General features: G+C 40.1%; 2 protein-coding genes and 1 pseudogene across 2 annotated transcripts; 2 read left to right on the top strand and 1 right to left on the bottom strand.

The window, feature by feature from the left end:
* Window positions 1-2,515: 2,515 nt before the first annotated feature.
* LOC139737934 (uncharacterized) lies at window positions 2,516-4,237 on the top strand (annotated as a pseudogene).
* A 34,031-nt stretch (window positions 4,238-38,268) lies between these two features.
* On the top strand, window positions 38,269-40,320 carry LOC139737933 (52 kDa repressor of the inhibitor of the protein kinase-like). Its single transcript, XM_071648600.1, has 3 exons — window positions 38,269-39,026; window positions 39,526-39,733; window positions 39,964-40,320. The coding sequence occupies exons 1-3, from the start codon at window positions 38,269-38,271 to the stop codon at window positions 40,318-40,320; spliced, it is 1,323 nt and encodes a 440-aa protein (XP_071504701.1).
* A 3,345-nt stretch (window positions 40,321-43,665) lies between these two features.
* LOC139737939 (ADP-ribosylation factor 1) lies at window positions 43,666-128,164 on the bottom strand. Its single transcript, XM_071648603.1, has 5 exons — window positions 127,959-128,164; window positions 85,262-85,515; window positions 80,691-80,801; window positions 50,139-50,263; window positions 43,666-47,993 (listed from the first exon to the last, which is right to left on the bottom strand). The coding sequence occupies exons 2-5, from the start codon at window positions 85,407-85,409 to the stop codon at window positions 47,835-47,837; spliced, it is 543 nt and encodes a 180-aa protein (XP_071504704.1). The 5' UTR covers window positions 85,410-85,515; window positions 127,959-128,164; the 3' UTR covers window positions 43,666-47,834.
* Between the last annotated feature and the right edge of the window lie 246 nt (window positions 128,165-128,410).

The following is a 128,410-nucleotide window of genomic DNA, read 5'->3' as shown; positions in this document are numbered from 1 at the left end:
CTTTTCTCGGCAGAAACAGGTTATCCAAACAGCTTTCAAGGAATTTGTACGAGTTGATAAACGCAAAGCTGTTTTGAAAGCCCTTTAGGAAAGCCTTTTACGAAAGGGTGCGTTTATCAACTCTCCTTTCTCGGCAGAAACAGGTTATCCACATATTGAAAACTTTCGGTCATCTGCGAAGCCGCGCTTCCGCGCGAACGCTACAACACGTAAAACGGGTCAAAAATCGACGCATTTTTCCACAAAATCTGCCATAACTTTTAAACTATTTAAGAAGCAAACTTGGGGCGCCCGGATTCTGAATGTAGACACTTTAGGGATTATTTATGTGTACATATCATTATTGTAACATTTGTAGTCGTGACGCAAATTTGATCAGAAAAGTACCTTATGAGTAGATTTGTCTATGGCGAACAGTCCAAATTTGACGAATTTGAGCATATTTTGCCGTCTTGCAATTCTTCCACACGGGATATCTCGAGAACGGAAAGTCGCATGAACTTGGGGCGCACGGTTTTAGAAAGTAGAGATTCTGCCCATTTTTGTGATATAAGAATCTTGTTCATTGGTTGAGCAGTCCTGACGCAAATAAGCAGTAAAGCTAGACTACCCAGTCACAATTGCTGTCATAGGGAACGTGTACAATCCACACAGAGCTATCACGTGACGAGACTACCAACGAAAATTTGAGCCGTTGACCTTCACTGTCTGCCGTCGTCAGCAGTGTGAATTCCTGTGATTTCAAGCTTTTGTTTCTAGCCAAATATCATTTTCAATGCAATATCAAGATACAGTTGTATGTGAGACATTATCTAGATACGTAGCAGCCTTATGAGCAACATAACTGTTAAGTTTGGGAGCAAAAACAACCAAATATATTTCATATTCCGTCTCATTTTTCGATGACGGCTCTAGTCGGACTGGTGCATTTTCTTCGGAGGTGGTAATAATGTAAGTAGTTGCAACGGTCGCTTGCCACCTGCTGTCTGCAATCGGGTGCTTATATACACGTGTTGTGCACAGGTAATCAACTGAAATAATGTTGTAAAGGAATGATACGGTCCTAGATTATATCTCAACTGTAGATTTAACCCGATTTCTGCCGCCTACACACAACACACTACGCGTGAAATTATGTGAACATGATGTCCCTCCACGCACGGTGCTGCAGGCCACCCCCATTAACGTGTCGACTAGCCACTCGCCCCACACGCACTCACTTTCTCCAGCGTCTGCTACGTCGGATTTTCTGCGTGAATTAGGGCGAAAGTTTTCAATATGACAGCTTCCAAGGAATTTTCACGAGTTGATAAACGCAAAGCTGTTTTGAAAGCCCTTTAGGAAAGCCTTTTCGAAAGCCCGAAATTTGTGACGATCCAAACAGGTTTCCTAAACAGGTTATCAGAAACCTGTTTGTAAAAGCCTTTCGAAGTTGGGTGCGTTTATCAACTCCTTTTCTCGGCAGAAACAGGTTATCCAAACAGCTTTCAAGGAATTTTTACGAGTTGATAAACGCAAAGCTGTTTTGATAGCCCTTTAGGAAAGCCTTTTACGAAAGGGTGCGTTTATCAACTCTCCTTTCTCGGCAGAAACAGGTTATCCAAACAGCTTTCAAGGAATTTTCACGAGTTGATAAACGCAAAGCTGTTTTGAAAGCCCGAAATTTGTGACGATCCAAACAGATTTCCTAAACAGGTTATCAGAAACCTGTTTGTAAAAGCCTTTCGAAGTTGATAAACGCAAAGCTGTTTTGAAAGCCCTTTAGGTCGCCCTATACTGCGGTTGCGTAACCATGCGTTTCCAGTTTCTGAAAAGACGCGCGCCACGTAAAGTGCACACGAGTACGTGTACACAGGTGTATACATACAGCTGTGTGTAATGCATGCATATGCTTGAACAAGGAGATGTTTCTCTCACCAACAAGGTTTGAGAAATAAAGTAACAACAGTCTCATTCCCTTTGATCCCATGTCTCATGCCGCTACTCAGAAATATTTGAAGTATGTGCTAAACTGGAGCTGCCTCACAGATAGGAAGACAATTGATTCATGTGGCATTCGACTCCTCACTCTCAAAGGAAGATATGTCTTTATGATGGTAATTGCTTTTCGCCGTCCCTTCTTAGAAAGCAAGCGGCACATTAATAGTACAGGCAGTCAGGGCTTTGGAAAGGGCTTTGGAAAGGGCTATGGAAAGGGCTATGGAAAGGGCTATGGAAAGTTGATAAACGCAGCCGACGAAAACAAGCGGCACATTAATAGTACAGGGAGTGGACTGGGCTTTCGAAAGGGCTATGGAAAGGGCTATCGAAAGGGCTATCGAAAGGGCTTTCGAAGGTCGTTTAAACTGGGGAAAGTTGATAAACGCAGCCCAAGTGGCACATTGATAGTACAGGGAGTGGACAGGGCTTCCGAAAGGGCTATGGAAAGGGCTATGGAAAGGGCTATGGAAAGGGCTTTCGAAAGTCGTTTAAACAGGGGAAAGTTGATAAACGCAGCCTTAGACAGTGAGCACTGATGCAAGTAATTCAGGCTGGGGAGCCTTTTGTGAGAATGACGGCTCCTTTGTTCAAGCTAGGTGGTCGCAAGACGAATCACTTTTGCATATTAATGTGCTTGAATTCCTCGCAGTATATTGAGGAATCCAAGCGCTCTGTGATGTAACTACCAATACACACATTCACGTGAAATCGGATAGTAACAAAACAGTGGTTTACGTGAACAAGATGGGAGGAAATACCCCAAATCTAGAGTACATCGCAAGGGAAATTTGGTCGTGGTGCCTTAGTAGGAATGTTTGGCTGTCGGCCTCTTACATACCAGGCATTCATAACATTGAGGCCGACACTCTGTCTCGAAAGGACATGAACAAAGAACTTAGCCTTCGACCACATATTTTTACGACAGTTCTGTCTATTTAAAGTCATTTACACCTGATGTTGATTTGTTCGCTAGTAGACACAATGCCAAATTGCAGATGTTCGTGTCATGGAAACGCGATCCACTTTCATGCGCTGTTAACGCATTTTCTTTATCATGGAGTTCGCTAACCCCATATATATTTCCACCTATTTGCATTCTTTCTAGAGTCCTGCACAAGTTACACCAGGACAGCTGCCAGATGGTGCTGCTCATCGCTCCATTGTGGAGAGCCCAGCCCTGGTACCCCATCCTCCTCGAGTCATTAATAGCCCCGCCCATTCTCCTCCCACGGGGGTGTCTAGAGCCCCTCCCCACGACGTTGCCAGACGTCAGGCTAGTCGCCTGGACCATCTCGGCGAACAATGGGAAGCAGACGGCTTTTCGGAGGACGCTAGACGTCTTCTCTCCCGCTCATGGAGGGAAATACCAACAAACAGTATGAGTCTGCTTGGTCCCAATGGCTACATTTTTGTAATAGACGATCGTTTGATCCGTTTAACCCAACTATAGTTCATGTTGTTAATTTTTTGTCTTCCCAAAGTTTGGGGAAGAGCTATTCTACAGTGAACTGTTATCGCTCAGCGCTATCACCTATTAATGGTTATTCTGTTGGAAAGCATCCGCTTATCATACGATTGATGAAGGGAATATTTAATGAGAAACCTCCGAAACCGAGGTACACGAGCACTTGGGATGTTTCCAAGGTTTTGGACTATTTAAGTTCCTTAGATGTTAATGAAAATCTCGATTTACTCCAGTTGAGTGAAAAGCTTATTTCTCTTACTGCACTTGTTTCAGCTCAAAGAGTTCAGACGTTAGGTCTTCTTGATACATCGTACATGACTGTAAATGATGAATGTGCAAGCTAGTTTTCAAATTATGGGTTTGTTAGAGACAACGTCACCCAAGGCGAATATCGCTTCCCAGTCGGTTGAATTACCAGCTTACACTCCAAATGAAAAAATTTGCGTTTTGTGTACTCTAAAGGAATATCTCAGACGAACGGAAGTGGCTCGTCAGGCTAATAAGGAGACAAAGCTTTTTCTTTCGACGAGGAAGACACGCAACAAGGCGTCGAATGCCACAATAGCAAGATGGTTAAAGAATGTCCTAGTCAAAGCAAAGATAGATGCATCAATTTTCTCGGCCCACAGCTATCGTAGTGCGGCCAGTTCAGCTGCCTTTTGCCACGGTGTTTCGATCCATGAAATAATGGCGAGAGCAAACTGGTCAAACTCCAGAACCTTTAGGGAGTTCTACTTTAAACCTTCTACAGAACAAAATTTTGCGCCCACTATCCTAAATCTTGGGACCTAGACGATCGTGAATGATGTTTGTGTATAAACTTAAATGTGGCGATATGTGTTTTGTTTAACATTGTACACAACAGTGCCTTCATGTATAACCTCCGACATATTATATACAGCGACTTAATGTTATCACCAAGAGTATTGTAACAGCCTTGTATTGCCGCTTTGCTATTCCAACTTATCAACTGATGTTATCATTTTTGGTCGTGGTTCTCACTGAACGAAGTGCGAGTATTAAAACTGCTAAGAAATACACATGAGGGCTACTTTTGCCAGCTGTGTTTTCTTTCATAGTTGCCATCTGTACCAACGGCGTAAATCAGTACTGAGGAGTGGGGGGGGGGGGGATGATGGGCGATAGTCACCATCACCACGATTACCAGCCCATAACCGGACCGGCGCAGCCCTGGGGGGGGGGGGGGGGGGGGGGGGGGGGGGAGTTTGCCCCCCCCCCACACTTACAGGGGTCAAATGTCCCACTCTTTTCCATGCAAATTAAGTGGGAGGGAAGTGGCAGCAAAAATATGACGAATTTTTGTTCTTGTTTTTGCTTGTTTGTTTTTTCTTGTCAGCCGACTTTCGGCGGAGAATCAGACCTTAAGTACAAGAACACACTCTCTGACCCTTGTATCCTCACGTCAGGAGTCCCGCAGGGTACGAAGCTAGGACCAGTTGTCTTTGCTGCCTTAATCAATGACGTCTTCAACAACGACGAGGTGAGCCACGCGCCTACTGATACCCGACACTACAAATACGTGGACGACCTAACGGTGGTCGAATGTCGGAATATCAACAGCCAATCTTCACTGCCAGATAAACTAATGGAACTACAACAATGGGCAACTGATATAGTAACATGCGTCTTAACTTGAAGAAGTGTGCAAACATGGATATATGTTTTGCAAGGACGCTTCCACCACTAACCATCATAACGCTTGACGACCAAGTGCTGGAGAACAACAAAGTTGTTAAGCTACTAGGAGTGTTCATCCAATCAAATTTGAAATGGGACACCCAGGTCAGCAGCATGGTCTGCAAGGGCAACAGTCGACTCTTCATTCTGCGCCGACTTAAGTTCCATGGCCTCGCCCCAGCTGACCTCCTAACAGTCTATCTGTCCACCGTTAGACCAATTCTAGAATACGCTGTTCCTGTTTGGGCCGCGGCTCTCACCAAGAAACAGGTCGACTTGATTGAGCGCATACAAAAGCGAGCCTGCAGAATCATCATTGGTCGAAGCTATTCCAGCTATTCAGACGCTAGGGACACTCTGCACCTCCCCACCCTCAGTGACAGGCGGCGAGACCTCTGTGTGTCCTTCGCGAGGACCCTCCTGGATCCATCCTCCAAGTTGCACCACCTGCTTCCGCCACCCCGTAATCACTCACACAATACAAGAAGTAAACAGAAATTCCTAAATTATGCGAATAATATTATGAAGTATAATTAGAATTCTATTAATAACAATGAAGTACAAGATGAAGAGGGTTAGCATATTCCTGCGTGCTTTGGCAGAGAGATCACACCAAGGAAATTCAAAGTCTTTTGTTATGATAATGAGTTTGGCACCCCAGTCCCTATAAATAGCAGGTATTCCCACTATTCGACATCTTTTTAAAGTATACGAGGCAGTATCCAAACATTCACACGATCACTCAACGTCAGTCTCCACTAACATTGAACAGAATACGTATCAACAATTATTCATCCGGATCAGTCATATATATCTTACAGGCATGAAGCCATACAGTAAAGTAATGAGCCTGGTCACGGAAGTTGCGACTGCAGGTAGTATGGCAAATGAGTTGACAGTTTCTGTGACGAGAAGAGAGAGGGAGGGTTATCCAACAATATGTTATGAACCCGCAACGCGTTCATGGGTGGGACCCTCTTCATCTTGTACTTCATTGTTATTAATAGAATTCTAATTATACTTCATAATATTATTCGCATAATTTAGGAATTCTATTACATAACACTTCGTACAAGCTTTCAGAGGGTTAGCATCTTCAAAGTAATACGCAGAAACTGTCAATAATCTGAGATATGTTTCAGGCAAATGAAACAAAAAACTGCTGCACATGAGCGTTCATGATAGGTCAAATTTTATTCATGAGCAATCTGAGTAGTACCATGACAAGGTCTATGTTCCGTATGAACACATGATCACAAGGAGGAAAGAACAGTATAGTTTTGTAACAGTATAGTAACTGTGAGTTACATACGTATCGTGTCCCCCATCTTCCTTATAACTTGTGAAGATGAGCTGAGAATGGTTGAAGCGAATTTTGCTTCTTGAACTGGCTTAGAATAAAAATCTCGAAAGGTTTTGGCATTGGCCACTCCTCCATGGTAACGCCTTGATTAAAAGCTGCAGTACTCGAGGCACTGCGGTAAATGTGAGCAGAAAACCGATGTATCTATGCCTGCTTATTCAATGTGCCCTTTTAGCCCCTAGACAGGGTAGAAGTGATTACTTCTTTGTGAGGTTTTCTAGTAGAAATAAAAAGTTTAGTCACAACGTGAACCTGACGCAAGGGTTCTTTTCGACTTAAGTACCCCATGAGCACTGATAAAACACACAACTTCTCGTTTGTGAGGAAAGAAGACAATTTAATAGATTGGTTGGCAATACCCTTCTTCTGTAGTTGTTTTCAATAACTCAACCACTTGAAAGACTGTACTGTCATTAGGAATTGACATGATGTAATGTCCAAAAAAAACTCAGAGTCTGCAAAACAAGAGTCGCCAGAGCAATCAAATTCTCGCTTAGAAGTAACAGTCTTGCATTATTACCTAATGAACATAATTGAGAAACTTAAGAAACGTGGTGTTGTACCGTGGTTTGGGAGGTTCTACCTTCCAACACAGGTACTACAAACGGGTGCTTTCCCACGGAAAACCCGTCAGAAGAGGGCAGCACAGATGACAAGGCTGATCGATACGAATCTACCTTACTGTATTTTCCCTAACACATGCTGGTCAGACAAACATTACGATATTGGTGATGGATGAACTAAATGGCTCAAGCGATTGTTTGCGGCATCAACTAATCCACTGCTTTCAAGCTGAGTTATAATGTTTTTTTGGTGTTGTGCCATGAATTTGCGATGAGCTCGGAAGTGTGCTCTGAAATTCCTAATGCTCGCCAACGTTCGCTGAGATAGGTCAGGCAGGGAGGTGGGAAGATATATCTCCCTGGGTCAGGCGAGTAACCTCAGCTCGGGCATTGGAATGGGAAGGGGAACCAGGCAGTCCCCTGGTAGGAGGGGTGGGGCTGCCAGGATCGCGGGTGAGCGGGAGCTACGATTGTGTCCTCCACAAAAGGGGTAATCGAGACTGCTCTCTGGCAGTTAATATTGTCCCTGCGGACTTGGGAAGGACCCTGGAAAGTAGGCAAAAAACGAAGTGGAGGAAAAACATAGTAGGGATGTAAAAATTCCCATGATATTGGAAAGGCATGGATAGCCTTAGGGGTCTTGTTCCCAAGACAAGTACGTAACCAATTTCCTATTGGCACTGGATGCGAAAAGATCAATTTCGGGTCTGAAGGAAGGTATAGATAAGAGCAACGAAAATATATATCAGGACGAAGACTAATTTACTTCATATCTCTCCGAGATAGATTAATTATCTGCTTCTATATGAGCAACACCAGCCAAGTGGGAAACAGATAGACAAGAGTAGCGACCCAGCGACCACGCCTAAATGTCATATGACAACTTATTAAGTAATGGAATACTACCACTCATTTTCCTGACGTAACTGACATCTGCACTGTTATCTGACTTAATATGAATGTGTTGCTTATGGGAGGTGTCGCACAGGGAGGCAAGGCCTCGATGAATAGCCAGTAATTCTAGCGCATTGATATGCAGATTAGCTTCCTCTCGAGACCCGACACCTTGAGCAAAGGAATTATCATTTACACAGAGTGTACCCCATCTTGAGGTGCTGGCATCTGTACGAATATTGTCAATGGATGACAGGAATGTCGATGCAGGACCCAAATTCCTTGCATGGCAAGGGAAGCCACCAACGAATTTCGTCAATGGCATTATTGTTTATTGAATTAAAGAGATGCATCAAAATTACCACCTGATTCTTGCACTGCTTTGGTTCTGCACGACTCTAGAACACGATAATGCCAACGACCCGCCGGTACGGGGTCAAATGGAGAACGAAACCAATGAACTTTGCTAAATCTCGAATTTTTGTCGAAGGAGACGACAAAATAGGATGCCCAAGATTCCTTATCTTGTCATTTTTTTTTCGTCTAGATGGCTCGCCACCAAATTAAAGCCTGAGTAGGTCGGAGATGTTGTGACTTCCCAAAATTAATGACAATCCCAATGATGCCAGTAAATCCAAAACACAGTTTGTGTTAGCAATACTCTCCTCTTTAGAGCGGGCAAACAATTAGAATATCGTCCAAATAAATCATTATTATCATGCCTCTGCTTCTAAGAGAAGCAATAACGGGTTTCATTCCTTTAGTAAATACCCTTGGCGCTGAACTTAACCCAGAGGGTAAGCAAATTAGACAATAAAAACGACCATTCCACGTAGAACAAATACTTTGATAATCTTCATGAATAGGAATGGAAAAAATATACATCCTTGAGATCCAGTGACGTTAAGTAGTCGGATTGCATTGATTAGGATTTCTTTAACACTTCGAAAAATTTCCATCTTGAAATGCTCATACTGAACGAACGAGTTCAGATTTTTCAAATCAATGAAGGATCTGAGATCCTCGGTTCTCTTTGGAACTGTGAATATAGTGGACAGAAATGAAACTTCCCCTGGGGAAATTTCTGATGTTGCCCCTTTCTGGTTAACAACGAAAGAAATTCCAAAGTACAATGTAATTGCCGCATTTTCCTCCTCCGACAGTAGTAATTAAGGAGGAATAATTTTTGTTGGGATAACCGTCAAATAAGATCTTGTAACAACAAATAGTGTCTGAAATCCAGGGATCAGAAATAATGAGAGACCACGTCTCTTTGAAAAATCTGAGTCGTCCCGCATGTAAACGGGGACTTACTAGTTTTTCTACATTCGATGGTGCGATGCTGGAAAATATGACGGTATGTTCTATCCGCGTGCTACCGAACGACCGACGACGCGGTCGGTCGAAGAAGGTGACTTTTTGGCCCACGCACGAGGGGCGACTCGCCAGCATTTTTCATGTTGTTTGCAAGTCTTTCTCAAATAGCGTTTTCCCTATGGAGATCGATCTACTGCATAAATCATTATGCCCCTGTACTTCTGATTGAAAGCAAGTTTGAGCTCCTCTCGGGTCTCATGTTCATCTCATACGAAGATGTTACCGCACAGAGTAACTCCGTTGACCGCCAGTCAAGCAACGGGGGCTGAATGGACTGACCGTTGCTCCCTAGCTGCTGTCTGCAGCTCCCGGGTGATTTTAGCATTATTTTACTAAAGGGAACATTCACTGAATCACCGTCTTTTGCACTTCTGTCAGCTGGACGGTTTTCCCGGGGATTGAGGTGCACATTTGCTCCTCGACTCTCGGTGCACACACCGAAAGGGGGGGGGGGGGGGGTCGAGGGCGTCATGTACTGTAGTGCATGGATTCTTTTTTCCACGTTCTCCTTTCACGGCATGACGGAGGCAATGTGACCGCCTTGTCAGCTGAGTGGTCAATCCATCAGAAACTGCGAGACCGAATTCCTCAGGGCCTTCATACAAATTGTCTGCTTCGATCCAGCTCTATGAGCTGGTCGCCGAAGCGGCGTTTGCACTGCCTCCCACGGGCTGTGCTGCCTGCACTAAGCTCTCGAACTCCGCCTTCGGGTCGGAGCTGAGCAGGTGAGTGGTTGCAGAATTCTGGCTGATTGTCTCCACAAAGTGCTCAGTAAATCAACTTCGCGGTCACACCGCGAAGGAGCCAGTCTGAAGTGCTCCCGCATGCAGCGCATGGCGGGCTGGCTCAGAGGTTTTGGAGACAGACATCTGTCCATCCATAAACGAGATAATTGGGCCGATAAACGTCGAATCTCACTCTTCTGCGCCGAAAGATTAGACCTCAGCTTTACCTGATATACAGCCCCGTTACCGGCGGCTGTGAACCGTTGTCTTCTGTATCACTCAGGTTTGTCACACGTCGAAAAATATCAGTAAGCGAAGCTTATAACGCACAGTTGCACTATGCAAGCTAACTCTCTGCCGAACACACGAAGAAAAGATGTCGAATAGTGGGAATACCTGCTATTTATAGGGACTGGGGTGCCAAACTCATTATCATAACAAAAGACTTTGAATTTCCTTGGTGTGATCTCTCTGCCAAAGCACGCAGGAATATGCTAACCCTCTGAAAGCTTGTACGAAGTGTTATGTAATAGAATTCACCACTGTCCGGTACAGAACTGAAAGACACAAGACCAGTGCTATTCCTCATTTAATTCGCTTGTTAAATGAATAGTTATGTTGTGTGTGAGCGTGTGTGTGTGTGTGCATGTGTGTGTGTGTGTGAGTGGGTGTGTGGGGGTGTGTGGGTGTGCGTGTGCTTGCCTATGATGTATCTTTTAACAACACATTGTAATTTAGGATCCTTTTTAAATACATGTGGTGTGCAGATACGGTATAGAGTGTGTGCATGTGCTAAAGTAACCGAGTTTAATGTGATAGAAGTGTTTGTAGCACCACCTGCACCAACAAATAGAATGGACAGAAATCCAAATCTCAAGAACAGATTTTTTTTTCTTTTTTAAATGTCCTTTTCTGATATCCAAACATATGGTTTGTTTGTTTGCCAGTTAGGATGTTCTTTCTCTCTCACCTGCCGTTTTTTTTTTGTACAGTATTAATCTTTTCCTTTTTTGTCTGATTGAAATGCACGCTTGTCTGTCTTTTTTTAATGATTTGAATCATGTGATATGTTAAGTTTTTTTTTTCTTCTGCTTTATGTTTTAACAAGTCTTTTGATATAAATGTAATGCTGTAAGTGATTAAGTTTTTTTTTTCCTGATGAATGACATGAATGCAATATATATTTTTGTCATATAGTATTTGAGAAATGTTTATAACAACCTCTGCATCAACAAGTGCAAATAACCAGTATATGTAAAATAAGCACAGAATATGTGTTTATGTTCATTGTTGATTTCATTTCCAATTTTCCATTTTTCCTCATATGCCATGTGCCATTTTTTAAAGTCTCAGGCAAACTTTTCTGACTCAGCCAGTGCAATACTGCCACACACAATAGTGCAATACCTGCCTTCTTATGTTCTGTGTTATGTGATCTGTGATATATGAAGATTCTTTCTTTTTTATGTTTGACCAATTGTTTTAAAATTTGAAATCAATGTTTTAAGTAACAATGATAATATATAAGTTTTTTTTTTGGGGGGGGGGGGTGGGGCTGAACGTGATATTGATTGTTGTAAGAGAAATACGTTTGTAAACGGTGGTTTTGTTGTAATGATATCAAATGTGTGGTTATGATAATGATAATCAATTTTGGATATTGTTAGTGAAGGAAATGAGGTAGAAGTATAAAAAAAGTGAAAGTTGGATAATGTAAAGCTGGAAAAAAAAGGAAAAGAGAGAAAATGAAGAATAAGAAGAACAAAAAGAAGAGAAAATGGAAGCAGAAGAAGATGAGAAAGAAGTTGAATTTACAGATATTTTTAAAGTAATCGTGATTATTTATGGTAATGAGAATAGTGATGTTAGAAATTGTATATGTATAATGGGAATTGTGTTTTTGTTTTGAATGTTGATATTGTGTGACGAATATGATTGATATTCATTTTTCATTCTATGTATTTTATACAATATTGTACATATTTTATAGTATCGTGCTTATTTCTGTAAAATGTCTGCAATCCAGCCTGCGGGCTGCAATGGACATTACTCAATAAAATACCCTTTCAATTCAATTCAATTCAATTAAACGTATGAAGACTTTTTTGTTGTTGTTTCTCTTGTCTTTTGATGTTCTTTCTTCTTGACTGACAGGCGATTTTGCCCCCCCCCCCCTTTCGAAAACGTAGCGCAGCCCTGAATAATGCCCAAATAAATTCAATAAAATGCTAATAAGGATATCCATTTCTTGAATAACGTAGTAGATAATTTTCCTGTAGCTATTAATTGTATTCTTCAATTTTCTTGATTTAAGTCAGTGAAGCAATCATCACAGGGGCATCGTTCCGTTTTAATGATGGGGGTAGGGGAGGGACTTTGAGTTTGAATATCTGTGCGAGGGAGCGGAGCGGCCTGGGGGGGGGGGGTGGTGGTGTGGGAGGGGGGTATTCCCCTTCCACACGAGGAAAATTTGGCATTTTCAGACCTCAAATTCAGCGATCTGGTGCACACTTTCGGTGAAATTTGGGATTTTCCCATAAAAAAACAAGTAAGAAAAAGAAATATTCACAGATAATTGAATGACTACATCGTGGTATTTCAGCTCTTGCTCCGCCTGTGCACGTCACCTCCCTGGCCTGTGCGACATCACTGTGAAGGCCTACTAAATAGTGGGGCCTATCACCAGCGTAGCCAGGATTTGATCGGGGAGCGGTTAGATGCGAGGGAGAGATGCGAGCGAGGGGGGAGGGTGTGGGAGGGGGGTTTCCCCCTCCCACAGTGAGAACTTTTTGCACATTGATGTTGTAAATGGTGCAATTTGATTCATTTTTTTGCGTGTTCTATCGACTTGAAACAGTCCAACATGTTTAAGGTAGCAGTACATTTTATGTAGATTATTGTTGAACAATTTTGCCTATTAATGGTATCATTTAGAGAAACTTCTTGTCTTAATTCTTACACTGAAGATCATGAACGCGATCATGAATTTTGACATTGTACAGTCCAAAAGCGGCCGTTTGTAGCTATAATTTTTTTTTCGCTTTGAAAATTAAGGGGGGGGGGCGCACCGGGCGCATTTGCTGGCAATTTAATACTGGCAGCAACATCAGGAGAATGACATAACGATTAAATGCGAGCGAGCGAAGCGAGCGAGCTTGAAAATTTTGACATTTTACAGTCCCAAAACTGCCGTTTGTAGCTACATTTTTTCGCTTTGAAAATTAAGGGGGGGGGGGGGGGGGAGGGCCACCGGGCGCAACTGCTGGCTATTACCCGGCAGCAGCATCAGGAGAATAGCATAGCGATTAAATGCGAGCGAGCGAAGCAAGCGAGCTTGAAAATTTTGACATCGTACAGTCCCAAAACGGCTGTTGGTAGCTATATTTTTTCGCTCAGGAAATTAAGGGGGGGGGGGGGGGTGGGGGCGCACCGGAAGCAACTGCTGACAATTACTGGCAACCACATCAGGAGAATGACATAACGATTAAATGCGAGCGAGCTTGAAAATTTTGACATTTCACAGTCCAAAAACTGCCGTTTGTAGCTATATTTTTTTTTCGCTTTGAAAAATAAGGGGGGGGGGGCGCACCGGGCGCAACTGCTGGCAATTGCCCGGCAGCAACATCAGGAGAATGGCATGACGATTCAATGCGAGCGAGCGAAGCGAGCGAGCTTGAAAATTTTGACATTTTACAGTCCAAAAATTGCCGTTTGTAGCTGTACCTTTTTCGCTTTGGAAATTAAGGGATGGGGCGCACCGGGCGCAACTGCTGGCAATTACTGGCAGCAACAAATATCTCGTAAACACATTTATGATGTAATCTGTTGAAATTTCAATCCCCGAAGTGTATACTATTTTTTTTAGGGGGGGGGGGGCGGAATCCTCCGTTAATTGAAAGTATCTAGATATCTCCTCCCTCCCAAGGAACATTTGCATTTCTTTAAACTGAAGTAACAGACCTGGTGCACAATTTGGATGAAACATTTTGAAATCTGTCAATCTAAAGTGTATTAAGTAGAAATGATTGAACGGGGAGGGTATGGGAGGGGTTAGGCCTATTAGATTTGTATTTTCAGAATTGAAATTCAGCCATCTTTGGGTGAAATATTTAGACAGTCTTCTATCAAAAAAAGTAAGAACATTTCCACATCTCGGGAGTTACGAGGAGGAGCAAAATGATCTGTTTGTCCCCAATACTTTTATGGAGGAACCATCCCCCTCCCCCTCCATCGACGCCTCTGCATATGAGGGAGCTTTTGTAAGTGAAAGATCTGCTGCACACTCTTTGATAACGAAATAAAACGTCAATCTCAAAAGTGTACAAAGTCTATCGAAAGGAACCCAGTAGCTTGTGCATATTTATGATTACAATTCAGCGATCCGGTGCATAACTCTGGCGGTAGTTGTCCAATTTTCCATAAAGAAAGTTCGAGATTTGTCCTCATCTCGGGAATTGCTTGGGAGACAAAATGATTTGTCTCCCCCAACTTCATCCACTGCACACGATTGAACTTTAAAAGCGCTTTTTTTGGGGGGGGGGGATATAATGGTACTTAGCAGAATAACGAAGAACGGTTTCCACAGAAGTCGAGTTGTAGTGGCAAGGTATAGTGACAGCTCTTCATGTAACCCGGGATAACTTGTGACATGCAACAACAAACACACTAGTTTTCCTCTGATCAAAACACTATTGAGAACAAATTGCTATGGATAAAGGTGAATATACATATAGTTTTATTCACTTGAATAAATTTATTCCGCGAGATCAGTTTTGTACATTATGTGTTAAAAACATAAAACAGTAACAAAGCAAACAAGGTTAAACAAACAAGCAGTTTTTTCTCCGTATGTGTCTCTATGACAATCTTTGTGGACTCTAATAACATAATTATGTTCCGTGATTCCAATCGACCATATAGTGTAATTATTATCTTTTATGTCTTGAACCCCATTCCTTTGGAGAGTAAACAATAAACATCAGAAACGCAAGGTTATATAAGGACCGTATAGGCGGAGATTGAAAACTTGAAAGTTCATCTCGTATTGAAGGAAATTTTACCTTTTAACTTCAGTTACCTCACAGGAATAGAATAAGCAAACCGTACTTTAATTGAAGACAACCCAATGTTTACTAACTACAAATCTCGCAACATAGGCCTACATATCAGAGCACTTCTGAAGCCCAGGTCTATCAGATGTTAACATACTGTAGCCTTTGAAAGTTCAAACATAATTGGGCATAATTATGATGCCGACAATTTGAATAATTTCCTGAGATTTTTTCTTAAAGATTCTTTTGTATTTTTATTACCATTTAAATACCATTCATATTTGCAGAAATCAAAATGAGTTCAGCCCTTCCTTTTCGTAGAGATAGTTCTATTCATTTTGCTCACCTTTTTTCCATCTTTGTCAAGTTAATGGCTTTATATCTGGCCCCTACTAAGCACAATGACATGATAAGCAACGTTATTTTCCAACAACATAACAGGCTCATAAATACAGTTGTAAAATTCATTCTGGATCACGGCACACTTCAGGTTTTATACATTCTTACCAACGTGTGAAAATGATTTGGTAAGGTACAGTATCCGTTTCAGTACTCAATTTCAAGTAGGTCCTATTTACTGGAAAAAAAAGTGAAAATCTTTTCGTACTATTCTGGCAAACTGTTAGAATGTCTTGCGTTTTCTGTGGGATTGTTTAATTAGGGATTAAAGAATACATTTTTCTGTTCGTGAGATGAATGTTGCATATCAATAAAATTGGCTGTAAATAAACTTGTCTTATTAATCGATTGATGTATGTTTGTTAACAGGTGAACTTTCTTGTGTTTTTTGCACATCTCCCAAGAAAACAAAAAGAAATCTGGTTAATACTAGTAGGTCTGAACCATTAATCTAAAGCAATGTTCATTAGATTAAAGGAGGTACTTGCATATGGCAAAATATGGGAATCGACACCCGTTCCTTTTGTTTTTTTCTGGAGGCAAACGAATTATACTAACTGAGCAAAATCACTGCCAATATGGAGAGGGTAAATGTGTTGCAATTCCTACGACTGAAACTCGTACAAGGCTGTTAACGAACTCGCTTGTTATCTAGATCTTTGGGTAACTCATGCGGAGCTCGACGTGAGTCGTATCGCGCTCGGCATGGTGCACTCGTTCACGCCTACGTCCATGGCCCTACAAACTGTGTTGCATCAAGGAGGTGGGAAGAGCACCTCCCTGGTTGCATGCAGCTGGTTGCCATCTGGTTGTGTGGCTACTATAGTAGTTCAACATCCGAAGCATGCATTACGGTCGATATTGCTCTACATGCATTGGCGTGCGAGAGAAGTACGCGAGCGCTGCTAGCACTGTTCAGCCGTATGCTCTCGTCACGAGGCGGGCGTGCGAACGTCATGGCTCATGCATACAGTATGTAGCCTATAACCTATAGGTGGGGATGCAGCTGGTCTGATGTGAAGAGACTACGAACAGTGGATGCGCGCGAATACACCGCCTATGATCCAGTTGTTTGTCGTTGTTTTCTTTTTTCTTTTTTTTTGAATGGGTGGCAGTCTTCTTACACGAAAAAAAAACTGCCACCGATCGTGGCGCCTAGAGGACGCGGTATGCGTCCACTGTTCGTAGTCTCGCCGCATCAGATGTATCGCTTGGCAAAGACAATTATCTCGCTCCATCATACGTTTAGCTTCGTATCCGGGCACTTACCCCCTGGGCAACTACCCTCCGGATAACTACCACCCGGATAATTACCCCCCCAGGTCTATTCCCCCTTAGGGCAACTACCCCCCGGACAACTACCCTCCCAGGGCAATCACCCTCCAGGGCCATTACCCCCTAGGAAAACTACCACCCGGTCATCTACCCTCCTAGGGCAACTACCCCCAAGGGCAATTACCCCTAGGACATCTACCCCCCGGATAACTACCCCCTGGGTAACTACCCCCTGGATGACTACCCCCCGGATAACTACCCCCCAGATAACTACCACCCGGATAACTACCCCCTGGATAACTACCCCCCGGATAACTACCCCCTGGATAACTACCCCCCGGAGAACTACCCCCTGGGGAACTACCCCCCGGATAACTACCCCCCGGATAACTACCCCCCGGATAACTACCCCCCCGGATAACTACCCCCAGGATAACTACCACCCGGATAACTACCACCCGGATTACTACCCCCCCCATTAACAATACCCCGAACCCACCCCCGCCCCCTCCTGATACTTACCTACTGGACAACCCTCCCTCCCCGCCCCCCGAAAGTTACCACCCGTCGTATATTTTCCATAAGTTCATAACACCATATCAGAAGATGCACCTTTCTCTTACACTGTCATCACTCTTTTGGCTTGTCATTTATTTTCTACCGTTATAACACATGATAGACGATAAACATAAGAAAAGGAGAGTTGATTTCACTGCAATTCATATTCCCTTAACATTAGCGAGGGACTCTTCGATATAAAGCCATAATTTCTGATAGGATCCGGGCACGGTTTTATGAAAGTTATCAGTCCTGACAAGCTGTCAGTTCCACACAATTACCAATCGTTGTAGGTCGATCAAAGCAGGTCCATGGTAACAAGTCAGTGACTCGAGCTTATCAATCAAGCAGAACCCATGGTTTTATTGAAATTATTAGATACTAACAAGATGTCATAACTGGCAACTTTTATCAAAAGGTGCCCTAATCTGTCATGAGAGTAAAATTACAGCTTGTTTTACATACAAGTAGAATTGTGCTAGTTTTCAAATTAAATGTTCTCGACACTTTAAGAGGAAATCCAGTTCAAATATAAGTTAGTCTCATTAGAAAGAGTAAAATATTACGAGTTTAACGGTATTTTTTTTTTTTTTTTTACAAAACACCCCTAGTTGTTAACGAAGTCTTTTGTCCTGCACCCTCTTTTTGAATAGATCTAGGGAGAGTTGTAGTTGACAGAATCCTTTTTACATTATAGGGCTGCTCTGTTTTATCCCGGCCATTTCAAGAGTATTTTTTTTTTCTCAAAAAATTGAATCCTTCTTGGAATAACATGCTCTTTAATATTTCGTAAGGGGTTTCTAATTATCTCACCCAAAAGATGTTTAAAACCTGAAGTTAGGTCTCGACCAAAACCAGACGATATGAAAAAATGTTGGGTTTTTTTTCAATTCAAATAGCTAATGTGTTCGAAAATAACAATGAGAGACGTAATTTTCTGGGGGAGAGTTATTGTAAGAGGGGTGATTGTTTGGAGCCTAATTTTAATAAGGAGTAATTGTCAAGGGAGGTAATGTTCTGCAGTAATCATACCAAGGAGGTGACAATCTCTTCCCACATCCTTGATATACTAGTTGTTAATACGCCCAATAATGCAGTAGGGCAATTCTGAAATGAGCGTTAACGGTATAACAGTAAAATAGTTACAAAATTGATGAAACAATGCAAAGAAAGCAAATTAAGACAGAGACGAAGTACACAAATAAAGATACAGTGCACTCCCGTTACAACGAACACGGTTATAACGAAATTTCGTTATAACGAAGCAAAACTTCTGGTCCCAAAATTATCGCCATTAAAGTCTATGGTACAAAATTCGCTTATAACGAAGACGGTTATAACAAAATTTTCGTTATCACGAAGTCTTTTCTGAGCGCCACTGACAAAGAAAAACAAAAGAAATGCGCTCCGTTATAACGAAATGCGGATCGCATTCGAAAATGCGTAGCGGAACAAGCATTATTAAAGCGTCTCTGCATGAGCGAACGCATCATTAAATGTTCACTCCGTGTATCACGCACAGTTTCCGAGGGGAACTTGCGTTGTTGTAATAAAATAATTTGAATTCAGATAAGGTTTGTTTCATTGTTCCGAAGTCCTTTAATACAAAACACACAGATTCTGATACAACTAAATGTCCGTTAGTTCGGAAATGAAAGAGGGTTTGTTATTAAGCACATTTTGGCGTTATTCCAAAGGTTCGTTAATTCGATAATAAAATATGGTCCTTATTCTTATTCTTATACGGTTCGTTAGTCCGAAAATGATAGGAATTCAAAACGTTCGTTAATCGGAACATTACAAAAAGTATCGTTAATCCATGGTGGAAAAAGGAGAGTACACTAACAAAACTTAAGAATTGCAATCTTTATAATCGTCTTAAGATAAATAAATCTTCGAAATAACTAACCTTTCTCATCTTTTTTTTCATTAACAAAATTTCTTCGGAATAACGAACCTTATTTCATTTTCGGATGAAAAAGCCTTCGGAACAACGGACTTTCTGACTAGTGAACCTTTTTCTTTTTTTTTTTTTGATTTATAAACCTTCAGAATGACGAACCTCATTTCATTTTCAGATCAACGAACCTTCGGAAAATGAACAATATATTATTTTGATCTAGATTATGAACTTTCGGAATGATGATTCTGCGGAAATGCGAACCTTCACATAAACAAACCATCGGAATCCCGGGAATGGCGAAACTTCGGAATAAGGAGTCTTCGGAGTAACGTACTTTAGTAAGAAAAGAACCTTTGGAATAGCGAACTGTAACCAAATCCTACACCGTCATTTTCTACACATGTGTGACAACACAAACAACTTTATGCTCTTTTTAAAATGTAATATTTAAACGAAATTAAAAAGGTATTCTCCCATTTCACATAGCTTTCCAGCGTATGATGAGGATTCAACAAACAAAATTTTTTTATGCGTGGTTTCCTTCTTTTCGTTATACATTGCATATTATATTTGTTCGGTTACAACGAAATTTCGTTAAAACGAAAAAAAAAAAAAAAACTGCCGGTCCTGAGCATTTCGTTTTAACGGGAGTGCACTGCACATGAACACACACGAGATAAATCCCTTGTAATGAGAGAAAGAGGAAAGGTGAGTTATGAATGACAGGAATAGACTACCTTCACAGTGGACAGAGAAAAGCGAGAGGGAAGAGGAAGATGATGGGTCAAAACCAGGGCACGTGAGGCATGAGATATAAGCTCCTCAAAATAAAGAAGTGTTACATGGAGTTGTGGTAAACGATAGACAATTGTGGTTAAAAAATATTGCAAAAAGTTTAACTCATTCTGAAGTGTAACATTTCTTCACAATGTCTTTAGTTCAATGGTAAAGGCATTCAAACTTAAAACTTCTTTTATACTATACTACCAAGAGAAATCCGAAATTTCGGAACAGTAAAAGAAAATACAGATTTAGCGAAAATAGTTTGGTTAAAGGCATTGACATTTACTGGATTACCGGGTAGGATATGAAGGGACAGCTTCGTTTTTTATGAACATAGAGTCAAAATACAGAGGGAGAAATTAAGCTTTTACATAAATTGTCCTAAGTGCAAACGATACAAATTGTAAATCTTTAAGATGTTGTTTTCATAAAATGATGTATCAGTATGGCATCTCCGTGATTCCTGGCAAATAATACAAAGAACTTCGTTTCCTGTAGTAATGATATTCTTTTTATTAAAGGTAAGATGGGGGGGGGGGGGGGGCAATGACCCGGGAGGTAGTTACCCAGGGGGTAATTGGCGTGGTGCACTGTCCTGGGGTAATTTTCGTCTTGATAGTTATAGGGGAGGGGGAGTTGTAGGCTTGCTTATCCGGGGTAATCATCCTCGGGAAGTTATCGGAGGGTGTAGTTATCGGGTGGAAGTTATCTGGGGTCTAGTTATCGGAGGAGGGGATAATTAACCTGGGGATAATTATCCTGGTGGTAATTATCGGGGGGGGGGTAGTTATCCGGAGGGTAATTATCCGGGGGGGGGGGTGATTATCCGGGGGGTAATTATCCGGGGGGTAATTATCCGAGGGGTAATTATCCGGGGGGTAGTTATCCGGGGGGTAGTTATCCGGGGGGTAGTTATCCGGGGGGTAGTTATCCTGGGGGTAGTTACCCAGGGGGTAATTCTCCGGGGGGTAGTTACCCAGGGGGTAGTTCTCCGGGGGGTAGTTATCCAGGGGGTAGTTCTCCGGGGGTAGTTATCCAGGGGGTAGTTATCCGGGTGGTAGTTATCCAGGGGGTAGTTATCCGAGGGGGTAGTTATCCAGGGGTAGTTATCCGAGGGGTAGTTATCCAGGGGGTAGTTTTCCTAAGGGGGAATTGCCCTGGGGGGGGGGTGATTGCCCTTGGAGGGTAGTTGTCCGGGGGGTAGTTGTCCTAGGGGGTAATTACCCTGGAGGGTAATTGCCCTTGGAGGGTAGTTGTCCGGGGGGTAGTTGCCCTAGGGGGGAATTGTCCTGGGGGGTAATTATCCGGGTGGTAGTTATCCGGAGGGTGGTTTTCCAGGGGGTACTGTTCCTAGAACCGTTTAGCTTAACAGCAAATTACAAAGACAATAATTGCATTCTCCGCCTAGATTATAGGCTATGCAATAATCCATCATGCTGAAATCAATATCACCACATTTCTTTTTGTTTGTTTTTTTGTTCCTACATCTTATTCTTGGGAGAATTTCAGGGGGGATATTTGTACAGGCCATCCCCCCTCCTTAAAAAGTGGGGGGGGGGGGGGGATATATCCCCCCCCCATCCTCCCCCGGGATTTACGCCCATGATCTGTATTGTATGACATACAAAACAGTTCCCGTGATGCTCTTTGAATTGTTATGCATCCCTCTGAAGCTTGTACGAAGTATTACGTGATAGAATTCCTAAATTATGCGAATAAATTAAGTATAATTGGAATTCTATCAGTAATAATGAAGTACAAGATGAGGAGGGTCCCGCCCACACGCTGCATACATACAGCATTGATAACAACAGGTCTTATTCCCTCCCCTTGTTCCGCACGGAAACTGTTTTATCATTCTGATGAGATTGTGATTGATGAGTGATAATGGCATATAAACGCAAGGCCCCTTTAGGGCGAACATAATACACAGTGCATGTGCCTGTTGAATTGAATGACTGTGGTGTCTTTAGTTTTCACGTAGTCGTGACGTTGGAAAGATCCTTTGTTTACACTTCGAAAAGATGAGAGACGTGGAATATCCACCTCCTTTAAATACACTCAAAGACTCAAACTCATTATCATGACAATAGACTTTGAATCTTCCGCCTGTGTGAAGCTCCTGCCTAAAGCACGAGGAATATGCAACCCTCCTCATCTTGTACTTCATTATTACTGATAGAATTCCAATTATACATTTATTCGCATAATTTAGGAATTATGTTGCATGCGTGCCCGCACTTGTAGTTCTTTGGAAGCTCTCTACCCTTTTCTTCTATTTTCTCTTTTCCTCTCTCTCTCTCTCTCTCTCTCTTTCTTTCCTCTCTTGGTTCCTAGTGGGCTCATATGCAGTGTGATACATGTATATGGCGATTATTTATTGAGATAATCACTGTGATATTTGTATATTTTTTATGAGCCAGTCTATCAATGATATGAATGCAAGTTCATTCATTCATGCGTAATAAAATGTACCTTACTATTGTATTTCACCGTTGAACCATAAGGCTCTTGTGAACGACATTGGAATGTTATTCATTCGTGTATTTCAACTGCATGTACATTGCATACTGCATTCTTTGTGAGTTTGGATAAACATCTCTCTTGAGAGGCCTACTCCTTTCTTCCCTTTCCCCATTTCTCTTCTTTCCCTCGGATCCTATGCTCTTTTCTTCATGGTTCCTGCTTTTTCTGGGCACTTTTTGAGGGTAATTAATGCAATATTATTATTACAGGATAACACTGTTGTATTGATAAGTTTTCAAGACAGCTCACTATGTATAAGTGTGCAATTTTATGTGCTTTTATCAATACATATTGTATGTCTCATTATGCAAGTTATTTACAGCCCTTTGCGAATTGACTAATGGAATTTTGATATATGTATTTATGTAAAGCATATCACATATGTGTGCCCACATAGGCAGCTTTTCCCTCCCCCCTCTCGTCTATCCTCTGGTTCTTTCCCTCATTAGCCATGTTCAGACGTGTTTCTTGTCGGAGTAAAAATTTATGGCACGGCATTTAAAATTCAAATTCATGCATATCTTACCACGACCCTTGTGTCCACACGACGGTCGTGGGAAGAAATTTCCGGAAATGGTAGCGCCGCGCACATCGACCATGCGATTGTTTTTTTTTTTACCAGTAGCATTTGTCTTCTCCATTCTTGTTGATGGAAATTTCTGCATGATTGCTAGCTTTGTCGTCGCGATCGACTAGGTTAGAATTGCACTACACACGCACGTGTAGTCGCAAACTGTCAACATTGCGATTTGACCCAGGAAGTTTTACCTATAGGTCGTAAGGTATAAGTTCATAGATACTCCGAGGGCTTGTCCGCATGGGCAATTTACTCCGACCGGCTAGTCATGGTAGCGAGATACTTGAGAAAACTCAGGAGTATCTCGTCCGGAGGAAGAGGTCATGGTAAGTTCCTCCGATCGGAGGAAGTTACCACGACCATGTTCAAACGGGCACTACTCCGACCTATCCTCCGAAGTTACTCCGACCAAGCTTCCTCCGACCCTTCCTCCGAAGTTACTCCGACCAAAACTGCCTCCGTCTGAGCACAGCTTCATCTTTTCTATTTTGCTTCCTGGGCACACATGGACTGTGATTTACATTTACATTATGCAGCATTCATTGTTGCACTCTGTTATCTTATTGGAATGATCACGGAATGTTTTCGCATACGTGTGCATGTATATTTGCATAACACATAACACTGTATTACAATGTGTGCCCTAGAGGCAGCTGTTCTATGGAACCCCTAGGCTCTCCATCCTTTTCCACCTCTATTCTTTTCTTCTTATTCCCGCTCTTCTTGGGCACACATGTGACATGTGATCCCTGGGTTTCTGTATAATGTACATTATGTACATCACTCATGTTTCACTCCCAACATATTTTTAGGGTCTGTGCAATTTTGTATTTATGACTTTGCATTTTTGACATATATTTGCCATAGTCAGACGTCAGCATGTTTAAAAGATTCAATGCATCAATAATATACAAATGATGCACAGGATAGAGTGTGTTAGTGTAGGCGTGGTGCACTCGAGGGTATTTACAATTGTGAAACATGCACGAGGCGAAGCCGAGTGCATGTTGCACTACATTGTAAATACCCGAGAGTGAGCTACGCCTCCACTAACGCCATGAAATAATCCTGTGCATCATTTGTTTTATAAAATGGGTCGAAAATTCGAAAACTATCATCATTTTTCAGCGTTTTTCACGTACCTTTGTGGGTCAAGACGTCCGAAGATGTTTGTCCCAAACATTTACGCACGTCGCACTCGCGGAAGTCCCGCACATACAGTATAAGTATAATGGGGGGTTGGGTTTCCGGACACTTAAGTTCCCGCATGAAAACTTACTTATTTTACATTGAATATGCACCCTTCACCTTAAAGACTTGATATAGACTCCTCATATTGGCCTACTAGACAACATACTCTGAAAACGGCATGAGAATTAACCTGCTAAATCGTTGGATTTGCTCTTCAAAGTGACTCCATGTACGCGTCCGGTCCCATAACGCTTGGTCTACTGTACTGTACAAAGTGTACGTATACGTACGTACGCCACACATGTTATGCACAAGGGAAGACAGGCCGGCCGGCCAGCAGCCCGAACTAGAAGTTGTTTACAGGATTGACAGCGCGTATGCATGCAATTCATCAAAGGAGCCGCCGCGCGCACAGACGATCGGCAATCTACCATAGGATTACAGGCAGTGCAATTGTACAGAAGTAAAGGAAGGAGGTGTGTCTCATTTCAGCGCTTCCTATTGGCTACATTCTTGAACCCATTTTATAATATACAAATGATGCACAGGATAGAGTGTGTTAGTGTAGGCGTGGTGCACTGCATGTTTCACAATTGTAAATACCCGAGAGTGAGCTACGCCTCCACTAACGCCACGAAATAATCCTGTGCATCATTTGTTTTATAAAATGGGTCGAAAATTCGAAAACTAACATCATTTTTCAGCGTTTTTCACGTACCTTTGTGGGTCAAGACGTTTGAAGATGTTCGTCCCAAACATTTACGCACGTCGCACTCGCGGAAGTCCCGCACATACAGTATAAGTATAATGGGGGGTTGGGTTTCCGGACACTTAAGTTCCCGCATGAAAACTTACTTATTTTACATAGAATATGCACCCTTTACCTTAAAGACTTGATATAGACTCCTCATATAGGCCTACTAGACAACATACTCTGAAAACGGTGTGAGAATTAACCTGCTAAATCGTTGGATTTGCTCTTCAAAGTGACTCCATGTACACGTCCGGTCCCATAACGCTTGGTCTACTGTACTGTACAAAGTGTACGTATAGTAGAGTTCGAGTATACGTACGTACGCCACACATGTTATGCACAAGGGAAGAGACAGGCCGGCCGGCCGGCAGCCCGAACTCGAAGCTTGAAGCTGTTTACAGGATTGACAGCGCGTATGCATGCAATTCATCAAAGGAGCCGCCGCGCGCACAGACGATCGGCAATCTACCATAGGATTACAGGCAGTGCAATTGTACAGAAGTAAAGGAAGGAGGTGTGTCTCATTTCAGCGCTTCCTATTGGCTACATTCTTGAACCCATTTTATAATATACAAATGATGCACAGGATAGAGTGTGTTAGTGTAGGCGTGGTGCACTGCATGTTTCACAATTGTAAATACCCGAGAGTGAGCTACGCCTCCACTAATGCCACGAAATAATCCTGTGCATCATTTGTTTTATAAAATGGGTCGAAAATTCGAAAACTAACATCATTTTTCAGCGTTTTTCACGTACCTTTGTGGGTCAAGACGTCCGAAGATGTTCGTCCCAAACATTTACGCACGTCACACTCGCGGAAGTCCCGCACATACAGTATAAGTATAATGGGGGGTTGGGTTTCCGGACACTTAAGTTCCCGCATGAAAACTTACTTATTTTACATAGAATATGCACCCTTTACCTTAAAGACTTGATCAGACTCCTCATATAGGCCTACTAGACAACATACTCTGAAAACGGTGTGAGAATTAACCTGCTAAATCGTTGGATTTGCTCTTCAAAGTGACTCCATGTACACGTCCGGTCCCATAACGCTTGGTCTACTGTACTGTACAAAGTGTACGTATAGTAGAGTTCGAGTATACGTACGTACGCCACACATGTTATGCACAAGGGAAGAGACAGGCCGGCCGGCCGGCAGCCCGAACTCGAAGCTTGAAGCTGTTTACAGGATTGACAGCGCGTATGCATGCAATTCATCAAAGGAGCTGCCGCGCGCACAGACGATCGGCAATCTACCATAGGATTACAGGCAGTGCAATTGTACAGAAGTAAAGGAAGGAGGTGTGTCTCATTTCAGCGCTTCCTATTGGCTACATTCTTGAACCCATTTTATAATATACAAATGATGCACAGGATAGAGTGTGTTAGTGTAGGCGTGGTGCACTGCATGTTTCACAATTGTAAATACCCGAGAGTGAGCTACGCCTCCACTAACGCCACGAAATAATCCTGTGCATCATTTGTTTTATAAAATGGGTCGAAAATTCGAAAACTATCATCATTTTTCAGCGTTTTTCACGTACCTTTGTGGGTCAAGACGTCCGAAGATGTTCGTCCCAAACATTTACGCACGTCGCACTCGCGGAAGTCCCGCACATACAGTATAAGTATAATGGGGGGTTGGGTTTCCGGACACTTAAGTTCCCGCATGAAAACTTACTTATTTTACATAGAATATGCACCCTTTACCTTAAAGACTTGATATAGACTCCTCATATAGGCCTAGTAGACAACATACTCTGAAAACGGTGTGAGAATTAACCTGCTAAATCGTTGGATTTGCTCTTCAAAGTGACTCCATGTACACGTCCGGTCCCATAACGCTTGGTCTACTGTACTGTACAAAGTGTACGTATAGTAGTGTTCGAGTATACGTACGTACGCCACACATGTTATGCACAAGGGAAGAGACAGGCCGGCCGGCCGGCAGCCCGAACTCGAAGCTTGAAGCTGTTTACAGGATTGACAGCGCGTATGCATGCAATTCATCAAAGGAGCCGCCGCGCGCACAGACGATCGGCAATCTACCATAGGATTACAGGCAGTGCAATTGTACTGAAGTAAAGGAAGGAGGTGTGTCTCATTTCAGCGCTTCCTATTGGCTACATCCTTGAACCCATTTTATAATATATCATAATGTTCTATTTTTATAGTCTCAAACATACCTCTTCATTTCATTAGTATTTCAGTCTAATTAGGAACGGTATATCGTTTGATGTATCGAATTGTTAATTAATTATTAGTCATTTTGTTTATGTATGTGATCTGTTTGTTATTCTTGTCGTGTAATGCTCTGTTATCTTGCCAGTGGAGGAAGGTTTTCTGTATTTTTTAAATCAGACAATAAATAATTGAATTGAATTGAATGTTACTCTTTCTGATATCTCTGGCTACTATATCTTATTAAGGCACATTATTTAATATCAAGCGAAAATACCAATATTGGGCCTTGCCCAATGAAAAGAAAAGCTACTCCTCAGAATATATATTGCGCGTTTATGTGACAGTCTTGATAACATAGACTGGTCACGCATTTCTACTATGGTTGATGTTAATTCCTCATACGATGTGTTCTGTAAAATATTATATGAACAATATGATAAACTTATCCCTAAGAAAAAACATTCAGATAACGATTACAAAAAAAAAGTTTCAAACTGAGATATACTTCTTATAAAAACACTGTTGAGACTTATTTGATTGGAAAAGCACTAGTATTTTGTTAAACGCTTGGAATTTTTTCGAACAAGATATGCAAAATACTTGGAAAACTATGAAACAAGCTATGAATCTTTCCCCAAAACACATTTGACATTACAAATATTGAATTTGATGATGTAATGTATGAAGATTCTGAATCTATAGCTCATATTGTCAACATTTTTTCTTCTCTTTTCACCAACCTCTTGACTAATACACCTCCTTCATATGATCACTTTGCTACGTATCTAAGCCCGATTAACACTAAATCCATTTTTCCCCTGTACGAAATGTTTGATATTGTTTCACATATGCCAAACAAGAAAAGTTCTGGATATGATGGCATTGATAATTGTATTCTAAAAATATCATTGATTACATAGCTGAACCATCATTTAAATATCTCTAATTTATTTTCATTTAAAGGTGATGTCCCTGCTGCAATGAAGATTACAAAGGTTATTTTTTTTTCATTGAAGACAGGTAATATAGAATAGACATCAACATATAAAGACCAATTACTTTCTAATCTTCCATTTTGAAAATTGTACAAAAATAATTATGAGGACAGCTTCTTTCATGAGAAAAAAACTTTTTTTAAAAAATTGTCAATTTGGTTTCAGAGAACACGACACTATTCATGCTTAATTATCTTTTGTGCAAGGATTTGCACTTGCTGTCAATAGATCTCTAGAATACATCGTGGGCATCTTCCTTCCAAGGCCTCCGACACGATCAACCACGAAGTACTACATGTACTTCACAAATCATTATGGAATACATGGAATGGACTTGGAGTAGTTCAGGAACTACTTTTCTCATAGAAAGCGATGTTTTCTGACAGGAGCATATATGACTGAGTTACAGAATGAACACTGGAGTTCCACAGGGCAACCTGTTAGGCCCACTGTAATTCATATTATACAGAAGTGACTTCAGTAAATCTTCCCATGTGATGTCTTTTATTCATTTTGCTGATGATATTAGTGGGGGGGGGGGGGGGTTTCCACATCACAATCCTCATATACTTGTGGAAACAATCAATGTGAGTTGGTTTAGATATAGCAATGGATAAGTACTAACAAAATTATCCCTTAATTTTCAAAAAAACAAATTACATGTTGTTTAGTCATTTTCAGAAAACCAAATCACACGTTTAATAATACTTTATCTTCTCTATACTAACAAATATATTTTTTTTAATGAGATATTAGCAGAAAATGTTCTCCATATTAAATTTCTCAAGATTATTATTTATAATAAACTCTCCTTGATATGTCATGTTTATAACATCTCCAAAATTATATCTTGAAAAATTGGTGTTATAAACAGAGTAAAGTTTCACCTCTAATTACTCTGCTACTTACATGCTGTATTGCATTCCTCTCTGATATTACCCTATTTACATTACGGTTTAATGGCTTGGGGCAATGCCCATCAAAATCTGTTAGATTGCTTAGAAGAAGAAAAGAAACGAAAAAAAAAATCATTTCATGTTATTTTCCACTCTTTTATGAGATCTCACACAGATTCATTATTTTTTTGAGAATAAATTGCTAAAATAAAAGATTTATATTATTTCCAATTTGGTCAGTTCATGTTTACTTTATAAAACGGGCCCTTACCTGCTTCATATATGTTTTATAAGCATTTGTCCATTCATAAATATCCCACAAGAAGAATATCATTTACCTTTGTTGAGGTCCATGCATGCATGTTAGCACAAAATATGTTCATAATTATATGATGGGCAAAGATTCTAGAATGCATTAAGTGATGATATAAAAATGCCCCATCATTAGCTGTATTTAAAAGGAAACTGATGCGGATATTGTTGAAATTATATAACTAAAATGTATGAGAGTATATCCTTGGTGGGTTAGTATAATCAGTATATTATCACTAAGTCATAGCCTGATCCGTGCATTTGAATGTCTGTGCCACATGCCTTTCCTCCAACCCTTTCTTTCTTATCTCCCTTCTCAACACCAGTTCAGATTTTCATTGTATTGCTGCATTTGAAGTGTTTCTTGTTTGTACATGTATTTTGGTGCATCTTAGTTCATGTACTTGTCTTGTATCTTGCTTGTTTGTGCTTTTAGTTTTTGTCTCTGCTGGATTTTGTACATTTCATTTCGTGTGTCAACCCTAGGAAATAACACCAACTTGTGTATGTTTAATTTGGTTAATTGTTCAAGCAATATGAATTGGGTGTGGTTACCATGAATGGGGGGGGGGGGGGGGCACCACAATCTACAAGCTTCGCTTTTCAGTGGGTCCCCCATCTCCATCCTGTGATTAATTTATCACTATAATGCTTATTTGTATCATGATCCCCTTCTAAAGTATAATGTAGGCCTACCTCCCTTTTCATTGATTGCTAATGATGAAATTTTTTAGTTTCATGTACACTGTGCATATACAATTATGTTATAGCTGTGTTCAGACGAGGGCAGTTTTGGTCGGAGTAACTTCGGAGGAAGGGTCGGAGTAGTGCCCGTCTGAACAAGGTCGTGGTAACCACGACCTCTTCCTCCGACCAAGATACAAGTTTTCTCAGGAGTATCTCCGCTACTACGACTAGCCGGTCGGAGTAAATTGCCGGTGTGGACAAACCCTCGGAGTATCTATGAACTTACATACCTTAAGACCTAGGTAAAACTTCCGGAGTCAAATTGCAATGTTGACATTTCGCGAGTACACGTGCGCGTGCAGTACAATTCTAACCTAGCCGATCGCGACGAAGAAACTATGGAATATAATAGCGCTCAGAAATTCTCATCAACAAGTATGGAGAAGACAAATGCCGCTGGTAAAACACAATCGTATGGTCGACGTGCGCGGCGCTACCACTTCTGGAAGTTACACCGACCCTCCATGGTGATCCCCGCGAAGGCCGTGGTGAATTGGTCGGAGTTTCTTCCCCAGACCGTCGTGTGGACACAGGGGCATGGTAAGATAAGTATAAATTTGAATTTTAATTGCCGCGTCAATAAATTTTATTCCGACTAGAAATACGTCTGAACATGGCTTATGTTGCAATGGAGAAAAATGTTTAAAAAAAAAAAAAAAAGAACTTGACTGAAGTCTAGAAGACAATGAAAACCTTCTACGGGTAGGTTTCCACGAAAAAGGGGTGTGTCCACTGATGCAACTACTTCGCCCACTGCATGGTAAGTGCCGTCTATTCCACATTGTTCTGGTTCTAGAGAAGATTTTTACAGATTCCTTAATTTTGGGACCTATGGGGTGCATGGTGTCTGTTTGACCAAATGCAGAACCTACCACTCTAGAGATGCTACTTGTAGAGTTTGGTGAAAATCCCTCATGCATTACCCCCCCCCCCCCAAAAAAAAAAAAAAAAAAAAAAAAATCTGAAAAATGTAAAGAGTGCATGACAGATATCAGATGGCAGATGATGAATAATTGCAGTAGCTCACTTGAGCCAAAGGCTCAAGTGAGCTAGAAAGCTCTAATTTCAGCTTGGGGCTCACAAGCAGTATTTTGCAGAATGAGGCATAAAATACGACACAGAGAGGAGACAAGCAGGACATGGCAGAAAAGAGTATAGCTAACAAAGCAGAATGCCAGAATTCAGAACAATCATGATCAAATGTTTATTTTTTAGTAATTCGTTAGAGTAATGGAGATTTGCAAAATCTGATGACAAAACCTAAGATGACACTCATAAGAAGACCACCAACACTATCATGAAAATAAGGAAGGAGTATTTCCTTGGGATAACATTTACCACTTTCAACTTACAAGTTACATTAATTTAAGACTTTACATGATTAAATTTGGAACTGTATATGACTGCACACCTGTTTTATATTATTTATCTATATTTACATCAAGAACATCACTGTGCCCCTCATTCTTTGACACAATCTACATTGCAATGTGTTTAGAATGACATATTCAAACACTTCTGAGAAAAAAAATTTATAGTGAGAGTATAAATGTATAAATGTACAACACAATATGGTGACACTATACTGTATAAGCTGTTATTTTTGCGAGGGTTTTATTTTCATGAATTTTGGGAATATCTCTTGGACAGCCAATTTAACAACATGCGAAAATGTCACCATGCTAGGGTAATAGTGCACTTATATCAGCATTGGTGTCCATTCGCAAAAAACACCATTTCGTGGAAATGTCTGTGATCTCCTCATTCGTAAAAATAACTGTATGTGAAAATTACAGCTAATACAGTAGTGTGATTTACTATCCATAACTTATGCTTAAAGACTGTGTCATAGTCTTTTAAAGGTGAGGAAAAAGGAAGATATTTGCCCCACACTTAAATTCTCTAGGACAGCCCTCCATATGATTACGATAATCTCGATGCTGTCATCAGTGACTGATGGAATGGGCACTGGTGTAATCTCTCATTTCCTTACTTAGCAGGTGATATGCAGAAAAAATTAGCAAGTGGTGATATAAAAGGTCCATTCACACATAAATAAACCATGTGGTTTCCATATAGTACATCAATCTATATCTACTCCCAGTGGGCAAAAAGTAATTAAATTCATCTAAAACATACTTCCAGTATCCCATCAATGCAGTTAACTATGTTACATTCACTGATAAATGCAGTCATTGTATGAAGTTAATAGGGCTTGATAGCGCCATCCATGATTGACATATCTGTTCTATGTGTGTAAATGTTTTAAAAAAAATGTTTTTCCATTAAAAAAAAACCACACACACACCCTAGGGACTACTGCAGATAATTGAATACAATGGAAAACAATATACAATTACCAACATACACATTGATATATATAATACAATAATAGCTCAGGTATAAATGTTCTGTCACATGAAGAGTACATCATTGGCAGTAATACAGACTTTTTAAATGCCTTATTGCAAGTTCCTGTGTTCTCTTGGCCATCTACACAATGAAATTTCAGCTACATTTCCTTCCATGGCTAGCATATGAGTGTCCCTTATGTGTTCAAATAGTCTTGCATTATATACATTCCTTACTTTGTATTTTGCAGATACTCACAGTCTGCTGTATGAACAACAAAACTGCAGATTTCACTGAAGGTGAAAACCCCTATCTAACACTTCTGTACTGGTACACTGCTGAGAATGATAAACAGTTACAAATGTGCCATTTCCACGGCAAAGCACTTTATGTTACACTTGAAAAAAATATGTCTTGCAAAACTTTATATCACAATCAATACGTGGTCAAATTTCATCCGAATCACTTACAAACTGGATAATTTCAATCAGAAAGGCTTCTCCACTGTAAACCATGGCAATGCACTTTTTGCTATAATGATGAATTTGTTTTGTACAACTTTGCATGAAGTTCAACACATGTACCAAATTTTACTTGAACTGCTAATAAAGTGGTGAAACTTCTCCTGCGATGTTTTTTTGTTGTTGTTGTTGTTTTCCCCTTTAGGGGCCACAATAAACTGATATCATGACAATGCAGTTTCAACTACTTTTGGAAATCTTATGTGCACAACTTAACATCAAGTTCAACAATTGTACCAAATTTGATTTGAACCACTTAAAAGCTGGGTTCCATGCTTGCGAGGCTTTTCTTTTTTTCTTTTTTTTTTTTTTTTTTTTGGGGGGGGGGGGGGGCGGGGCATAAATGCACTGTTACCATGGTGATGCACTTCACTTCTTGTATAAATTTGTCCTGCACAACTGTACGTCACAGTCGTCACTTGTATCAAATTACAGTTACATGGCATAAAAGCTGGAAAATTAAATCTGCATGGCCTTTCCTGATTGGGGGGGGGGGGGGGGAATTATGCATTGTTACTATATGGCAATGCACTTTCCAGTACTCTTGCAAATGTGTCTCACACAACAATGGAAGTTTTCTCATTTGTGCCAAATTTTGTTTGAATGGCTTAAGAACTAGAGATTAAATTTCTCTACAAGCTTTTCACCTGATTTTGAGCCATAATGTGTTGTTACCACAGCAATATACTGAATGCTGCTGTACACACGTGTCTTGTACATAACTTCGCATTAAGCTTAACATGTTTGCCAAATTTCACTCGAATCAATTGAAATCTGGACAATTTACTCAATTTGAAAGTCTCTTGCCCTATTTTGAGCCCACTGGTGTTGTTATCATGGCAAATAGATCTCAACACAATAAGCCAATTTTTTTTTTTCATTTGAAAACTGAAGAAGTATTGGTAATTTGACCAGCAACATTTGCAATACACTATCTGACCAACCACCCGCCTGACCACATGCTGATTCATATACGCTACCTAAATTTTGTTTAGAAGGGGTGTTTAAATACTCCAGCAGTTGTAAGACTTGTGATTAATTTGGATAATGGCAGTTTACTTGAACAGCCATTGTGAACTCTTTACTCACAAATATTTGAGAAACCTAGAGTACGTCTTGACAATGTGAGACGACAGTTGCACATAATTAGAAAAAACTAACATGTTTGTCACAAATGTATCAAGTGCTAACTTTGGCTTGACCTAGTAGTGCTTTCAGATGTACTGAGTTACGTTATAATCATTATGATGTAAGGATATACAACTGTGCGACATATTAATACAAGTCCATTCAGATGCAATGCCCCGTTATCCGGTAATTGTATGGAAGCATTTAGACTTCGCGTTCAGTCGGACTTTCATGGGAAGCTCAATGAATGTGTATGAGTCTCTCTGTTGCACAGTATGAATTTTGTGCAGGCTTTGCACTTTGTGTTTATACTTTGTGCTGGACTCATTTTCTAGTCAGGCCCTAGGCATGTGTTGTGAATAAGCCCCGTCTTTTTATACAATGTACGGATTTGAGAGCTTTCACACCCCCAAAATGTCGCATTATAGCATTATCGTACAAAATGGTGCTCAAAACATTGTTTTAAAAAACATCCCACAATAAAACGACAAATCAATATGCACGCATTCAGACGCGAAAAACTATCCTATATGAATATCCAGTAAACCTTGCTTAAGTGACATCGCATAAGTTGACAACTCGCTTAAGTCGACACGATAAAAAAGTCCTGATTTTTGCCTTTGTTATTCCTTGAAAATTTCCTCTTATTAGTCGACATTTAAAAGTCGACAACTCGCCTAAGTCGACATGATTTTCAGTGCCAAGTGAGCTGAAATACGTGTTCATTCTAACACGTATTTATTATCATTATTATGTTAAACGCAACTTTCTCAAACGCAAACTTATGTCTAAGTCGACATAATTTTTTGCTCGAATTCTTATCCCAGTTCTCTGAAAAAGATTGTTTTCCTGCCCCGATTCGCAGCATTTCTTCTCGCTAATTCGCTAGTGTACGGCGCAGTAGCGTTCGCGCCATGCATCCACTGTCTTATACGCCTGAATAGAAAAGGTATAGACTCATTTACACTGAGTAGTACACGTAGTACAGGTGTTTGTGTCTGTGTGTATCGTTTGATGCAGGTCAGCGTGATGCAACTTATGGTGCAAACGAGTCAAAATCAAATGCAGGTGTATCAAATCGCACACAATTTTGCATTGTGCGTTGCTGAAAAGACTTGCGTTTGATATTCATGAAACTAGAAAGTTATTGTACGAACCTAAAACTCAATTGCATTTACACGCAATTCTAAAAATCAAATGCAAGAAACCAGAAAATTGTAGGAAACTAAAACTCATTTGCGTTTAAACGCAACTCTATAATTAAAAAAAAAATAAGTCCATCAAATCACACGCAACGCTGTATTAAAACGCAAGAGCGTTGCAGAAAAAAATAAATATTTGGGAATGAAAATAATATTGAGTTTTATGTAAAACGAATTTGGGGATTTTCTGTCAAAATTTGGCAACTTTGGGGATTTTTGAAGTGTCGTTTGGGTGGGGATTTTGTGAAGATTTGACCTGGCAACGCTGAGCTGGGCTGCTCATTTCCTGGATTACTTGTTCAAGTTGCTCACTTTTTTATCAGTCTGAGTGACAAGCATTATGGAACCTGCAAATAGGGCAAAGAGGTTGCGGCAATCCAGTCTCGCATCTTTCTTTACTGGAAGGTATGCTTGAATCATGCAAAACAGTTGGCATACAGGGTAAATTACCATACATGGGGGTGTTACGGACGTGTTGTAATACTACAATTTGAGTAAATAAAACACATCCGGCCCGGCAGGCCCGGGGCGCTGCGCGCCCACGCTTCGCCGGGAAAGGGCGCTCAGTCTCCTGACTGGTCAGTTTACAATTTGAGTAGCTGTGTATTGTACGGTGTGTGTGCAAATTCTCTGCCAGAGCGCAGGCGTGTTTTAGGACTGATGAATCGCTGAGTAATCTAAGGCTAAGCCAATGGCAAAATAACAAAGTATACAACTCTAATACTTATGCTTTGATTTTTTCTTCTATAACTGTATAACAGAGTAGTTTCATATCTTCTGTAGATAGCATAACCGAGTAACTATACTTCATAATACCCATGTTTAAATGATAACCCGGAGGGGGAGGGGGGGGGGGGGTAGTAAGTACAAAATGCCATTTAAAAATGGGTAGTGGGTATGTGCCGCTGAGTTGCATCGCCTTTTTTCACTCGAAGCCGTTCCAGTACATCACCCTTTTTTTCTTGTAGATGAAAAAATATGAAAAAAACACCGTTCCAAAACATGCTGTTTTTCCTTGTCAATGGAAAAAAAAAAAGAAAAACTGTTCCAAATATTAATTTTGACCTGTTTAAGTTAAAATTGAATCACTTATACTTGGGCATATTTAGGAAAGTGATCAAACTGCCATTAACATTTTTTTTTTTTAGAATGCGAGTACAGTGCACTCTCGTTATAACGAACACGGTTATAACGAAATTCCGGTTACAACAAAATAAAATTTAGGGCCGCAACATTATCAACTCTATGTATTTTTATTGTTTATTCATTCGCTTATAACGAAATTTCGTTATTACGAAAGAAAACTGCCGGTCCCGTGGACTTCGTTATAACAGGATTTTAATGGCCCGTTCGGCCAGTAGAATAGAATATCAATTATGTTTGCATTTCCCAGAGCTCCATATGAACTTTTTTGGCAGTTGCCCTTTTGGGCCACAAAAATTAAGTAATTTTATTTGCTGTAACAATGATTACAAACTATATTTTCTCATTAAAAAAAAACCACAACATTTAACAAATATTGTAGTTTGCAGGATTAGTTCATCATTTACAGGATTGGTCATGATAATGAACAGGTTTAGTAAATAGTACCGGTAGCTATTGAAGTTACTGTTTTCACATCCTTTATACAGGTCTGAGAATGATGATCACAAAGTGGCTTCTGATCAGGGTGATACAAATACCAGTGGTGACAGTGTCCTTTGCAGTGATGAAAGTCCTAGTTCTGCTGGTGGTGGGGTTGGGTCTACTTCAGGTGGAGTCTGTAGTAATAGTCCTGATGCCAATCTAGAGTTTGAGGAGTCTGCCATGGATGTTGATGTCAATGATGTCGGTTTGCTTCTCCAGATGAGAAATCAAAACTCTCGGACACAAAAAGTTTCAGCTCCAGACAAACCATTTCAAGCCTGACAAGAGCAGCATGCTGGCATTCCAAGAAGTTAGAAAGGGCGGCAACAATTGGAAAGTTAGCTTCCAGATTTCCTGGCTTGAAGAGTACCCATGGCTGGTATATTCACCATCACAAAAGGGTGGTTTCTGCAAATACTGTACTTTGTATGCAAAGAGCAACAAGAGTACTTTTGGAGTTCTAGTGAAAGTCCCATTCACCAAGTTTGCTCGTGCAAAGGGCAAAGATGGCATCCTCACCAACCATGCTGCCAACATATACCACAAGCAGGCTACTGACACAGCAAAGGCTTTCATCAGCACTTACCAGAGTCCTGAGTCTAGAATTGACATCAAACTCAGTTGTGAGGCTCAGCGACTATCTGAAACCAATCGTCACATCCTGGTCGAGATCTTGGAAACGATTCTACTACTGGCAAGACAGGGTTTGTCCTTGAGAGGACATAGAGATGACAGCACAGCCAACCCCCTAATTAACAGAGGGAACTTTCTGGCTTTACTGGAACACACAGCTGCCAGGGATCCAGTGCTGGATGAACATCTGCGAAGAGGCAAGAAGAACTAGAAATACATCTCTAAGACTATTCAAAATGATATCATCCTAACAGCAGCAGAATGTCTGAAAGAGGAGCTCCTGCACCCTCTCAAGAAAACAACTTTCTATAGCATCACAGCTGACGAAGTCACTGATCCCCATGCCAACCAAGAGGTGTTTTTTGTCTGTGTCAGATTCCTTGATCTGTCAACAGCTGATCACCCACAGATCAAGGAAGTCTTCATTGACTTCATTCACCTCAGACGCGCCACTGGAGAGAAGGTGGGGAAGGCTATCATGTCCGTCCTCCGCAGGAATGGTTTAGATGTGAACGCAGGAATGGTTTAGAGCAAGTGGTTTAGATGTGAAAAACATTAGAGGTCAGGCTTATGATGGGGCAAGTGCAATGTCTAGCAGCAATGTTGGTACCCAGGCACAGATCAAGGCCCAGGATCCACTTGCTCTTTATACCCACTGCAGATCACATGTCTTGAATCTGGCCGTAGCTGGCTCCTGCAAAGTTCAGGCATTGCACAATGTGATTGGGGTCATTAACGAGCTGTACCTCTTCTTTCAACTCTCCCCAAAGAGGCAACGGTACTTGGAGTTTGTGCTCCAGGTTTATGCACCTGAACAAAAGGTCAAGAAGCTGAAGGGCCTTTGTAAGACGAGATGGGTGGAGCGCCATGACTGCCTGGAAACCCTGGTGCTTCTGTACAAATACATTGTCACCTGCTTGCACTCCATGGTGACACCAGGTCTCTATCCACTGCTGACAACTGCACCTGAAGAAAGTAGAGAAGATGAGAACTATGAAGACTGGGACTGGGACAGAGAAACCCTGGTAAAAGCAGAGGGCCTGAGATGTTCCCTTACCAGTGGAACTCATATCAGCGCACTGGTGATTCTCAAAAATGGACTGCAACCGGTAAAGGCACTAAGTGTCAAACTTCAGAAGAGAGACAGTGACATATTCAAGGCGTATGGTCACATTGACTTTGTCACCAAGGAAATCCAAAGCATGCGCGTGAACATCGATGAAGTGTGGGATGAATGGTTCATGGAGTCTTGTGCAATTGCAGAGGACGTTGGGAGTAGCATCGAAACTCCAAGAACGACCAAGGTGCAGAGAAATCGAGCTAATGTTCCTGCTGATACACCAAGGTGAATACTATACCAGTATGTCATTGATATTTTCTATCATTTTTAATTCTGTGCATTCTTGACGACAATGTGCAATACTACGGAACAATCCCTACTGACTTTAATGACTCATTATCAGTAATCTAGCCAATAAGATGGGAGGCTAATGTTCGGAGGGATCATCTTTTGCTAAAAATAACCATCTTTGTTTTCTATAATTCTATTATTTGTACAGCTTGTCATTTCTTTCTAGTTAATAAAGGATATATAACAAGTAGCTCCATGTCAGTCACTAAAGAAATGGTGGATCTACCCCTTCCTCAGTATGCGGAATTCTTACCATTCTCCTTGGGCAGGGATAGTTTCTACCAGTTTTTGAGTAACACGGAATTAGCATTTCTTTATTATTAAAGTTATCTTCAACAATCTCCAGTACAGTTTCAAATGCAATTATATGTTCTGTAAAGATAGTATATACCAATGATGACAATATATTGTCATTTGTTCTCTTTGGTTATAGCACATATTTCAAGAGAGCGATAGCTGTGCCCTTTCTGGATAGCTTCAGCCAAGGTCTGACAGAAAGATTCTCCCCAGAAAACCGATGCATGAGGTCCATTATGGGACTTCTTCCGAGCGTACTCCTGACTAACACAGAGGCTCTTGATGAACAGATGCAGGAGCTGATGTTCTGGGAAGCAGATCTTCCTTCACCAGAAAACCTAAAGGTACCATTTTCTCCCAGTTTTCTTATTCTAATGACCTTCAATGTTGGGTGGGGGATGATTTTACGGGTCATGAAGGGGGGGGGGGGGAGGATATATCCCCCATCCCCCCGGGATCGACACCCATGCAGAAAACAGTTGTATACTTATGTTGGCACTTGAATGTACTCAATATTAATAATTTTTTGACACCAAGAGACAGCACTGTGATATTCAATATATTTATGTTTCAGGCAGAGATTGGGAGCTGGACAAGATTTTTTCAAAACATGGACAAAGCTCAGCTTCCTGAGAACTTGGTTGACTGCCTGAGACATGCCGATGAGGACTTTTTTCCTAACATCAGGATGCTGATCATTCTGGGCTGCACGTCTCCAGTCACCAGCTGCGAGGCTGAACGTTCTTTTTTGGCACTCACAAGAGTAAAGACATATCTTCGATCTACTATAGGGGAAGAGAGGCTTGCTGGACTCACCCTCATGGCTATCCACTACCAGGCAACCCTGCAGCTAAGTTCCAACAAAGTAGTTCCGCGATTTGTGCAGAAACATCCACGACGTCTCTTCTGCCAGTCCATCATATTCGACTGAGATTTGCCAGTGAGTATCAGTGACAAGCTGTTCATAATAAAAGTATTAGGTTGACAGTGCTTATTCCAAGGTCCCCAATTCTTTGTACCTGTGTTGTCAACTGGCCTTACATGGCAGGAAAATGCAACTAAATTTTACAAATTTTCATGGGGGGGTTAAAGACACTCAGTCGTGGCGAGTGGTTTGTGCGGCACGGAGACGAACGCAACACGCTGCCTCCCCCATTCTGTATCAAATGTAGTGACCCCCGAATGAGAATAGCGATGGCTCAATGGGTCAGCGAAAGTACGGTAGGCTACAAGAGGGCTCCCTGTGCTTATCTCCTAACCCAAAATGGCGGTCAAAGCGAGCCACGAGAGCTTCCGAATGGACGCACACTCTCAGTGCGCATGCACATGAAGAGAGGCCGAAAGAGCCACGCGTCTTCTGGCCTCTCTCCTCCAATCACCGCAGCTCGCGGTGACAATATTTGTGTATGATGCGTACACGCACACACACACACACACACACACACACACACGCCGCAGCGTCTTCTGGCCTCTCTCCTCCAATCACCGTAGCTCGCGGTGACAATGTTTGTGTATGATGCTTACACACACACGCACACACACACACACACTTGTCTCAGTGGTAGCATTGCGCAATTGCATGCACAAACTTCGGTCGTTCGGAGTTTACGTACCATTAGGGATGGCGATCGGCTGCCTTTAATTTGGCAATGACCTCTATACCAAAAATAGTGGTGTTTTAGATGCAAGAAAACGACATTTTCACACACAGATTTTCAAAAATTCTCCCTACCATACTCCCTACCCTCCCCCCCCTTTATAAAAAGCTAGATCCGCCCCTGAAAGTCATGTCGACAGAGTCATACGAATTCACACGCATATCTTTGCAGCAACGCACTTGAATTTAAATCGCAAAGTTGCATGCAATTTGGGGAATTTGCGTTTGATTTTTCAAATCAAGTTTAAAACTTAAAGTGTCTAGAAACGGGCCAAGGTTTCCGATCCCGCTGTCTCAAAATCTCTCTAGAGGTTTGGGAATTGTGCGTTCTCCTTCCTAATCAGCGCGAGATTTATGCATGAGCTAAAACATTTTTCTTGCCAATGTCAGTAGGCATGTTTTGGCGGCAAAATGAGTAAGATTTGGATAGCGATCCGCATCGTGATCCAAATCTTACTCTGTACAGGGGAAATTTGTTTTCATTTTTAAGTCGACAAAATGTCGACTTACGCGTAAGTCGACGTGATTTGCTCAGTCCCGATTATGTCGACTTACGTGAGGTTGACTGTACATCCATACATCATATTCCCTATGGAATCCCATTTTCTTTGCTCAATTTTCCAATAATACATCATATACACCGTGTACTTGTCTGAAAGGTGGTAGGTTTAATTTCGATGGATGGCTAAATTGTTTGAGAGCAGGTATTCAGGGATTTGAGCATGTTCACTTCACCCTTGACCACATGGTCCACAATTCTTCAAATTATCACGAACTGGTGACATCCATTATCATAAAGTTATTTTCAATATATATATATGGAAAAATGGTGCCATTTGAACATTCTCCCTTAACCTTTAACCCCATGGCAAAAAACATTTACCTTCATAAGCATTGTAAAGTAATGCATGTATATACCTATGTAGTTTTATGGAGTTTATACATTGACCTTGAAGTTACAGAAAAAAGTGCAAGTTCAGCATTACCTAGTAGAATTTTAGTTCTCTAACCTCACCTTTGACACCATGACCAAAAAGTCCCAAGAGTATCACTGTCAGAGTTTTCAGATGAGTATGTAGTAAGATCCATGAAGAAACCTTGAGCCATTTCCCATATATGGGGAAAAATATAAGTTTGCATTTTCACTTGACCTTTGACCCCAAGGCCCAAAACTTTCCCTAGAGAATCTTTATCTGGGTATTGCATGAATACACTAAGTTTCAAGAAAATACTTTCAGGCACTGCATAGGGAAATAGTGACATTTTGAGAATTTGACCTTGACCTTTGACCTTGAGCATGTGCATCCCAAAGTTGATTGGCACAACTTTGTCCACTCATACATATAGTTGTACATATGCCAAGTTTCATTAGGATACCTCAAACAGCTTTTAGGTTACACTGTCAACCAAAAAACATAATGTCCCCAGCGATACTTCGTGGCAGAGGCATAAAAAAAGAAGCACTAAAGCTGGGTTTTTGTTTCATCTGCAAATGGTAAACTAGACTTGAAAATTTGTCAATTCTGACAAATTAGGTGATCCAATGTATCCAGAAATAAATGTTTTGAGCCCCAACACTAATTCTGTCACCCTATCTGGTATCTGTGATTGGGTGGGTGGGGGGGGGGGGGGGGGTGAATGGCTTCGTGATTTTGGAGATTTTCATCAAAGAAAGGGACTTGCTTACAGAACAAATTTGGATACAGTATGTATACTAAAAAAAGATGCAAAATTAAAATTTTGTACCTTTGAACCTCATTTTCACATCCAAGAATGGTGTCCGAAGAATAAGTCACTGTTACCAAATGATCCTATTGACATGGTCTATATGTGAGTAAAATATGGGGGCATTATGCCACATATTTACCCAGCAAGATACAGGACAAGATGTTTTTGACCTTTGACCATACTTTACATCGCCAAGATGGAGTCTTGTTAGAAAGTTGTCATTTAATGAAACAATTCATATGACATGGATTTGATGTGTGCAAAATATGGGAGTGATAGGGCATGTAATTACCAACATACAGGAAGAAGTACATTTGCAGTTGTTGACCCTTGACCCTATGTTGCACAGCCAAGAGGGCGTCGGAGCAAACTGTTATTTTTACTTGACTTTAACCTTTGACTTTTAACCCTCTGGGCTATTGGGTTAAAGGTCAAAGGTTAAAGTCAAGTGAAAATATCAATTTAGAATGATTATGATCGTGGTGTGATATACATTTTTGTACGTTCACACGCATACACGCACACACACGCACACATATAACCTTCAAGACTTTTATACAATCATTTATTTAGACATAAAAATGCATTCACTCATGTTGTTTAAAACTCTTATATAGTTATTATTAATTTGACACACATTTACACACCCGTCCATGTTACATGCACATCACATCCAACACAATGTTGACTTATACAGATCACATCTCGTATGTCTATCATATCTATGTATCTACATGTATGTTATACGTGTGCTTTGTATATGTATGTATCAATGTAACATGTATGCAAGCAAACAAAACAAATTTCCAGAAATGGACAAGAAAACTGAATTGAATTGCATTATGCAAAGATCCAGGTAAAATGGTCTATACACATTCTCAAAATCTGGCCCCTGTAGAGCATATTATGCTAACCACGCTAAAAAATAATGACTCTGTGATATTTGAATCTCATTTGCACAGCCAAAAAGGCATCAGACCAATGAGTCCTTATTTTACAAAATGATCACGCATCAAGGTCCATATGTATATGCGTAAAATATGAGGGTGACACTGCATACACTATAAATGAAGATACAGAATGAAACTGAAACAAATTTAACCAAACTTTGCTGAGTCAAGATGACATCTGAGAAACTAATTGTTACTTTCGGAAATGATTATTGCAACATGGTAATAAGTGCAAAATATGGGAAAAATAGCTTATTTATTCACCAAAATATAGGATGAAACCTTTATAACCTTTGACCCTAATTTACACAGCCAAGATGGCGTCTGATGAAGTAGTTATCTTATGAAATGATGTTCATGATATGGACTAAATAAACATGTGCAAAATATGGGGGGTATATACGGACTGTTTTTCTTGAGCTAGGGCACAAAAAGTGGAAGAGAAAAAAGGAAGAAATAAGTTCAGGTATAATATAGAAATTTAATCTAAAAAAATAAAAATCAGAAAAAAGATACAGTTAGGAAGGGAGAACAAGGCGTTACTAAAGAAAAAGGAAAAATAAAAGGATTAAAAATGCAACAAAAAAGTCATGTGCATTTAAGCTTGGAACACCAGATGCTTGAATCCAAAGTCTAACGCACTATCCATTGAGCCACGTTAAAGAGACTGTACAGTTCTGGTTGCGATGAGGATTTAGCTTTTAACGTTTTGCGAGATATTAAAAAACCACTCTATGAGATGTCAAAGAGCATGCAATTCTAAGTGGTATCAAAAGTTTATTTCATGAAAATCGGTTTTGAAATGGCTGAGATATCCAAAAACTAGGTGAAACAAAGATCCTAATATAAGTTGTGGCCTGTTGCCTTTTATAATTATCATTTTTTTTTTTTTGATATCTCAGCCATTTGAAAACCAATTTTCAACAAACAAACATTGAATCCTTCTTGAAATTACATGCTCTTTCATATTCCATGAGAGGTTTCTTATTATCTCACTTGGGAATGTTATAAACCTGAATCCTTACCTCAACAAGTACTGTACGGTCCCTTTAAATGCAACGTATTATGTATTGCTCAATATCTCCCTACATCAAAGCTGAGTTTCAATTTCATACAAGTTTTTCAATGCGATCCTGCCATCCATTGAAAAAATGGAGGGCACATTTCTAATAGCCCAAAGTCTCAGCTGCAACATATTCAAATCTGGGAGAAAGTGAGCTACTGCTTGATAAAGACAGTCGTGTAAATTGGCATATCCAGAAAATGGACTGCTGTAGAGACAGCGAGTTAATGGTCAAATTTGAAGGTTACCTTCAATCATTTTTTTAGGTGATGACGTCTTTCAATATAAAATCTGAGGTTACGCATCTGAAAGAGAATCTAACAAGCTACAACAAACTGAAATCTGGGAGAAAATTGGCAAAGGGTAAATGAGATATGCCTGAGTGAACTTGATATTTGATGTCATTTTGAAATTTCACATTTTTTATTATCACTGAGGAATTTGATACCTTTTTGATAAATATGCCAGCATTAGCAACTCATGAAATATCTACGACTCGTTTTTTTCTGAATATGTACAGAAAATTCCATTGATGAGATATGATTGAGTGTGTGATCTGAGATAATGACTATACCGACGTCATGGATGACTGATCACGGTGATACCTCAGATCTGTTGTCTTCATGACATGATACATACTGTAAAATGCATGCAAAAGTTCTTGTCTACACTAGATGCATTGAATGTTAAGGGCAACTCACAAAAATTTCATGCTGCAAAAAAGGCAGTCGGCTCTAATTCGCAAAAATTTCACCCCGCGAAAACATTGTTTTACAGTACATGATGAAAGTTTGAAGTTGATACTCGAAGGAATTTTTGAGTTAACCTCTGCCCAAGATTTGAGGAGAAATAAAGAGGAATAAAGAATAAATAAAAAATAGAATCAGTACAGATACAGAAGGTGATTCGAGAGGATAGTGGGATCACATAATAATGCCTTTAATTACTGGAACATATGGCATGCAAAAATATTCACATGCTTTAATGTTCTTGCTAGCTTGTGGTTGCACAAAAGGCGCATAAATTTCCACTTTTACAGTACATGATGCCATTGGGCAAAAAATCTTCCAAAATGAGGGGGCTTTTAGAATCTCCTATCTAGACATGGAGCGGTACAGAAGTAGTCAGGATGACTCCTGAAGAATCAGGGAGACTTGGCAGCTCTGCAGTGACAACGTCCCAGCAACACTTTGCAGGGACCATTTTAATAGGCAGGGTAAAAACAGATTACCAGTACTCAACCCTGACGTTGTCGCGATAACTCTAGTTTGAAAGGTTCTGTTAAAATGGGCTTAATAGGGAGGTTCTGGGGTCCCTGTATTAGATATACATTGTTATTCTAGTAAAATTGCCTGTTAAGTATGGTGACAAATTTGACCGTGTTTCAGGAGGACAAAAAAAAAAGAAGAAAGAATTAGGCCCCAATTTGATCAACCCCTTCTACCATCCCCCTCATTTGTAATGATTTCCTAATCTTAGGCCTTTGTCTCTCCCATGCGACACTGTGCCCCCAGTGACAAAACATCTCAAGTTTGGTGAAAATCTGACCATGCACTTTGAAAAGGTAGGTGAAAATTGGGCCCTAACTTGAAACCTCCTCCTGTCCACCTGTGGATCAGCCATGAGCAAGTGGAATTTACAGTCACCAATTTGAACAGATATACATGTACATATTCTATTGCCCGAGCCATAATCCCAGCCAAGTTTGGTGAAAATCAGACCATACATTTTGGAGAAGAATATGAGAATGTGAAAACTGGCCCTGATTTGATCTCCCAGCACATTCCCCAATCTGTCACAAACAAACTTGACAACTACAGTCACCAGTCTAATTTATTCATTACACTAAAGTTTTGAGAGATGAAGATTTGTAAAGATTCCTTAATGTGGGGATAGAGTGGGGAATGGTGCCCATTTATACAAATATCTATTTCATTACCCTCCTGATTAACATCTGCCAAGTCTGGTGAAAATCTGAACATGCATTTTGAAGGAGATAGAAATGTACAATTTATGCCCCAATTTGGACCCTGCTACAGGGCTCGAAGGGCAGCACCTCTATAGCCGCCATGAACAAACTTGAAACTGCAGTCATCAATGTACTAACTTATAACATTAACTTAGCTATATTACTTCTGGTTTTAGAGAAGATTTTTCAATATTCCTTAATTTGAGGGTTTTGGGGCCACCTGTGTGCCCTCCCCTTGGGTGCCCATTTGAATAAGTTGAGATCCTATTCCCTTAGGGATAATACCTGCCACATTTGGTGGAAATCTGTCATAGGGTTTTAAAGAAGAAGATGAAAATGTAAAAAGCTTACGCAAGATGCATACTGGAAGCCGGACAATGAGTGATCGCAGCAGCTCAATTGAGCCTTTGGCTCAGTTGAGTGAATGGCATGCTGGCACTTGGGCTACCATCTCTGCCCCCCCAAAGAAAAAACAAACAAACAAAAGAATTTACATAATCCCCACTGTTAGGTGCAACAGAATTTACAAACCCAAATATGAATATAAACATCTGATAATAGGGGAGTCACAAATTGCGGCTGTAATACCCCCATTCTACAGAGATTTTTTTTTTTATTGGTCACTCGTCCGAACCAAAGTTTGATGCTTCCATCCACCAAACAAAGTGAATCAGATTGCAGTTAGGCGTTGCATCAAAATTATACCTTGGAGGATCCTGCAGGATCCTGCAAGGTATAATTTTGATGCAACGTCTTAGAGAACCCCACTTATGTTGGTCGACTATCAGGTCAGTGTCAGACATGTAGCATGTGATCTTCCTCAGACGATCTTGTCTCATTGGATCAAGCCTCGACATGTCTGACACTGACCTGATAGTTGACCAACACATGTTGGATTCATCAGACTCCGATCTGACAAACTTTAGCTGGTAGGCAGAAGCAAAGTTTATTGCTTCCGACAAGTGATTGATGAGAAAAAACCCTCTGTGGAACAGGGGTATTAGTTTTACATTGATGTTGGAGAACAGGCGATCAAAGTAAGAACAAAAAATTATCAAGGCAAAAAATATAAGTGCCATCATTGGTTCTTCAGTGCGTTAGAAAGCCAGTCCAAGCCTTCATAAAGGCCATCTCCAGAGGTTGCACAAGTAGCCTGCACATACCATGATCGGTTCTTCAGCGCGCTTAGAGCAAGCTTTTCTTGAATTTCAGCAGTACCCAGCGCATTGGGCAAATCCTGGGGAGAGCCAAAAACAGAACGAAATTGTAATTTTTCAAGAAAAGTTTCCATTTACAAGAAAAGATATGAAAAGTGTCATCAAAAAAGTAAGACATAGAATGTAATCATACAAGTTGACAAAACAGGACAATGCAAAATACAAACATTGCAAAATACACAGAAGGTTTGAACAATAACAATACAAAAACACCCAGAAATGTCCCTTAAATTAGCTATGTGTATAGTCTTCCAAACGAAATTGTTTCTATTTGAATTCAAAATTATTCATTAATTTTAACACTTTAATTTCTCTAGGGATTGAATAACATGTAAAAAGACCCTGATAGAGAACTGAAGTTTTAAAAATTTACTCTTGTAATCAATCAAACTGGATTTTGGAAGAGTGTTTGTTTTAGAATTCCTCACAGAGTCGTGGATAAAGTGAGTATGATTTATTTTCTATGGCAAGTAGGGAATTATTGAATTATAAATTCAAACTTAATTTTCCTCAGGTTTGTTTGTTTGTTTGCTTTTCTAGCTTCAGAACAGAGAACCTTCTTTTTCTAGGTTTTAATCAGCCAATCCACTATGCCTCGAAACTCTGCAACATCTGCATTATACACAAATACATGTATATTCAGTAAAATTTACTGGTCTATATGCTAATAGAAATTTAGCTTCCATTTTTTAGCTTGTCACACATAATATATCACATGTAGACACACACAGATTCATATATCTAAAGAGGAAACCCACAAAAAAAAAAAATATAAGAGAAAAAGAAAGAAATCCCTTCACAACATAAAAAAACTAGAAATGTTGCTATGGCGACTGGTATGCCTCCGCCATAATGCATGGTTATCCTAATAAGTCTAAAGTACAATATCTTAGCAATGTGTGATGACAGTTTCACATAAAATTGGCAAAATATTAAAATGACAGGTTTGTCATAAATGTGTTGAATGTATTTGGGGATTTGAGGATTTTTACCTGACTTTTGACCCTTTTTATAAGTTTATGTATAGAGTAATTGTCAAGGTATGGAGAAAAGGAGGAATTTCAATGATAAATATTAAAATATCAGCAATCAGAACAAGCATAAATATGTAGCGAGTTTCATGATACCTTGAGTCACTTCAAAATATGGAGAAGTGAAATTTAGTACATTCACTTGACCTTTGACCTTTTGACATTTGACACTTCGGGCAAGAAACTGTCCAGAGAATCTCTATTATGTAATACATGTTTATATTACGTTTTAAGAAAAATCATGAAGGTATTGCATAAATATGAGGGATATAATGAATTTATGAGTTGACCTTGACCTTTGACCCCCTGACCTTTGAACCATGACCCCAAAGTTCCCTAGATAATTACTGTAAGCCAGTGCATGCATTGTACTAAGTCTCCATGAAGGTACCTTGAACCATTTTGCATCATCCAGATTCGGATTCAGCATCCTCAAAATGCGATAAAACCATCAAATGTTTTCAATTTTTCACCATTTAGAAGAAAATACATGTGAATATCCATTTTTGTTGGCATTTTGGTAGCCATCTTGAATATATCAAAACCCTCAAGGATGCAAGAGTTGCGTTCGGTCTCAGCATGCCAGAAATAGGGTAAAACCATTGAAAAAAAACATTGGGTGGGCGGTAAAACAAGGTTCAGCCTCTGTCACCCAGACTACTATGACTGCATGCTCTGTGATTGTTACACTGAACACTATCATTTATCAAAATTCTCGTGACCTTTCATCCTTATATCAGATTTTGCATAAAAAAAGGTAATTTACAATAGCACCTCATGTAGCATACTCACAACAGACACTGTAACTGGCAAAATGTTGATGCAATCAATTGGATTTTGGCATGGAAACAACTGAATTAAAATAAAGCACAAATGAATTGAATTAAATTGAAATATTTGACTTTTCTTAAATGACCTCAGGTAAATTTGCCCCTGAATCTACATACAATGCACTGCCCTGTCAAAATCTACTGCTCTAGCTTAGCAGAACAGTACTTTTGATTTTCAATCCAGTTTCACATAAATGAAAACATACTCTGATAGGCCAAAATAAAAAGAGAAGAAGCCCCAAATGCACATTGCTCTAGCACACATGGTGCAGAGGTATACTGACTTAAAAAAAAGCAAGTATACCTGCTTATTGGCAAAGACCAGGAGCTTTGCATCTTTAAGGTCATCTTCGTTCAGCATTCTGGTGAGCTCGTCCCTTGCCTCACCAAGTCGCTCCTTGTCATTACTATCTATCACAAAGATGAGACCTAAGACAGAAACACATGAATAAGATATTCAGATAACATTCTTACAATTTTCCCTCCTGTTCATGATTAATTTTCCATGCCATGCATGTAAATTCCTATAAAAAGGTTACCATATTACACTGATTTTTTTTTTTATAATCACATTGTAGGACAACAAAAGCCAATGCATTCTGATGTTGAAACTGGCAATGAACACTTGCTTATCTTCACACTTAACATGTTACCAGTTTACTGATTTTGTCAAACCATTTCCTTTCACAATCAAATTTGAAAAAGAAAAAGAAACTTGTTAGTATATCATAGTGACTATATCTTCTAAAAAAAGAGAAATCCATCCTGAAAATTTTGTGAATGAAATCAACAAAATTACAGAAACAGGAGAGTAAGTTTGATCAAATTCTGATGAAAACTGATAAGAATTATGATTTTTAGAAGATGCAATCATTCGAAAATACATTGTAATGCTACATGTGAACTCATCCCCAATTTGCTCTGAACTATAAAATGACTTAGTTTTTCCCATCAAGAAACTTTCCAATTGTACATATACACCCTCAATACAATCATTATATTTTCTATATAACCCTCATACAAGCAACATATTTCATCATCAATAACCAAAACTAATAAAAAAGAAAAGAGATTTCATGAGATTCTATGCACAAAGGAAATGGAGGGCGAGTCCACATATTATCACAGAGATATCAATTTGATTTGATTGATTGCAACTTCAAACAAGAAACTGGGGTGGGGGAGGGGTCTCATGGTCACTTGAGTATTGCATATTTACCTTCCACACATTCTTGAAGACTATTACCCACAAGAAACTACACGTAGCAAACTTGGGGAGCTTTGGGAAACCTCCAGGAGAGCATTCTCCATTTATTTTCTATCACACTGGCAATAATATCTGGTAAGTTTGTAGAAAATTTGCACCTGCATTTTCTAAAAGAAGATCAAAATGTGAAATGTGGTCTGTAGTTTTAGTCCTAACCCCAAGGGAGCCATCCCTGAATCTGGCATAAACATACGTGATAATACCACTCACTAATACTGTAAAAGTGGATATTTTCGTGCGACTAAATTTTTTTTTGGTGCTTGGCTGGGTAAGAAGAGTTTTGCGTGTTTTCAATTTTGCAGAATCAAGATATCACGCACAGAGATTCTTTAAACGGGGCTGGGGGTTGGGATGCTACCTACCAAGTTTGGTGACGATCCATCATGGGCTTATCATGAAGAAGCATGTCATTATCTCACCAAAAATGTTGGAAACCTGAAGTTAGGCCTCAACCAAAACTATACCATCCTTATAAAGTTTTACTAGAAACCCTACTCTTAGGCCTAGGCCTGCATAACGTTTACAGTAAGCAATATAGATATCAATACAAGGCCTGTATTGTGGTTTTATCTCATTTTAGATGACATTCATTGGTACAAAATCAAATTAGATTAGTTTCCAGTAACTTTTCTCAGTGAGTTAAGCCTTAATATGATTGAAGCTGTCTTTACTTGTAATGTTTACAGTTTATAGACCTGCATGTAACATTAGGCCTAAATTGCTTCCAACACAGTGAGAATTTGCAAGACATTGAACCTATTAACCGGAGGGCCAAACCCCCAAAACTCGCTTACTTAACGAGTGAGTTCCACACTCTCTACAAACTAAGTAGACCATGCTTATTTTCAAGCTTTTATTGTAACAAACAACATTCCACTGGTCTACCTCAAAAAATTTGTTGCGAAAGCCTCCAAATCCAAGATGGCGTCCAAGATGGCTGCCATATTTACTGAATTTATTATTTGAAAGACAGAATTCGATAGAAACATCAGATTTCAACAAATGTGATGTCATATGAAGAATTAAATTTTTCTACAAGTTGATACCATTTTTGTGGGTTATTAGGATAAATGGATTGAGATTTTAAGGAAAAAACACTCATTTTTTGATATTTTTCTGATAAAAGGAAATACTTGATTCAGCATAAATCAAAGAAAGACTGAAGGATTATCTTGAAACGTTTCAAGAATTTTGTTTGACATATAATTGATATTTGGAGAAAATTAGGGGTCAGTACCATATTTGGTTCAGGAGTTATGATGTCTCAAACTTGAAAACTCACTATGTAAAAATGGCCACTTTAGTTGTGACAAGAGCTTGTTGGTCGTAAAGAGAGTCTGCGCGCGCCAAGACTACTACACGCACCACTGGCACTGACGCTTGTAGCAGTGCCTGTGGTGCATGTAGTAGTCTTGGCAAACGCAGACTTTTTCTTTGACAAACAAGAGTTTGTGCCTGCAAACTAACTTTTCATACCAAGTGGTAGCTCAGGTGACACTGATTGCTATTATATCAAAGTAGATTGTTCTGAAGCAGACGAGATGAAGCAAAAAATATCTTTCAAATAGAGGTAGAAGCTTGAAACAACCTTGCTATAGAAAGTTTAAAACAAAATTTGGATCAATCACTCAAAAAATTCAAGATTGCAGGCCATCAAACCTGACATAGCGTATTGCGTCAAAGTAAATGTATTATTTCGATTTTGATACAGTTTTGTCTGTTTTTTACTGTCTATTTATGTTTTTTATATATTCTGAATATTGTAATGCTATTTCAAACCATCTTAGGTTTTTATGTAGACATTTTTCAGAATGCACCATGAATATTTCTCTAAAAAGTAAAAAAAAAATCAAATTTAACTAGAAATGTCACTATGGCGACTGGTATGCCTCCACCATAATGCATGATTCTCCTAATAGGTCTAGATAGTACATGTGGACAATGTGTGATTACATTTTCACAAAATTGGCAAAATATTAAAGTGACAAGTTTGTCACAAATGCGTTGAATGTTCACCTTCCTTGACCTAGGTTTAATTGGATGAATAGGAGAGCATGTATTTGGGATTTAAGGATTTTAACTTGACTTTGACCCATTCATACGTTTAAGCATTGAGTAATTTTCAAGGTATGGAGAAAAAGTGCAAGTTCTGTATTGAATAGTAAATTGTTACCATTTTCATCTGGCCTTTGACCCTAAAATTCATAAGGTAATCACTGTCAGGCAGAACATGCATAAATATGTAGTACGTTTCAAGATAACTTGAGCCACTTCCGAGATATGGAGGAATAAATTGGTTGAGCACTTTTACTTGATCTTTGACCTTCTGACCTTTGAGGCAAAAACAAAAGAAAAAAAAAACTATCCAGAGAATCTCTATTAGGTTATACATGCATACACCAAGTGTAAAAAAAAGAATCCTGCTGGCATTGCATAAACATTAGGGAAATAGAAAAATTTTGAAGTGTTGCCCTTGACCTTTGACCCCTAACCTTTGACCCCATGAACCTTAAATTCTCTAGACAATCACTGCCAGTCAGTATATGTATAGATACTATGTTCCATGAAGATATCTTGAACAATTTCCATGGTACAGAGAAAAAAGATGAAGTTTTGATATTTTTACTTGACCTTTTGACCTTTGACCTCACGACCCAAACTTTCACCAGAGAATCTTAATTGCGTAATACATGTATACACTAAGTTTCAAAAAAAAATATCTTCATTCATTGCACTCATATGGTGGAAATAGTGAAATTTTATGTATTTGACCTTGACCTTTTGACCTTTGACCTTGAGCATGTGCACCCAAAAGTTGATAGGCACACCTTCACCCCCTAATACACATACATGTAAAGTTTCATTAGGCTACCTAAAAAGGTTTTGATAGTTACCCTGTCCACAAAATTCATTATGGACGGACGGATGGAAGGACAGACGGACGGACAACCCGAAAACATAATGCCTCCGGCACCACTTCGTGGCGGAGGCATAAAAATGTTTATGAAAACCATGTAGAAATTAACATCTTTCCCATATAATCAATATTTGGAGAAAATTAGAAGTCAGTATTGTATTTGGTTCAGGAGTTATAATGTCTCAAACTTGAAATCCCATTTTACATTTGTTTTTTCATGTATTTACAAGCATCTGTTCCCAAAGACGTCACAGAGGGTCAAATCCAAGATCGTACTTACTTTTCGAGTTCCACTCTCTCTATAAGCAAGACCATACATAATATTAAACATACTAAGCAATGTTCCATTAGTACACCTCAGTATATTTGTTGCAAAAATCTCCAAAGTACAGATGCGGTCCAATAGGCCGCCATTTTTTTGAATTTAACATTTCAAATATAAAATTTGATAGAGACGTTGGATTGCAAAAAATTTGATGTCATACGAAGGAGAGTAAAACTTCCTAAAAGTTGATACCACCTTAGCTGTGTATTGTAATAAATGGGGTGGGGGTTGTTTGCTTCTCTCTTTTTTTTTGGGGGGGGGGGAGGGGGAGGAAATCCATATTTTATATAGTTTTGAAAAAAAGGAAGAAATGTAAAAATGCATGATTTAGTATTTATCAAAGAACTGAAGAATTATTTTGAAACCTGCCATTGAGATTGAGATTTACTGAGATTGATACATAATTCATATTTACGGAATTACAGGCAATATCACACACTGTTGACACGTTAACATCTAAAACTTGAAAAAATTATATTTATGCATTATAAATTTTGCATACAATGTGTTTCCATGGTCACATGTAATACTGTAATGGTCTAGTGACTTGCAAGTGCCTGCAAACTAACTTTTCATGCCAAGTGATAGGTGACGCTGGTCGCTATTACTGTTAGCATTTCATAGTAGATTGTTCTGAGGCAGATAAGATTGAACAGAAAGTATTTTCCAAAAAGAGATAGGAGCTTGGAATTTGGCACAAATTTTGCCAATGTGTCATATTTAGCGACAAAAATAGTATCGACACAAATTTCAAGATGGCGGTAATTAATCGAGGTTGTCGTTCAAGGCATTATTTGCCATTACCAATTCAGGTCATCAGGACCATTCAGATCCTTTGTTCGTAGAATAAAAAACACTAAAGGTAAATGATATCAATTTTTTGCAAAATTCACTTTTTATGTTTCGTTTTTATAAAGGTAATAAAAAAACTCACTTTGTTAGCAACTAATGTTCATGTATATCCATTTATATGTATGGTACCATTAATGTATATGATATATGTTTATGTATCTGCATGAGCAATGATATAATGCAGGAACCAATAAAATCAAATCAAAATAAAAAATTAGTGCAAATAAAACAAAAACCCAGCTTTAGTTAATTCCTCGAACTAGTTCTAAACTGTGAGTTAGGGATAGAACAACTAATGTACAAACTTAAATCAGTATAGTTAATGCTATTCAATTGTTAGATATACTAAATAGATCTGATAAGAATAATTTTTTAAATACTAAGCTGTCAACAGTTATCATGGTTATGGTTTCTTGAAAAGAAATGGTGATATCTCCGTATGTTTTAGGCTTTATTATATTTTTTTTTACATGGTAGAATGTTTTGTGATACAACTAACCTGCACATATAAATCGAATGTGATATCTCCCCCAATGGTAAACAATATCTTTAGTGTGTTGCGTCAAAATTGAATCTCAACTTACAATTTGATATATTTTTTTAATCTTCTTACATTGCTGTCTATTATATGTTTCTTTGTATACATCCAAACGATATTGTACTAGTGTAAACCATATTGAGGGTCTTTGTTTGCTTGTTTTTTTTGGTTGGGGGGGGGGGGGGTGGAGCTCACTCCAGTGTTTGGGTAAGGCCCGATCTTTGATAAAAAAAGAAATGCTTCTGTATCAAAGATATGCTTTTTTACTTGTATGTTATTCTGCTGTCGTAGAAACGTGAATGATGATGGTATAAATATTATGTGTAATAATGTCTGATCCGTAGATGTCCTTGAAAGCCCTTCTGATCCGAGACCCCCCCCCCGAAAAATCCGACATGGCGGCAATTTCTCAAATTTGCTCTTAAATGTGTTGTGCGAAATTACTTTTCAGTATATTGTTCGAATAAAACTGTCCAAATTGATTATTCGTGCTGTTATTCACGTTTCTAAATAAGCATGCTGAAAGTTTTTTTTAATGTTTTAGGCTGATTTCATGTGGGTTATAGTGTCACAATTGATCTGAACTTATGCCATCGGTAGATGCTTTCCCATATTAGATATCAGGATCACTCGAGAGTGGAAATGTTCATTTTCATTCATTTTAGAGTGACCTCAGGGATCACTCCAAGAGTGACGAGTGATCCCTAAGGTCTCTCTAACATGAGTGAAAATGAAAATTTTCACTCAAAATTCACTCCAATTTCACTCTAAATTCAGTTTTCTGTTATTCACTCCTTCAAAAATGAAAACTTCCACTCGATTTTTTTCTTTTTCGGAGTAGAATATCATTGGTTTTAAAAATGTCTACATAAAAACCTAAGACGGTTTGAAATGGCACTACAATGTTCAAAATATTTAAAATCATATGAATAGATAGCACAACAGACAAAATTGTATCAAAATCGAAATAATACATTTACCTTGGCGCAATACACTACAGCTTTGATGGCCTGCAATCTTGAATTTTTTGAGTGATTGATCCAAATTTTGTTTTAAACTTTCTATAGCAAGGTTGTTTCAAGCTTCTACCTCTATTTGAAAGATATTTTTTGCTTCATCTCATCTGCTTCAGAACAATCTACTTTGAAATAATAGCAATCAGTGTCACCTGAGCTACCACTTGGTATGAAAAGTTAGTTTGCAGGTACAAACTCTTGTTTGTCAAAGAAAAAGTCTGCATTTGCCAAGACTACTACATGCACCACTGGCACTGCTACAAGCGTCAGTGCCAGTGGTGCGTGTAGTAGTCTTGGCGCACGCAGACTCTCTTTACGACCAACAAGGTCTTGTCACAACTAAAGTGGCCATTTTTACATAGTGAGTTTTCAAGTTTGACATTATAACTCCTGAACCAAATATGGTACTGACCCCTAATTTTCTCCAAATATCAATTATATGTCAAATAAAATTCTTGAAACGTTTCAAGATAATCCTTCAGTCTTTCTCTGATTTATGCTGAATCAAGCATTTTCATGATTTTCCTTTCTTCAGAAAAATATCAAAAAATGAGTGTTTTTTCCTTAAAATCTCAATCCATTTTCACAATAACCCACAAAAATGGTATCAACTTGTAGAAAAATTTAATTCTCTTTCATATGACAACACATTTGTTGAAATCTGATGTTTCTATCGAATTCTATCTTTCAAATAATAAATTCAGTATTTGTATGGCGGCCATCTTGGACGCCATCTTGGATTTGGAGACTTTCGCAACAAATGTTCTGAGGTAGACCAGTGGAATGTTGTTTGTTACAATAAAAACTGGAAAATAAGCATGGTCTACTTAGTTTGTAGAGAGAGTGGAACTCGACCTCTGTTTTTAGCTTTTGGCCCCTTGGTTATATAGTGGGACGCACTTTATAATTGCATATTCGCAAGAACATTGAATCTGCATTTAATGTATAAACTCTAATCTAGACCTTATAAAATGTCTAACTGGTTTCTAGTTAGATCTAGATCAATGGTCTAGCTCTAGGCCCCTACCAACAAATTGTTAGGGTTTGAAATTTTAGTTTTTGCCAGTGCCCATAAATAAAGTTACATAGACTAGATCCTAGTCTCGTTTATATGTGATGTCAAGCATGCAAAAAATTACAAATGCAGGGATATCACAGAATCAGTTGTATTCCAAGGAGATTATTGTCTAGAATCTGCACATTTATTGAATTTTATCAGTTCATTGTAATTATGAACTTTATTAGATAGGCTAAAGCCTAGGCTTCCCTTGTCTAGATGCAATGGGAAATTTGTGCTATAAGTTATATATACACTAGGTCAAAATCTCTTCAGTATGTTTTCAGGCTTGTTCTTAGTAAGGAGTCATGTCATGCTGTGTTCCGTTAAACTAGCAATGGCTTTGTTTTAACCCAGTACAGGTATAGAGTATCTTTCAATTCACATGTCAAGGAAGTGGACACATGCACAGACACCAGGGAACATGTAACTCCAGCCAGGGCACTGTAACCAGTACGTGTTGGGGTCACTGGTGCAGTTAGGGAACAAGGTACATCGATCAGAGAGACAGCCCATGACAGCCCGTTGACAACATCGGCCAGAAAACTAGGGTAGCCAAGAATGAGCTGGGCGGCCAAGAGAAGACATCGATCAGAATGACAGCCCATGATAGCCCATTGACAGCATCAGCCAGAACCCTGGGCTAGTCAAGAATGAGCTGGGTGGCCAAGACAATACATCAATCAGAATGACAGCCTGTGACAGCCCGTTGACAGCATCAGCCAGAACCCTGGGCTAGTCAAGAATGAGCTCGGTGACCAAGAGAATATATCGATCAGAATGACAATTTTAGCCTGTATAGCCCGTTGACAGCATCGGCCAGAAACCTAGGCTAGCCAAGAATGAGCTGAGTCAATGAGAAACCACTGATGCTGCCAGAGAATTTACCCTTTCTACATATTTCTCATAGAAATATGTAGAAAGGGTAGGTATCGAAGTCCACTTGCATTAATATACATCATTTTACAGCTGCTCTTTCAGAATCTGCTGTCAACTAAAAATTTATGTCTGGTGACTTTTTGTTGGCTTTTGTGATGGAGGGTGACATATGTTTTGTTATGATCCCAATATTTGCAACTTACAATGTACCAGTGATTACTGTACATGTATACGTCAAATATTCATCGAGGTTGTTATTTTAGCGAATTTCGCGGGTCAGCTGCCATTCGCGAAATTAAAAACACGCAAAAATATTGACTCTGATCCTGATATGAAAGTGATGTACACGTATACATTTCCCCGTACAATTCAGTACTCCACGATCGCGAATTTAACCACTCACAAAATCGTTGGGAAGTCTCGATTCGCAAAAATTTAGACTCGTGAAGTATATGGCGTATACAGTAATATCTTTCACTATATGCACTTTGGAACAACTTTGTATCAACTGCATGGAGGGGGATGAGGGGTGTAGACCAAATGAGGTCGGACTAGATGCCAATTATCTGAGAAATGGAGTCATTCATGGTTAAAAATTAGTGCAAAAAAACCCCCAAAAGCAAGAAACCCCCCAGAAATTAATATATTACTTTGAACTCAGAAGAGGAGAGAGGAATACTTAATATTGACAGGGAAATAGCAATATTGAACTCCAAATATTACATTTTGTCTTCTTTTTTCGGGGGGGTAGAGGAAGGAACACACAAAACAGAAAAGTTTTATTTTGATAATCATAATTTGACAATATTTGAAAATTCCATTGATTCATTTATAATGGGCTTTGACTGTATTTCCTACGATCTTTGTATACAATGAAAAAAAAAAAAATGTCATTGTGTAATATTGACCAGGACATGAATGGAACTTGCAAAATTGGAGCACATCGTCATTAAAGGAGAAATTCCATCACAAAAACACTCTTTTTCAGAATGAGCCCCACATATTAACATCACCACCAAATTCACACCACAGGTACATCACCTAAAGATGGTGATAATATTTAGATACGTACTCAGTAATGGTGAAGTCCAACAAAGTTAAAGGTCAAAAGTTAAATGACCATTACTTGATTTGATAAGCACTGGATTAGTGCTGTGATGTATGTTTGGGTGACCCGCACCTCATCATAGTTAAATTTTTGTTCATATTTGAATCACATTTCAACACTGAAATTCTATGAAATCCCCTTCACATACAGGAAAAATGCTGAAAATTCCAATGGAATCACACGTTCACTGATCGATATCGAAAATTTGCAGCTATCGTCGCCAAACGTGAACGATGCGGAATAGTTGTGCGCTGAAGGGGCCCCTCAACGCGTCACCAGCGTTCCCATAGACTTAGCACGTAAAAGACGTGTGCGGGTGACCGTGATGTTCCCATAGACATACTTGTAAAAGATGCGTGCGGGGACAGTGGTGATAGCATTCTAACACGTATTCCGATTAAAATTTCAGATTCTCGCGAAAAACTGTTCGGTTTTCACCACAATTTGCTTGGTTGTGGTGGCCCTGCCAAGTTTCAAGCGTACTGAACACAGTCCCGGTCATAAATTTTTATTTAGTGTGCTTAAAACAATTTCAAGCGGGGTGACGGTATTCGGGCCCCTGACGAGGTGCAAGCACCTCACTATACTCTCAATAACTCTCCACAGCTTCTAGTTATGACCACCAAATTCATACCACAGGTACATGACCTCATAGATGCCAGTCAAATTGGAATGTTGGTGAAGGCCAACAAGGTCAAAGGTCAAAAAGTCAATGAACTTGGTGTTTGCCTTATATGTTAAAGTGCAATATTACTACATCTTTGCGACCTATACGTGTTCGTCGGTGCAGGACGTGTGCTTGTAGCGCTCTTGTTAATCTGGTCAACAAACTACTTTCCGGGATTCAGCTGATAACGAAAATACACACCCTTCAAGAGTTTGGAGTTTGGAATCCTCTGGGGGTGTCAATTTTCATTTCGGAAGAACTTTGAGTGAGTTATCATCATTTTTATCATACTTTTGTGTGATTTTTGATCGTTGGACTCTGTAAAGATTCCTTTCAAGCCATAACAACTTGTTGTCATCAAGTCCTGGCAACAGGCGCCTGTGCTCCAGAAACTCACACAACGAGCACACATTCATCCAGCTGCAACGCAGACCTCCATTGTGACGTCACCCGGGTTACTCCACAACGCTGCTTTTTATAATTGATAGTAACAAGCGTATTCCTTAGATACACGCGCAACCAGTGCGCAACCAGTCAACAATCCTCACTGTGACGTCACCATTTACAGTGCAGTCAACGCAGCTTTTACTAAGGAACAGTACTTTGACCTTTGGAGAGGGCAACCCCATATTGCTGGTTTAGGCATATACGCTAGAAACATGCAACAAGTGCGCATCTTCAGCCAACAAACCTCATTGTGACGTCATCCCCTACAGTCATCGCAGCTAACTTTCAGGAACGCACACAAAGCACCCGTAAGCAGCCAGATTTGACGCAATTCATTATTGTGATGTCACAAGAGCTAAAGGACACGTCCAATTTTTTTTTTTCCTCTCCTTTAGAACTTTCAGCTATGAATACACGAATATCGGGTAGCACCGAATAGTGTTTGTGGGTCCGTGTTGTCAACCTCCTTGTCGTGGGCCCGGGGCAACTGATCGATCAGGTGACTGATTTATCAGGCGAATGACAACAATCTGAGACAGCAGCAGCAACAGTAAAGCTCTAAATAAGATGAATCCTTCATGTTCACAGCCTGAAGCTGACACAAGGTTATCAGGGCAAGCATCTTTTGATGTCATACAGGAAGGCGTCTCCGTGCTGCAACTAAACGTAGAAGGCCTAACCAAAGCCAAGATCAATGTTATTGAACAGTTACTTCAGACACATAAAGCAACAGTAGTTCTTCTACAGGAAACTCATGCTAAGGACAGCTCTTATCTCAAGATCCCTGGCTTCACTCTGGCCGCACATACAGTAAGCGAAATTCATGGGATTGCAACTTTTGTCAAGAGTACTCACAGTTGGAGAGCATTGGTTTCATGTCCATCAGACTCACCAGTGGAGTGGACGGCAACGTTAGTTGAAGAGGTTACCATTATAAATATCTACAAGCCACCCTCATTTCGACTCCAGCCAAATACCCTTCCTATCTTCAGTGCTGCATCTATGCTGGAGATTTCAACAGTCACAGTACTTCATGGGGCTACTCATCCACTAATCCAGATGGTTTTGCACTAGAAGATTGGTCCTCAACAGCTGGTGTCCAATTACTGTTTGACCCAAAACAGCCAGACTGCTTCCACTCTTGCAGATGGAATACAACGTCAAACCCTGACTTAGCCTTTGTCAACTTTCAAGGCCCATCACCTCACCGGATCATCTTAGACCCCTTTCCCAAGTCACAACACAGGCCATCACTGCTCATACCGGTAAACCCAGTCCGACCAGTCACAACCAAGCCTATTAAGCGTTGGAATTTCCGCAAGGCCGACTGGAAAAAATTCTCGACTTTGGTAGATGAAGCCGTATGCAATCTCCCTCCACCAACTCCCCGTGGCATCGACCAAGCCTACTCAGACTTCTGCAATATACTTATCAAGGCAGCAACGAATTCCATCCCGCGCGGTTTTCGCCGACACTACATCCCCACCTGGGACGAAGAATGTGATGCTATCTACAACCAGTTCTTGCGATCTGAACCTGGAGACATGGCTTCCACCAAAGCCTCAGAACTGATTGATTGTCTAGACGGGAAGCGTCGTAAACGTTGGGAAGAAACCGTGCAAGGGATAGACTTCACTCACTCTAGCAGAGTTGCTTGGAAGACTCTCAAACGCCTCACTGGAAACAGTACCAAACCTAGAACATGTCCCGTTTCAGCCAACTCCATCGCGGAACAACTTGTTAGCAATGGGCGATTCAAGGACTGTGACAAGGCCCACACTCGATCTGTGAAACAGGAGACTACCAACCTATGGCAGGCCCCGGGAGTGGATGGATGGTTGTCGGCCCCCTTCTCTCAGGAGGAGTTAGCTAATGCTTTAGCCCTACTTAGGAGTGGAAAGGCCCAAGGTCCGGACAACATCCTACCGGAATTCCTTATTCATTGCGGGGTCAAATGTCAGAAGTGGTTAACAGATTTCTATTCTTGCTGTTTCACCAACCAAGTCATCCCTAAGATATGGGGAAAAGCCACTGTAATTGCTCTCCCAAAACCAAACAAACCAATTGATGACCCCAAGAGCTACAGACCAATCTCCCTTCTCTGTGTCCCTTACAAGCTTCTGGAACGTCTCCTTCTGGCGAGGATAGAACCTGTGGTTGACCCACAATTACCAGACGAACAAGCGCGCTTCCGCCATGGTCGGAGTACAGTCCACCAAATTGTCAAGCTGACCAATGACATCGAAGAGAGCTTTGAGAAGAATCACAAAGCCGGCGCCATCTTTGTCGACCTCACTGCAGCCTATGACACTGTGTGGCAACAGGGTCTGACTCTGAAATTATTAAAGACAATCCCTGATCACCACATGGTGAGGTTCCTCTGCAACATTCTAGCCAACAGGAGGTTCGTTCTGAAGACTAGTGATGGACAGTCCAGCAGACCACGCCAACTGCGGAATGGAGTTCCTCAAGGCTCTGTACTATCCCCCTTGCTCTTCAACATATACATCAGTGACATCCCCTTCACAACCTCACGACAGTATGGCTGTTACTGCCGATTTAACAGGAATAGCGCCACCTTGTGGTCGAATCTAAAAACGCATCACAGTATCTCACTAGTATAATAGGCAGTACATAGAAAGAGAAGAGAGGACTTGGCTGACAGAAACAGGTGAGGGATGCTGTGATTGTGACCCGGGGGAGGCGCACAATCTTTCAACCTGCTTCTTCTGCTTTTCCCACTTTGTACCGCTTTTCCAGCTTTTCACCTTTTCTGCTCGGTAATCATGTAAGGATGTAGAACAGACAGGCAGTGAAGAATTCATCGTGTTGACCTTCATTGATGCTCGACCGTGTCTCAAGTGTCCAAGTGTAGAAAATAGTGAGTCAGACGTGAAACGATGCATTAAAGAACACAGTGGACAATACCACAGCACAGTTACTTGATTGTGATTCGTTGCAAGTTTGTGAGTACCGTACCGTGCCAGAGCAACGCAAGTGTGTACAGAGCATCAGTGTGTGTGATGATCGGATGATGAAGTGTGAATGGTAGTGGAAATCGGGAGACGGATCGGCGGAAGAGTGGCGTGATAAGAAAGAGCCAACCCAAGATTACACAAGGTGCCCGGGTATCATACATTACAGCATATAAGAGTCAGTAGCAATAACCAGCAGCTACATTTCAGTTGAAAGATTGCCTCGTTTGGAGAATGAGACTGTGTAGTGACAGAACTGATTGGGTGGAAACAGTGAGTCTCAACATGAACTGGAACAGAGGCGACTTCAGTGGATACAGTGAAGTAATTAAACCAGTCCTACCAAGTACAAGTATGGCTAGTTAGACATCTAGATTTAGTCTTGGAATATGAATGATGAAAGGAAAGAAAGTCTAACTCTTTCAATGTAAGGCCAGGACTAGTCTAGTACCTGCAATCGGTACTATTAGAAACGTTAAAGTGACAGTGTCTTGGAACAGATCTGCAATGAAGGCCAGGACTAAGTATTAAAGTGAAGGAGTCTTGGAACGGATCTGCAAGAAAGGCCAGGACTAAGTACTCTAACGTTAGTCTCTACGAAGGAGTCTTGGAACAGATCTGCTACTGCTAGTACTTAAGGCCAGGACTAGATCTAAGTACTTAAAGTACAATGAGTCTTGGAACAGATCCGCAAGTATACAGGCCAGGATTAAATGCTCAAATAAAGTGAAGGAGTCTTGGAACAGATCCGAGTATTAAAACACAAGGCCAGGACTTTACTGAGTATAGTCGTGGAACAGATTTGCAAGTAGGGCCAGGACTAGAAACCACTAAGTACTAAAGCGAAGGAGTCTTGGAACAGATCTAAGTAAAAACAAGGCCAGGACTCTACTGAGGATAGTCGTGGAACAGATGATCTTCAACAAAGGCCAGGACTAAGTACTAAAGTTAAGAACTCTTGGAACAGATCTGCAGGTAAAAGGCCAAGACTATATTGGCGAATAGATGTCGACACAAGGCCACATTGACTAGCACCTAGTCTATGGTGGAAGAGTCTTGGACCGGAAGACTAGAATAAAGGAGAAAAGGTCTGGAAATGGGTCTAATGTTAGTGAGAGTACTGTTATAAATACCCAAGTCAGAAGTGGATATTGACTGGAATTGGCTGGATCGTAGTCTTACTCTCACAACTTCAAGCCAGCTTGGACTAGATTTACATTTGGACTGTCTACATTGTAGTTCTCAGTGTTGGAGGACCAATTGTTTGTAGAGCCTTGGAATAAGAAAGGATCTAGAACTCTACAGCTTACGAGTAGTCACAAGCAAGGATAGGACTAATACAGTACACAAATTGCTTTGGTACCAGTAGGACTACAGCTGGAAGCCAGCTTGGACTAGATTTACAGTCAACAGTCTAGTATTGAAAGGAGTTGGAGGACCAAAGCAGCATAGTCTTGGATGATATTTCAAGCAAGGCCAGGACTACAGAAATCTTGAAGGACATTGCTTGCAAATATTACTATGTAAATGCAAGGCCAGGATTAAACAAGTTTTGGATAAGACTTGTGGAAGCAGTACCAGGACTAAGAGGGAAACAGGCTGGAAGACGGCGCAGCAAATTTCGAGGTTTAGTTCACGTTTGCTTATTTGGGAGTACAGTGACTTTGGACAGCCATTTGTAAAGATGGATGAGCAGACGTCGGATGACTATCCAATGTATCATCAAGACCCATTCATGCCTCAACCATCGAGTCCACTCAGGACACCAGAGAGCTTAGATACCGGTACCGGTACAGGCTTTTCAAGAATGCAGCCGCTTAATATGCATGCAAATGGAAACGCACGTGAGGAAATGTCAGCACCAGCTAGTGCTGCAGGAATGGAAAATGCAGCAATGTTGTCATTTCTACAGCAACAGAATCAGCTGATGAGGATGCTCGTTGAGCAAAACATGAAGGCCTCTCTGCCACAAAAGCAGGTGAAACCATTCACAGGAGACCCACTACATTACCACTCCTTCGTGCGAGCATTCGAACATACCATCGAAGCTAAGACTTACAGTGACTCTGATCGGCTGTATTATTTGGACCAATACACATTGGGAGAAGCCAATGCCATCGTGAAAAGCTGCATGTATGGTCAAGACCAGACTGTGGCCTACAGAAAGGCGAAGGATTTGCTACGAAGGAAATTTGGCAATAGGCAGCTCATCGTAGAGACAATGATGATGAAAGCAGTGCAATGGCCTGACATCAAACCAGAAGATGGAGAAGAACTCCATCGCTTCTCGATTTTCGTAACCGAGCTGCACAATCTTGCAAGGGACCTCAACATGGAGTCAGAGGTCAACCACTCTCACAACATAAGGCTGATCATTGGAAAGCTCCCATACAAGCTGAGGGATAAATGGAGAAATCGAGCGGATGACATCCAAGAGGAGAAGCAAGGCAACATAACCTTCGATGATGTGGTGTCATTCATTGCCAAGCAAGCAAGGATTGCAACGAATCCGGTGTATGGGAATCTGAAGTACCAGGCTAAACCACCAGCAAAATTTGTAGGCACAGGCAAAGTGTCTGCAAGTGCAGGCAAATCAAGTTTCAGCACAGCGGCGATGCCTGCAGCAAAAGCAGAGAGCAGGAAGGAAGTGTGCTTGTTCTGCAGCAGAGGGACACATACTCTGGCTGATTGCACAGTGCTCGCATCCAAGCCATATGAAGACCGCCTGTCATTTTGCAAAAAAGAAGGTCTGTGCTTTAGCTGTCTTCAAGGTGCTGCCCACTTTGCAAGAAATTGCAAGAGGAGATTGAAGTGCAGCATTTGTAGCAAACAACACCCAACAGTGCTGCATAGGGAGTTGAAGGCGAATCAACCTAAAAGGGAGAACAACTCAGCTGGCACTCAGCAGCAAGTTACAGAACCAGAGGCTTCTGCTACTATTACGCAGCAGCCACAACAGAATAGTGAGAACAAAAATCAAGCGGTGGCATCAAACACAATTAAGTGCAGCTTAAACACAAGTTCACCAGGAAATGACACCTTGCCAGGCATTGTGCCTGTCAGAGTACGCTCACGAAGGACAGGTGTGTGCACAGAGACATACGCATTCATCGACTCTGGCAGTAACGCGGTCTTCTGCACAGAAAAGCTGGCAACAACGTTGAATGTACAAGGCAAGACGATCAACCTCCACATGTCTACCATGACAGACGAAAAGATTACGACCAGCCAAGTGTTGAGAGACCTAGAGGTCATGGATGTGCAGGGACACAACATCATACGACTGCCAGAAGTTTACTCACAACAGTACATACCAGTAGACAAGGAAGACATTCCTAGTCAAGAGGATGTGCAGAAGTGGCACTATCTGCAGAACATTGTAATGCCTTCCTTAGCAGAAGAGGCGCACGTTGGATTGCTAATAGGAAGCAATGTTCCGAGGGCAATGGAGCCAGTAGAGGTGATAAGCAGTGAAGTTCCAAATGGGCCCTTTGCATGCAGAACAGTTCTTGGATGGCTGGTGTACGGTGTATCAAGGGATGGAGCTAAAGGAAACAAAATCCAGTCTCACAGAGTGAAGGCTAAGGCCGACATTGACCAGCAGTTTGAAAGGCTGTTCAATCAAGATTTCAATGAAAGGATCATTGATGACAAGGAAGAGAAGTCACAGGAAGACTTGATCTTCATCAAGAAGGTAGAGCAGTCGATGAAGCTGGAAGATGGTCATTATGAGATAGCTCTTCCCTTCCGTAGAGACGATGTGAAGTTGCCGAATAACAAACTTCAAGCAATGCAGCGAGCAGGCCACTTGAAGAGAAGGTTTGAACGACAAGCAGACTTCAAAAGGGAATACACTGACTTTGTAGACTCCATGATGAAGAAAGAGTACATGGAGAAAGTACCTGAGGAAGAAATACAAAGAAATGATGGAAGAGTGTGGTATCTTCCCCATCATGGTGTGGTACATCCTCAAAAAGGGAAGCTGCGGGTCGTCTTTGATTGCTCAGCTGAGTATGGAGACTTCTCTCTCAATAGGGAGCTGCTACAGGGGCCGGATCTTGCAAACAAGTTGTTTGGAGTATTGACCAGATTTCGTCAAGACAGAGTGGCAATGCAAGCAGACATAGAGGGCATGTTCTCACAGATCCGTGTACCTAAAAGAGACAGAGACATGTTGAGATTTCTGTGGTGGGAGAACGGCGACATTGAGCGACCTTTGACAGAGCACAGAATGAAGGTACACGTCTTCGGTGCTGTATCATCACCATCATGTGCCAACTTTGCATTGAAAAGAGCAGCACAGGACCAGACAGGTAGCTTCTCAGATGAGGTCATTCGTACTGTGCATCGAAACTTCTACGTCGATGACTGTTTGTGCTCAACGCAGAGTGTACAGGAGGCTGAGAAATTGGTGTCAGACCTGACAGAGATCTGCAGAGGAAGGGGATTTCGTCTGACGAAGTGGCTATGCAATGAGCCAGAGGTGCTAGCCAAGATCCCAGTGGAGGAAAGAGCAAAGAGTGTACGAGACTTGAGCTTAGATGTCAAGAATGAGATCACCGAGAAGGCACTGGGTATCGTGTGGTCTACAAATGAAGATACGCTGGGTGTGACAATCAATCTGAAGGACAAACCTGAGACAAGAAGAGGGATTTTATCCACTGTTAGCTCTGTGTATGATCCCATAGGATGTGTAGCACCAGTTGTGTTGCCAGCAAAACAGTTGCTCCAAGTGCTGTGTAGATCTCGGTTGGGCTGGGATGCCAAGATTCCGCCGGACTTGCTAAGGAAATGGCACACCTGGAAAACCGAACTACCAAGGCTGATGGAGTTCAAGATGGCAAGATGCTTGAAACCGCCAGATTTTGAGCCAGATTCAGTCACCCTGCATCATTTCTGTGATGCCAGTGAAAAAGGCTATGGCAGCGTCACATATCTGCGATGGAAAAATGCAGAAAGGGTACAGATGAAGTTTGTGACGAGCAAAGCTAGAGTTGCACCACTGAAGGAGGTGTCTATTCCTAGAATGGAGTTGACAGCAGCAACTGTAGCGGTCAGAGTTGACCACATGATCAAGCAAGAGCTCGACATCTTGGTAGATGAGACCTTCTTCTGGACTGACAGTATGACTGTTCTTGGCTACATCAATAACGACACGTCACGATTCAAGACATTCGTAGCGAACAGGGTGGCAGTGATTCGAGATGGATCCAAACCAAACCAGTGGAGGTATGTGGAGTCTTCACTTAATCCTGCCGACATGTGTTCAAGAGGAATCGAAGCAGATAAGTTTCTGCAGTCAGATGTCTGGAAGGAAGGCCCAGAGTTCCTCCAAACACCAGATGAGGAGTGGCTGACAAGAAGTGAAGTCTCGCCAAGCAATCTGCATGTTGAATTGGAATTGAAGAAAACATGCCTTGCCACGGAAGTGACCAAAGAGGAAACTTTCAATCCCACAAGTGAACTTATCCATCACTACTCAGACTGGATGAGACTGAAAAGGGCAGTGTGCTGGTTGAGGCGATTTGTGAAATGGATGAGTCAGAAGAAGGAGCAGACCACTTCCCAAGATGAATCCCTGAAAGGGAGACTGACACTTCAGGAAATACAAGCTGCAGAAGCAAAGATTGTGGGTTTTGCCCAGAGTGAAGCATTCCCATGTGAAATTGAGGGACTACAGAACGAAGGCTCAATTCAAACAGCAAGTAAAGGAGAACGGAAAACAAGGGTGAAAAGAGCAAGTCCTATCTATAGACTTGACCCAGAGCTGGATGAGGGCCTGCTGAGAGTTGGAGGAAGGCTGAGTCGAGGTTCACTTCCCATGAATGTGAAACATCCTGCAATTCTCCCTAAGAAGAGCCATGTGTCAAAGTTGATCCTAGAACACATACACAAGATGTCAGGGCACAGTGGGAGAAACTACGTACTGGCTCGACTTCACCAGAACTACTGGATGCCAAGTGCAAATTCTGCCGTCCGGAAGATAACGGGGAGCTGTATCCAATGCAGACGTAACCGAGCAAAGGTTCTTCAGCAGAAGATGGCAGACTTACCAGCTGACAGAATCAAGCCCGATGATCCTCCATTCACAAGGGTAGGAGTCGATTTCTTTGGCCCACTGGATGTGAAGAGAGGACGTTCAGTTGTGAAAAGATATGGTGTGATGTTCACATGCCTTGCAGTCAGAGCAGTGCATATCGAGAAGGCTGACAGTCTCAGTACAGATTCATGCATCGCAGCCATTAGAAGGTTCATTGCACGGAGAGGTGCAGTGCAAGTAATGAGATCTGACAATGGCACTAATCTGGTAGGAGCAAAAAGAGAACTGAAACGAGAGATAGATGCATGGAATCAAGCACAGATCAACGATGCACTGCTGCAACACAACATACAGTGGAGCTGCAATCCTCCCGGGGGCTCACATCATGGCGGCGTCTGGGAACGACAGATACGCACGGTAAGAGAGTTGCTGTTTAACCTTGTAAAGCAGCAAACACTAGATGACGAAGGTTTGCAGACACTCCTTTGCGAAGCAGAAGCCATCATTAATGGGAGGCCCATTACCAAGGTGTCAGATGACCCGACTGATTTAGAAGCATTAACTCCAAACCATCTGCTTCTAATGAAGTCACAACCACAACTACCACCAACGGTGACCCGAGAGACTGATGTGTATGCCAGACGAAGATGGCGTCAGGTGCAGTACATGTCAGATCTGTTCTGGCGCAGATGGACGAAAGAATATCTTCCCCAGTTGCAGCAGAGGCAGAAGTGGGTGGAGCCACAACGCAATCTCCAGGTTGGTGACTTGGTGCTGCTGGTGGACCAGACATTGCCACGAAACACCTGGTTGCTGGGGAGAGTGACGCGCACACTACCAGATGCTGAGGGCTACGTTCGCAGCGTAGAAGTGAAGACAAAGTTGGGTGCTTATACGCGGCCTATCAGCAAGTTGTGCCTTTTGCTGGAAGGAGATGTGTAATTAGTTGTGGGATCCTGTATTTTGTGAATTATTTTGTGCATATGATGTGGTGCGAGCCAAGCGCCGCCACAAATAGATTTGATATGAAAGTTGGACCACAGCTGTATGTTTTGGAGCATCAAGCAGGATAGCATGACGTTTACATGGAGCGTGTATGCAGCAGGATCAGTTATGCAGCAACAATTTGTGAATCGCGTGTTGAAATAGTGTGAATATTGCTTGCTTCAAAGATAATAGCAAATGTATAGTAGGTGTGGTGCGAGCCAAGCGCCGCCACACTCTTAGTTTGCCGTGATTTTGTGATCAACGGGTATGTGCCATCTCGCATTCAACATAGTTTGCTCAAGTGCATTATAAGGACACTCCGAACCGTGTGACGCACAATGGACATATGTGGAAACAACAAATTAATGGAACTTGAAGAAAATTGGACATGTTAGATATATACAGACAGAGACTGTATCAAGCTGACTCGTATAAGCTTCAAGCGATATTGGACTTCATGGCCGCAGTTGCATGAAGAGTACGAATGTAAATGGTTGCATTTGTTGTGTTTAAGCTGAAATAACAGTGGTCAGACATACAAAGATCCACTCATAACAGAGAAAATTCTGGTGTGTAACACAAGGTAAAGGCAGTTGTGTTATTTGTTACACATTTGTATTGCATTTTGAGTCACAAGGTGATTATGAAAAGGAGTGCTACACCAGTTGACCACTAGGTACATGTTTTGATGCTTAAAAGAAGAATATTTCTTTGACTAGTGGATATCTCTCATGATACTGCATCATATGGATGTGTTAAGGTATGTGTGCATTTTTTGGAGATGACATCAAGAAAATATAGCTCCAGTGGTAATTTGCTCTTTAGGTGCAGAGTAATAATTTGCCAAAAGTGGTATATGAGATAAGAGTAATTGCATAATGTACACTATGTTACAGCAGTGAACATATTCAGTTCAGAAGCAAACTGAAAGTTTGAGTTTTTTGGCAAAGAGACGCCCAGTAAGTAATATGTCTTTGGATATATTTTGTTTGATCTATGCTCACTTCAGTGTGTGAGTCATTTGGTGTAATGCTTTATGACATACAGGTAATGGAACAGTTCAAATGATACTGTATGATATTATATGTTTATGTTATGCTGTGCAGACATAAATTTGATTCAAGATTCAAGATGGAATATAAGAGGTTTGGTACAGATGTACAAAGAGAAATATTCCCAAATCGGTCAAGGTGTTAACCATAGAATTTGGTATGCAAACCATTGGCTTTGGTGTAGTATGGTTTTGGAAAAGTGTGAAGACAAAAGTGTATTTCATAATTGCAAGTGTATTGCATTGTATTCTCATTTTATGGGGAGTTGTTGCAGTTTTCTAGTATAAGATAAGTTTAAACAGGGTTTTGTGAGATCACAAAGTCAGAACAAGAGAGATAGAAGCAGTGGTATACTATCAAGGTATATTTTATTGTTTCAGAGTCAGACAAAACCAAGTGGTGATTTGTTGTTCTGATGCTGTTTGCTTTATGCTATTATCGAGGTACAGCTTGGTACATAAATGTCATGAATAGTGAATAGTGTAGTATGCAAATATGTTCATCAGGTGATAATGTTTGTAGATTTGGTGTTGACAGGTGTTGGTAGAAGAGAATCAAAGGTTTAAAAACGCCAAAGGAGGATTCAAATGCATAATGAAAGTTTTTGTATTTGAACAAAGGTGGTTTGTTGTTATGGACAAACATGTTATCTGGTATTCCGTATATTTGTTGCATTAGAAATTGTTCCTAGTTGTAGAGTGACAAGCTGAGTTTCAAAGGATTTGTGCATTTGAGGTTGGTCGTGTACATTGTATAGAAACACGCTCTGAAACACAAAAGCTAAACTCAGAGAAATTGTGATTTCAATCATTTGACGATTGATTCTAGTAGAAAGAGCAGCAGGAGGTGCAAGTGCCTTGAGTAAATACATGCCTTGTATTGAGTTGAGTAGGATGCTCATCAGTCAGAACAGTTTAAAGTGCCAAACTCAAAGGAGCATTGGGTTATGTGTTTTACATTATTAATTTGTTCTAGTTTGTTTCATACTAAGATGTATGCATGGTAGATAACCATCTGTTCGTATTTGAATTTGTTACTAGAACATTGAAGTGTTTTGTAGAAACCTAAGTGAAGTTTCTTCAGCACAGATAGTGCTTGGTTTAATGGGGATACCATTTGATTATATATTGTTGGTTACCATGGTTTAAAGGAAACAGAAAGAGGTAATTTTCACCGGCAAGCGTGTTGAAAATTAAGGGGCCGGAAAATGTTACTGCCGATTTAACAGGAATAGCGCCACCTTGTGGTCGAATCTAAAAACGCATCACAGTATCTCACTAGTATAATAGGCAGTACATAGAAAGAGAAGAGAGGACTTGGCTGACAGAAACAGGTGAGGGATGCTGTGATTGTGACCCGGGGGAGGCGCACAATCTTTCAACCTGCTTCTTCTGCTTTTCCCACTTTGTACCGCTTTTCCAGCTTTTCACCTTTTCTGCTCGGTAATCATGTAAGGATGTAGAACAGACAGGCAGTGAAGAATTCATCGTGTTGACCTTCATTGATGCTCGACCGTGTCTCAAGTGTCCAAGTGTAGAAAATAGTGAGTCAGACGTGAAACGATGCATTAAAGAACACAGTGGACAATACCACAGCACAGTTACTTGATTGTGATTCGTTGCAAGTTTGTGAGTACCGTACCGTGCCAGAGCAACGCAAGTGTGTACAGAGCATCAGTGTGTGTGATGATCGGATGATGAAGTGTGAATGGTAGTGGAAATCGGGAGACGGATCGGCGGAAGAGTGGCGTGATAAGAAAGAGCCAACCCAAGATTACACAAGGTGCCCGGGTATCATACATTACAGCATATAAGAGTCAGTAGCAATAACCAGCAGCTACAATGGCTATGCAGATGACCTTGCCCTTCTTCACTCTGACAGAGCCTGGTCAAATGTAGAGAATACCCTCACTGCAGATATGTCGCAAATCGCGAAGTACTTCAGGATCTGGAGACTCAAGATTAGCATGTCCAAGACAACGGTAACAGCCTTCCACCTGAACACCAAGGAGGCTAATCGGCAACTCAGTGTCATTCTTGATGGAACACCTCTTCCATACAATGCTACACCAACCTACCTTGGAGTGAAGTTGGATGGGCAGCTGACCTACCAGGAACAGTTCAAGGCCATAAGTGGAAAAGTGTCTTCACGGAACAACCTCCTTCGCCGACTTGCAGGCTCAAAATGGGGTGCCAGTGCAACCACTCTCTGCACTAGTGCGCTAGCACTGGTATACAGTGCTGCGAAATACGCCTCCCCTGCGTGGTGTAGGAGCTCTCACACCAAGAAACTTGACTCAGTTCTGAATGACACCATGAGATTAATTACAGGATGTCTCCGGCCTACACCAACAGAATTCCTACCTGTTCTCTCAGGCATCGCTCCCGCCCCCATGCGCCGAGAACATCACACACATAGGCTGGTCACCAAGGCCTCCAGCAACCCGGACGACCTCCTCCACGACGTACAGTAGTTGAGGACTCTGTAACTCTGGGTCAGCGGCATCAGCGACTGAAGTCTCGCCACCCTTTCTCCCGCCATGCAGCAACGCTGAGGGGATCAGACTTCAACATCTGCCAGACATGGAGAACAAGCTGGGAAGACACCCAACGACCTGCCCAACTCGTCATGCCCAATACATCTGTCCCCCCAGGAGCAAACCTCCCAAGGAGTGAGTGGGTGTCTCTAAATCGGATTCGAACGGGAGTTGGGCGTTTCAATGCAGCCATGCATCGTTGGGGGCTACGCCCGTCAGCAGCTTGCCAGTGTGGTGCACCACAACAGACTGCTCAACACATCTTGAGTGAGTGCCCTGATCTCCACCCTCCTGACAACATGGACCTGACACACCCTACCCCACAGATTGTAACTTGGCTACAACAACTGAGGGACATTATTTAGCTGCTGCTGCCTCATAAGCAAGAAGAAGACTACATCTTTGTATGTTTCTGTTAATTGTGTAATTTACATTTTAGTATTGATAATAGGGATAGTCTCTATCACATCATTTTTTTTTTGCCTGTGAAAATTCTGTAAATTGCCAAAGATTATGATTTACCCAAATTTATATTCGTGCTTTTGGTGTCTTGCTGTTGTGTAGATAAGTTAAGTGCTTTCAAAACTGCATGACAAAACAAAAAGTTACTCAAGTAGAACCAATAGAAACTAGAAATGTCGCTATGGCGACTGGTGTATGCCTCCGCCATAATGCATAGTTCTCCTATTAGGTCTATAGTACAATGTCTTGACAATGTGTGATGACAGTTTCACACAATTGGCAAAATATTAAAATGACAGGTTTGTCACAAATGTGCTGAATGTTCACTTTCCTAGAACTAGGTTCAATTGGATGAATGATTAAAACGTCAGAGTGCAGGTATTTGGGGGAACTGATGATTTTTACTTGACTTTTGACCCTTTTATAAGTTTATGCATTGAGTAATTTCAAGGTATTGAGAAAAAGTATAATTTCAGTATCAAATGGTAAAATAGTATTATCTAAACCTGGCCTCTGACCTTTGACCCCACAGTTCCAAAGAGAATCACTGTTAGGTAGAACATGCATAAATATGTAAGTTTCATGATAATACCTTGAGTTACTTTTGAGATATGGAGGAAGAAGTGCAATTTAACACTTTCACTTGACCTTTGACCTTTTGACCTTTGACCTTTTGGCAAGAAACTTCCCACAGAATATATATTGGGTTATACATGCATACATCAAGTTAAAAAAAAACCTTCAGGCATTGCATAAATATAAGGAAAGTAGTGATATTTTGAGGAGTTGACCTTGACCTTTGACCCCCTGACCTTTGACCCATGACCCCCAACTTCCCTAGATAATCACTGTCCATCGGTACATGCATATATCGTCGCTGGGGTGACAAGACCTTGTATCTGCAATTTTGGTGAAAATGACTTTTTTGCATTTATGGTCAAACAATCGGTCAAGTGATGTCCTGTCCAAATCCTAGTTGTCTTACCCCAAAAGTGAAGCCACCATGGCATGTCAAAGGAACGGCTGTCCCATTCGATAAAGTGCTTTTTCCGCCATGTTTTTTAGCTCTCCTGAACATTTGACATTTTGTAGATACGAGGTCTTGTCGCCCCAGAGACGATATATGGTAGGGGTACCACCTATCGGCAGGGTACCTTCCCATCGGCACCCTGCGTATCATGGCTGTTTGCGTATAGAACGAAAAGGTACGCGCGGGATCAAGTGTCATTAGCTATAAAGACAATAAAAACGAAGAAACGAAAATGAATCTCAAAAACAAACTAACAAACCAAGCTAAAAACGTTTCTATTACACATCCGCTCAGTAACGACGCATGGCTGTGAAATTCACGTGTATTACCTATGGAGGGGAGGGGGTGCTGATCGCAAGGTACCCTTTTTAGCTGCGCGAAGAAAACGGAACGCGCGCACTAAAATTGCGCTATTTTAAAACGGAGATTCATAATCAACGAGACGGTCATGACATTCAAAACTGCAGTATTTATGGCATATTTGAGGTTAGAATTAGGCGAATTTGTGTTATATTTTTAGAATAAACAAGCTACAGATCCTTAGGGTGACGATAGCTGGTACCCCCAACCCTACTAAGTTGCATGAAGATACCTTGAACCATTTGCGAGATATGGAGAAAAACATGAAAATTCAACCTTTTTTTCACAAAATAACCTGTGACCTTTGACATTTGACCCCATGACCCTAAAATCCAAACAAAGTATCATCCCCCCAGGATATACCCTCATACCAAGTTTGATGCAAAACCACCTCACGGTTCTTGAGATATCAACAAAAACAAAACGGGACAGACGGACGTACGGACGTACGGACGGAAAGGACGACTCGAAAACATAATGCCTCCGGCCACTTCGTTGGCAGAGGCATAAAAAAGTTGATTTATAAATGTACTCCACATCATGTGACCACTAGTGTACATATCCATTTCCAAGTGCTAGTACATTGTATTCATGCAAGAACAACGGTAATGGGGAATTAATACGTTGGCCTATGCATTTCGTTCAATATGCTCTGATATTGAACGGTAAAAATTGAGCGCACTACAATGTACAATACGCGTTTTTAATGCGCCGCTAAAACGTCCTATACAGATGATAATGTCATGTACCGCACTGTAATATCATCAAAAGTCACATTGTACATAACTGTATTCTTGTCCTATGTATTTGCATGGTAGATTGATGCACTTTCAAACTTTAAAAACATAAGTGGAAAATGTTCTTTATTCTTCTCCAGTCATTATGTGCTCGATTTCTGCGCACGTTTAAAGTTTGCATCTTTACACACTAATTAGTAAAACTTATTGCAGCTATAACACTGATGTACCGCTTGCCAGTTTATATTGTTTTTGCAGAAATACATGTGTGTGGTGGTGCTGTTTGAAAGACTGTTGTCAAATTTGATGAACAAATGACAAATGTTAACAACATATTGTTATAGATTATAACACGGCAAATTCAAACCTCAGCTTTAGGTCTGCATTGTAAAAGTTTACTCCAAGGAATTTATGGCTTTGCCTTTAAAAAAGTGTACATTTTTATTGATCCCAAATGCTAGATATGTTTTATGCATGTTTGGTGAATTTTGTTTATTCATGCTTGTGAAACTTTGTGTGGTGTGGTATCCCAGCTCTTTTCCCCTTGGGATTCTTATCATCCTTCACAATATATAACAGATGTTCTTTTCTTTTTTTTTTCATAGAATATGCTGTAAATTGTTAGAGGTCATGATTAGTCTGAATTTATACTCTTTTGCATTTGCAGTTGTGTATTGTGTCTATAGTGCTTTCGAATTGCAGAACGGAAAAAAAATAGCCATTGGTATAGAACCAAAGATAAGTTAATTCAAGTACCCCACGTTCTGTGACCAAAAGTGTATAGCTTATCCTCTTCCAAGTATATGAATTCATATAGCTTATCCTCTTCCAAGTATATGAATTCATACCAGAAATATTATGTTTGTTTTCAACGACAATGCCAAAGGTCCTGTTTAACATAATTGTTTTCTTGCCTTTTGTAGTTGCTTTTAGCATGAATGTGTTTAAAAAAAACCCATAACTAGCAAACATGTGGTAAAAGTTCTTCATACTACTCAAGTAATATACTTGATTTTTGCACATCTAAAGACTGACACAATTACTGTATGTACACCCATGCAGGAATTTTATATTTCATAGAGAACTGGAAATTTTGTTCTTCAAAAGGCTGATGCACCTCTTGCTATTTCATATCATCTGTACAGAGATGTGTGGTGGTGCTTCAAGAACTGTTAACAAATGACAAATTTGTGGAAAAACAAAATTAGTGAATGACTGAAAATATATCAAGAATATGTGACATAGATTATAACATGACAAATACAAACCTTGCCTTTAGATTGTAAAAGTTAACCTGAATAAAAACATCGCTCTGAATTTGTAAAAGAGTAAATTTTTATGGATTTAAGTTATTGATTATGTTGTAAGTCTAGAAAAAAGACTGGTGAATTTCATGTATTCATGCTTGTGAAACTGTGTGTGCATGGGTGTGTTATTCTTGGCTTTTTCCAGATCAATAATAATGTATGACGTGCTCATGTATTGCTGATATGTACAATATGTCTTGTACGTATGCTTGATTGCTGACATGAATTGAGTTTGTGATGCACATTTTCAATGCAAATAGGTACCTTTAAGAATGGTGACAATGAAGCACCTTACCAGCACTGTGTGTGAAACACACCAAAAATACACAGACATCAACTCATATATTACAAGAAAAAAAAAAAGGTTCTTTTCACCACCATTAAATGATTCTCAGCACTATCACAGAAGCGACACCTTTTTGGAGCTTGTGAGAACCTATTACAATGGTCCCAGGCAGCACCTTTTAACATTGGTGTCCATTAGAACTTTTTCCAATGAAATGGTTCTCATATACACCCTTTAAAACAGAGGATGTGAGCACCTCTTTAGTCAAAAAGGTGCCCATAGGCACCTTCCAAATGGTACTCATGAGCACCATTTCATCGTATAAAGGTCCTAATGGTCACCTTCTGCAAAAGGTGCCGACAGGCACCATTTAAAAAGGTTCTCACGAGCACCAAAAAGGTGTTGCTATTGTGACAGTGCTGAGAACCATTTAATGGTGCTCAAAAGAACCCTTTTTTCTTGGAGTGTAGGATAAAACCGCAATTGTTTTAATTTTTCACCATTTAGAAGAAACTGGATGGGAATTCCTGTTTTTGGCGGCCATGCAGAAAAACATATCTACTTCAAGATTCTTCTTCTTGTTTACCATACATTGCACAAATCTGCCCCTGCCTACTTTCAAAATACTCTACATCTTCACCAACCACCACGAAATCTCCATCCGTCAAACTCACAAGAATTACAGGTACCTCGAATCAAGCATAGTTGGGGGTTAAATTGACAATTGTTTACCTGTATGTATATGTGCATGTATATTGTTTGTTTGTTTATTGTTCTTATTATCTTCTGTGATACTGTTGTAACGTGATGCATATATGTACTCTGTTCTACAGCGCCACGAGTGTATTTCTAGGTAGAATGAGTGCTTTATAAGAGTCTCTCTATTATCATCATTATCATTATTATCATTATTGTTTTCATTATTGTTGTTATTATTATTATTATTATTATTATCATTATTGTTATTATCATTATTATTATTATTATTATTATTACTAGTATTTTGGTGGCCATCTTGAATGTCCCAAAACCCTCAGAGATGCAAATGTTGCAGCATCCAGATTAAGATTCAACACCTTCAAAATAGGATTGAAACCATCAGTTTCCCCCAATTTTTAATAATTTAGAAGAAAAATACACTGGTTTTCTGTTTTGGTGGCCATTTTGGTGGCCATTTTAGATATGCCATAACCCCCAAAGATACAAGAGCTGCATCATTCAGATTTGGATTCAGGAACCCTGAAATAGGGTAAGGCCATTAATTGTTTCAATTCAACATTTAGAAGAAAAATACATTTAATATCTGTTTTTGGCAGCCATTTTGGTGGCCGTCTTGAATGTCTCACAACCCTTAAGGAAACTGGAGATGCATCATTCAGATTCAGAATCAGCACCTTCGAAATAGGGTAAAACCATTAAAAACATTAGCAGATGGCAAAAAGGTTAACTCAAAATTTGGCTTTGGCACCCAGACTATTTCTTACTTAGCAGCATCAAGTCCTTCATTTATGAAAATAATTGCTTGTAAATTTTCTTGACAGACAGAAAAGAAACTACACCTTAGACTTGTGAAAAATGTTTAATCACAAATGTTTAATTACATGAATCACAACTTGAACATTCTCTTAAGAGCTCTTTAAAGCATTCCTTTGCATGATCTTACCATAACCCTACTGACAAAACAGTGGATAAAATTGCAGATGTGATTAAAATTAAACGTTTTGATAAGTTTTGAATAAATTGATGTACTATACATTGGTTAAACTGATATATAACAGGTTCTTATACCTCATTTTCACAGCTAAAACAGACACTTTGGGTGGTTATGCCAATTTGATAAAGAATCAAGTAGTCATTTAAACCATACACAGAGTTCACTGAATATAGAATGAAACTGCAGTCCACCAACAAAATATGAAGAAGCATAGAAGTTTCCAAGCAGCATTGTTGTTGCCGAGTGTGTGTGTGTATGTGTAATGTACATGGTAATTTTATAGGAATGTGTACGTACCTTGTGTGTTCTGAAAGTAATGCCGCCACAGTGGTCGAATCTTATCTTGGCCACCCACATCCCATACTGTGAAGGCAATGTTCTTATATTCCACTGTCTCTACATTGAATCCTGCAATAGCAAACATATGACAGTTTGTAAAACTTTGAATTATGCAAATATGAAAATGAAGATATCACTGAACAAAGCAAGAAATTTGCTCAACATGTACAGTCATCTAGGATGCCTCTGCCTTTCTCATGCCATTGCTGTAATCACCCAGAAGTACATGTATGGCTCCTCAATTCTCGCTATCGCCAATGACGTAAAAAGTACCCGGATGTTGATTTAAGCGTCATTTACGGTGCATTATGGGATAGTCCGGTAGCAAAGTCACTTCCGTTCGTACGCGCGTGATACGTGACTAATGCTATTTACACACACAACTGACTGTATTCTACGTGTACTTCCGGTTTTCTCGACTTGAATTACAGCTTTAATATGATTTGAAATTTCTCCATTCTTAAGAAGTTGCTGTTAATACGACTATTGGTTGTTGCTGCGAAGCTGCCATGTGTTGTTCGCACGACAATGAATGAAAAAAATCTGCAGAAATAGGACCCTTACTGGCAAGCGAGACGTGACGTGGCCGCGTGGGTGAAGTTTGCGGGTGACTCCACAGCGCAGTGCGTGTACGCGCGACTTACTAGTAGTGGTAACTGTAGTAGCACTAGGCAGTAGGCCTACCTACATTGTACGTACTTACTTGGAAGAAGTTGCTTCGGAGACAGGATAAGTTCGAGATCACTGTTCGTTCCCGATTGTGTTCACGACATTTCGACAGAGAACAAATAAAAAAAAAGATGGGCATTCCATGACGATATACTGTATATCCAGGTGGGTGAATATTTTCCAGCATATTTTCAGCGTATGCAGAGATGACTGATCTGTGATGCGTGCACATCGATCGCATGATCAAGCAGTAGAAATTCTACGCTGTACCGGGGTATGTGTTAGCTTATGCGCTGTGTGCAGTGGTGCATGCTAATGCGATGCAAGGCCGGCCGCCGGAGGGGATTACAGTGTACGAGTATGATGACAGGCCTGGCCACTCGCTGGCTCGGGCGGTACAGGGGCCTACTGTACTAGTATCCGTGGTCGGCGCTGTGCTATAGGTAAGGTACACGTACGCGCACGCTAGCGTTGTGCAAATTATGCCCCGCGCCGGAAGTGCCCTTGCTACCAAGTGCACTACATCTTGACGAAAAAGCCACATCCGGGTACTTTTTACGTCATTGGCGATAGCGAGAATTACAGGAAAACAGAGTTAAAGGGATGGTGCAGTTTCGGTTGAGATTGGGCTTCATGTTTCTGGTTTTTTTTATGACGATTTTTTTAGATAATTCATGTGAAACCTCTTCTTACATATGAAAGAGCATAATTCTAAGAGGAATTCAAAGTTAATTTGATGAAAATTGTTTTTTAAATGGCTGAGTAATCATTGTTGTCTCTTTTACCATGTAATTCTTTGTGCAATTCAGTCTCATGACTACGAGCCATGAATATCTAAAAAAAATACAGGCAGGATTTAATCCTACGAATTCCTGGGCCCTGTTGCATAAAACCCTTACTGCTGGACTTACCGCTCCTTTCCAGCGGTAAGTCTTCAAATTAGCGGTAAATTTTATAATCCTTGATGCTGATTGGCCGTGACACCTAATTTTGACGGTAGTTACCATTGAAATTCAACGGTAAGTTTTATGCAACGGGCCCCTGATCACCAAACAGACATCTTATCCACTAGTACTAGGTATTATAAAAAAACATTCCCCTCTTTTGATGGTTAACATTTAAAAACTATATATCAGATAACACTGGCAGAGATATTAGCAATATCTGAATAGTGTACAATTTTGTTGGAGCAATTAAAAAATGAAAGGATACATTGTAAATCAGTTTCATTAAATTCAACATTAATTTTCAAGTATGGGTTCAGACTTTGCTCTATTTTCAGCCCTTGGTTAAAAAAAATTATAACTTTGCAGCATCAACTGGCGTGTATGGGAGTGTGCATGGTTAACACCCGATGACCAGGGTTTGAATGCTGTATCATTTATTCACAAGGAATTCTTCTATCTCAATTAGTCTTCATTCATCCTGAAATGTAATGCATGTGTATGCAATCACATAGAAACATGTGCTAACTTTTTTCAGATATTTTACCATGAATTCAAACTAGTTGTGCCCAGGGCAATACATCATGAACTAGAACTATCACTCAATGTGATTAATACCCCCACCTAAAACTGAGGGAGTTAATGTAGCTCAATCAGCAATTATTTTGTATGCTTTTCATTGAAAAAATATTGTTACCATGACAATGCATTGTTCAATATTGAATAAATGTCTTTTGCTCACTGTTAGTCACATGTGACATATCTTTAAGTCAAATGCTCAAAATTGAGTAAGATAAACTGACAATTTCTATGATTTTCATTAAACAAAGCAAGTGCCAAAATGTATCTCACCCATTCAAGTATAAGAAATTAATGTTTAATCCTCCATGACCTTTGACCATGTGGTGACCTTCAACTCCCCAAGGGACATTTACCAGCCAAGTTTGGTCACAAACGGACATATGGATCGAAAGATATGAGTCATAATCAAAACGCACCGTAAAAACTTACTGTAACATTGAATCCTAAAAGTTTGTTGACCCCAGTAATGACCTTCAACTCCCCAAGGGATATCTACCATCCAAGTCTGGTCACAAAAGGACTTGTACATAAAAGTTATGAGCCATAATCGAAAAGGGAGTGAAAACTTAACATTTGGCCCTAAAGTTCAATGACCCCTGCCTATGACCTTTGACCTTAAGATGACCTTCATGTTTTATAAAATATGCAACTTTGCATAACCACTCTTCCCTCCAAGTTTGATTGAAATTGAAGTCCTCAGTAGAGAGTTAATCAAGTTTTTGTAGCTTTACGGACAGACGATGGACAGACGATGGACGGACAGACGACTGACAGACAGATGCCGCAGGCGATCCCTTAGTTTCCCCTCACCTCTGGTGGGCTCAACAAAAACTGCCCCAAAGTTTTTTAAATATTAGGGCAGTTCGACTAATAGTTACACTGTCCACAAAATTGATTACGGACAGAAGGACGGAAGGACGGACAACCCGAAAACATAATGCCTCCGGCGACACCTCATGGCAGAGGCATAAAAACTAAGGGACTTACCTCAATCTGCATATTTTATTGCATGATTGGTATACAAAACTGCTGTTGCCATGGCAACAGATTTTTTTTCACACACAAAAAGAGATGTCTTGCACAAATACACATTACATTGATCATTGTATGGTGAATTTCAACTGATCTGCTTTAAAACTGAGAGTAGTTTGATGCACAACATTTTGTAGGATTTTTAATGGAAATTTGCAGTTGCCATGGTAATGCATTATGCGATCCTGACAGAAAAAGGCATTTTGTACATTCACCTTCTATAGCGGTCACACAAGCCAAATATCAGGCCAATTGCTCAAGAACTGGTATGGGCTAGGTCAATTACACCAGTCCTGTATATTCTTTGTAGGATTTGTGTAAAAATTGCTGTTGCCATGGCAGCAGACTTCTTAACACTCATGAAAAAGATGCCTTACACCACTACATATTACATTAATCACATGGGCCTAAATTGCTAAAAAACTGAGTTAGGTCAATCACATATTTTTTTTTTTTTTTTGTAGGATTTGTATAAAAATTACAGTTGGCATGGCAACAGATTTCTTAACACTCACAACTACACATTACATTGACTACATGTGCCAAAATTCAGCTAAACTGCTTTAAAACTGAGGGAGTAGTTTGATCCACAACATTTTGTGATTTTCAAAAAATGTGCCATTGCCACGTGGCAAAAAGGTGTCTTACACATCTACCAATGATAGCGATAACACATGCCAAATTTTACGTCGATTGTCAAAAAAATAAGAGTAGTTTGTGCCGCCATATTCTGTATGATTTATATAAAAATGTGCAGTTACCATTGTATGGCATAGCTCCATACAGACAAAAAAAGTGTCTTGCACAGCTTCCTACAGTGTATGAGATCATCTACCTTTGATAGTGGTTATGCATGCCAAATTTGGGGTCAATTGCTCAAAAAAAGCGAGAGAACTTCGAGCCACTAGTTTGCAACCGCCCCTCGACCGACCGACTGACCGCCCGGCCAACTGACCTCAGAGTGATTCCTATACATCCCCATACACAATATGTGTGGCTGGGGTTATAATTACTTTGTTCAATTGACTCTGTGTCACATATATGTATGAAAAAAGAAATGCAGAAATGATATAAACCAATCAGAATTACATGCTCTTCCATATTTCAGAAGTAAATCTTCATTATCTCACAAAAAAGGTAAAAATCTGAAGTGCCCTCTCAACCAAAATGATGCCATCCCTTTAATCTAGTACTTAGTACCCTTTTGTTTAATATAGCACTTCAGTTCAATCCACTAGAATAAAGCAAAATTATGCTTCTGCATTCATATTCACATCCATCTGCTGCCTCGAGTTTACTTACCAATTGTGGGAATTGTTGTGACAATTTCACCCAGCTTGAGTTTGTAGAGAATTGTTGTCTTTCCAGCTGCATCAAGTCCAACCATCAATATCCTCATCTCCTTCCTACCAAAGAGACCATTGAAGAGTTTTGCAAAAACATTGCCCATCGTGGACTTATATTTACTCTCAAGTAACACAGTTAATTTTATTGTTCACTGCTTTGGTCCTTTTGCTAGAGCCTGCTGTGACCGTCTCTTGCCTTCCCGTATTTTCCTGTGAGTAAAAACAGAACAACATTGACAAATGAGTACTTAAAATGATAATGACCTGGTAAGGAAGTACCAGTAATCACAAGAGTTAAGTTTCTGGCCCACCTTCCCATCCAAAGCATGTAAAAAATAGGAACTTGTGTTCATACCTCATTCTCATCATTTATTCATGTTAAAGAATTGCTCACATATCTTGCAATTTGATTGGTAAAGAACTTGATCTTTACTAGCCCTTCACTGCCTCACTGAAGACAGCCATTGTAAACATGTTGTTGCTAACTAAAGCAAGTGTTCGCATACTACTATGGTAAGTAATGTGAGCTAGCCATGCATCAGTAAATGTGTCTAGTAAATAAAAGTATGCAGCGAGTAAATTTCAACCAGTGGAAAAAAAAAATCATGGCATCTATGGCAAGCCCAAAGGAAATGTGTCCAGTAGCTTTGTCATCTGGTTACATGATAAAAGATGGATTTGTAGGAAAAAAAAAAGATCCCTGAGCCCTATTCTATAAAACAGATGATGTACATGTCTTTTGTGTCAGTAGGAATAGTGTGTATGTGGTAAACCAAGGAGGTGAATAAGCATTCTACAGTATACCTTATGCACACAATTCCTATTGATGCACACAGACCTGCGCATCATGTACTATGAAAGACATGCCATATTCGCCGGTGATAAGGCCACAATATCTTTTACAAGGCAAGAGCCAAAATGTGTCTTGCCCATTCGCGTAGAAATTATTTTTTTTCTAACTCCCGGAAGTTCATTGACCCTGCCTGCCTATGACCTTTGACCTTGTGGTGACCATCCAGGTTTGGTCACAACAGATATATGGATCAAAATTTTGAGCCATAATCAAAACGCTTCGTTAAAACTTAAAGGACATGTCCATCTTCATATACATGTGGATTGAGTGAGTGCATCAAGACTATTAGGACACATCAGTGAAAGTTTAGGGAAAATCGGACAACCTATTCAAAAGTTATGAATTTTTGAATTATCTGTGCAGTCATTGCTGGATGAGAAGATTACTACAGTGCATGATGTCACATGCATACAACGCTATAAATTTCACAAAAGTTAATTTCTTGAAAAAAGTGCACATTTCCTCAACCTGTCACTGATGTATGTTTTAAGGGTAATATTATTCCTCCTGCCTTCTGAAAGAGGCAAGTCAAGCGTTTTTTTTACTATGTGAGAAAAGTGAAAATATGTTGAATTTTCTTTATGTTTTCTTTATATCGTTGCACACATGTGACATCACAAGCTGTAGTAGTCTTCTCATCCAGCAGTGACTGAGCAGGAACTTCAAAAAATTCATAACTTTTGAACGGGTTGTCCAATATTCCTCAAACTCTCATTGATGTGTTAATCTAATATTGCTGCATTCACTCAATCCATATATCTATGAAGGTGGACTTGTCCTTTAAAGGGCTCATATAGTTTAGGTTGAGAACTGATTTCAGGTTTCTAACATTTTTTGGTGAGATAATGAGAAACCTCTTATGAAATATGAAAGAGCATGTAATTCCATGAGGAATTCAACATTAATTTGATGAAAATTGGTTTTGAAATGGCTGAGATATCCAAAACAGAGTGATTCTAATAAAGTGTGGGACCAACACTTCATTACGATTGCTTTGTTTTACTTTGTTTTTGGATGTTTCAGTCATTCAAAACCTGATTTTCATCAAATAAACTTTGATTCTCTTCTTAAAATGGTATGCTCTGTACTATTTTATAAGCGTTTTCTTGGTACCTTGCAAAAACTTAAAAGCCCAATTCTCATCTCCACCAATACTTTACCATCCCTTTAACATTGGGCCCTAAAAGATTGTTTACCCCTGTCTGTGACCTTTGACCTTGTGGTGACCTTCAACTCCCCAAGGGACATCTACCATCCAAGTTTGGTCACAAACGGAGATAGGGATCAAAAGTTTTGAGCCATAATCGAAAAGCTTCATAAAAACTAAACATTGGGCTCTAAAGTTCATTGTCCCCTGCCTGTGACCTTCATGTTTGGTAAAATGTGTAACTTTGTATTTAACACTCTTCGCTCTAAGGGTGTGTTTATGCTCAATTTGCGAAGGCAGAATCAGTGTTTTGAAATGCTGATTCAAAACGCTGATTTAAAACGCGGTTCACGGGAGCACGGTTTATGCTTGCTTTCTTCGACCTTGGAAAGAGCGTTTGCAATTACTTCACTGACCTCAGCAGAGGCAGATCAAATTGGGGCGTGCGCTTTTTTGGAAGTTCTGGCCTGAGTGTGTATTGCTCATGTTCCGTAGCATGTCTAATATAATTTCGATTGCTTTAACAATACACACGAACATGAACTGCAGACAATGATAGGAAATACGAGTATTTATTTCATTGACAAAGTGTTAACAAATCGGAATTAATGATGTGTTGTGAGCTCTTCATGCATTATTTAATAATAATGGCTGTCACCATGTACAGTAGTGTACCAACAGGGAGCTCGAGGGATCAGCACCTGCAAATTGTGTTTCGCAGCACAGTACAACTGTAATCGAAAGGTCAGCTGGCCTTGCGCGCAAATTTCAAGTGAACCCCAAAAACGATGGAGGTGACGTCATTTAAACGCGTATGTGATGTGAGTTGCGTTTACGCTTCCCCTTTAAACGTGATTAGTCAGAAACGCCGATCGTAAACGCACTTTTTTGAGCATTTTGAAACAACGTTTTGAAACGGTGTTTATATCAAAACGAGCAAGGGCGCAACCGCGTTTTGAACTAAACATGTATCAAAACGCTGATTCTGGCCCGAAAAGGGGAAGCATAAACACGGCCTAAGTTTCATGAAATTGAAGTCCTCAGTAGAGAGTAATTCAAGTTTTTGTAGCGTTACAGAGGGGCGACGGACGGACAGACGGACGACGGACAAACAGACGCCGCAGGCGATCCCTTAGTCTCCCAGGGTGGGCTCAATAAAAATAAAGCAGGTAAGTTCAGGGTGAGGCCTATACGCCAACACAAGCAAATTATTGCTTTTCCAACTCAGAGAATCACCTGCCTACTCCAGACTATGCAATGTGCCACTTAGCAATGCCATATTAACCTCTGAAGTAATCAATCTCACAGACAATGCTATCTTCTGTAATCAAGTGACATTTCTTTTTGTTATTACCTACTTATCACTGTCGCTGGTGCCAATTCAGAGGACATTGAAAAAAGAGACTTGAAAAAAGAAAGCACAGTGCAATTGCAAGTTGGTGTGAAAAGCCATAGCGGCGATTGCAATCCTTCACACATCACACAACAGCACTATCTCATGCAATACTTGGCTATTGAATGGTAGGCCACAGTGTGTGTGAATGAAGACACACCAGTGACCACTGTAAAAGTGGATATTTTCGCTTGATTAATTTTTTTGCGCTTGGCTGGGTAAGAAGAGTTTCGCATGTTTTTAATTCATTAGTGGAAAATTGAGCAAAGAAAATGGGATTCCTTCCGTGGAATCAAGTCGCCAACTACTGGAGCATACGACACACAAAAATATTCGTGTGTGTGATTCATGTGTCATTGCATCACAACTGGTCACTATCAAAGATACAGTGTACAATATCACGGGTGTTTATGATGGTAATTACTTTTCACTGTCCCTTCTTATGAAACATGAGTGGTATTATACAGATACAAACAATGATGTATGAATAAAAATTGCGCCCCCCCAAAAAAAAATGAAAAAAAAATGATAAAATAACAACAGACCCGGGGGTCTCGGGCTCACCTGAGTATCCCAAGTTCACCTTCCATGCAGTCACTAATCTAAATTACACATAGTACTACTGCAGCTTATCGCTTACAATTTGAGAAAAGAAGATTTACCTGGTACAAAGATTTCTCAACTCAGTTTGGCTGTTCTGACTGTCCTCCCCTCCACACTTCAGGCATTGTGCTCCAGTCTCTCCCCCCTCCCCCCCCCCCCCCCCCCCCCAAGTGGGGAGTCATGCCTATTCATATCACGTAGGCAACAACACCTGCCAAGTTTGGTGAAAATTTGACAACACATTCTAAAGAAGAAGATGAAAATGTAATATTATGGTCCTGATTTGTCAAGGGAAATAGATTTGTAAAGATCCCTTTTTTTTTGGGGGGGGGGTGATTGGGCCCCCTTGGGCCCCTTGGGGAAGCATGGTGCCCATTTCAAGAAAATCAGTTCCTATCCCCCACAGGATGCTACCTGCCAATGGTGAAAATCCATTATGGGGTTTCCAAGAAGATGAAAATGTACAATGTAGGCTCCAATTAGGACCCCCTCCCACCCCCTCCCCTGGGTCCAAATGGGGCACCCCTGGTTCCGCCATGAACAAATTTGAAACTATAGTCATCAATGTACATGTACTAACTTGTAGCATTAACTTAGCTCTATAACTTCTGGTTTTAGAGACAAACTTTTGTAAGATGCCATAATTTTGGGGAGTTTGGGCTCCCCTGGGTCCCCAGGTGGTGCGTGGTGCCCAATTAAACAAATTAAAATCCTATCCCCTCGGGATGCTACCTGCAGAGTTTGGTGAAGTCATGGGGTTTTCACGAAGATGATGAAAATTTACAATTTAGGGTTCCATATCAGAACCCCTCCCACCTCCCTTGCCTGTGTCCCATGGGGGCACCCCTCATTCTGCCATGAACAAAGTTGTAACTACAGTCAGCAATGTACTTAATCATGGTATTATCTACGCTCTACCACTTCTGGTTCTAGAGAAGAAGATTCTTTAAGATTCCTTTTTTTTGGGGGGGGGGGGGGAGCTGGATTCTTTTATCTCCTTCTGTCAAACAAAAAAGATAGAGCTAAGTTACCGCTTTGAAAACATTAATGACTGAAATTTCATGTTTGATTACGGCGGATCCAAGGGTGCTCTGATCGGGGGGGGGGGGGGGGGGGGGGGGGGGGGTGGTGACGGAGAGGAGGGGGATTATCCACATTTACTGCATCTTCATAATAAATCCCAAGACGGATTTGCACCAAACTTGGCAGATAGCATCTTTACGGTGATGTGATCTTTATTTGTTCAAATGAGCCCCACCCTCCTCCCCGCCAAAGGGGGGGGGGGGGGGGGATGAGGCTTCAGATCGCTAATCGCTAATTTTTAATCTTCTTTTGTCTAACCAAAAAAGATAGAACTTATAGATACGTAGGGGGATGTGAGGGGGAGGAGGGGGATTTTCCACATTTCCTGCATGATCTTGAACAAGAGACCCGCGGGTCTAGCGCTCACCTGAGTATCGCAAGTTCACCTTTTACGCAGTCACTAATCTAAATTATTCACAGCTCTACCAAAATTTGACGAGGCATTCTCAAGTGGAAGATGAAAATGTACAATAAGGGCCCAATTTTTTCAAGATTCCTTAATTTGGGGGAATTGGGGCCCCCTGGGGCCCTCTGGGTGGGGCATGGTGCCCAGTTTGATAAATTGAGATCCTGACCACCTAGGGATGCTACCTGCCAAGTTTGACAAAAATCCATCATGAGGTTTTCAGGAAGAAGATGAAAATGTACAATTCAGGCCCCCATTTGGACCCTTCCAACCACCCCCCCCCCCTACCCCCAAGAGGGGCACCCCTGGATCTCCTATGAACAAACTTGAAACTACAGTCATTAATGTACTCACTCATAGTATTATCTCAGCTCTATAACTTCTGATTCTAGAGAAGATTCTTAAAGATTCCTTCATTTGGGGGGTTTGGGCCCCCTGGGGGCCCCCTTGGTGGGGCATGGTGCCCATTTTAACAAATTGAGATCCTAACCCCCTAGGGATGCTACCTGCCAAGTTTGGTGAAAATGGGTCATGGGGTTCTCAAGAAGAAGATAAAAATGTACAATTTAGGCCCCATTAGGACCCCTCCTCACCCCCCCCCCTGGGTCCCAAGGGGGGCACCCCTGATTCTGCCATGAACAAACTTGAAACTACAGTCATCAATGTGCTAACTCATAGTATTAACCTAGCTCTATCACTTCTGGTTCTAGAGAAGAAGATTTTTGCGGATTCCTTAATTTTGGGGGGTTTGGGCCCCCTGGGGGCCCCCTGGGTGGGTCATGGTGCCCATTTTAACAAATGGAGTTCCTAACCCCCTAGGGATGCTACCTGCCAAGTTTGATGAAAATGGGTCATGGAGTTCTCAAGAAGAAGATGAAAATGTACAATTTAGGCCCCATTAGAACCCTTCCCCACCCCCCTCCCCTGGGTCCCAAGGGGGGCACCCCTGATTCTGCCATGAACAAACTTGAAACTACAGTCATCAATGTACTAACTCATAGTATTAACTTAGCTCTATCACTTCTGGTTCTAGAGAAGAAGATTTTTACAGATTCCTTAATTTTGGGGGGTTTGGGCCCCCTGGGGGCCCCCTGGGTGGGGCATGGTGCCCATTTTAACAAATTGAGTTCCTAACCCCCTAGGGATGCTACCTGCCAAGTTTGATGAAAATGGGTCATGGAGTTCTCAAGAAGAAGATGAAAATGTACAATTTAGGCCCCATTAGAACCCTTCCCCACCCCCCTCCCCTGGGTCCCAAGGGGGGCACCCCTGATTCTGCCATGAACAAACTTGAAACTACAGTCATCAATGTACTAACTCATAGTATTAACTTAGCTCTATCACTTCTGGTTCTAGAGAAGAAGATTTTTACAGATTCCTTAATTTTGGGGGGTTTGGGCCCCCCTGGGGGCCCCCTGGGTGGGGCATGGTGCCCATTTTAACAAATTGAGATCCTAACCCCCTAGGGATGCTACCTGCCAAGTTTGGTGAAAATGGGTCATGGGGTTCTCAAGAAGAAGATAAAAATGTACAATTTAGGCCCCATTAGGACCCCTCCTCACCCCCCCCCCCCCCCCCTGGGTCCCAAGGGGGGCACCCCTGATTCTGCCATGAACAAACTTGAAACTACAGTCATCAATGTGCTAACTCATAGTATTAACCTAGCTCTATCACTTCTGGTTCTAGAGAAGAAGATTTTTGCGGATTCCTTAATTTTGGGGGGTTTGGGCCCCCTGGGGGCCCCCTGGGTGGGTCATGGTGCCCATTTTAACAAATGGAGTTCCTAACCCCCTAGGGATGCTACCTGCCAAGTTTGGTGAAAATGGGTCATGGAGTTCTCAAGAAGAAGATGAAAATGTACAATTTAGGCCCCATTAGAACCCTTCCCCACCCCCCTCCCCTGGGTCCCAAGGGGGGCACCCCTGATTCTGCCATGAACAAACTTGAAACTACAGTCATCAATGTACTAACTCATAGTATTAACTTAGCTCTATCACTTCTGGTTCTAGAGAAGAAGATTTTTACAGATTCCTTAATTTTGGGGGGTTTGGGCCCCCTGGGGGCCCCCTGGGTGGGGCATGGTGCCCATTTTAACAAATTGAGATCCTAACCCCCTAGGGATGCTACCTGCCAAGTTTGGTGAAAATGGGTCATGGGGTTCTCAAGAAGAAGATAAAAATGTACAATTTAGGCCCCATTAGGACCCCTCCTCACCCCCCCCCCCCCCCTGGGTCCCAAGGGGGGCACCCCTGATTCTGCCATGAACAAACTTGAAACTACAGTCATCAATGTGCTAACTCATAGTATTAACCTAGCTCTATCACTTCTGGTTCTAGAGAAGAAGATTTTTGCGGATTCCTTAATTTTGGGGGGTTTGGGCCCCCTGGGGGCCCCCTGGGTGGGTCATGGTGCCCATTTTAACAAATGGAGTTCCTAACCCCCTAGGGATGCTACCTGCCAAGTTTGGTGAAAATGGGTCATGGGGTTCTCAAGAAGAAGATAAAAATGTACAATTTAGGCCCCATTAGGACCCCTCCTCACCCCTCCCCCCCCCCTGGGTCCCAAGGGGGGCACCCCTGATTCTGCCATGAACAAACTTGAAACTACAGTCATCAATGTACTAACTCATAGTATTAACTTAGCTCTATCACTTCTGGTTCTAGAGAAGAAGATTTTTACAGATTCCTTAATTTTGGGGGGTTTGGGCCCCCCTGGGGGCCCCCTGGGTGGGGCATGGTGCCCATTTTAACAAATTGAGTTCCTAACCCCCTAGGGATGCTACCTGCCAAGTTTGATGAAAATCGGTCATGGGGTTTTCAAGAAGAAGATGAAAATGTAAAAAGTTTACGCACGACGCACGACGGACGACGCACGACGGACGACGGACGACGGACGACGCACGACGCACGACGCACGACGCACGACGGACGCCGGACGAAGGGCGATCGCAATAGCTCACTTGAGCCTTTGGCTCAGGTGAGCTAAAAATCCATGACAGATTTTTACCTAACTTGATCTAGATTTGTTAAAATGAGCGCGCCCCCCCCCCCCCCCCCCCCCCGAAGAGGAAGGGGGGGGGGTGGGAAGTTGAAGCCTCAGAGTCCCTTAAACTCTGGATTTTAGTTATCTTAGAACTGTCGAACCGAAAAAGATAGAACTAAGTTAGTGCTATGAAGACATTAATAACTGAAATGTCATGTTTGATTAGGGTGGGGAGGGGGAATTTCCAAATTTTCTCCATCTTCTTGGGGGGGGGGGGGGGTGATAAGTTTCCCAGTCGCTAAACTCTGGATTTTTCACTTTTACTCTTCTTAGATCTGTCGAACCAAAAATATTATTCATATATTTTATACTAGCAGCACCCGTGGAAATCCATGGGTCTGAGGGCCTTTATTTTTTATTCTCATATACGATTCTGCACATTCTTATTGCTGAAATTAAAAAAAAAAAATGTTTTCTCATTCCTTTGTTCTCTTCTACACATGATCACCCTTCCCAGTATTACATTTGTAAAACGTGCCCGGCGATCTGGTCCATTGGTTGGGATCTTCCCGCTACTTGCTTTTATAATAGAACTTGAGTTTCGAGGGGTTATCTACACCCGTTGAAGTCCAACGGTTGTTTTGTTGTCCCTCACCCACGCCCATCCCCCCCCCCCCACGCACACACATACACACAAACACATAAACACACAGATTTCCATCCCATAGAACAAAATACAAAAACTAACATTTAGGGAAAAATTACTAAAAACGCTCAGGATCTATGAGATTTCCCGAAAGTTCTGATACCCTTGACACTATGACTCTGATATTAATTACCTTGCCTCTTGCCTCTTGCCTCCACGCAGGCACCCGTGGGAATCCATGGCTGGTCTCAAGGCTTCATATTTTTTTAAATTCATGTTTCTTTTCCAACGTTATTTTCGTCCTCATTTGCCCCCTCCTTTTTGTTTTTATCACCAAAATTTGGTTTGATAGATCACAGAACCATCCGTTAATCTGCTTCAGACTGTACATCATTATTATTATTATTATTGTTATTATTATTATTATTATTATAATTATAATTATTATTATTTGGGGAGTGGGAGATCATTGTCATTAGGTGTTATAAGTATTAGGCACCTGTGGGAATCCAAAGGTCAGGGCTTCGTATTTTTGTATGAACTTTAATATTTCTTTACCCACGTTTAATATGCGAGAAGAAATACACATAGAATATTTTCGTCTTCATTTGCTCCCTCATTTTTATTTTTATCACCAAAACTTGGTTTGATGGATCATAGAAACACTCGCTTATCTCATTGAAACTGTTCATCAACTGTTATTATTATTATCATTATTATTATTGTCACTACTACTACTTCTACTATTACTTGGGGGGGGGGGAGGGGAGATCATAGTAATTAGGTTTTATTATTATCTTACATAATTAATCGGATAGGATAGTGACTTTCTGTCACGTCAAGGTTACTCTACACTTGATAAATGGTTCAAATAGCTTCATCATCATTAAAGGCACATAGTCTTGGTAGTGTAGAGGGCGCTGTTGATGATACTACCGATCACCATTAGCATTGATACAAAGATTGCCAAAGTTGAGCTGTCATCAAGAGTAAAGCGCATAGGTGTTGCTAGGTAACGTTGCCTTCCCTGTTCTTTTCTGCGCATCACGCAGTCTGTAGCAATGCCAGGGTGTATGCATACATGCTTTTTATTATGACATCATAAAAGAAGTTTGCGAAAGCTGTCATCCCCCTCAGCCGTATCATGAGCTGAACTGTGATCAGACCACTGAGTACAGTGGATTCAGACTTCTTCAAACTAGGGGGAAATGGGGCAAAACGTAAGCGCTAAAGAGGAGGCGATAGCGTAGGTCTTTATTGGAAACTTGCGCTGTGCGCCCGCGTATGCATTTCACTAAAACACCGGGACCATGTGCCTTTAATATTTCATGTTCAACATTAAAACAATCCAGTTCCTGTTTGTGTTTCTTAATTCCCCCCACTCTTAGTTATGGATCATAGCACCCCTCTCCATTCATTTGCATTGGCCTATTGTACTATTATCATTATTTCAGTGTATCATTGTTATTGTTGTTATTATTATTATTATGATTACATTTATTATTTGGGTGAGAGGAGAGAGTAGAGTCATAATATAGGGACGAATCAAGGAGGCAGAAATGTTTATTGTACAAATATATTTTCCCCATTTTTCTGCTCTTCATAAAACCTGCGCAAACTGTCCAAAACTGCTTCACTGCACTAACGTACATAATCTTGTGCTAAGTAGGACTTCTTCATAGACCCCTAGTATTTTTGTTGCTCCATTTTATTTTCACTTCATAACTTCAAAAATAAGTTCACAAAGCGAATGGACTACACTAGTCACCTATGTCCGCACATGTCTTATGAATGTTTACAGCAGCTGTGGTAAACGAATGGACAGTGGCGCGTGTAATCTCCAATGGAAGACCACGATTATCATGAATATGTGTCCCAGTTAAGTGGATATTTAGCCGTCCTAAACAGTTTGAGTACAATGATACCCGACTTGAGAGTAAACTCAATGACGTACCTGAATTGCATAGTATCCTGTAGTTGTGCAAAAATACAATAAAATAACTGTATTCATTGTTTTCCTTCGGGCACGCCAATGGCGAACTATACGTAAATGCCCTGTATGACCGTGCCGTGTATTACCGTATCAGAGTCCATATCACACACACGCGAAAGTGTTTCGTGTATTGTCACTACATACTGTAAAACAAGGAATGTTCGCGTGCATTTTGATTTTGCGAATTTCGCGAGCGCCAAGATTCGCGAAATTAAAATGCACGCGAAAGTTCTTGTCTACACTATATGCATTGGATGCCAGGGGCAGTTCGCGAAAATTTCATGCCGCAAAAAAGGCCGTCGGCTCCAATTCGTGAAAAATTCATGCCACGAATATATCATGTTTTACAGTACACAGGCACAGGCCATACACTGCATACCTGTGATTACATTGTGTTTGTCCACCAAAGATGACAGAGATTTTGTTGCACCTCATCATCTTTAGTTTCCCACTGTCTCTGCAAGCTAAAAGATGGATGATCGAGAAAGCAGGAGTCCAATGCTCTGCTCTTTCCTCACGCACAATCATGCATTATGCGTCAATCTAATAAATTTTTCTTTGTCATCCTCGATGTTGACACGGAGGGGGAGCGGGGACGAAACCCACGCCATTCAATGCAGGATACTTTCACGTGGCCGACGGCACCGGTCGCAGCCGCCTGGAGGCGACGGCTTAAGAGGAGATAGACAATCCAGCAACACCGGAATAAAACAGGGAATACATTAAGGCCGCAACAACAACGACAACTTAGCATATTATATATAGATTATATATCATATTCATTAAAGGCCTATTGAATGAAGAAGTCATGAAAAACATGAGATGGGGAAATGGAAATATGAAATTACATAGGAATAGAAAAATACTGTTAGATTAGAAGCAAACAGAGATATTTTGGAAAATTCTGATCTATCTCAATCTTTGTTCCATCTTGGGTTTTCCTCTCTTTTGTTTGATTTTCTAATTTCTAGTTATCTGAGGTTTGGTAGTTGATAATTTAACTCTTAAATCCTTAGCCTCGAGTGTTATCTTAATTAATTAATAGATTATCACATTACAAATCACATATAGGTACAAGAATAAACCCAGGTAGTTCGTGAGAAATTTTCAGGCAGCCACCGGTGCGCCTACAGGATACGGGTAGATAACCTATCGTCACCTGTTGGTCGCTGAGCGTTGGTCACTGAGGCTACAAATCGGTCGGTTGCCGCTCTGAGTTTTGACCGTAGCCTTGGTTAGTGTTGTGAAGACTTTAATGACTGAAATTTCATGTCTAATTATGGCAGATCCAGGGGTGCCCTGATAGGGGCTGGGGGGGGGGGGGGGAGGGAGGGACGAGGGAAAGTGGGGGATGAGGAAGAAGACTTACACTTTCAGCATCTTCTTAAAAAATCTTTGACAGATTTTCACCAAACGTGGGAGCTAGCATCCCTAGGGTAATAAAATCTCACTAAGGGGCAACAAACTAGGGGGAGAAGGGCGTGGTTGTTGAGAGACGAATGCCCAAATCTAAGGGGTTGTTTAGAAAATTTGCTTTAACCATAAGTGTGACAGGTATCTATATATAGTACCGTGCTTGTAGGTTCAAGTTGGCTATGGCAGATGAAGGGATGCTCAAAGGGGGGGGGGGTAAGGAAGGAGGTTGATTTTCACATTTTCATCTTTTTCTTGAAAACTCAAGAAGAATCTCTCCAATAATAAAATCCCATTTCAGCTTTAAAAAAAAAAATCAATACAAAAGTGATGGAGCTAAGAGAATTAAAGTTAATTCATGAATGTAAGGGCAGGGGAGGTGGAATTTTCTCATATTCAGCTTCTTCTTGAAACTTGTGTACAGTAGATATTTGCCAAGCTTGGCACGTAGCATATTCATCAGGTGATATGACCTCAATTTGTTTAATGAGCATTCCCCCAACCAAAAAGGTGGGGCTGGAGGAGCTAGGTGAACCCTCCCCCCATCTCAGCCCCTTTCAAAGGACCGAGATGAGACGTTCGGGTGGAATTCAGAATTTAAGGTATTTCTTGAAAACCCTACGCATGACAAAAGGAATACCAGGGTACATATTTGAAGAAATTTGCTGTACAATAAAGAGGAACACAATTTTACTACATTTTTGATGAAATTTCACTCTTGCTTATAACATGGTGGCTACAACTGTACCTTCCTCTTAGCCCCCGCTTTGGGGAAAGGGAACAAACTGGACTTCACCTTCAAACAAAGTGGGATTTTATCACCCCAGAGATGATTCCTCCCACGTTTGATAAAAATCTGTCAAAGATTTCTCAAAAAGATGCAGAAAATGTGGAAAATCCCCCTCCTTCCGCTCACTCTACCCCCCCCCCCCCCCCCCCGATAAGGACCCCCCTTGATCCGCCACAATCAAACATGAAATTTCGTCATTCATGTCTACATAGCACTAACTTAGCTCTATTCTTCTTTTTTTTTTTTGGTTCGACAGAAGATAAAATTCGAGAGTTTCTGGAGCCTGAGGCTTCAAACCTCCCCCCATCCTTCAGCGGTGGGGGGGGGGGGGGGGGAGCTCATTTTATCTAGTAAGATCATATTATGACCATTAACATGCTATTTGCTAAGTTTTGTGAAAATCTGTTGTAGATTTTTCAAGAAGATGCTGAAAATGTGAAAAATCTCCTCCCCTTCACCCCCTTCCCCCATCTGGGTATCCCTGGATCCGCCATAATCAAACATGAAATTTCAGTCATTAATGTTTTCATAGCACTATTAAACTTACCTGTCTTTTCCAGTTTGTTAGCAGAAGATTAAAAAAAAAAAATTCCAGAGGTTAGGTTTCTGAAGCTTCATCTACCCCTTTGGTAGTGAGGGGGGGGGGGAGGGTAGGGCTCATTATACAAAATAAAGATCATATCACCATAAAGATGCTATCTGCCAAGTTTGGTGTAAAACTGTAGATAGACTTATCAAGAAGATGCTGAAAATGTGGAAAATCCCTCTCCTCCCCTTCACCCTTCTCAACCCCCCCCCCCTCAATCAGGGCACCCCTAGATCTGCCATATACAGTGTAATCAAACATGAAATTTCAGTCATCTTCAAAGCACTAACTTAGCTCTATCTTTTTCGATTCTACAGAAGAAGAAAAAAAAAATCCAGAGTTCAGGGACTCTGAGGCTTCAACCCCCCCCCCCTCCCTTTCCTTTGGTGGTGGGGGGGGGGGGGGCCTCATTTTAATAAATCACGACCATATCACCATTAAGATGATATCTGCCAAATCTAGTGAAAATCCCTTGTGGGGTTTACAAAAAAAATGTTGAAAAGACAGATTACATTGTGGTCGCTCAGAGAGGTGGTAAAGATGGTAATTGTTCATGCGCAGCTTTGAGGGTTTCTCTTCATTCTATACATAATAATATAGGTGAAATGAACAATTTGCACATTTCCCAGCGTCACGTTTGCACATTTCCGGTTGATGAAATTTAGGACTTTGCACATTTCCCGGCATTTGCACATTTCCAGGCTCCACAGACGCACGCCAGACGCCGGACGCTGGACGGAGGGCGATCGCAATAGCTCACTTGAGCCTTCGGCTAGGGTGAGCTAAAAACACATTGTCAATTACTTGACTGTGCATGTCTGTACACGAATCTGCTATATCAATTTATAAAGTTCACTACAGTGCACTCCCGTTACAACGAACACGGTTATAACGAAGTAAAACTTCTGGTCCCAAAATTATCGCCATTAGAGTCTATGGCACAAAATTCGCTTATAACGAACACGGTTATTGCGAAATGTTCGTTATAACGAAGTCTTTTCCGAGCACCACTAACAAAGAAAAACAAAAGAAATGTGTTCCGTTATAACAAAATGCGGATCGCTTTCGAAAAAGAGTAGCGGAACAAGCATTTATAATGTCTCTGCATGGGCGAACGCTTCTCATCACTGGGCCAAATGCATAAAACAAGCAATTGCTTGCAAGCAATTGCTTTAAGCAAAAGCACAAACTCGTCTAGCAAAAGGTCTAGCTCAAACAATTACTTAAATCCATATGCATAACCTTTTGCTTGTGCGTATACCTTTTGCTTGTCCCGCTCAAGCAATTGCTTGTAATGCGTTTTCAACAAAAGGGACGTCACGCCTGTGCAAACACCAGAACAAAGGCGAGTGTGTCAGCATGTATTTGAAAGGGTGTGTGTGAGCGGAAACATTTCCTGACATAGCAGAAGAGCTATGAAATGACACTCCAGACGCACAGAACACTGCCAGATCGCACGAGGAGAGAGGTCTCCCTGCTCTCCACCGAAGTCAGACATCCTACCTGTTTTTCATCATATTTTGCGTGCTAACCACTGGACATTCCCGCTGTTGAAACGAAAAAGTTTCTTACACTTCTTAGGAGTACCTTCTTGTAGATTTATACCACTCCTGCACAAGTATGGTCTTTCTTTTATGAAAATGAAAATGATACTTAAAAGGGAACATTCCATTTAAGCAAAAGCTCAAGCTCACTTTACAGAGCTTGGAAAATCGTAAGCAATTGCTAGCAAGAACAAGCAAAAGGTATGTTTTATGCATATGTTTTAAGCAAATGCTTGGTCTCGAAGCAATTGCTTGCCAGCTGCAAGCAATTGCTTGTGCTTGCTAGCAAAAGCTTCTGCTCGCAAGCAATTGCTCGTTTTTATGCATACGGATTCGAGTAAAAGGCTAGCACAAGCAATTGCTAGCGTTTATGCATCCGGCCCATTGTGTATTCACTCCTTGTGTCATGCACAGTTTCCGAGGGGAACTTGCGTTATTGTGATACAATAATCTTAAATGAAATAAGGTTCGTTTCCGAAGATTCTTTATAGAGATTCTGATAACCTAAAATGTCCGTTAGTTTGGAAATGAAGTAGTGTTTGTTATTACGAACATTTTGGCGTTATGTCAAAGGTTCGTAAGGTTCATTAATCCAACAATGAAATATAGTAAGCAAATAATCAACGTTGGTGAAGGTGATGGGACAAACTATCACTTCCGAGGCGATCTGGATGTAGCTATCTTTCCAAAGCGCAGCTGAGGAAAGATAGCGTACACATTCAGATTGCCGATGAAGTGATAGTTTGTCTCATTGCCTGAAACTAAAGGTTGATTATTTGCTTTATATTCCACATCTAGGGTCCTAGAAATTCCCATTTTATTCCACATCTGAAACCGTTTTAGCTGTCTTTAGGTATCCTTAGGGCTTAGGTACGTGTGCGCGTAGATGACAAAACAATGAAACCGCGCGGCACTGAAGTGAAAGTGCGTTGCACTGTGTACTATCAAGTGACATAGGTCACATGATAGTCCACAGTGCAACGCACTTTTATTTCGCGCGTACTCATCTTGCGTTAGGACTGTGTGGACTGTGTGGAGATCAGCGAAACAAAAGGAACTATCAACATAGAGTGTAACGAACTTTTCTTCTTAGGTGATGCGATGGGCAAAACTACGCTTCATCACGTGATCAGCTCTGGACCAATCCTATTGCAACATTCTTAGTATGTGGAATATAATTCTTATTACAACGGTTCGTTAGTCCGAAAATGATAGGAATTCCAAACGTTCGTTATTTAATCTGAACATTTAAAAAAGTTTCTTTAATCCAAAAGTAAAAAAGGTGAGTCCACTAGCAAAACTTAGGAATTACAAGCCTTATAATCATCTTAAGATAACCGAACCTTCAAAATAACTAACCTTTCTCATTTTTTATTAACAAACCTTCTTCGGAATAACGAACTTGATTTCATTTGCGGATTAAAAAACCTTCGGAATAACAAACCTTAAGGATAGAGAACCTTTCTCAGTTTTTGATTTACAAACCTTTGGAATGATGAACCTCATTTAATTTTTCTGATCAATGAACATTCGGGAAACGAACAATATATTTCTACCTAAATTATGAACTTTCGGAATAACGAATCTTCATAGAATAATGAAGCTTCAGATGAACAAACATTCGGAATTCTGGGAATGGCGAAACTTCGGAATAAGGAGCCATCGAACGAACTTTAGTAAGAAACGAACCTTTGGACTAGTGAACTGTAACCGGATCATTTTCTATACATGTGTAACAATACAAACAACTTTTTGCTCTCTTTTAAAAGTAATAAATACGAAATTAAAAAGGTGCTATCCCATTTCACATAGCTTTCCATCAGTGTATGATGAGTGTTCAACCATGGACCCTCCAGGTCCATGGCTCAACAAACAGAATGTAATACATGCATGGTTTCTTTGTTTTCGTTAAATATTGTATTTGTTCGGTTATAACGATATTTCGTTATGACGAAAGAAAACTGCCAGTACCGAGCATTTCGTTATGGAACGGGAGTGCACTGTACATACTTGAAGATGATACCATTTGAGTTTCATTTGATAGTTCAGTAATCAGAAAAGTGATAAAACTGGCTTTCAAGGAGGTTAAAATTTCACACATTTTCACTACATAAAGCTCAGATATACACCTTTTGATATAATTTGGAACAAAAAATGACTTTTGTTTCATATTCTTTATCACAAAGTACAATTTCCTTTCATTTTATAACTAGAGCACTCGCAATCAAGCACATGTATCCCCCGAACCCGTGTCCCATACTCCATCTGGATTACTTTTTAGGCCAGAATTTTGTATGACATGGCAACTGTTGCAGGATACAATAAAATCCAAATAGGTGTAGGTGTATAGATTTGACTATGATACATTTACATACCAAATTTGAAAAAAATCGGTCAAGAAACAAGGCAGTGTCACACACACAAGCAGACAGTGTCAAATTTACCTTTTCATGTATAAAGACGGAACAAGCGAGGGCGCCACCACCCAAAACAATATGGGCATCTTCATTTCACTATAAAGCACCTTTTTGCCAAATTTGAAGAAAATCTAATTAAATGTGGCTGATGGAGTACACACAAGAAATGTGCATTTGCATCCAAAGTCGGAACACTGAGGGCGCCGTCACCACAAACTGTTGTGTCCTTCATGTAGAATGATCACCCATACTCCTCCTAGCAAGTCTAAATAAAATCTGTTGAGTAACAATCAAGTTATTGCATAAACAAGCACTTTTGCAAATTTTGACATGATCAAGGTGACCTTTGACCCTGTAAAAGCTGGAATAGTGAGGTCAGCATTATCAATAGGTATACATGTATAGATTTGACTATATCAACATACCAAATTTGAAAAAAAAAATTGTCGATAAACAAGGCCAGCGTCACACACACAAGCAGACGCTTTAAAATTTACCTTTTCATGTATAAAAACGGAACAAGTGAGGGCGCCACATCACCAAAAACAATAGGCGTCTTTGTCTTACCATAATACATCTTCATGCCAAATTTGAAGATGATCGAAGAAAAACTGCAGCCAGTAGAACGCTCACAAGCAGACCCTATTGAATTTACCTTTTCATGTATATAGACGGAACTAACGAGGGCGCCATCACCAAAAACAATAGGCGTCTTTGTCTTACCATAATACACCTTCATGCCAAATTTGAAGATGATCGAAGAAAAACTGCAGCCAGTAGAGCGCTCACAAGCAGACCCTATTGAATTTACCTTTTCATGTATAAAGATGGAACAAGCGAGTGCGTCATCACCAAAAACAATAATAGGCCTCTTCATCTTTAACATAATACACCTTCATGCCAAATTTGAAGATGATCAAAGAAGAACTGCAGCCAGTAGAGCGCTCACAAGCAGACCCTATTGAATTTACCTTTTCATGTATAAAGATGGAACAAGCGAGGGCGCCATCACCAAAAACAATAGGCATCTTCATCTTACCATAATACACCTTCATGCCAAATTTGAAGATGATCGAAGAAGAACTGCAGCCAGTAGAGCGCTCACAAGTAGACCATATTGAATTTACCTTTTCATGTATAAAGATGGAACAAGCGAGGGTGCCATCACCAAAAACAATAGGCTTCTTTGTCTAACCACAATACACCTTCATGCCAAATTTGAAGACGATCGGAGAAGAAACGCAGCTGGTACAGCGCTCACAAGGAAATCTCTACAGCGGCGGCGGCGGCGGACGCAGCGCAACGCGACGAGGCCAAATCCATAGTATCCTCCGAACTCTGTTCGGGGGATACAATAAACAAGCAAAATATAGACAACATATTGTTAGAGCTCAAAACAAATCTTCAAATTGCTCAGAAAGATGGTGGTTTCAAACCCTGATCATCAAAGGCACATCTATACCTCAATGTCATCATGTAACCCAAGTCTCATAAAAATTGCTTCAAAACTGTGAGAGTTCGTAATGCAAGATTTGCAACAGACCGCCTGACCACACACCCCCTCATAATACACTTCGTGTAAGCGCGGGTACATTGTATAATTACAACTTCACCTCTCGAACCTCCTTGATCTTACCATGCATTCCACAGATGACAATGCTAATTCCCTCTCTACATCTTCACCCTGACAATTTAAACAAGGAAAAGTAGAAATTACACGGTGCGTAATATATGTCCCCGCCGGAAGTGGCATTTTGTAGCAAAATGTACAATACAGGTCAAAAATCAAGGTCAAAGGTCAAAGAAGTCAAAGGTCAAAATTCTGTGTAGAAGTTTTGAAGCCCTCACCTAGTGCCATCACATAAAGCAAACGGAATCGAAATCAGGTTAGAAATGGCGAAGGAGTAGCATTTTGTAGCAAAATGTACAATACAGGTCAAAAAAATCAAGGTCAAAGGTCAAAGAAGTCAAAGGTCAAAATTCTGTGTAGAAGTTTTGAAGCTTTCACTTAGTGCTATCATATAAAGTAAACGGAATCGAAATCGGGTTAGAAATGGCGAAGGAGTAGCATTTTGTAGCAAAATGTACAATATAGGTCAAAGGTCAAGGTCAAAGGTCACAACTGAAATTCTGTGTAGTTGTTTCAAAGCTCCCATGTAGTGCTCTAATATAAAGCAAACAGAATAAAAATCGGCTCATAAATGACAGAGAAGTAGCAAATTGAACATTTTGATCACACACGGACGGACACACGGACACACACACGTACGGAGCCCGTTTCATAGTCCCCTGCTCGAACTTGTTCGGCGGGGACAAAAAACAATTTTACTTAATCTAATCTTTTTTTTTGCATAACGATCATTTGACTCATTACTGCAAGCAAGGTTCCCTTATCAGAAAGTGAAATATAAATGTTTGTTAATCTGAAAATGACATAGGGTTCACTACTCCAGAACAGAAAGAGAGTTTATTTATGAATCCATTTCTTTTTCTTTCTTTTTTTTTTGCTGCATTAATCTGACAGTTCATTAATGAGGAAAGTTTTCTGCAAACGAAATATGATTTGTAGATCTGCAAGGGAAAAGGGGTTAATTAATCTAAAAGTTACATTACATATTTGTTGATCTGAAAATGAAAATGAAACAGGGTTTGCTGCTCCAATAATGAAATGGGATTATTACTACAGTGTATTATGTAAGGAGAAAACAGATTCAAGTTCTTTAACTCACTGACAAATTAAACCTTTCTTCGTTCTTTACATGAAAACCAGGATGCTCCATGACCAGATTCTGCCAGGAGCTGTAGAAATAATCTAGTGAATCACAGAACTCCTTACTGCAACTCAGCATTTTTTTTCTCCAAAATTCAAAATTTTCAATGCTGTTAAGCCTAAATGCCCACTATGCGACATGGGCCTGCAATCTGGAACCAGCTGGAGCGATTTCCTGCGAGCTGCAGTAAAGTTGCTCACTGGGTACCCAAAGGTCGCACCAGATCGCAGCAGCTCGCCGCCACAAAGGTGAGGTCCCTTGACGATGCAAGGTTTTGGAAATGTTCAAAACATGTTGCGACCTGCGGTTAGGTTGTGCCAAGGTCGCACGGTGACCATCCCCAGACTAGCCTACATCTCCCACTGGGCAAGCTCCCAAGCATTCAGGCCTACATGCTCATCCTTCCTAAAGGGTAGAAAATATAGACAATTCATGGGAGAGTCGAGTTTTAAAGATCAATTGAAGTCAAGTTATAAGTTAGTCTGGTACGAAAGATTGAAATCTTACAAGTGAAAATTTGAGCAACACTGCAAAAAATTAGGGAAGTTATGGCATTGTGAAGTTTCTCTTACAGGTTTGTACCTCTGCAGAAGAGTTCTCGTACAGTTGATATTACTATGCAAATGACTGGATAATGTCATCACTTCTCAATTTTTCATTGCTAGTGTACAAAAATGACAAAAATTTAATGTTTCTGTTATCTCAGTGTAAAATATGTTATTTCCTGGTTGACTAACTTGAATAATCATCAGTCAGACATGTCAGGATTTGAAGGCCTGGGGGGCATTTCATGAAGCAATTTGTCAGATATTTCGTCTGACAAACTGTTAAAAGCTACTGAAATCCTTGCTTCTGATTGGCTGAAAGCAAATTTTGTCCGACAAGTTGTCGGACAAAATGCTTCATGAAATGCCCCCCTGGTCACACTGCCCATAAGTCGCGTAAACGCATGAATCACGCAAGAAATTTGGTTGTGCGTGCTTCTCCGTCGAGAATCTTCGCTGATTTGCGCGATGAAAATCACCAATGAATTGCGCAAGAACTACGGAGAGATCACTCAAAAATCACTAACAAACCACGCACTTTCAGTGCATAGGCACACAAAGGGCCCCGAATAGGGCGAATTCGTGGTTGTGCCTGACGACTGAGGTCCACGAAAAACCACATATAATCTACGCATTAGGGCAAGTCCAAGATATCGCGCACCTTACGTATGGGACATTCAGTGATTTCAAACCTCTGAAAAGTAATGAAGGAGAACTTGGATTTGACCGTTTATCATCAATAGGACTAGTATCCCTGAGAAGAATATTGTGTTTAAGCTTGATGTCATTTGTGTGGCGCTCCGACAAAATGAGTCATAAGTCGCACGGGGAGTTTTCCCGTAATGAGCCGAAAATGAAGGGGAAGCACTGCTCGGGTCGAATTTTTTTTATGACGGATTTTGATTCCTTGATGTTTTATCTGTTTGTACAGAAAATTTCAGCGTGTAAAAATGAGTACAAGTGTCCCAAATCACAGTTTTTCTGAGACAATTTTTTTCGGTTACATTTTTTTCGAACGCTCGCCTTTGCGTTGCGTTTCGCACCTATTGTTCTTGCCCGATCGAGACTCCGCCTCCGTTGCTAGGGTGTATGCTAATGAGGCATTGCTCTTGACCCCATTGAAGACAAAACAAAGCATGGTGCGCGCGGCGGCGTCGGCGGCCAAGCGGCGAGGGCTTTAGAATTACGCAATAATAGTGAGCTGACCAAGGCCATCGATTGCATGACCAGCGAGTTTCGTTTGATACGTGCCCTCCATTTCATGAAGTGGTGATTGATGTGACGCACAAATCGCGCTGAGAAAATTAATTCCAACGAACGATCATGCAAAATTTATGATACTTTATCTATGAGCTAATACAATGATCACATATCGAACTTGAAACCTCTTTATGCGTGTGTGTACTTTTACAACGGTTATTAACTGGCCTCATTAATGAATTCATTCAAATAATCATTACTTTCGTTCCCTGGTATGTGACTTGCTGTTTAAAGTTCATCTCTGGAGATATAGTAGGGCCTAAGTTGTCAATTATTCTCGTTTATATACCGTCGACAATTCGGGTGATAATTCGCCAAATGTATGTAATGCGTACTATTATTTCCCTGGTTAATAAAACTTTTTGCCCTATTTCTTATGATGGTTTGGGCCGTGACGGCATGGAGAGAAATCGGAAGACAGACATTATTAATGCCCAAATAGCTCGTGTTCCCTTTGGAGGATATTCTGACTCTTGTCATCTGTGTATTTTTTAGACTCAAGTAGGACCTATTTGAGAAAGGGACAGAAAGCTGTGTCGCTACTCAAAAGTGTGCTTCTTCATTTTGTTTTGTTTTTTTAATCAGAATGTTTGTAATGATAGCTGTTTGTCGTGTATTGCATGTAGCTGACATGTGAGAGGTCAAATCTGCAAAGAATTTGGCTAACAGCTTTGCGAAGTAGCAGCGTTAATTGCCCATTGAATTGCGTATTCTGAGGAATTTCGAATGAAAGAACTCGGACGACACTGTTCACGCCTTAAACCCCGCATCAACGAAGCCTTAAACAATGAAAGGTAAACTTCCTGCTATCAAGGGGTGGAGAATCACGCAACCAGTATTCTTTCTTCGCTATTGATAGCAGAATCAGTGACGGAATGGAGCAACAGTGTTGGAGGATCGGCATTATGTCTGCTAATTTGTAAAAGAATTTTTCAGTCCCCTTTTGTGTTCATAACCACAGTCAGGGACGCTAACTTACTCTATCTCCTACAAGTTATCGTTACTATCTTAAAACGTGAATTTTATGAAAGGTTACAAGTGATCGCGGAATCAGTTCTTCTGCGTGACTCGTGCAGGCTTTTATAATTGCATACCAAACTTAAATCGTTTACCTGTATAGAAAGGGCGGGGATACACACTTATCGCAATCATCCGGATTTGAGAGTGATACACTCTACTACTTTTCTTCATCTTTCCCCCGACAAAGACCATGGTAATTCAAAACAAACAAACAAACAAACAAACAAGCAGTTGCATTATATCAGAACGTACAGAATTTTTGTGTTTCATGTATGTATAGGTCATCTCTTGATGTATGGTAGGCATTTGTTGTCGTTGCCTATAGCAAAAACCCAACGCAACATTTATCAAGGAGGGAAGGGAACTTAAATTTAAATATAACATACATGTAGTTTACAGAAATCAGACATGTAAATAAGGCAATCATATACATCCGCACCGCCGATTGTAATCTCTTACTTTGATTATCAAACATGATCGCCTGCATTTACGTGCTTTTTTCTAATTTCTTGAACTTTGCCTCATTTTTCTCTTTTTTTTTAACAATTGCTCGAAACATTTACAAATCGTAACACAGTCTGCTATCCCACAACATAATATTCCATTTGATTCGTCACTTATTGTTGGTCGGGTGACGCCAAATGTTGGAATCTCGACATTTAAAAATCGTAACACAGTCTGCTATCCCACAACATAATACTCCATTTGATTCGTCACTTATTGTTGGTCGGGTGACGCCAAATGTTGGAATCTCGAGCGATGATACACGGCATTTTGTTTGTTGGTTTTCGTCTCATCGCTCAAAAGAATTTTGACTGCGATTACAGAGGTATCATCTACAAGACATAACTGATGGTTTACAGAAGTGATCATCAATTCAGTAAGGATTAGTCAAGTCATGAATTCACTTTACCCATCATGTCTAATCGAAGTACGACATTGTTTGGGTAACCGCGCCTTTTTATTCTCATAGTTCAAAACTTATTCTTGACATAATCAAAACAAATAATTCTTTATATAATTTCTCAAAATACTCAAAAGATGGCCTAAGTCAAAACTTTCTACAAAGATTGCATACGGCAATCTTTACGAGCCTAAACAAGTTTTCTAGAGCTATCAGTTCCCCCTATGACTATGACTTCGATTGCGTTTTGAACTTGTACCGAACTACTTTCAAAACAACTATTACCTTTATAGTTCGATTAATGAACCAGTCTTTTGAATTCATAACCAACATTCGTAATCGTAACCATACAGTAACATAATACTGCATGTCAATAAAAGTTGGAAAATGTATATAAGTGCTATAATAGTAGCACAAAATAAATGAGTAACGATTATCTTCATACATTCTAATTCCTAAGTGATGTCGCTACGAAAATGACACATGGTTTGACGACTGCTTCAAGCAAATTAAAAAAAAAAGGAATGGGATATACTTCTAATGATAGTACCACGCCGTAAAATGCATTTCACTGTATTTGGTAACGTTTGGTTACGTTTCTGTGCGCTTTACGTACGGAAAATAAAAGGCAGATTGATGCTATTAACATGCTAACACACAACGCATTCAAAATGTTTTTTTTTTTTTTTTAATACACCGCGTACTAATGTTTTAGTATACGGTTTGAAACTTTTAATTTGCGAGTCCTTTATAAAGTTATTAGCAGGGTTATTACATTATCAAGCAAAAATTAAAGTATTTAGGGATTCGGATTTGCGCAGAAGACTAACAGTGCTATATATGGCGATCGTTCGCAACAGAGACAATCCTCTTCAATAGATATACAATGTAATTCTGTTTTCATGAATTGAAAGAGAAACGAAAAGAAGTCAACTTTTTAACTTCATTTAGCTTTCTCACCAATTGAACTTGATTTGATCTGCCACGCATGATCGCTGTGTGTTCTATTAATTCTATTAAAATATTATTTAATCGGCGTGCTTGTTTTTTATGCGGAATGTCACAGGTAAGTTTAATTCATTGAAGTTCATAATGTTTGTACATATGGCGTATTCGTTGTTTTGTATGTTTATTTTTATAACATATCATGTGCCCATTATCTGATTCTGACCACGAAAATATGGCGACTGTTTAAATGCGGAGCATGTACTGGAAAACTGTAATGTCTCCTGCAAGTATAGACAAACTAATTTTTAGTCTATCCCAGCTTGAAATGGAAATGAAATGAAAAAAAAAAAAAACGAAGTTCGACTTTCAGTAGATTTCAACCGTTTTGTATAGTGCCTGATTCATGTAATGGACACAATTCTTTAGCACATAAGCAATCACACAACTTTCGGGAATAGATGTGTGTCTTGATGATTGTATCTCATGGAAGAAAACTCGTCTCCTTGCCTGAATTTCAGCTTTTTCCTGTTGAAGGTTGCGTGAAAGAAATAGTTGAACATCAATCGCAATCATTGAGAGAGGCACACCCTTAAAAATAAGCACAGGAGTACTGAGACACACTACAAAATAAAAACGGGCCTTTTATCACTATTGACAACGCATGACATTGAAATGCTTTTTTTTTTCTGGGGGGGGGGGGTAATACAATTGATTATTCTGAAGGTTCGTTAATCACACAATGAAATATGGTTCACTATTAGCTTAGGTTCGTTAACAAGACAATTAAATGCGGTTCCTTTCCGGTGGTTCCTTTACCCGAAAGTAATCAAGCAATCATTTTTCTAATAAGGTTTGTGAATACAAAACGAAATGAAGAAGGCCTAAGTATTAATTCCGAATATTTGTCAGTATTATTATCTATACTCCACTTCTCAAATGCAGAAAGATTGTAACTGCAAATGTGATGTAAAAAAAAAACACACATTCAGCTTAAGCTACAAGTTAATGGTTTTTTATATGCTATGGTATAACAAAAGTGACTGAGAATAAGAAGTATATTTATGATACAATCATTGTAAACCCGACGTGAAGCTGTCAAGCCTACATCAACCTTTGCTTCTGATACGTATAATATGTGCAGCATTGGCAAGCGTGATAAGCGATAATTACTGTGCACGCAACGCCTATACAGGAAATGTGCCTAATATGGCGGGAATTCAGAATGTTACGGCTGTGTACAGCTGCAGCAGAACTGACGCGAAAGCAGTCTTTGATGCTCTGCAACATTACGACCATGTGCGTAATTTGAGGGTTTTTAGTACACGCAAAGAACACGATCTCAAAAGACGACTATCGTTAATTAACTTCATTGACTTTTTCTACCGATGCTGTCTTTTGAACCCCCGCCTACAATAGGTTCTCAGGTTCTATTTAGGTATTGGTACTTGCATGCTAAACGCATCCTCTTTAGTTTCCATTGACAACAACATCGGAGGAGAATGGAAGCGATGAACGCCCTCGCTAAAAGACGCTTCTCGTAAGACGCATTGCGTGCCCGCCTACAATAGGTTCTCAGGTTCTATTTAGGTATTGGTACTTGCTAAACGCATCCTCTTTAGTTTCCATTGACAACAACATGGGAGGAGAATGGAAGCGATCAACGCCCTCGCTAAAAGACGCTTCTCGTAAGACGCATTGCGTGCCTTTTTTTTCTTTCTACTGTTTCCTATTGTTTGTGAGTTAAAAACTTGCGGCAAAGCTCAACGCAGCCGACACACAACGCGTACCGACTCATTCATGCGGCGGCAGCGACACTGACACCAACGCGCCGAAGTTTACATTCGGGCTGCCGCATTGGTCAGAATCGTTAATGACAGACCTGTCCTGCGATTGGTTAATTATCTTACATACCCAAGCTATCGCCTTATACGGTAGTGCGTGCGATGGAGCGTAAACGCCGTCGCTAAGCAGGACTGCTGTATTGTTTCGTCCCGTGAAAGAAACAGGTTGTGAGCTTGAACATAGCCTGAACTTTGAGAGTGATTTTCTCCGTTATTCAGAAAATGGACTGACTTCATAAACGTAGTTTATATTCGTTTTTATGATCTATAGGGATATCGAAATGAGTTGTATTACATATCAGTGTAAAGCTTAGAGTCTGTAGAATTCACATATAGGCATAACTACGATTTCATTTTTTGCGACTTTTGACTCATTCCGACGGAGTGCGTCACATTTGACCTTGGGTTAAGTATTTTATTAAGAAAAATATGGCAACTTACGTATGGGACCACAGAAAAACTGAATTTTTCAAAGTAAAGCTTGAATTAAAAATTCTCTGAATTCTCTTAATAATCAAGTTCTGTTTAGAAGTGAAGAAAGGCACAATACTGAAGAATCTTTCAGCAAAGTTTCACTTCAAAGAATAAAGCATATTTTCATGAAGTTGATTTAATTAACGAAAGTACGCCTTACCTATGGGACATGGCTCAACTTACGTATGGGACATTTATCTTTAGTGTGCAAGTGCATTCATGGAAATGACTTACGATTTCTCCATAGTGTCATATTCAGTTCCACAAATCATAATACAACATGTAACAAATGAAATAGACTTGTATGTGGGTACTTTCCTGGTTCAGGTACCTAATGTAGCTAAAATCAAGACAAATAAAAATAATCACCCATTAAAAATGCCTTTGTTCGGATTCCTTCATGCATTAACACTGTCCTCGTGGTGTCTACATGTACAGATGGGCAATTCCACGGTAACTAGGACACAGGTGCCAAAAATTCAAAATGATATTTGTTTCAAACACCATACATTTTCAGACAGTACTTGAGTTGAAGTTTTAAGAATCATTATGTTTTTTGATAAAAGCGGCCATTTTGATTTTCAAAATGGCTGCCAAAATATGCCTATAACTCGATGGTGAAAAGTGTATTGTCGCATAACTTACTCTCTGTATATCCACTTTATTAGTACTCTAAACAACAATCTTTCTATATGTATGCAGTTACCAGAGAAGTCTTTTACCACATGATAGAAAAAAAAAGTTGGTAGCTTTAAAGAATTTGATAAAAACTGTTAATTACTTTGATAATGATGGATGTAACGTCAGTTACCAAAAACAAGGAATTTTTAAGTTTATTCATCAAAGGAAGTGAGCTGTATGATGTAACTTGGGATTTCTAATGTATGCCCATATGCCTTTATTTTAATACCAGAAATAAGGATACTTGGCATACTGGAGAGTCAAAATGAACACTACAAAATGTGTAACGTCAGTTACCGAAACGTCATACACGAGTATGTAACGTCAGTTACCATGACAGTAATTATAACTGAGGCAAATTTTTTGACTTTTGGCCATTTCAATACATCTGGGAAGTCAACTTACAACAAAGAGCACCAATCCCTTTCATAGGAAATGATGTCATTACCATGGTATGTCCATGGATATTTTTTTTTTTTTATTATTTCTAAATTCATTTATTCATTCATTTACCATGATTATCTTTTTATTTTTTTTTTTTGGGGGGGGGGCTTGAGCTTTCGATTTTTGATTCAGCACAAGTTTAAGGTTAAATCATCTGGAAGTTTAGTTTGCCACATGCAGTATATGCACTCAAATTAGTACATTCCCAGCCCTACGGGATGATAAAGCTACCAAAGTTTGTAGGCCTAATCAGTGACATGATTGCATGTTAACCACATTTTCTGTACAAAAAAAAAACAACAACAACAAACTTCTGCACAGCTGTATACCAACAGTTTAACAATCTTCACCAATGTTTGCTTTTGCTGGCATTTTTCTTTTTTTTTCAGGAAGCTTAGTCAAGTTTCTACCTCAAGGCAAATGCACAAACAGATATTTCTTCTCTTGCACTTAAATGTGTGGTGTAGTTAACATGGCTCATCTTGTATTATGGTACGTAAGGCATGTACTCATTATTGTTTGAAACTTAACACTGATGTTGCTCAAAGTGAGAGAGGATTCTATAGGGTTTAAAAAAAATTGTTCATACAGTGTGTATTTGTTGATTACTTTATTCTATTCATGCAGGGACATTTTGTAATACAACACATGATAATTATGAACAGGAAGAGTTTTTTATATTGATTTTAGTATTCTTTCGTTGCAAAGTCCGATTTCTTGGTATCTTGAATGTATTTGCAAGCCGTGATATATCAGTGAAAAGGAAAAGAAAAACAGTTAAATTACTTCAAGCTAGGAATAAAACAATAATGCTCTTTTAACCAAAAAAAGCATTTATTTTTCTTCTTCACAGAGAAATATTAAAAGTGCGACACTTTTCATTTAAATCAATTGATGATGGTGATCATCAGGAGTAAAATAAAGAAAAGAAGGCGAAATAAATCACAATAGATTTCATACATATTTATGCATATTTATGAGTTGATACATGTTTTTTTCCCCAAGATATTTTGATATTTTTTTCAAGCACAAAAATATCCATGTTTTGTGTAGTACAAGGTATTATGGGTGGAGCACTCTATGTACAGATAAAAACTTTCCTGTTCATTAAAAAACAAACAAACAAACAAACAAACAAAAAAGCCCTTAGTCATGTCAATATATTTATACTTGGAACTGCTTAATCTACTAATGACTCTGTGTAATCATAAATGTTGAATAAAAATTAAATCTTCAGACAAATGTCAAGAAATATCCTCTTGTGCATTTACATTATTTTTGCCCAACTGTGCTATGGCATGGGGGGGGGGGTGCCCCTAAGGGCCCACCCAATATTATTTGTGTCTTTAGATTTTGTTTTAATTTGTTGCTGTAGTTGCCTGGGATTGTCACTGGTACATTGCAGCAGTATAATAACCTGTTAAATAAATTAGTTCTCTGTAAACCCTACGGCAAAGTATGTGTAACGTCAGTTACGTAACGTCAGTTACTGACATATTTACCTTTAAGTTTTCATAGAACACAAAGAAAATGGACTACTGTTTCATTTCATTGTGTATTTATGACTGATGAACCAAGGTATGACTCCATATCAACTAAATCATTCTGAATGGTCAGAATTATGAAATATCACATAGCTATTCCCAATCATGATTTTGCATGTGTAAACCCTATGGCAAATGTAAGCGTAACGTCAGTTACGTAACGTCAGTTACCGTCATGCCTTCACTGAAATTGGCATGGTGGTAAAAGGAGGCAACTAAAGTGCACATTATTTTGCACACCTGTTCCTAAGAACCTAGGTGTATTGCCATATTAAACACATAAAGGCTAAAAGTCAGGGACATGAGATATTTCCATTTACATCTACACCATAATTTCCCATGTCCTTTTTCCGTAACGTCAGTTACCGACACATTTTCACTTGCTATGTGATAAGAAATGCAGTTTGAGAGAAAAACTTTCCACCTATTTCTTCATTCTCATGAACCTATTCATCAATGCTAATTGCAAGCCCAAGGTGCTTTCATTCACAAAATTACAAGGTAAACAATTTCATGAAAATCCTTACGTGTAACGTCAGTTACCGTGGAATTGCCCAGATACTGTATTTTGGCATTCTATTTCTAGCCCATTTTTAATACTATGTGGTCAATATTTTTTATTAAGTGGAAAAAAAAAATGTGCGAATTCTAGCTTGCGACCTTGATATAGCCAACCATGACTAATTTGTAGTCTTGATAGTTTCAACTTTAAAATTTAATGTCATATATTTGCAAATACAGTTTGAAGTGGGTAGTTTCAGTAGGTCTAGGCTAACCTTGCAAATTGTCTAAGTTTTCATAGAGCTTTATGATTGTTTGAAATGCAGCACAAAACACAACAACAACTGTACTTCATTTTGCTCTGTAATCATTGATTATGTTTTGCCATGTAAATTGTAGCTTCTGCAAAAAATCCATCAAATTTTCCTGAAACTTTTAGATTTTAACTAGAAATGTCGCTATGGCGACTGGTATGCCTCCGCCATAATGCATGACTCTCCTATGTAGGTACAGATAGTACGTGTGGACAATGTGTGATTACATTTTCACAAAAGTGGCAAAATATTAAAACGACAAGCTTGTCACAAATGTGTTTAATGTTCACCTTCCTTGACCTAGGTTTAATTGGATGAATAGGAGAGCATGTATTTGGGAGTTAAGTTTGTATCTGTACGTGTACCTGAACGTGAGCCAGTGCCGTGGTACACAGGTGTAAACAGCATGTAAAGGAGGGCAGAAAGATGCTGGCGTAAATCAGGACTCCCTATGGATCGCAAAGAGTTTACAAAGCAACGAAATATCTTCACTGATATGGCATCTGTAGCCAAGAAAGATCATATCAAGGAGAAGATAAAGGACTGTGATGGTGATCAAAAGCTTCTGTTTGGTCTGGTTAATGAGCTCCTACGAAGGTCAAAATCAAAAAGGTTACCTACTATCTATGATAGTGAAGCAGATCTTGCCAACATGTTCAGTGACTTCTTTCATGAGAAGATATCCAACATCCGCATTGTGCTATCCAACTTCTCTGCCAGTGGAACAGCTCATGAAACTTCCCACCCTCCTTCCTCTACATGGCTCTCCTTCCAACTCGAATCATCAGTCGAGGTTTCCAAAGTCATCAAAAGCTCGCCCTGCAAGTCGTGTGCCCTTGATCCTGTTCCAACGTGGATGGTGAAAGTGGCCCAGGAGAGATTTGCAGACATCATCATCAAGATCATTAACTCTTCCCTTGAAGCTGGCATTGTCCCAGACATCTTCAAGCGTGCTCATGTCACGCCCCTGCTTAAGAAGACTACTCTTGATCCTGACTCTCTCGACAACTATAGACCGATTTCGCAACTACGGTTTGTCTCCAAAGTTCTTGAGAAAGTTGTTGGAAATTTCCTGTGCAAGTATCTCAAGGGAAATGATCTGTTCGAGAACCTGCAGTCCGCATATCAACCAGGGCACAGTGTGGAAACTGCTCTTGTCAAAGTGACAAATGATATCCTCTTAGTCCTCGACAAGAAACAGATGGTACTCCTTGTCCTCTTAGATCTATCCGCAGTGTTCGATACTGTGGACCACGATTTAATGCTGATGAGAATGTTGCATCGTTTTGGAATCTCTGGAAATGTTCTCAAATGGTTCCACTCTTACCTGACTTTGAGATCCCAAGTAGTTACTTTGTTGGATTCTTCATCAAAGCAGTGCTACATCGAATGTGGTGTCCCGCAGGGCTCCGTGCTGGGACCTATCCTCTTTACCATGTATACTTCTCCTCTTGGTGACATAGCAAGACGTGTTGGCCTAAGCTATCATCTCTATGCTGACGACACGCAGCTCTATGTGGCCTTCAAGCCAGGAATAACCGATCAGATCTGTTGTCGGCAAATTCAGGATTGCTTGGCGGCAATGCAGGACTGGATGAGTGGCAATTTCCTGAAACTTAATAATGACAAATCTGATGTGATCCTGATAGGTTCCAGACATCAACACTCTGTGTTTGAGATGGAACACATTTCCCTGAATGGCCAGAATCTGTCGCTCTTGGAATCAGTTCGTGACCTTGGAGTGATCCTAGACAACAGATTGAATATGAATGACCACATGACAAGTGCCTGTAAGAGTGCCAACTACCATCTGAGGAACATTGCAAGAATTCGCAGATTCTTGTCTGAATCTGATGCAGTCAAGGTTATTCACACCCTAGTATCGTCAAACATTGACTATTGTAATGCAGTATTAACTGGTCTGCCTAACTCTTCTATCTGTCGCCTCCAAAGGGTATAGAACAGTGCCGCCCGTGTTCTAGCTCGTGTGAGGAAGAATGTCCACATCACCCCAATACCAAGACAATACCACTGGCTTCCAGTCAAGAAGAGGATTGAGTACAAGATTCTTACTCTTGTTTTCAAGGCATTACATGGCATGGCTCCGAAGTATCTTCAGGACTTGGTCACAGTGAAGCAGTCAGCTTATAGCCTACGTTCTTCGTCTTCGACGGTGCTACATGTTCCCAAAACTCGGACAACCTACGGGGATCGCGCCTTCCTCCATATGGCTCCTTCACTTTGGAATAAACTTCCGGATAATGTTCGTAGCATACACAGCCTAGATACTTTTCAACAACATGTCAAGGCATATTTTTTTGCTCAATGATATGATTAGGGTTTTTCTTTTGTGTGTGTGTGGTTTTTTTTTTTTTCTTCTACTGTTGGGCGTTGTCATTGTATTGTATTGTTTTGTATGGTATTGCACTGTATTGTAATGTATTATTTATTTGTACCTTTTCTATTTTCTCAAGAGAGAGCAGAAAGTGCTTTGAGTAGTTTGTAACTGGACATAGCGCTTTACAAGAAATTACTTATAATAATATAATTATATATATAATTAAGGACTTTGACTTGACTTTGACCCATTCATATGTTTATGCATTGAGTTATTTTCAAGGTACGGAGAAAAAGTGCAATTTCTGTATTGAATAGTAAATTGATACCATTTTCATCTGGCCTTTGACCCTAAAATTCATAAAATAATCACTGTCAGGCAGAACATGCATAAATATGTAGTACGTTTCAAGATAACTTGAGCCACTTCCGAGATATGGAGGAAAAGCTTATTAGTTCAGCACTTTCACTTGATCTTTGACCTTTTGACCTTTGAGGCAAAAACAAAAGAAAAAAAACTTTCCAAAGAATCTCTATTAGGTTATGCATACACACACCAAGTGTAAAAAATATAATAATCCTGCCAGCATTGCATAAACATGACAGAAATAGTAAAATTTTGAAGTGTTTCCCTTGACCTTTGATCCCTGACCTTTGACCCCATGAACCCTAAATTTTCTAGATAATCACTGCCAGTCAGTACATGTATATTGATATATAATATGTTCCATGAAGATACCTTGAACAATTTCCAAGACAGAGAAAAAAGGTGAAGTTTTAATATTTCTACTTGACCTTTTGACCTTTGACCTCATGACCCAAACTTTCACCAGAGAATATTAATTTGGTAATACATGTATACACTAAGTTTTAAGAAAATATCTTCAGGCATTGCATAGATATGGTGGAAATAGTGAAATTTTATGTATATGACCTTGACCTTTTGACCTTTGACCTTGAGCATGTGCACCCAAAAGTTGATAGGCACAACTTCACCCCCTAATACACATACATGCCAAGTTTCATTAGGATACCTCAAAAGGTTTTTATAGTTACCCTGTCCACAAAATTCATTACGGACGGACGGAAGGACGGACGGACAGACGGAAGGACGGATGGACGGACGGACAACCCGAAAACATAATGCCTCCGGCACCACTTCGTGGCGGAGGCATAAAAACCATGGTAGACCAGAGAGAGAGAAGAATGTAGAAGTACCTATGCTGGCTTTTTAAAAAAAAGGGGAAAAAAATTGCTTGGCTTCAATTCTATGAAACTAAAGACGACGTTGTACATAAGTATGTACAGCATGCTTGTGTCTATGCTGATACAGGAAAGACTATCATTTGTACATTCAAATCGAAGAGAAAATGTAATTCTAGATTTGAAACACTTAAGTAACTCACTAATCTGAAACTTACAATTTTGACAAATTCTATAACCTCATTTGATAATACAGTACCAGATTACAATGCATTTTGATGTGTAGATGTGGGGTACGAAGTAAGTGTGAGTTATGGCCTGACATAATACATGAAGATGTCTCAGAGCATACATGTATCTGTCTCTTCAAATAAAAAAGAAAAATGAATTCCCCATTTGATTGTGTTGTGTTTTTAGCACTCCAACCACAGAATTAGTATTGATATCGTGGTTCATGGCAAAAGTGAACTAGTCTTCATTTTACAGGATTTTCAGAAATCATGTTCATGACCTTGATAAGTCGTGACATATTCTTGGGGTGTGCAGTTGAAATATCACATTAAACATCATATGAAAATAAAGCATTCTAAATAAAGTAGGGTTCTTCCTTTGCTGTCAATGACAAAGATACCTGCTGTCACCTCAAGTGAATTTTCAGTAAGACCTGTAATGTTGTCATTGATGAGTGCCACAAGTAAAATTGTTTTGATTTCCCTTTGAGGCTGTAGTACATGCTGAACAGTGTACTGCACCTAAAATGATACTCAGAGAATCCCATTCCCTTGGACAAAGTCATTTTGTACAGAGGTAAAGTTGAAAATGGTAACTAAATTAAGAAAATGTCCAATATCAAAATGTTAAAAGGAGGAATGTTAAATGAAGACCAGCTGCACAGCCTGTCACGAAAATAAGAAAATACAAGTAGAAATAGATTCTATATTTTCCTTTCTTAATTATAGAATGACTCAATAATGTTGTTTTTACACTCTCCCTGAGGTAAACTGAATAGGAAAGGCAGATATAGACATATCCTTCAGAGTAGGTGCAAAGATAACCATTAACCAAACAAATAAGTACATATAGCATCCATGTCAAAAGGAGGTTTTCCCATCCACTTTGCATGCAATGTCCCATTATGGTATATGTACATGTAAGGCATCTGTCCCATATGTAAGCAAAATCTAATCAGTATAGATGAAGGACAAATTAAATTTCAACATGTTTAGTTTTGCTAATCTGGAGTTAAAATGAATAAATTAGAACTTCCTAAAGTATGATTGGTCAATGTTAGAAATCTTCAGAAAAAAACTTAAAAAAATACTCAAATCCTTACGTATGGGACACTTCGCTCTGGGAAAATGCATAATTTGCATAATTCAACTGTACCAATTGGAAATTAAACTAGCTCATGCAGGGGTCATGTCCATAAAGGAACTAGGTCAAGAACATATTCAGCTGATTTCAGATGAATATTTTTCATTTGTCCCATATGTAAGGTTTGTTTTTGATTTATGCAACTTAAGGCAGTATTTCTTGCATAAATTTGCATAATTCAATATTCTATTTCCTGGAAATACGCAATTTAACTCTTTGGCTACAACATGATACAAATAATTTTTAAATCAAATCCAGATGAATTTTGAGCATCAAAGGGGACATTATCTTGGACTTGCCCATTATCATTAATGAACTGCGTACGAATCGCGCATGATTCGCGCATGATTCGTGCATGAACGCAATAGCGGCAACATTTTCGTGAACGATCACTGATATTTGACGCATATTTCACGCACTGTTCACGTAAGAACCACACAAACTATGCAAAAATTATGTAAAACATGCAATAATGCGTAAACTTTTACGCGAAGCGGAGTTTTCAGCTGCTCAAAACCTGGAATTGCGTAAAGCGCCGATCTGGCATACATCGGCAGACAACTACGAAGGTTCCACCTCAGACAACTTTACTATTTTGCATATAATGACTGCTCACGAACCGTTTCCTGAAAAATAAGCAAAACTTCAAAATGTCATAACTTCCTTATTTTCACCCAATTTTGATCCAATTTTCATTGTTTTTGCTAGAAAATCTTATGACTTCTTTTCAGACTAACTTTCAGCTGTACTGTAATTCCCCTTTACCCCACATATATCTTTAAACAACAATGTAAGAAGATATTGTCTGTTCCATTAAGAGCCCCATTACTGCTAGATCCTGAGAAAGAAGAGCTAATCGTTTATGGTACAGGGACTAAGACCTGCTCTACTATGTAGAGGCAGTTGGGTAACAGTATGGGGCAAGAAAGAAGAAGTAGTGGGCCAAAAGACCTGACCGGTAGGACTGCTAATGGTTTGTTGACTTGCAGTGCATAAACCCTCAATATCGCATATAATACCCTCAACCCGCATAAACAGAGGACTCCTGTTATGACGAAGTCCTTTCGTTACATCGAAATTTTCGTTATAACCGATTGAATAAACAACTAGAAATGTCGCTATGGCGACTGATGCCTCCGCCATAATGCATGATTCTCCCAATAGGCGTATAGTACAATGTCTTCACAATGTGTGATCCATGACAGTTTCACATAACTGGCAAAATATTGATATGACAGGTTTGTCAGAAATGACTTGAATGTTCACTTTCCTTGAACTGGGTTTGCTATAATTGTCGAAGAGTGCAGGTACACATATTTGGGGAATTGAGAAGTTTTACTTGAATTCTGATGGACCCTTTTATAAGTTTATGAATTGAGTAATTTCGAAGGTATGAAGAAAGAGTGTAATTACAGTACAAAATAGATCTTTTTTTTTGGGGGGGGGGGGGCATTGAAACCTGGCCTTTGACCCTTAACCTTTGACCTTTGACATTCTGGCTGGAAATTTCCTGGAGAATCTCCATTAGGTAGTGTGTATACAATATATTACGTTTGAAAACTAATAATGCAAGCATTTCATATACTAGTGTACGAGGGAAATTTATTAGTAAAATATTGAGGAGTTGACCTTGACCTTTGACCCCATGACTATTGACCGATGTCTATGACCCCTAAATTCCCTAGATAATCTCTGCCAGTCAGTACATGCGTATGTACCAAGTTCCATGAAGATACATTGAACCATTTGTGGGAAATGTGATATTACAACATTTTCACCTAACCTTTGACCTTTTGACCTTTGACCTTATGACATGAAACTCTCTCTGGAGAATCTTTATGCAGTAGTACATGTCTGCACCAAGTTTCAAGAAAATACATTAGGACATTGCATAGATATTGGGGAAATAGCAACATTTTTAGCATTTGACCTTGACCTTTTGACCTCTGACCTCTTGCCAATTTCACTAAAAAACTACTCATCTACAATGTAATTGCCCCATCTTACTTCATCCTTGGACCAAGTTTGGTGAAAGTTGCTTCGTCCAGTTTTGAGTTATCACGTAAACAGATAAATTTCAGGATTTGACCTTGATTTTGACCTTTGACCTCAGACCGATTTCACTAAAAAACTAATCAAGTAATTGTCCCATCATACATCATCCTCCGACAAAGTTTGGTGAAATTTGCTCTATCCAGTCTTGAGTTATCGCGTTAACGGATACAATTTCATGATTTGACCTTGACCTTTGACCTTTGGCAGATTTCACCCAAAATCTAACCAACTAATTGCCCCATCATACTCTATACTTGGACCAAGTTTGGTAGAATTCAAGTCAATATTACTCAAGTTATCGCGTAAACGAAAGCGGACGGATGTACAGACGTACGTATGGACGGACGGACAACCCGAAAACATAATGCCTCCAGCACCACTTCGTGGCGGAGGCATAAGTAAAATTACAGAGAGTTGATAATGTTGCTGCCATAAATCTTCATTGTAACTGGAATTTCGTTATAATCAAGTTCGTTATAACAGCAATGCACTGTATTCCATCACACTGGTCAAATACCAGCCAAGTACACTGTACTTAGAAAGTTGGACTAAGCAGTTTTGAACAAAAAGACTTAAAGCTCAATATCACTTTTGATTTTAGAGAAACCTATCATTGAATATTCCTTACTTTAGGAGGTTTGAGGCCCCTGGGCTCACAAGGGAAATATGGTGCCCATTTGAGCACATTATGATCTTATCCCTCTAGGAATGCTACTTGCCAAGTTTGGTGATAATCTATCATGTTGTTTTCAAGAAGAAGCTGAAAAGTTACAATTTAAGCCTGCATTTGGAGCCCGCCCTCCCCCCCCCTCCCCCCCGACTCCAATGGGGGGCACCCCTGGATCTGCAATGAACAAATTTGGAACTCAGATTCTTTAATTCTGGGGGCATGGTGCCCATTTGAACGAATCGATCGTATCCCCCTAGGGATGATACCTGCCAAGTTTGGTAAAAATTGGTCATGGGGTTTTCAAGAAGATGAAAATATAAAAAGTTTTGCATGACGAACAATGGACGACAGACGCCGGACGAAGAGTGATGGCAATACTGTAAAACAAGGAATGTTTGTGTGCATTTAATTTCGAGAATTTCGCGAGAGCAGAGTTTCCTGAAATTAAAATGAACACTTAATATCTTGTCTACACCAGTACTGTATACGCTGTTATTTTCGCGAATGACGAGGCCATAGACATTTTCGCGAGATGTTGTTTTCGCGAATTGACGCCAATGCTTACTAAAATGCACTATCAACAGGGCGCATGGAGACATTTTCGCGTGTTCTTAAATTCGCCATCCAACTGTGATTCGCGAAATTCGCAAAAACAGCTTATACAATATGCACTGAGAGTTCACACGATTATTCAAAATGGCTGTCAGTGAAAGATGATGTACCGTTTGCACATGCTGCATATTATCTTTGATTTTGGTAAGTTGTGAATTGTGTATTTCAATATCGATATTACTGAAAAAAAAAAAAAAACGATTTAAACAAGACCAACAGCCAAACAATGATACTGTAGATTATTAATGGCACATGTATAGGAGAAGCATTATGTGCATTTTACACATTGTCAATAGAGGGTAAGGGTGTTGGTTTCAAAATACGGCGCAACTGAGCACGTCAAAATAACAACTAATGCATCTGAAGCAGCTATCTTGGAGCGTGTACCACAAATTGCATTTTCAATGCGCACTTGTGAATTCAGAGTATTTTCTTCACATGTGAGTAAAATTTCAGGCAAATTGTGAGATATTTTAATAAGTATCTATTGATAGAAAAACATTAGAGCAATATTTTTCTATCAATAGAAATGTGAATAATCTCACAATGCCTGAAATTCTACTTACATGTGGAGGAAATACTCCGAATTCACAAGCACGCGCTGAAAATGCAATCTGAGGTACACGCTCTGGATGGCGGCTTAAAACGCATGGCATGGAGTATTATTTTTCTGCACTCAGTTGCCCTGAAGCTTGTAAGTAGGTGTTCTACATTAAAACCGACCACCCCTCGCTCTTTTGATAATACATAGGATGTAGAAAGCGGATGTAAATGCACTTTTCCAACAAGCTATTATTTTTTCTAGCTGTCATTTTCCCCCTAATAATATTTGACAAGAACGTCAATATAGATTTATACAGTATATTCTAATCCTTTGATATCACTTTTGTCTTGAAGGACTGTTTGATGAATTTAAAATGAATTTCATTAGAAATCTTGTCTTCATAGTTGAGATAAATTAAATGAGTTGGTTATTGAATTTTTTTCACATTCATTTCTTGTTTTTGTATAGATCTATAAATGTTAATAGTCTATTAAAAGCTAGATAGGCCTACTACTACTAGTCTATTAAAAGCTAGATAGGCCTACTACTACTAGCACTAACGTTAGATCTAACGTTATAGCAGAGCCTATAAATACAAGCCTACGTCTACGAGTACGAGGCTTCAACTTGAACCCCCCTTTTCTGGGGGTACTGGAGGCAGATTGATATCTGGACTATTATCACACTTTATTGGCCCTAACATTTGTCACTTTACGAGCCTACTAGTACTAAATCTAACGTTAAATCTACCTGTAACTACCTCTTTGGTCGGTCTACGTCCAAGGTATGTGACGCCCTGAACAGTACAATGCATAAAAGTTCCACGTTATACCATTTGAGGAGGGAGTTCCAACTGGCTGTAGTTATTCAAACAGTTGTCAGATTTCTATTGATGTACAAAAGAATTCCACAGGTGCACTTGTGCCTTTGATGATCGATGTTCGACGCCGCCGTCTTGCTGAGCAATCTGACGATTCATTTTGAATGTTATCATAATGTTGGCCATATTTTGCTTAATTACAGTGTATTTACTGAATTAAATGAAATTTCACTTATTTATAAAGCATGTAAATCAAAAGTCAATTCCGTCCAGAAATTTGCGCATAAGTGTAAACCAGAGCTGTATCATGTGAAAATGATGAAAACTGTGCCATCCTGGAAAGCTGGTTTTATCACTTTTCCTCTTAATTTCCACAAATGAAACTAGAAGTAGAACTCTAACATTTCTAACATGAAATAATCTTCCAAGTATAATTCTTTATTGATAGATAGGCCTATCTATATCAGATTAGTGCCCGGGTATGCCCAGTCTAGTAATTTTCATCTTTATTTCAGCATTTTTTGCTCAATTTCTATTCGCGCATCCTCGTGTCTGTACCATACCATCTACCTTTTGTAAGAAGGGATAGCGAAAAGTAATTCCATCACAAAAACATAGACTACTCTATCTTCCTTTGAAAGTGGCTGGTGTTATGCAATGAGACACGAGTCAATTGTCTTCGTATCTGCGCGGCAGATCCTGTTTGGCACAGGCTTCAAATATTATTGAGCGGCGGCTTCGAACATCCAGCAACTTAGGAAATCATACACAACGAACGTAGATAGGCGGAACCTTGACCGAAAGATCGGTCTGTATCTGTCCGTCGGGGAATGTTCCGCAGAGACTGCGTCTGGCTTCACGGATCCCCTCCGTATACAGACCGAAGTCAATGATTGCGGCTCCTGTGTGGAGCAGTCGCGCACAGATCAAACGTTACGATAAACCAAATTTCAGACAGCTTTTTTACATTCAAACAAGTATGACATGACATGACACATTATGCAGCAATATTTGGGATAAATTTCTCACATTGTGCAATCGAAATACTCACATAACCTCGGTTATAATGCAGAAATTTTATCGATATCGCAACATCGCCGTTCGCGAGCAGTAAGTCGCCATTTTGAATCTGTAACAATTGGTAAGCCAATCACATGCGAGGTACGTGTTTTAGTAAAACAAATACGTAGAAACTACCTCGCATGTGATTGGCTAATAGATTCATAGTGTATGTTTCTGCAGTTTGAATGTGACGACGCGACAGGCTGTGTTTTACGTTGAAAATTCTCCTAAAATGTTGGATTATTCATTAATCTGGTGAGTGTAACGTATTCTTAAAAAAATAATTTCACCATACAAGCTTAAATTTGCCGACCTAGGGCCGTGAATTAGACGCAATCGAGAAGGGTGAGGTACCTCACCCAATTTTCCATAGAGACAGTGGTTAAGAACATCCACACAGCAATGGGTACTGCAACCTTCCGTCTGTCTACGGAGGACAGCGTTAATGGCAAAATATAAAAGAGTCCTCCGGACAGACGGATCTTTCTGTCTAGGCGGAACCCCACGTAGGTCTGACTGTGTGGTTCTATGGATATTGAATCGTTTCCGGCTCGTAAACAAGTACTGAAGTAGTATCGTACTCGTACTCAACTCTCGCCACACATTCTGTCTCTGGTGGTGTAGGCTAGGTACGTAGGCTTCAGAACAATCAACTTCTCCTATGATCCTATCTAACGTTTAGTAGTCCTAACGTTAGTTCTACTAGTAATGTTAGTCCGTTTACTTGAAGTTGTTACTTGAGGCAGAATTCTAACGTCAATGTTTAGGCCTAGCCTATTCAGCATCGTTCGGGTTCAGTCTGTGCATCTCAGTGATCTCATAATACAGTAACGTCGAAACGCACATTGTACATTAAACTAGTTGCACACTTACCAGATGCTAAAGTATTTTGCCATGAACTTCCTCACTTTCGCACGCTTTCTTTCTTGGCCGTTTCACCGAATTTTCTGTCAGAATCGGTACTATTCGTGGGGTTATACCGGGTTTGTGTTGGGCGCCGGGCAAGCGTACAAGTCATCCGTATTGCGTACACTCTGAGTATGTACGTACAGTAGCAGTACGAGTACAGAGCTAGCAGAGTAAGATGGAGTAGCTCTAGTCGATCTAGCCTTTTACCAAGGCCCTCTTGCTGTATGGTGGAGAGCAATTTGGGAAGAGAGCCTTGACAAAAGACTACATAGACCGGTGGTCAAAAAAAAAAAAAAAAAAAAAAAAAAAAGGTCAAGCGGTGGTCACGGACGCCGGACGTGTCCACCTCTAGCTCCGAACTTGGAATCTCTGTTATTTGGATAATTTTGATATTTTGATATTTTGGACTCACTTTG

The sequence above is a fragment of the Diadema antillarum genome, unplaced genomic scaffold (assembly GCF_040938485.1).
Source record: "Diadema antillarum isolate AM-2024a unplaced genomic scaffold, OU_Dant_1.0 seq00000716_RagTag, whole genome shotgun sequence".
In the NCBI taxonomy this organism is placed as follows: domain Eukaryota; kingdom Metazoa; phylum Echinodermata; class Echinoidea; order Diadematoida; family Diadematidae; genus Diadema; species Diadema antillarum.
Note: the sequence above shows the minus strand (reverse complement) of the source record. Positions and strands in the feature narration are given on the sequence as shown.

What these genes read in the sequence shown, in the direction of transcription:
- LOC139737933 (XM_071648600.1), top strand. Translation starts at nt 38,269, where the DNA reads ATGTCTAGCAGCAATGTTGGTACCCAGGCACAGATCAAGGCCCAGGAT. An exon ending in GTTCCTGCTGATACACCAAG is followed by an intron (nt 39,027 to 39,525) that starts GTGAATACTATA and finishes CTTTGGTTATAG; the next exon opens with CACATATTTCAAGAGAGCGA. An exon ending in CTTCACCAGAAAACCTAAAG is followed by an intron (nt 39,734 to 39,963) that starts GTACCATTTTCT and finishes TTTATGTTTCAG; the next exon opens with GCAGAGATTGGGAGCTGGAC.
- LOC139737939 (XM_071648603.1), bottom strand. Translation starts at nt 85,409, where the DNA reads ATGGGCAATGTTTTTGCAAAACTCTTCAATGGTCTCTTTGGTAGGAAG. An exon ending in CACAACAATTCCCACAATTG is followed by an intron (nt 80,802 to 85,261) that starts GTAAGTAAACTC and finishes TTGCTATTGCAG; the next exon opens with GATTCAATGTAGAGACAGTG. An exon ending in TGGTCTTTGCCAATAAGCAG is followed by an intron (nt 47,994 to 50,138) that starts GTATACTTGCTT and finishes GGCTCTCCCCAG; the next exon opens with GATTTGCCCAATGCGCTGGG.